We start from the raw sequence: 122,132 nt of genomic DNA, 5'->3' as shown, positions 1-122,132 counted from the left end.
ATAGTATAAATTTTACGAAATTGATTTTTGAAAAAGAGTTAACAGAGGTATTTCTATTTGTATCCATCTAATGGGTTAAGCCTTTTTCAACTGATGTTTATAGTTCGTTCTTGTGTTGTACTGTTAGACCACTGTCACAGGTTATGGGAGGGTTGGGATCCGACTAAATGTTTAACCCCGCCGAACTCTGTATGTATGTGCCTGTTCAAAGTCAGGAGCCTGTAATTCAGTAGTTGTCGTTTGTTGATGTGTTACATATCTGTTTTTCGTTCATATTTTTTACATGAATTTGGCCGTTAAATTTCTCGTTTCAATTGTCTTACAATTGTCATTTTTATATCTGACTATGCGGTCTGTGCTTTGTTTATTGTTGAAGGCCGTAAAGTGGCCTATTATTTTTAATTTATGGGTCATTAGGTGTCTTTTCGATAGTTCTTCATCTTCTTTTTGATATTAAACATTGTTAATCGTCGTCTTCGTCATTATCTTTTTTTTAATATATCTGTAAGTTGGCATTTCCGTTTATCCATCCGTTCGTTCAAAAAAACCAGCAAAATTATGAAAAATTATAAACATCTTTAATTGGCATGGAATGCTACGATAACAAACAATGGTTGCTCCTGAGATTATACTGTACAATATTCCTTTCAAAATAGGATTCTTTGAAACAGTAAACAGTAATATATCTTCTGTCATTTGACCCAGCTTCATATCTAGGTTACTGTATGACAAATTATTGTACAGAACATCAAACTTAATTCAAAATATTGCATAGATATTTTATGTCCTCAAATTTTAAATTATTGTTCTATCACATTTCTTTAAGCTTCTATATACAGAGAGTCGACGTTTCAATAAAACGATAATAAAAAAATACATTTACGTCACTACGATCCTCTAATTAATTGCATTGTTGTTCTTAAACTTAGGTTGCTTGCAAGATTTTGCTATAAAATCACTTTCTTCTTATGTGCGTAGCATTTTTAAATCCGAAATAAAAATCTTAAACTTGTCTGCTGTCATCGTTTTCATCATCACTAAACGAACTTCCGCTTCCGACATTTTCTTCATCTTCCTCGTCAGATTCATAAATAGTATCGGATGGTTCAATTATATGTATGGAAGGCACGTTAAACATTTTCGACTTACTATCTTCCTCATCAGAGTCTGACCCCATCTTGTCATGTGACAATATTATGTTTGGATCTCCATACGGAAGTGAAACCCGCGGATCGTTTAATCTCATACAATTTATTGATTTATCTAATGTCTTCTTTATGGACAATCCGAATTTCTTTGATCTTTTCTTTCTAGGAAAGGCTGCAATATATATTGTTTCATACATTAGATTTATACAACAAAAAAAGGAAAAATATAATTTGAAAACGAATATCATTTTGTTTACAAACTACTTTCATACCCCGACCCCCCCCCCCCTCCTTCCCTTTCGCCGAAACAAATAATACAAAAAATATGATTTTCAGAAAGCATAATTAGTAAAAACATGTTAACGTTAACTTATTGAGTTTTCATATTGGCTATAATACCACATCTTTGTACTATATATTGTTTACAAATATTCAAATGTAAGTATTACAATTTTTACACATATCATCCTCGGCCAAAGTATTTGGCAGATATATAGCTTACTTTCCCTTCACTTATCTTAACTGTAAACCAACTTATTTTTGCGAGCGATTAATTTTCGCGACTTTTGCGAGTAGAAAAATAAGGCGAATATAAATCGTCGCTTATATGTAAAACTTGTATCATTCCTTATTAAACTTCATCAAGTAAATCAGAAAATCGCGTTATGTGGTCAAGTTTTGATCAGACTGGACGAGTATTGTTCAGACCATTGTTCGAGTATGGTTCAGACTGGTCGAGTATTCTTCAGACCTGGTATCGAATATGGTTCAGACTGGAAACAAAATAGGTGAGAATCTGGTCCAGTACAGGTCGGGAGTGGGATAAGACTGTTTCAATTGAAACTTTTTTCCATAACGGAGATAAGGTCAAATCACACACCAGCACAGTGGAGTAAGGTTAAGTTTGTGGTCGAGTAATATCGAGTGAAATTACGACCTATTCAAACTGGTCGAGTAAAAATCAGTACTGTCGAGTACAGATATAGGCCATTTAAGACTTTTACTGGTTTGAAATGTAGATAAAATATGGGCAGAAGATAACAGAGGGACATTAAAACTCATAGAGCAAACGTAAGTTGACAACGCCATGGCTAAAACGGAACAAGAAAAACATACAAATAATAGCCGCGAAGTGGTATAGAAAGGGTTCAACGCGAAATAAAGTATCCGCAAAAATAAGATGGTTTATAGTATATCCTTCATATAAGTATAGCACAAAAAGTAGAGGCAACGTCAAATAGGATATTAATTGTAAGAAGTCGAACATATCCGTAGTCAGATGTGACACAGGACGAAAATGTAGGGTGCGCCAGAACAGGAGATCATATCCCTTAACTCTGAAATTCAGAGTTCTATGTTGACGATAAAACTCACGTATTTCGTTTATAGCTGTCGATAGTTTCCATGTTGGTATTCCTTCTTCTTCACACAACTTTTTTACTCTATTCAAAACGTCCTAAAATTGATAAAATTCATGATACATTGTATCGATAAAGATTGTTCAAATATTTAAATAGTACTGATATCAATAAAAACTGTAGGTTCGCGTCAGCGAAATAGTAACCAAATGGCATACGAACGCTAGAACATTCAGAACTCAATTAAACGCCTCCCACTAAACCAACTACAATGTACAACTAGCACAAACGTTAAAGCTTTATATTGCCCAATGACAAGACAATAGATGAAGAGATAATGTAAAGATCAATTGTCAACACCATGTTTAAAAAAAAACGACACAAAGAGAAACTCCATCCAAAACCGCTAAGGGTATGAATTACTATGGAATGTGAAACATCCTGCTCTTGCGTTGAATACAAACTTTCCGATAATTCGGTATGTTGCATACTAAAAAAAGAGGACGGGATTGTGGTTACATTAGTTATCAAAGGTACCAGGATTATAATTTAGTACGTCAGACGCGCGGTTCGTCTACATAAGACTCATCAGTGGCGCTCATATCAAAATAGTTATAAACCAAACAAATACAATGTTGAAGAGCATTGAGAATACAAAATGCCAAACAGTTGTGCCAAATACGGCTAAGGTAATCTATGCCTGGGATAAGAAAACCCTTATTTTTTCGAAAAATTCAATTGGAACTTATATGTCGTTATTTGTTAAGCAGTCCATAAACGTCAACCAACTCGTGAATAATTTCCGTAAAGAGCATTGGTGACCCAAATGTTTAATGGTTTCACTTAATACAGCTAAGGTAATCTGCAGTATTCCTTAGGTAGAAAATTCTTATGTTTTGAAAAAAAATCTAAGTTTCGTTGATTACTCATGTCAACAAAGCCAGTGCTAACTATAGGGCTGGTGATATGTTACTATATAGAAATGGAAACTTCACAATTTGGAAGCTGAAATCATCTCTTTTGTCGTTAAGTTTTGTTCTCAACCGACCCTCGCAATAAGTTCCTAGATGTTAGATAATGTATGACGTAAAATTAACTGTATCCTTTAATTGAAGTTCGAAGTGATAGTTTTAATAGGTCAACGAAATTTGAGTTATTTAGTGAGAGGACATCATCTTTCTTGACTAGCGAAATGTGAAGTAAAAGGGAAATACTACCTTTTTTCATTCTTACTAAGATGTTTCTGTATTGAGTCGGTCTCTTTTTTTTGCATTAATGTTAAGATATGCACGAAGGTTATATCCAGTCATTATAAAATAATCGTTACCTGACTATTTAATGTCTCAGATTCGAGGTGTTTACCCAAAATTATAAAAAAAAAATATATATTTATTATGGTTCATTTTACATGAAAACTTGTATGAGTTTTGTCATTTCTTTTTGTTAATTGGATTTTGACAAGAATTCCCTTGAGAGACGTTAGAAAAACTTATAACAAATGGTTACATATACATAAATTATTCTTATAAAGTAAGTATCGAACGTATAAAGTATTGTAATGTGCGATAGCACTTATTCAAAACTTTATTATCTCCTTTTTACCAACAAAAACAGTTTAGTGAATCTAATGCATTGTATGCATACGAGAATTTTAGATATGCAAGTTAAAAAAATGTTTTGTCGAAAATATGGAAGAGGAGCGAAAGATACCAGAGGGACTTTCAAACACATAGATTAAAAATAGACTGACAACGCCATGGCTACAAAACAAAAAAAGACAACCAGACAAACAATAGAACAAAACACACAACATAGAAAAATAAAGACTAAGCAACTGGAATCCTACTAAAACTAAGGTTATCTTATGTGCTTTGGAAGTGTTAGCAGATCCTGCTCTTCATATGTCAACCGTCGTGAAGTATCTTATCCGTATTTATTTATAACAACTTGTATACCTACACTATGATATTGATTTTGCTGCTGACTAAATTGTAGTCGTGATTCGGTGGATTTCTTTTGTGAGTATATAATTTTGAGTTGTAAATGAGCTTGATCTGTAACAGAAACAACCAAACCTGAAAATTAAGATGAAAGAATATCTTAAAGTTTTGATTTTTAAGTTTATTCATTCAGTCAATAACATGCATTATGTCCTTACTCTTAATAAATATTTTTCCGGAATTACCTTCATCAGCAACCCTAAAACCAAATACGTGTACATGTGAAGTTCAATGATTGTACATTTTTCATAAAGGTTATGTCAAGAAAAAAAAATACTCATACAAAATAGCTAGCCCAACCTTAACTAACAGTGTCAAATAATTGAGTTACATAAGTAAATCAATCTACCTTCTCTTTGGTACAACTCATTTTCGTTTTGGTGGAGTCATTTGATTATTAAAACAAAATGAAAAATTTATTGTATTTGAAAACAACGGCTTAGTTCTGGATTGACAACGAGTATTTCTATTAGCAAATTGAGAGTGTGCGTTAAACACCCATGCTTTTGACATTATGTTCACTTTACTTGTTGAAAACTGAATCATTCACAAATAAATACGACTCTGGAGGTGTGCCTATCTTGATGTGTGCTTAGATTTGCAGAAGTTATATAATACACATAATATATTTTTTAACATTATTTAGCAAAATAAATCGTGCATATTGCAGATTAACACAGCAAATAAACATGTATTAATAATTGACATTTCATTATTGAATTTCAGTGTGCAATAAATGCATATTAAACGGACATGAATTATTGACATTTAATCAGAACTGAAATATTCATAGTATTTAATTTTCCGGCATTTTTGTCTTATCCTGAGGCAAGAAAAGTCTATAATTCTTTATCCCATTTAAACCAATAGCTTTTGCTGTATCTCAGACGCATCTTAAAGCAACCAATCAGAATCGATATGTGATAAGTAGTTATTTCAAGATGGCTTGCATTTCGACTAAAACGTATAGCTCCGCACCGTGATGCGAAGCAAAAAATACATTTAAGTGCTGTTTTGCTAAGATTGAAAAAATATTTTTACAAAATATCATGCTTTCGGAATACTTGAACAAATTCCCACATTTTTTTTCTGTGATTCTTTTTTGTTCTATCATTGATCTGTGTTTTGTTGACATCTTTGCTCTGTAAATTAGATTAAACAAATCAAGCACTGGTGATTTTAAAGTAATTTTCGTTTTAATTAATTCTTCTTCTTGACATTTCTTGATATTAGAATTAGATTAAATTCCATTAACTTTTAATTCACAATTTACATTTAGAGAGATCTTATGGAATTCTCTGTACCATGTGACTTACTGTTGGCAACTCTTATTACTCTCCATGGTATAAGGAATGCTAGGATTTCTACTGCATCTTCTAGTGGATATTCCATCATACCTTTTATAAAAGCAAGATCTAGGACGAAGGATATAATCACTATTACACCATCAAACAGCTGAAATGAGATTTATTTTATAAATCATTACATTGCATGACCCATAATCATGGTTTATCAATCTTGATGATTTTGTCCGTTAGTTCATGACAATACTTAGAGCTGTTATAAATGATGTATATCTGTTATACATACAATGTTATTTTAAACGGTTAAGTATTCACAACACTATTAAGTGACTATATTACACATACTATAACAATTGTCATAACATGAAGGCAACACAATTTTACCATTGTTTAAATCTCATAAAAGATTAAAATGTTATAAATCAAAGAACCAAAAAGCTACAACCTGCAAAGAGCCAATGATGCTGACCTAACTAAACATGTAAATTGCAATTGTCTCTATTGATTAAAACATGGCTAAATGATCTATTTTTATGATAATTGTTTGTTGTTTATAGTTTTTAGAAAAGTCTTGCTTTTTTCATTTTTTTTTTAAGTTTTGCTTTATCTTTATAGGTTTTAATGTCATAGGCAAAATAAAAAAAAAATGTTTGATATAGAAAATTTCTATTATAGTTGTTGATAGCAGTCAAAAACACAAAACACTGTTAAAAGTAATATGGACAATAACTCCGTTCATATATCGTAAACTACTTACAAATGTAAACCTCAGATTCAAATTTGATTGACAATCCCTCATAATTTAGATCACAGGACTTTCAAATTGTTTTGCCATACGATTTTTTTAACTGGTTTTGGCTAAATGAAAAGATTATATACTCCCATGACCTACGCCAGAAAAACACTTTAAACTTTTTGAATGGATATTGCATCGTTTTCGTATATTCGTTAAATATATACACATACACTGAGTAACTTGTGTCACTAGTTTTGTTTCCAAATTTACAAAGTTTACCTGGAGTTTTTTCTTGAATATTTCTTTTCCATAACAAAATACTTTTAAAAGAGTCTGTAAAAATAAAGAAAAATAAATAAATTATTATTTTTTCACCAATAAAAACATTTAAAAATATCGACTGCAAGGAATTTTAGTTAGTATCAAATCAACTAAAGAGTTGTCATAAGTCGTGTTCATAGACTATATTGTTTGTAAAAGGACATGGGAGGGACATTGAACCTTTTTGCAAATATGAGCAGTAAGAAAATACATGCCAGAAGACTAGTAATCTTTCTTCTCATTCCAGCAATGACCTTATGTTTTCATGTATCATGTCTCTATTCCAATTCATTAAATACAGTAAATACATTCGTGCATAGAAACATATGTTTCATCCATATTTAATAAAAAGAAATATCAATGTTTGCTTACATTGCATATGTTGTACGTAACATAAAATACAATTAGTTGTGAAATATAAAAAAAAAATGCTCTTCTTCTATTATTTTTTGGTAGACTTTATACTAAGTAGCATTGAATATTTTTCGTCCATTGTTAATTCAATATTAATACTGTCATTTTGGTAATGATTCCATTTGGTTATTACAGATTTTAAATATTGATTGGTGATATCTTATTTCGCCAGTCGGTTTCCCGTTGCAATAAATAAGTTTTCGTTTACAGTTAATATTTATACATCAGTATACTACTTATTGAAACCAAAAAGGTTGATCCAAGAAATCAAGTCTGTCAAAATAGAAAAGACAAACATAATATTGTTATCATTTGTCTGTCACATTGCAGGCTTATATGAAATTGAGCTATCACAGAAAGTGTTTAATTGTATATCATGCTGATTTTGGACGTTTGCCCAACAAAAAACATTTGTAATCAAGGATTCTAATATCCACAATGAATGGTGATATTTTGTACTGAAGTGTTACAGTGGAATTTCGAAAGCAGAGTTTTTTTATAACTGAGAAAATTGCGTTTGAATAGGATTAGCAAAAATTAAAAAACAATATGCATTTTTTATTTTTTATTTTGTTATTTGTATGCCGCATTTCCTGATACTGCAATACTTTATCTCACATGTTTTACCGTTGTTAAGAAATAAAAAAAAAAAAAGGGACAAAGATACCAGAGGGACAGTCAAACTCATAAATCGAAAATAAACTGACAACGCCATGGCTAAAATGAAAAATGAACAATAGCACACATGACACAACATAGAAAAACTACAGAATGAGCAACACGAACCCCACCAAAAGCAGGGGTGATCTCATGTGCTTTGGAAGGGTAAGCAGATCTGCTCCACATATGGCATCCGTCGTGTTGCTTATGTGAAAACAAATCCGGTAATAGTCTAGTTCGGTATGTCACATTCATGAAAGGGAAGGGGATTGTAGTTACGACGTAAGGAACATATCCGATATCATTTGTGAAACGGTTATTTAATAATGTTCAAACAACTCGTGATGGCGTCCGTAAAATTTACGAAGGGATGATTTCAACTTCACCATTAGGAACTCTTGGTTTAATAGCGTCCTTGTGAGCAGCAACCCTCTATAAAAAAATCATGATAGGAAATGCAAGCACGGGATTATCGTGTCAATTGGGAGATATATACCCCGTGTGTATGTGCTGCTGGAATGTTGCTACTCAGAAATGGAAAGTTCACAATTGGAAAGATGAAATCATCTCTTTTATAGTAAAGTTTAGTTTTCAACCGACTCTCATTGTCAATTTCTAGATGTAAGTCAAGATATGAGGCCGACTTAACTGTATCTGTATAATCCTTAATCTCTGGTTCGATGGGATAGATGCGTGCAACATAATCACCAAATGTTGAATTATTTAGTGAAAGAACATCATTTATATAGCGGAAAGTAGAGTTGAAGGATATTGTTAAATGCTAACTAATAATATATTCACGCCAAAACAAAAATCCGAATACACAGAAAAAGGCATTTTGCATGTCAACAGATAGTTTCATACACATATTTCTTCGATCTTTAATGCATGGATTGAACGTATTAATGAACGCTGTTCATTGACAATCTTCCCAAAATATGCTGTACTTGTTAAGGACGTTATTGTTATCTCGTTTTCTTTCGGAGAACGAATAAGAAACTTTGAAAGTGAAAAACTTAGATTGGTCACTGCTTAAACCATTGAACTTGAAAAGTCCAACAATCAAAGACTACCAAACCCTACCCAAACCGATGCAAACTGCTTTGGATATGTTTGCCAGTCGTGCTCTATGGTGGCATCAGTCATAATGCTTATTGATCAAGTATATGATGAATATTTGAAAATTTGTGTAGAATACTTGAAGATCAGTACATTTTTAAATTCTACGTCTTGTTATTAACTGACTTGATTATATCTTATTATTAACTAGATGTTGTAGTGAATGGATGTGGATAAAAAGTAAATCATGTGCTATTATTTATGGTTTTGATTTTGATTTTGGAACGTAACTCCCTTATGCAAAGCTCTAATTCCTTGTTCGGCTTTGGTTATACCTTTTGTACCTTTTTGTATTGTAGCTCTTCATCTTTGTAATAAGCTTTTGATTTTCATATATGTTAGCCTCGATCATCACTGAAGAGATATTTATTGTCGAAATGCGCATCTGGTACAGAAATAGTGTACCGTTAGTGGTATTTCATTAAGTTACAGTAATTAAAAATTTTACGTTGCTGTGTTGGTTAGATAAAACTCTTCAGAGATACCAGGTTTATGATTTTTGATGCGGTTTTATATGTATTTGGGACAGGACTGCGTTATCTCAGAAACGGTTATTGTTGTTATGCTGCAAAATTCGCACATTGTAATAAGCTTACCATTAATACAAGGAATCCTAATATTGCTATACTAGCTTTGTGAAATGCATGCGCTATATCTTCTTCTACGGATGTTACTGTTGGATCCAAAAACGTTGGCATATCTTGATGTGTAAATTGTTGAAAATGGTCACTAGATAAGTTTGATAACGTCAGATTAAATTTAGTAGGATGTGAAATTGTATTTATGACTGTGTTGAAATATGCTGGTACATCCAATATATCTATTAATCCAAATATTGTAGAAAACTCGGTTCGTAAGATAAACATGAACTTTTTGATTAAAACTTTTGAGTCGTTTACCATATCTGAAATGAGAAATATGAAGTTATTAATATACAAAGTTAATTATAAGGATGAAGTATCCGAAATGCATACATTTTTATACATGAAATATTATTATAGTTTTTTTACATACTATTGCTTTGAAGTTATGAAATAATAACATCATACTGAATATAAGTCCAATTCATCATAGGAACAAAAGAAAATATATTAATTCTAAGTAATGTCTTTTGTCGTCTTATTCAAAGTGTCAATGTTAAAAGACTTGGCCATGATTAGGTCGTTACATCTTATTATTCACTTGCGTTTACAATTGTTATAATGATTTACAACATACGACAAAGCCCAACGTTTCTTATATCTAACTGTCATTTACAAGACTTGCAAATACCTATTGATGGTTTTTCTATAAAACGTCAAGAACTACTGTCGGACAAAACATTGTCTCTCTTCTTTGTCATACGTGATCCATCGTGTTCGGAAAGTTATCCGTCTTTACCGTTTATAAGAATTACTCTATACATACAGGCAACAGTAGTTTACCGGGTTCAAAGGTGATTAAACAATTGCCAGAAAACAAATCCAAATATCGCTAAAATAACAGCACTGCGTGACAGAAATACAGTAAAAACACAATAAGAAATAGTTCAGGAGAACTTAACAAAAAAAACTACCCCTATCACATTTTGGGCTTTTTCCACTAAAAATAAGACACGTATGCATCGAGATTGTTACATATAATATTGGTAATAACATAAGCAACACGACCGACGGGTGCCACATGCGGAACAGGATCTGCTTACCCTTCAGGAGCACCTGAGATCACCTTTAGTTTTTGGTGGGGTTCGTGTTGCTTATTCTTTAGTTTTTATGTTGTGTCATGTGTTTTATTGTTTGTCTGTTTGGCTTCTTTCATTTTTAGCCAGGCATTTTTAGTTTATTTTCGATTTATGAGTTTGACTGTCCCTCTGGTATCTTTCATTCCTCTTTTACATACCTTATACATTATGCAAAAAAAAAGCAACAACAAAGTGTTCAGTTTTCGTAATAGATATGTGATTATCTGTCCACAAATAACCATTGTAGCACCTGAACATATTAAGTCGTAGCATACAGAATATGATGAGTAGTCTAAGACACGTCATTGAAAGATAATCTTCCTAAAGAGGGTATAATCAATCACTTTGATTAAAGAAGGTCGGGATAATCATCAATCTTTAGACAACCATCCGTCCATATTTACCAATAATATATATTAATAAAGCAATTTAGCCAATTTTCCGTGATACGTTCGATAATTTGTTCTTCACATCGTGGTTACTGTGGTCAAGGTCTTGTAAATATAACGACCTTTCTCTGATTAGATACACGGAGAGAAAAAGAGATAAGAAATGAATCGGGTTTCATAGTGAAGTAGTACTATTCGTAAATGCCATGAAAAATTGCTTAAGTCATGATTTTGAATGGATCATTTATCTCTTTCGTGAAAACATAAACGCCAAGAAAATAGCTTTAGCCATATTCTTGTTATAGATGTTCTCTCAATATAACACTCTCCCACGATATACCCCCTCCATACAAAACGTCTGATACTTTCATATATAACAAATTAATCTTTACATAATTTCAACACTGTTCTGCAAATGTAATCATCTAATAGAAAAATCATGATATATTAGTATGATTCTTTTGCTGCGATGCAAAACATTTGTGAAATTATCAACATTTCAACTTATTTCATTAGCCTCCTGGTGATATTTAATAACTATAATTTCAAAACCATGAAATCTACCTTGATGCGAAATTATATTTTCGGAAAATTTTAATTTGATTACAATTGGGTACAAATGTCCCGTACTACTACTATATTCTCCCTCATGCAAAGCTCTGATTCCTTTCACGAATTTGGCTATACTTTTTGGACCTTTTGGATTATAGCTCTTCATCTTTTATATAAGCTTTGGATTTCAAATATTTTGGCCGCGAGCATCACTGAAGAGACATGCATTGTCGAAATGCGCATCTGGTGCAACAAACTTAGTACCGTTGATTTTATTACAGATTTGTTTTCCCTTCGCAAAGACTGTATGTATATTTGAAATGTAAGTGACCCACGTACATCATCCATGTACGTATAAAATACATTTAAGTAGTAACTCAATAGTTAAAGCAAAAATGTACACAGAAAAAAGAGTGGACGGCAACTGCCCTTAATTGTAACACTATCGAGTCAATATCCTAAAGTTAGAGAAAACTGATGCCTTTGGATATTGGAGACTCTACAGACGTAATAATTTCGAACAATTATTATCAATAAAATCAAAATGTATTTGATCATTCCTTTACTTTGATATTTACGACACTGTCAATACAGTATCAATAACATAAATGCATTAATTTGTAATCAAAGACAATACATAACCTTGCTTCTAATTGAATTTTGGTTTAAGTTACATCAGTAATGCTGCATTTTATTGACATGAAGAACATAACATTGCTGTTTTCTCCTAAAATCCTCGTAACCATCACGACATTGTCTAATATATGAGAAAAAAATTTCGATTTGTGATTTTAATCTTTATATGATACGATAAATACATGTATAATACATGACAGTTAATTTTTAAAATCTAATGGCAAGCCTTTCATAAATAAAACTATTCAGACTTTAAAGTTTGAAAATAAGTAGGAGTGTTATGATGCATGTTATTGTATGTTAAATTTTAAATGGTACGTTATGTGATACTTGCCTTTTATAAAGTGTATATCTAAAATTAGTTCACCAAGAACCAATCCACAATCGATGATGTTTAAAAGCACGATTAAAAACAGAACCTTTTTACTGTGTAGAAGTTTCTCACCAGACCTTCGTAAGCTGTAACAAAAAAAGCTTTTCTTTATTTCAAAATGATGCATATTATTTGTGTTGACTTCGTATTTTAGTGTCATTTTGTTTCCTTATTCGTTGATTGATTGATTATGGTGTTTCAGTAATTGCACATAATACCGGATTTGTGCTTATATGAGCGCCACGACGGGTGCCCCATGTTGAGCAGGATCTAATTATCATTCCGGATCACCTAAGATTACCCCAGTTTTTATTGGGGTTCGTGTAGCTCAGTCTTAAGTCATCTTTATTGTGTTTTGTGTTCTATTGTTTGTATGTATGTCGTTTTCTTTTTTAGCCATGGCGTTGTCAGTTTATTTTCGACTTTGAATTTGAATGGTTTCTTTCGCCTGTCTTCGTCTGTTTCATAGCGCACATATTTTTATTGTTGGATACTGGAGTGGGGCTCGGAGAAAACCAACTACGCTCGGCCGGAAAACTGGCAATCATTGTCAATTGAGATTATGCGTGTTTTGCTAATAAGGTATTGTACTATTTTTTCTTCTTCTTTTCGACTATTCATGTCTACACACAAATTCTAATTATGACCAACGTCACAACTTTTACATCTATGAACAGATTGCCCGAGATATATGCCAATAATATTCATCCAACATTTAGTTTATCATTTTGGTTATTATTGTTTTATTCAGTTGATGCTAAGATGTTTTATATACATAAAACTTTTTTTAAACTGAAGATAAAAGCGTGATACTGATGCATTAAAACACAACTTTTGTCTTGTATATTCGAAACAAAGTAGCTGAACTGTTATAGTATTTTTGTCATGTTCTTTGGTATAAGATATTCCTTTATTCCAGATTAAATATTTGATTCAATAAAGACCTGTTTAATCTATTATTCTATTTTAATGTGAAAGTGTTAAGTGTTTTTCCTCGTTTATTTCGTTATAGAATGAAAATTGATTATTTTAAACTAAATAATGAATGTCTTTTACAGTTTTTTAAAATAAAGTAAACATTTGTACCATTAAAATTTCATCACAGACATATATACATGTAAATGGAATATGCATAGTCATTTGAATATAATAGATAGTTCTATTAGTCTGCAACCTCAAAATAGGAAACAGCTATAACATTTATATAGAAGCAAAATCGAAATAGAACTGGACTAATTTAAAATGTTAGAAACATTTGTTTGGCTTCATTGATATTTGAAAGAAAACAAAAGGACATTTTTTAATCCATTTAGCTTAGCAAATAGAAAAAAAAACATTACATTAGAGTCCGTGTGTACTTGTGCAATCATTTCATACATGTATATCATGAGATATGCATCTTTACTAAGGAAAAGAGAGGCGAAAGATACCAGAGGAACAGTCAAACTCAAAAATCGAAAATAAACAGACAACGCCATGGCTAAAAATGAAAAAGACAAACGTCCTTAATATTTCGGTAGAAGATTTAAAGCATACAACAACAAAACTATGCGCGGAATTAATTTAAAACGGATACTTTCAATTTTATCTTTTTTGTAATTTCAAAGAGTATAAAAGGTAAAATAAAAAAATACTGAACTCTGAGGAAAATTCAAAACAGGAAAGTCACTAATCAAATGGCAAAATCAAAAGATAACACACATCAAATAAATAGATAACAACTGTCATATTCCTGACTCGGTACAGGCATTTTTCTTATAAAAATTGTGTTGTTTGAACTTAGAACCTAAGTGTTCTCGCTTGAATTGTATCTTATTTGTCATGTTAGGGCATTTTATATATATTGATGGTTATACGATATAGGGTTTTCTAATTGATGTACTGTTACCCTTCTCCTTATTCTTTTTAAAGAATTAAATTCAGTATATACGACGTATTAAAAAGTGAAATCACAAAATAATTAAATTCCAAGGATAATCTAAAAAGGAATGTCCCTAATCAAAAAACAAATTAAAAGCTCAAACACATAAAACAAATGGACTACAAGGCATACATATAACTAAACTTACAAGCCCAAACTTCACTGTCAAAATACAAAAAAATTATTTGGAATGATGCTTTTGCAAAGTCCGGGATTTGCTATGTGAAACCCCAAAAATCATTGGTTACAAGAATAATATAGAGGTTCCAATTACTAAAGATTGTGTGACATTTCATTGAAACTAAAGCAAGGACGGACAAAAGAAAGAACAGACGGACGGAAAACGGGCACAATGTACGTCGCTTCTGAAGGCATGGATATAAAAAAAATGAGTATAAAAGTAAATATGAATAAAGAAGTCCTGTAATATGACTAAATTTTCGATTCTATCCTGAATGTTATATCTTTGTTTTGAATAGCTATGTAACAACATTGTCATGTCATTTAAATATTGTGTCATCTTAGTAAATAATATATTCCAATGACCACCGTAAGAGTTACATTTATAACTATTTTGATCTGAGCGTCACTGATGAGTCTTATGTAGACGAAACGCGCGTCTGGCGAATTAATTTATAATTCTGGTACCTTTGATAACTATTTCATTATTTGATAGATTTAGTATGATAGTTTGTGATATTGATATATGATCTTACATGTCTCTAAGTTTTTCTGGTTCTTTTGATTCTCTAGCAAGTTCTTCCTCTAAGTTTTGCTCGATTCTTTCAATAGAAAAATCAGGTGTGGACATTCGTCTAGCGACATTTTCCACGGCCTATAAAAACAGAAATATCATGTACAGATTAGACTCTTCTAAGTATCAATATGAACAAGAATTCAGTGGGGTGTACATAGGCAAATCATACAATATAATGTCACCTTCTGGTAGATAAATTGGCTGATTTAACATTTATATTGGACAAAATTTCAATTATAAGGGAGGTTTGGTAAGTATTCAATTCTAATTGGTTGTTGGTTTGTTTGCTCGGTATAAATGCTATGTAATTTGGATTAGTTGTTTGTTGAAGCGGAAAACATGGAGATAATCTTAACAACCGATATTCGGCTATAAAAATTGCTATTGTCAGTTCAGATCGGATTCGAACACATCTCTAATGAGCGAAGTTCTCAACAACATATAGCCAAAATTCAAAATGGTATTCAAATTTCAGGTGTTACAGATGAAGTCGCTGTGCAAAACACTGATATTTTATAGCAATCTTAAAATGCCTCTTTCCAAAAGAGCAAATATTCCATAAAAATAATTTTATTTGTAACTTATTATCCTGATATTAATTCCAAATACTCGATCAATAGATTCATGCATTACAGAAAAAAAAACAAACGTATATCTTAATAAAAATTTAAAATATACTCACATGAAGCATATTTTCATAAAAATCATATTATCTCGAAAATGTTTGTCTGAATACAGACCAAACAATTATCGTCTATGTAAATGTATCGTAAGAAAAGTTAATTTTCACCACAAGTGAACAAGTATTTATTTTGTACAAGGAAAATTGTTAGTAATATATTTACTTCGGTATCTTTAACTAATTATATAATATGATAATAAAACAAACGTGATGAAAATCGTATCAGCAATATCAATTAATAATTTCAAATGTTTTATGCAAGTACAAAAGACAAAACACACTACAAATTCATAACATATCAATCAAGTACACCTTTTTGTTATATAAAATCATAATTTAGAAGACAAGTTACATTAAGAGGAATTTTTTTACCAGAAAGAGTTGAAATTGGGAGTAACGTTTACAAGCGTTCATCTTTTAAAGAAGATGGAATACAATTACGTAATATTCCACTTTCATTTGCTTGATTTATTTCTGGTATTAAATCAAGTCAGTTTTAAGTTTTCTCAAAAGAAGCTAAAAATCGAGTGCTATGATGTTTGAAAAATGTTTTGAAATTAAATACATTATTTTTCTCAGAAGAAAGAAAATTCAAATATCATAGTAGTTTTATGATATACTATTAAACAACATGAAATGTTATTCAGCGTAACCGGAAATGAATTTCTCAAACACTTAAATATCTCAAGTTTCAGCAAAAAGAAAACAAAACTTTAAATAAAGCTTAATACAAATTACAATGCAAATTGGCATTATCACAAAGATTTACATAAGAGTAATAGTGTTAACTTTAACTAAATGTATGCTACGTAATTGCTTTAAAAAAATTGAATACCTTGCTTCTGGTTCAAACGGACAAACGGACTACAAACAATTTCTTTCAATGAATGCCTAACAAGCTTGTTAATTGGCAAATAATAATTAGGAAGCAATTTTCACTCGGTATACTGTTGTCTAATTATCGATGTCAAGGTAAAGATATTGAAAACTTCAAAAAGTATATTTTAATGTGTTGTTTAAGGATGATTCACAAAGAATAATTTTTTTCTAAAACATTACTGGCACCTTGTTCATCATACGTCAATGAGTGATGATGAAGTACTATCTGATAATTACGCAGCTCTATGACAATTATGATTATTGCTTGTTTAATTAACAAAAGAATATTCAACAACAACAGGTGCTCGGAAAGAATATACCAACTGCACAATGAGTTAATAGGTTTAATGTTAATTATGATTCTCGGTATACATCGTATGTATTACTGAATGAAAAAGTTTCATAAGCTCATAATTTTAAGCAACTGATCGGTCCTAATTTAAACATTTGTTTTCTCTTGATTCTTATTTTTAAAGAGAAATATGACATAGAAAAAATAGCTTCAAACCGATGAATTGACAAACAAATAAAAAAAAAACAGTCAACGGTTTGTCTGAAAATCAGTATGATACGTATTGGTTCTACATGTACGCCTGCAACAACCTGATAATCTTCTAATTTTACAAATGATTAAAACGATATATAAGAAACATTTGAGATTTGTTTTACATGATTTGCAAACATAATTCATTGTGTGTAGTGTCATCAGACATAGTCTCTAGGCATTACGTCACAGTATCAAAATTAATCAACGGCAAACAAAAAATGACGTCATTATCAATTTTTACCTGAAGAAAGAGATAAAATGAACCACGTGATGTTTATCATTATCTATCATGTTAGAACCGTCTGTTAAATATCTATACTAAAATTATACTTACTTTAACGGCCCTGTAAGCCACTGACGGTCTCCTAGAGCCATGAGCACTATACATCCCTGCATGTAATCCATGTTCGTGTTGAAAAGGAAACGATTTCTTCCGAGTGTAATGTGTTGTTGACGACAGACTCTCTTTCTCCATTATCGTTTCCTGAATGAAATAAAAAGAAAATTTTATATTCGAGTTGCAAAACAAATATATAAGTCTAAAACTTTAAATTTCGATGCATGTTTAATCGTATTACGTACTGTTTTGATATGGAACAGTCTTTTAACCATATTGGTTGGAATTGACAAAATCGAAGCATACTTCATTGTTAACTGATCTCAACTATTAAACACAATAAAAACTTTTTTATATGCTGCATCCGGCGTCTTGCCGAGATAAAAAGTTTATGTTAGAGTCCAAAACAAAACAGATTTAAGAACGGAAATGATGTTTGTTTTCATGTTCTTATTATATAGTCCGTTCCCGTCATGTATGTTTTACAATGTTTGTATCAATTTGTAAGATGTAAATTTTGCTACTGACACTAAAAACATAACGTTGACAAATGTTACATACAAAACAATGTTTGGAGAACAAGTTGGATCAGTTAATAACTGTGAAAATACAAATAATAAGGAATTTTAACAAGATATTTCGCATGGCAATTACACGCCTTGAGGATATTACCCTAGTTGTGTATCAATTATACAATAATCATCTAATAGTAACTAGTAACTTGTTATAAATCAATCAATAAATAGTTATTTATTTTCTATTATACATTCACTACCGACAAAAAATTGTGCATGTGAATGAAATTATGCCATATATTCAGCACTATGAATTTCTTTATAATTTTAAAAACTTCAAACACAAACAAATGTACTTTGTATTTCATGAGAATTTTACAGTGGTATTTGCTTTGCAAATATTTGGAGTATAGCAAAGCATTAATTATAACTGTACATGAATGGCCTATACCCTATAGCTATAACGTCGAGACGGTTGACCTTTTATAATGCCAATGGTTGTAGCCTATGACATGCAGTTTTTAAAGTGCTACATTGACGTCATACTGCAATAGACAAAATTGTATTATCCGATCTCATGAATTATCGGAAATAATTATAACCATTCTAAAAAAAAGTGTCTAAACCCCACTGACAGATATGTACTTAATATCATAAAAATTTATTATGATTGAACTTTAATAAAATCACAAAGTGTTATATAGCTGATATAAAAAGAAGATGTGGTATGATTGCCAATGAGACAACTGTCCACAAGAGACATAACTGTTAAGTGTAAATAAAAAGAAAATTCATTATCCAACGTGTTAGTCTAAAAAAAATGGCTGACAATATCCTTTTTATTTCATATAAATTTGTATGCAAAAATTATGAAATTTTAGGCAACCGCTATGCTTGCTACCTTTAACACTGAAATAAAAAGTGACACCATTATGTTAAAATTTTACGCATGTGATTTCAAAACAGAGCAAAGCAGAACGTCAAAACTCTGAAATAACATCTTTATAACCAACAATACTTCAAAATCTTGGAATATAGACTTCGAGAAAAATGTTTTACTGTTAATTTTAAAAATTACACAATAAGTATAATAATACAGGTTAAAATCAAATATACTATTAACAAGCAAACATATAATTATAATATTTAATACATATATTTTTGAATACCATTATAATATTTTCATAAAATATGTACTTGTTAACTGAAAACTTTTGTATCAGAAACCCCATTTCTGACAAGAGTGTTCCAATGAAATGTTCATTTTAAACTCCTGTTTCTCTCATCCTCTAGTGAGACCAATGTTGAGATGGCTCCCTAGTGACTATAAGTGATAAATACGAAGTCAATTTCGACAAGCGTGTGATCTCTCACAAGATACCCAAAACTACAATGTAAAACAACGTCACGTTCTATACAGATCAGAGAACTTTTTCATCACATCAATGCGTCTATGTTAAAATTTAAGCACCAGAGATCGCTTCTAAGTTTGCTTAAGCAGTTGCTCTTTCTTTTGGGTTTTAGTGGTGTTTTTGTTTGTTTTTTGGTGACGTTCATGTTGCTTAGTCAATATTTTTCTATGTTGCGGTGTGTGTACTGTTGTTTCGTGAATTGTAATGTCTCTACGGTATGTTTTGCCTCTCTTTCTCATTTGACCTGTTGCATTCAATGAATATTTTTCTTTATTCTCGCACGTCGTTGCGGTCGACTATTGATGATAACAATACGCATATCACTATACCTCTCTTAACACCTCGCGATGTATTATAACCCAAATCAATGATGTTCATAGAAAATAGAACAATGTTGAGTTGCTTTTTTTCATAAATAAGTTACACCAGTGGTCACGAGGTCAACCGCGGGACATGCCGCCATTGAACAATTACTGTGACGCAATAACATAAGTAAAGTGACATAATACAAAATTTCAATCCTGGTATCTCTGATTAGTTTATATAGATGATGCATGAATTCAATTTAGTCTTATTGTGGCATATCAGAACGACTGCCTCTAAATTCAAAAGTGAGCCAGTACAAACTTAATATATGTACATCATCTAATACTTGTAAATACAGGCTTAATTGATCTTTCAAACTGGTTTATGAAATTGTAACAAGAATCAATTCGTTTCCATGTACCATAGTACCGTGTGTTATCCTACAACTACAATGTAGTTACAACAAAAAAGTCCCATTATTAAATATTATAATATTTTTTGTAATGAAATGTCAATAATATGGTTATGGATGGGTCTCCATTGTTTCTCTCACCAAACCGTTCTGTGCTAATGATGGAGATGTTTGGGATGAATGAAGTGAGCTGTTCATCAGTGTTGATTTCAAAAGGCTGAGTTTAAACTTCTCCATTTTCTAAAATATAATAGAAAAAAAGTTTTATTCATAACCGAATAAATAGAAATATTTTATCGTAAAAAATATACAATCAAACTGCAGCTAGTAGTTGAAGTAATAACATTAACGGTACCAATTTGTCTGCACCAGATGCACATTTCGACAATTCATGTCTCTTCAGTGATGCTCGCGGCCAAAATATTTGAAATCCAAAGCTTATATAAAAGATGAAGAGCTATAATTCAAAAGGTCCAAAAAGTACAGCCAAATCCGTGAAAGGAATAAGAGCTTTGCATGAGGGAGATACATTCCTTATCTGACTATTTATGAAATGATCATATCATTTTTTCGCGCAAATTTATCATGTATTTAGTTTTGATGTTATATTTGTTATTCTCATCGGATTTTGTCTAATGCTGCTGGTGGATATTTATTTCCCCGAGGGTATCACCAGCCCAGTAGTCAGAACTTTTTGTGCTGACATGAATTATCATTGATATGGTTATATTTATAAATTAACTGTTTACAAAATTCAGAATTTTTGAAATACTAAGGCTTTTCTACCTCAGGCATAGATTACCTTAGCTGGATTTGGCAAAACTTTTAGGAATTTTGGTCCTCAATGCTCTTCAACTTCGTACTTTATTTGGCCGTTGTAACTTTTTTGAATTCGAGCGTCACTGATGAGTCTTTTGTAGACGAAACGCGCGTCTGGTGTTTATACAAAATTTAGTCCTGGTATCTATGATGAGTTTATTTGACGAAACCTTTCTAACAAAATTCCATATGCTTATAATTTTTCAACTCATTTAAGGAATACATATACACGATATGCACTTTGTATTATGGGCAAATCTTTCAGATAAATAGAAGATTACTTTAAGAATATTTACCTTTTTTTCAATATTCTGTGACTGGAGAATGTGACTGTCGTCTAGTATTTCCAATATACACTTGAAACACACAGATCAAATAACGAGAACTCGAATAAACCGTGCTATTGTTTAGTTCTATGATAGTACGTCTGAACAACACAAAAAATGCAAAGAAATATAACATTTAGTGTGACAATCAAAATGATTATTAATTACAATGAAATCACACGCAAGTCTTCATTTATGTATATTTAAATATCTTATCTTATTTTTGCATTTTATTTGCATAAATGATTAGTTTTTAGTCTTGGGGGTGTTATTAAACCAAAATTGAGACAGTGATTTACTCGTGATATGAATTGAAGAATAAGTATATTATACGTAGTTGTAGTAGAAAAGCCATGCAAAGGAAACTTGAAAAACGTATATTTTAGTAATTAAAATACAATGTGCTTGTCTTTTGGTCATCTTCGTATTTTGCCTTGCCATTTTCAATTTAGACTTGATAGATTTTAATGTCACTTCGGTATCTTTATCTTCGGAATTTTATCCTGTGCGTTAGCGAGGAATAAAATTAACGAATATCACGGCCCAGGCCATGTGTAAATTTCCAACAATCTATGGTTTCCATGAATTATTTCGATTCTAATAAGACAAATAAGCTTCCGTCAAATCCAAAGTTGACATTTCGTAACTAAGGAGCCACCATGTTGACTTGCTGAAATTAGTAAATATGCAAATAACGCAATAGAATAGAAAATAAAACAAAACCTACCTCAAAAAATCAGTTTTAATACAATATCATACGAATTTGATGGTTCACGTAACAGAAAACTTTCAACTTTAGCGGTTTCATTTGTATGACGTCATGTTTTTTTTTTAAATGACTTAAATGCGTAAAAAAATAGACTTTCGTGGAATTTTATTTTATTTTTATTTTGTTGATTTCTCCGAGCTCTAGTGCATTACTTCTTTTTATTATGCATCCGAATAAGAATAACAGTTATTTTGTCTTTTTTTAATTGAACTTTTCAAATCAATAAAATCGGCAAAGGGTCTGCAAATAGGTTCCAATACATGTAGATTTCCGTGGGAAGTATATTGCAACAGCCATTATTATGTATATCTCTGAGTCTGCGCTAAGTATAGATATATCGAGAATTTTATCACAGTGTTGTTTACAAAGCGAAAGAAGCATGTCTTATTAGAATTATAATGTTATCCTGCTGAGGCATTTTTGACGCCAAATCATCAGCCTGAATTCTAATTTGTCTGTGGAAATTTCGTAGACATTTCTTGACAATTTCTAAATTTCTCAATGGAAATTCTCAATAGGGTTTCTAAATTGTTAGTCAAACTTAATTCTTGAAGGAATCTGAAGTTCAGTAGTTTTCGCTTGTTGGTGTGATTCACAAGTGTTTCTCGTTTTTTATATAGATTAGACCGTTGGTTTTCCTGTTTGAATGGACTTATAATAGTCATTTTAGGGTACTCTATAGCTTGCTGTTTGGTGTGAGCCAAGGCTCCGTGTTAAAGACAGTACTTTGATAATGATATACTTTAACCTATAATGATTTACTTTTCCAATTTGGGAATTGGATGGAGAGTTGCCTTATTGGCACTCACACCAAATCTTCATTGATCTATTAAATGGCAGAACTCCAAATGATAGCATTGATCTTGATATCCCTCATACGCTTTACAGCAATATGTCTCCCACGCACCATAAATGAAATGATTGTAAATAATTGTCATCATGTTATGACAGCAAAAGGCGTACTGATTAGAATTTGTAATTTTTGTTATTAAATAAATAAAAAAAATCTATATATATAATTATCTTTGTCTGGCTGCAACTCTTGTTTCAAGATGAACTTGAATGATATTTGCATTTCATTCAGAATGTCTATGTTATTAATTCTATAACAAGTCATTTGAAATGGAAAGCAACTTTATTAGAGGACGCGGTAATGAGTTTAAATTTTGAAGTTATTTCAGTAATATGATTTTAAAGATCTGATATATAATTAGGACCTACGATTTAGCACTGGAATATGAGGTTTGTAATTGAGATATAAAGGGTCGACAATAAAAAGATTTTTTTCCATATCATTCATCTTTTTCATATTTCTACTTCTCTTATCCTAAATGTTTCATATTTTTCAAGGATAATTGTTATTGAGAAATAGTTTACTTATTTAAAGATTTTGATACTTCATTATTAAATTATGTCCGAATTTTCTTGGTGAAAATTTGGTTGCAGATTTTAATTTAGATAATATTGATGCTGTCAGCAAGTCAAAATTTCATAAAGAGATCATGTACATGTATTTATAATGAAATCGAAATGAAGAAATTTTTTCGAGAGAGACATTGGTTTGGTTGGTTTTTTTATCTTTATTTTTCGTCACAAACTAATAGCTGTTTGTGTATTACTAGAAGTAGCATAATATGAACTTTTGAGTTGCTTAGCAAGATAGCAATTTATGAAATTGGACAAAAAGAGATGTTTGCCTTCGTGACATTTCTTCTGTGAAGTAATCATATATGCGGGTATAAAATATTTAATAAAATCTGGGTGTTTGGTAGAACTAGGAGTTGTGGTGCGTTAAAACTATCTGCAAGAATATTCGGTATCATATGCTTTAAAGATAAATTTCAACCTTAAAGAATAATAACACAAACAAAATCCAATTATTCCTTACTAAACCACCATACATGGCATAAAACGTTGTAAAAACTTCTGGCTTATAAAGTATTGAAAAATGCTTGGTTCTTAGAGAAGTGTTAGCTGGTTGATTTAGAAATGTTTAAAGCACGTACCAGGATTCATACAAGTAATTATAATTTATTTTATCTGAGTAACACAGAATAATAAACTACATGTGGAAAAACATGATACGCAGATGCAAGTTGTTACATTTGACATTTGTTTAATGCCCCACCTACGATAGCAGAGGGGCATTATGTTTTCTGGTCTCTGCGTCCGTTCGTTCGTTCGTCCGTCTGTCCCGCTTCAGTTTAAATTATTGGTCAAGGTAGTTTTTGATGAAGCTGAAGTCAAATCAACTTGAAACTTAGTACACATATTCCTTATAGTATGATCTTTCTGATAAAGCCAATTTCGACTTTTGACCCTAATTTCACTGTCAATTCAACATGGAAAATGATAGTGCGAGTGGGGCATCCGTGTACTTTGGACACATTCTTGAGATTTGACTTCCAAATTATTTCAAAGAATGTCTTTGTTGATTGACCGATTCCTATGAAATTCGTCAACTTTTTTATGTTAGATCAACTGTATATGAATGAATTATTGTTAACTTTCTAAACTATAATATTGTGTAACTTAATGAACAAAAACAAAATGTCATATTAAGAAAATTTGATGACAATTTTTCTCCTACTAGAATTGGTCGTCATTAATTTAGTGTATAAATTGAATATCTACTTAAACCTTTTATTGAATTATCACAAATGTACTCCTTTGGGAAAAATACATACCGTCATTCATTAAACTATCTTTGGAATATGCCATGAAATAACAGTAACATGGTTCGAAATCGGATTTTCTTTTATGTAACGACAGGCTCTAATGGAAATATCTTTTAAACATATTCGTTTAAAGAATGGAATTATTTCCATTAAATGTGGATACCGATCTTGTTTTTTACAAATATCGGGGTTATTGTACGCTTTAAAATTGACGTATACGGTTACCATAGTTCTTTTAATTTGCGTTTTAATCAAGAGGGCACCAATCCAGTGATGTACGCTTGATCTACGATTTATAGGAAACGTCAAATACTTAAGTAATTTGAACAGATATATGTATAGATAGGAATAAAACAGAATTAACTTAGAGTATAACGTGTATCTGTTTGCTTTTGTTTTGTTTTTGATTGTCCGGGACGGAATTCAAACCAGGATTACTATGCAACAACTGTAACATAGTCACATTTCTTCTCCCTAAAATCCAAATAGATATATATATATACACTATCATACATTTGCAATAGACTTTCATCATATGTGAACCAGCAGAATTCTCTGACCTTCAAAAAAGGGAAGAACCACTTAAAAGAGACAACAAAAACTACGAGTTAAGACAATCATAAATATCACCGTCAAAAGAAAAAAAGGGATGAGCATGCAGGCAATAGTTTACAATATACTAAAACGCTATACTGGTGTTACTTTGATAAAATCACGGACAAGACACATTCATTTTATTAATTTTTAAACATAAAAATTGATATTATAAAGTGTTGTATATCATTTTAAAGCTTTTAAACTCTTCTTTCAGATTATTGCAATTTTGTATATGTAACAGACCATTTTCATTAATTAAAACTCAATAAAACCTTTATTTTGCAATATGATTTCCTTGTCCCGCGTTACACTTTTAGTTTTGTGAAATTCTGAATACCGTAAAAAACATATAAATTTTATTACCAAACGATATAAAAGTTTGTCTAGAACAAGCAATTCATAATTGGGCGATGACGTAATGTCGATTTTTTTTCTCTCGAAAAGACGGAAATATAAAAAAAGGGATCAAAATGATACAAATTATGTGTCCCATGCACGAAAGGTTGCCGTAAATTTTGTTAAATTGTCCCAAAAAAGGGAATTCCAGAGCAATCCCCATGCATGTCGAAAGTAAATAATTATTATACTAGTATTTTGTACAAAGATCACACTTTCGCCTCATGCAATAATCAGGAATTTTTAAAATAGATTCTTATTATTCGAGTTGAATAGCAATGTCCGACATTTTGTCCCCTTCAAACCAAATTAAACGTAGGGTTACGTTTTCTGTTTTTTTTCATGATGTTTATTTAATACAGTGCCATTCGCTACATAAAAAAAATTATAATGGATAAAAGTACAAAAAATTATCTCTATTTTGATATTAAATTCCCATAAATTAAATCTAGTATACGAGATATCAGATAAAACTAAAATGTCCAATACAATATGTCCACACATACGATTTTGACGTTATTTAAGATAGATTCATGGTATACCGCCATCTTGGATTGTACAATCACAGTACAAAATCGGTCTAGTTATTTGCCTAAATCTGCAAATTTGGAGAAAGATATGCAATTCAATGATTAGGCTAATTTGTCTATTTAAAGAAAACTTGTTAATTAATCGTATTATACAAAATATTTTAACAAATATTATTTTTTTGGTTTTAAAATTATTTTTTTTTCAAATGAGCCATTTAAGGGGAGATAACTCTTTTAGTACAAAATTTATACTGGGCTATTAGGGAATTTTTGTATTTTTACTTGTAGCAAGAAATCAAGTTCGGTGACACCATGTGTTCTTTTTATTTTCTTAAAACATAGTATGAAACCTTTCTTCTCACAATTTAATTCAAAATTCTATCTCATAGAATTTTTTTTATGCACACTAATGTGTTTTTTCATGAACAAAGTAACCAAATTTTGGCAATTTTCAACGACTCATAGCTTGAAAAATAGCACGGTTACCCATACTTTTTATTATATTTTTGAAAAGAGCATAGTAAAATCTTTATTTTGGCAAAGTATAAAAAAATTCTGTCTCAAAAAATATATACTTGTGATCTTGTAAAATTAATGTTTTATGTTGAAGCTCTACCGATTCATAGAGAAGGGGTTGGGAGAGATTTTCTCGCGGAACTGAAGTGTTTTCCGGACTATAATATTCGGATCTGCCATAATACAAATTAATAGAAAAAAAAACCAGCAATAATAATTGTTCCCGCTAATTCCCTTGCATATATTTGTGCAGAACTGACATGCTAGATATGCCGTAGTCCTTTCTGGAGTGCAAAGATGAGTGCATTTGCAGTGCATAGTTTATCCATAAAAAAAGCAATCGATTGCCTTTATAATTAAAATGTATATAAAACAAATGGTTTCAATTCAAGTTATTTTTATTTTTAATTTGTTAATAAAACTAAAGCTCAACATCTTTTATCTAAGAAAAAACAATTGATCCTTTCTTAAGAAAAAAAATCAATCCTTTAAAATTTATTGTAAAATGCCATCTGAACAATATGCATTCCAACGTTTTTATTTTGGCTTACATCTTTGAGTGTGTAACGTTAGGTGACACCAGTATCGTGCGACGTTTCTTTACTTAAATTTTGTTTGAGCAACGCGATCTTCGTCACACATTGATGGTAAACTCGGCTGCGCGCATCGTTTACAATGTCTTTATATAAAGGTTCATTGTATATGATCGCAGAGATAATATATCGTCACAGTAAAAAGATCGAGTATACAAGAAATATACAATACAAAATGTCTTACCAAAAAATTATCAGGAAGATTCCTTTTTGTTAATTTACTGAGCTTTCAAATCCATAAACTTTTGAAAAATTTAATTCTGGTTTTCAGGAGATTCTATAGAATAATTTATGACATCCATTAATTCATCATCTTTTATTATTTAAGTTCAACTGTCGATTTATGTATTTGATAAATCATTTTGCATTATTTTATGATATACAAATACATTCCACGGAATTGTTTATCAATTCAAGTAAATAATTGATACGATATAACATAAAATGTGGGAGACATTTATTGAGTTAAATGCAATACATTTAGCGTAATAGAAACTTCAATTGACATGCTTTTAGTTTCATTCTCATTCAAGACATTAACAGACTGACCCTTATGACCTTCTTGTCATGTATAGCAATGTTATCGTCCAATATTGGAACATACATAGGCATTAGGAAATATATCAAGGAATTAGGTAATATAAAAACATCATAGAAGCTCAGTATCGAAATCTATTATCTACGGATGAACAGAACTATTGAATTATAAATTTTAACCTCTCTTGATTTATGGAAGTCAGATGATAAATAGCACAAACAACCTGAATTTAAGCATGCGACCTGTAACAATGAGCCTTTTCCACACTGTATATTAAAGGCAGATGTAAAACGCCTCAAATTGCAATATGTGAAACAATTTCTTTGAATGTTTGTTCATGTTTTATGTATATAAATAAACTTCGTCCAAGGTTTAACTAATAAATATCATAGAACAACGGTTACACCAACTGCTTAATGTTTATTTATGTTATCATTTATATAGTAAGTATAACGTCAAGTAGTGTGATAATTTTGATAATAATATGTTTTTTGGTAACAGTTTTATTTTTCATTTATTCCGTTGAATGGTTTCTCTTTTAACAAGAAGTCAATGCCTCCATTCTTGTTTAACAAGTCTTTAATCTTTTCACAGGTCATTATGATCTATAGCACTTGTAAATACAAAATACAAGGCCAAAATGCCAGTAAATACAATAATGGTGGTTTCGATTCATAAATCATTTAAGAAAGAATCACTATCTAAATTTCTAAAATACACAATAATTACAGTAACAGGCAGGGTTCAAGGAAAATCATTCTTATAAATTTGATGCATCTCACAAAATGCAATATGATGGTAGGCGGCTTTTAAACTTCCAGTGGCAAGTACTACATATGTTCTAGACAAAAAACAAACATTTTACAACCGATCACAATTGAGTGTGTATGTAAAAGTAATATGTATGGTTAGCTTGCTTTCTAGCTGAACCTGTGAAGGCATGGTTAGGTTAGATACACTACCCTCCTTTAAGAGTAGACTAATCGGACAGATAACCAATCTATCTGTTTGTCTGTAGGACTAGGCTACTTCGAAAAGAGGGTAGTTTATCTATAAATGACTTTACGGTTCAGGTAGCAAGCAATCTAACCATATCATGATTACCTTTACCTACACCCTTAATGCAATCGGCTGTAATGTGAAATAAATTTATGAATACTGCTTTGAGCTACACTGAATCAGATTTTAGTGTGCTACTTCACAAGACCATAGTCTGTAGGGTGCCATGTCACCCAACTCGGACAAATTTTTGTCTCCTATCCGATCAGTCTTTTGCCTTACTCCTAAGCAGAGAAGCAGCAAATACTTATTAGCTAATACTCATTTCTTAGTCTTTGCTTTGAACCGACTGGGAATTAAACCCATGACCTCCCGCATCGAGGTTAGCATGCTGCAGTGAAACTCCCGACACCATCGGGCGGTTTTTGCTAATTCCGAACATTATATATAAATCGGTAAGTGTAGTGCGTATGATTAGGCTTTTAAATGTCCTATTTATTTCAAATTAATGTAGCTTGTTTCTGTGATAATTGATTATCCAAACATTTTACATTTTTTTCCTCTTCAATAGAGTAAAATGGGTTAGGACATTTCTGTAATTGAATGATTAAAGGTGTACTATCGCTGTTGGAATACAAAAAAATGCAATGATTTACAGCGTATGTTAGAGAATATCATCGGTTATTTGCGTAATAAAAAATCTGAAATAAATTTACTCCGGTCCTACGCTTCACGGTTGCTAAATACTAGACTTTCATGTTAGTTGTCAAAATACCAACCGCATGTTCTTATATATAATGTCATTTTTATTATGAGCGTGAAAATACTGAGATGTTGTATATATGCCGGATAATTTGATCGTTTTTCTTTTGTTTGACGTGGCATATTGTCAGTTTTTCGACTTGTGAGCTTGAATATATCCATATCTTTCGCATCTCTTCTAATATGTTAAGTTTCTATGTATTGTTTTAAACATTATCGATACCCTTTATACGTTGGTAAGTATTATATTAACTTTGTTCTAATTATGCATTGTCTTAGTTTCATATAAATGAACAAATAAACCAACTACCTTTAAATACTGATACACGATGATCTTTTTCTGATTCTTAGCTTTGTTTTCTTATATTTGTACGGGATTCAATCTCTATCTGTTTGTTTCAATGTCGATTCCAAATGATAACTATTAATGTTTTCTCCAAAGAGTTTTATTAATATAATACACGCCAATTAACCATAATGACCCTTACTCTGAGGACCCTTATCTCTCTTCTATACTAAATATATAATTTATTTACGGCCAATATATAGCAGCCCTATGGGAAAACACTCGTTTCTGTCTGGTAATGTTTACATACTTTTAAATGCATGTACACATGTAAGAGTTGCACGCACTATGTCCAAATAATAAATCTAGTATTGATTTCGATTCAAAGAGAAAAGAAAAGAAGGGGAAGTGAACATTTTGGGATGATAATCGATATACAAGATATAATAATTCATGTGTACTGATGCAGTGGTGATCAAACTAAATCAAACATATGCACCAACTTGTGGTTCACATTTTTATGTTAAGTTAGGTTTTAGTCCTTTTATTCCATTTCATGCCTACTTTCAGGTTGTACAAATCGGTAGCATGAGATATTCAAGTCTTCAAGGTTGAACCAAACGATAATTTATAGGGCAAAATATAGTCTGACATTTCCACATGTTTTCAGTTTTATCTCAGTAAGGACACTGCGAAATTTAAGAATACAAAAACAACGCTTTATAACTGTCATGCATTAAAAGCGCTTTTCTTAATTTATCTTAATAAGTAGATATAGGAAGATGTGTTATGAGTTCCTATGAGACAACTCTCCATCCAAGTAACAATTTATAAAAGTAAACCATTATAGGTCAAGGTACAGTTTTCAACACAGAGCCTAGGCTCACACCGAACAGCAAGATATAAAGGGACCCAATAAGTACTAGTGTAAAACCATTCAAATGGGAAAACCAACGGTCTAAGCTATATTAAAGCGAGAAACGAGAAACAGTTATGAACCACATAAACAGATTCCTGACTTAGAACAGGTGTAAAAAAATTGCAGCGGGATTTATTATTTAACGTTTTATTGGTACCAAACCTTCTCCCTTTTCTGAAACAATAGTAAAAGGAAGGCTTAACTCAATCAAAAAACGTAGAAACACAAATTAGCACACAATGAACGAATAAATTGGGTATGTGATACAAAGCAAATACATAGTTAATGAACGTTTAAAGCTGGGTATTGAAAAAAAAGCCAAGAATGTATAGAACCGAAATTGTCGAAGAACTTAATATAATGACCAAAAAGTACCTTATATAATAGCCAAATTAATCTTAGTGAGGTTAACTTATAAATATTATATGGCAAACAATATGCTCATACAGTATTTGTTTTCTTTAGCTTTCAATTAGCTTGTAAAATACTGTATCATCTTCAAAGATGATTGATACTTGACAACATTGTATGCTTCATTCATATATAATGAAGATTAGGTTATTTAAACTCGTATCATGATAATTATGATTGACAGGCATGTACTAAATAGTGGTTCACATTTATTTCCACCAACTTACACTTTGCGGATGAAATGTAAGCATGTTTAAATCAAATTTACCATGTATTTTACAAATAATTATATCTGTACCCGACTATCAACTTTACTATCTGTATCAAGTTCTTTCGTTTATAATTCATGTATGTCTTTCATGTAATAAAGAATAATTATACATCGCAGTTTGAAAATTTCAGTCATGATTATCATATCGTTCAGGGTTTGCTTTTTGCATACATGTATTTCCTTTGTTCAAAAATTTGGATCATTTTATCAAAGTTTGTTGGCAGTTCTACGATTTTTCCACAGTGATTAAATAAGTTTGGACATTTAATACTAAGCATAATATGACCAATGGCATATTAAAATTACGACAAATGTCTTTGGTTGAGAAATAAAGTTAAATCATAGAATTTCATCAAAGATACAAGGCAAGCATATAACTGTGTACACCAGAAGCGCTAACGCTCCAAATAGAATCAAAAGCGGTTAAAAATCGTTACTTTTCAACATTTTCCCTTATTCACAGTTTCACAAGTCCATGGTTCTAACATTTTCCATATTACATGATAACGTTTTTCGTAACATGTGTATAAATCATCAATGAGAGGAGTTTCTAAAAACTGATAATTTCGATCGTGTTTTTTTTAAACAACAAAGATGTCCTTAAAAGATAATTTTAAATAATGTATCCTTTATCGTAACTATGAAAATTGTTTTTGACAAACGGTGTCTTTCACTGCAAAAAAAAAAAAAATACAAAACAAAGTTTACAATTTTCAATGTTCCTAGACTAACATGTTGATCGATACATTTTAAATCATGGATCAACTATTTAATATGTTACTTTTTTTCTTCGTGAGTTTCAACAACTTGTCGATTGTGACCCTGTATGTGAAAAAAATAAAATAGACATTGGCAGTACTTCAATTTCGACTTACCGCTCATGAATACGAATTGCATCGATTTTTTTTTTACTCATTTGCAAAATTCAGACACCTCTTTAGTTTAACATTATTTTACTCCATGTTTTTCAATTATATAGATCTTATATCAAATCTCGCTTGTTTGGATCCTGAAACTTGGTACATGTAAGCAATTAACAGTTATACAATTGAGCAAATATTTGATTAAGAATTTATATCTGTTGTATAAATGTTCAACCTGCCAACGGTGTCAGTTGTAAACGTTACACGATAAGGATAGCAAAATCAACATCCAAGGCAATTAAGAAATCAAATACACAGGGTTTTAAATATTACTCTGGACCTTACTGTAAACTGAATTTTAATCGAATTGTCTAACTTTTCTCTGCATGTATGTTGTTTTCTGATTTGTAAAGGTACAAGACAATTCAGTGTGTTTCAAAAGTATAAATAAACATACATGTATCTATTAAATACAATGTATGTCTATAGCGATTGGAGAGATAAACTTATAAACAGCAGCTAAACAGCCCTTAAAGGTAAATATTATTATATCATATATTATGATGCAATATGAGAAAAGCAAAATTAATGAACTAAGTACACTTCGAAGTGCCAATTTTGACACCCCCGTAAAAATAAAAATTACAAAAAACAACAAAGCAAAGCAAAGCAAATATTTTTGACGAGCCAGACTAACCTTTCTCTTATTTAATTTCTTTATGGTATCCTCAAACTTCAACAGGTTAAACTCAAACATGCTTGCAGATATTTTCACATTGCTTTCGCACATGACAGAGTAGCTTATTAATTTCGGAGTTAATCAATTAAAATTTACCAAATATAATGTAATTCACTTAAATGCATGTTGTATATTGAACAAAAATCAAAACACACGTATTCACATTGCCTTGCAAGCTCTTGAGTCCTTCAACTTTTAACTTTAATACAGTGCAGAAAGGTATATACAAATATATTAATTCTCATTCCAATTTATGTAAGCGATTTTGATTTCTTTATCAATTTGTTGTGAAGAAATTGAAAGTCTGCAAAATTATAAAATAATATGTCAAACTTGAGCAAATAAACAGACAGGCAGTCCACGTCATTTGACACGACAACACTTTTGTGAAGTTCTATTGAATTATGTTGCATTTCTTTAGCAATTAACGTCTCTGTTGACATTTTTATAGGATACTGATTGTTTCATGTTGATAATAGAGATTGACAAAAATTGACCGGGTCCGTAATTAACTTTTTTTTTAAACTCTTTGATTTTATTTTTTTGCGTTGCATAATAGCGTAATGAACTGTAAAGTCTTCATTATAAATATCGTGAAAATCAAACTTCAGCTGTTACTTACAAATTCACAATCGATCGAAAGACAATTTAAGGAAGGCAGGTTTTAATAACAAATGCATTTTTATACAAGATAACATACAATATGTTAACACAAACATTTTGTTTACTTTTAAAAAATAACAAAATATAAACTTATATCAGTTATTTGCAACAACTAATCAACTATGAAGAGTAGGTTTGGCTAAGCGTGAACACACCTTCTTTTATCTTTAAGGAGGCTCGCGGGTACAAAAATGTCTTCTATTAGTTCAACAGAAAAAAGGAAATTAACAAAAATGTATGCTTATTTCGGAGGCAGATTGTGAGCTTAAATGAACGGTGATCCCATTTTTTCATTTCATTTTTCTATTAAGTATAGGATAAAGTTCATTTATAGAAAAATATAGCGAAATCCTATATTAGAAAAAAAAAATGATTTATACCCGCGAGCCTCCTTAAGGGAGTTCGCTTTTCAGTTTCAAAGTAATTAACTTTTCAAAACACTAGTTTATATAGATAGGGGATTAATAAAGGAATCCAAAGAGCAATAAAAATATATAGGTCACGCTAAAGTTGTACTATGCTTGTTTTCGAGACAAAAGCCATTGAAATTTTGGCGGCAAAATATTCTCTCTTGACTTTTCATAGCTTTATCATTGACAAATTGAAGTTCTCATAAACTGTTAAAAAGTAATTAAAATTTTATAAGACTTTTACAGATGGCTTATCATTATACATGTAAACGATTTATAAAAAGAAAAATTGGGGTCACCGGGAATTTTTTTTAATGCATTCAAATGGATAAAACCAGAGGATTCCGAAAATCTGACAAAACATCTAAAACATGACAAGCCAGCTTCCTTAAGTCAGATAGCCCCTCAACAATGATACAAGTGTTTATGCATCTTTGGCTTTGATTTTCTCTTATTTGTTTTGAGCGTTCCAGTTAAAGGAAAACACAGAAAGTGATTTGAACGCACCACATTTATAAAGACGAGACTAGGTGTTATTTTCATTTTAAAAACAGTTAAATTCTGATTGCATATTTAATACATGTTAGAATAAATAGATTAGTTCCTTCAAAGTTGCGTAATAAGTTGACAATCTAAATAATGCCCTGACGTTCGTTTAGCTTTCAATACGATAAGTTGTTTCGTCTCTGTCGAATCAACGTCATTGTGAAAATAGCTGAAACGAATTAGTCACGTTTCCCCGTCATTTATATGTGAAGCCAACATGTTTCTTGTTGTTTAATAAAATTATATTGACAATGTGTAGTGAGATGGGTCAAAACTGATTATCACTGCAGTGAAAACAATTGCTGCACTTCAAAAGTCATGCAAATTTTTTCTGCGATTCCTTAGTGCACCCAAAATCTTGTCTGATATGATAATATGCAAGTCGTGTATGGTTTCTAATTTTATCTATCCCAGGTTCAAATTCAATGGAAACTTGAAAATGAGTTTAAGTATTTGAATTTTACATTAATGTAGTCAACATAAATGCATGTGCATTATAGCTACGATTAAGACAAAACATAAAAAACGTCATTTATTTTTGATTTCAGAGATTTATAATAGCTTTCTTTCTAGCTTTGTTGGAGATGGGTTGCGCATGAGCTAAGCATGTGTTTAGAAAGGTGTATAAACATAGGGAAGGCAATTACAGCAACACCTTTTTGTCCCTTTATAAGCTTTGAAAATAAAATTACATGTTTTTAGTCATTCAGTGCTTACATGTACCATTACAACTGAAGATAATTTTATGTATTATTGCAAATTGTAGAGGACATGGTATGATAAGGGGCGTTTTTTGTCCCCTACTTTTAATAAGCTTAAATTTCTATCAGTGATGACCTTGACAAAATACCGACTTTACTACATATTCCGGTAAAACCAAGGTCACCTAGCAACGGTGTTTTTTCTTTAATCACATATCATAATTATCACATATGCATTGCTTTACCTGTAAAAACTAGCACGTTTTTATTTGAGTAAATATTTAAAAAAAAAAATGACATAAATATTCCATTGCAACAATTTAAAGTGTTCAACATATTAACTACTTTTTAGTCGAGCAGCTGATATTTCACAACATCTAGGCCTACATTATACCATGTTGTACCGAACACATATTGTTGTGGTTATTATATTTATTCAAAAGTGGTTATTTGTAGTTTCTGAAGCTAAAGTTGTACTATGACTTTGGATCAAACTTCATATTGTTTGGCTTAGTTTTAAAACATGTAGTTCAAGATCTATATTGCGTCACAATAAATGTATTGTAACAAAGAAGTAAGAGGCATTTTCAAGCTATTTTGTAAAAAATGCATAAATTGTGGTAGAATTTACGTGTATTTTAACTCGCAAACATAATGTTAAAGTGGTTACTAGTATCCATTATAGATACTTGACCACAATGCTTTTCTACGTAGATAAAAAAAAAAAAAAAGACTCCCTATGGTTATTGCATTTTTCTCTCACAAATTCAAGACAAAACTTTCAAAAATTGCTACTTTCGTGAAATTCCTTGAAAAAGCAACACAAAGACACAAAAAAAACCATTTTGAAATCAGCATACGATCTTCTTTTTTAATATAACATTTATAAAGATAAAAGATAATATAATCCACACTTTCTGATATCTGATTACATATCCATATGAGTCGGAGTAAATGTAGTATATACAACAGTTGTACAGCAACCCAACTAAAAAAAAAATAGACGAAAATATTTTAAGTTTGAAATCGACATTTGATATTTGAAAAAAAATACAACTATATAAAATTCAAAGGACAGGTTCGATCTTTGATTTAACAAAAAAGTTAAAGTTCGAACTCGAAATTCAAACTAGACATGGAATTGGGTCTATTACTGTAACCTGGTGTCTAGACAGACTCCTAAACTTTTTTGAATGTTACTTATTTTGATTTTTTTGTCATACATGAAGACAAGAATAAATTATATATAGAATTGATTTCTTGACCACATGACGATATTTGTTCTCATAGTCATGAATTAGTCTTATAATTATAATTTTGTCTTAACAATAAGTTATAAAAATGTGTATCTTAAACACGCTTAGAATACACTTAGAATATTGTCTGTGTTTGAGATACCCAGTCGATAAGATAAAGAATCAAGATAGAGAACTACGGGAATGATAAGAATACCATTTAGCAACTGGCGTGTGCAAATTGGATATTAAGGGCTTCCAAATACCCACTCATCTGATCTAAGGTATTAAGATTATTTTTTTAAAATAGGCCCATGTAGATTTGCCTTTCATATGCAACATTTCTAGTATAAGATAACCACTTGAACAATTTGAGACGATGGAACACTAATTCATACGAGCCCTTATTTGAAATTATGAAAGATGTTCTTAAGTTCATATTACAGTCGTCAACCTATAGTTGTTAATTAATTAAATATATGCAGTAGACGAATATGCGGTCATAAAGGTGCTGACATGAATTTTTGATGTATCACTAAAGTGCTGTTAAACCCCCTGATGTCCCTATTTCTTGAATAAAATATGCAGAAGTATTCCAGCAAATTAAAGTAAATCGTCATTGCAAAACAAAGATCAAATATATGAAAACAAATAATTTGAAAGGAGACATTTGTTTGGATACAAAGGCGTCTACGCCAACAACAATAATAGAAGTAGAGTTTGATGACTTTGTAAAATGGTTTCGTTGACAAGATTGTTTTTAATATGAAATAAATATACAGTATACATATATTTAAAGTGAATACCCTGGTACATTGTACATAGCATAGCCATATTAAAATTGCCATACAACTATCATGATATAACACAATAAAAACTGAAATGTCATATTTTAGAGACTGGAAATAGTTAGAGTCAAACATTTGTAAAGAAATTGTGCCCCCTCTCCCCTGGTCTAATCTCACATAAACACAGACACAAAAGGATATAGTACAGCATATATAAGTCGTTCAATGTTAAACATAAAAACCATCTCCCCTTCCTCATGAGTAACAATAACTTATACCGTAATTTCTCAAGACATATTTTATTTCTTAACGTTATCATGCAATGACCAATTGGGAATTTATGAATACATACAGAGCATGTATTCCTACGTATAAACAATACAACATGTACAATTTACATGTAATTTGTTTGATTTATTTGCTATTTACATAATATTTGTAATTGTATAATAGCATATTAGTAAACAATTTTCTATTCACGAAGATATTGTGTCAATACTTAAAATTGATGGAACAAGTTCGATTTGCCCCGAGTCTCCAGATAATTAGTAAAAGTCTACATTCAATCACATAATTCTATGTATAACAGTAAAGGGTACTTACCGAATGTGTGTTTTTTTAAAGGATCCAATATAAATCAAAACTGTAGAAAGCTTAGTAAACCACGTAAACCATAAAACATGATATATTTTGAATCCATATTTAAATGTTTAAGTCCTCGTGTGTTCCCGCCCACAAAATCTAAATATCCTCTAAAATTTCATTTTAGTAAATAAAACACATTTTAATAAAGTTGTAAAACCTATTAAAGTTTCACTTCACAGGTAGGATGATGCTTGGGGTGTAACGAACACAAAAGTTGAAGTAGTATTTTTAACGAGGAGACCAGTTATCCGTCTATTACTCCTTCTCACCAAGCAGGTGCCTGATTAAGCATGGAATTTGCATTAGAATGCAAAAAGCATATAACCTGGTCACAGAAAACTTCTTGAGCGACTTGTAATGATTACATCACTCATTGGAACAAATTAAACTGATATAAACTTAAAAACTACTCGCCAATATTTACTATTTGTATTAGAAAATAAAATATTGAATACAGATTCATCAATATATTAACGTCTAGTTAACACCTGGCGCTACAGGCATGTCATTTTGTGTATTTAAAGCATGGATTAAAATCAATTTAGTAAATAATAATGATAACTGTTATCATATAACATCAGTCGTATATGATAATAGACAACTGATGTTTTATTGGTTTAGTAATCATAATAGATCGGTATATAGTTCAGAGTATGCAGAGATCGATATGCCATGCATGGGGTATGCTTTTGTTTACTTTAGATGAACACCCAGAGATTTATTCAGTTTACTATAAACAACGTTTAGCATATTTATAAAAAAAAACACGTCATTTTCAGGAACAAAAGTTATGTATTATATAATCTTTAATTAAAAGTAAAAAAAGTCGTCTTAACAAGTTGATATATAGGATATCATGAAAAGAACAAGTGAACGAACGAACGAACAAACAAAAATACCCATGATTAGGAGAGTTTGAGAGTTTTCAATTATTTTTTATCTTGTACATGTACGGTATAGTTATGCTAATGTTTCAATTTGTAACGATCACTTCATGCCATAGTTGCTTCAACTTAGTTACATGTACGTATGTAACTTTAAACATTTTAATTGAAAGATATAAGCTGTTGAATCTGCTTTTAGTAGGATTATTAACGGGAAAAAATGTTTATATGAATTAATGTATTTTAATTTATTACTTGCAGTTTATTTTGTTTGGTTGATTAATCGATTGTTTATTACATGTTTGGCTGATAAACATGCATCATGCATGTCAACCAGTGTAAAACATTAAATTGATTGATCTAAGATAAACTCCGAATATGCAACGAAAACGTCAATTGACATAGCAAAAAGGTCTTGAAGTATAGGTTATAGATATTTCATATCTTTTGGATAGTTTTGTGGTGTATCGTAAATTATACCATAGCTTTTGTTGAAACCCCCGGCAATAACCTCACGAGACGAAGTCGAGTGAGGTTGCCGAGGGGTTTCAACAAAAGCTATGGTATAATTTACGATACACCACAAAACTATCCAAAAGATATGAAATATCTGTTTTAACCTATCGCATATATTGCTGTTTAAAAATGTTTATTTCATATATGTTTGTTAGTTTACTTTAAAAAAAACTTTTATAAGAATCAGTCAAATTACCCTTTATGGACCTTACACATTAAGCTCCGCCTTCTTTCTGAAATAAGCCCGGGCTTCTTTAACAGCGGGAACATCAGTAAGACAAGATTTTTCGACATCGATGGATGCACATCTACATTGGTGACGGGTAACGTTACAGACAAAAGAAATTGGATGTTCTGCATATGGCTGCAAGAGATATTTAAAAAGTTTTCCGGAACCCCAGATTAAAAGTTGAACTGCAAAGGGTTAGTGTATTTTTTTATTTTATCAAAATGTTCAATGTTCGAAATGTTTAAATTTTTATTGTTAATTAATTTTATAATTCTCTGGAAATTTTAATCTCAAGAACCTTTTAGTGAGTTTGGATGAAAAATTCCACGTTTTAATTTGTACCAGAAGCCCAAGTCATGCATTAATTAACAAGGATTTCAAAATGTCCACGATTAAAATCGCATGTGATGTATATTCTAGATAATTTAAAAAAAATGTTCAGCCTCATTTAAAGAAACCTATGTTCAGCTTCATTTAAAGGAACCTATCTATTTTTAATTCTCAAACATAGTTGTTATTACTTAAGCAACCTCGTTAACAGTTTAGATTTACATCAAATCGGATGAGAATCCAGGATTTTTAAAGGGGGAGGGGTCTAGCAAGTCAACTTTATTTAAAAAAAAAAACAAGAATGTGTCCCCAGTACACGAATGCCCCACTCGCACTATCATTTTCAATGTTCAGTTGACCGTGAAATTGGGGTAAACCCTCTAATTTGGCAGTAAAATTAAAAAGATCATATCATAGGGAACATGTATACTAAGTTTGAAGTCGATTGGACTTCAACTTCATCAAAAACTACCTTAACCAAAAACTTTAACCTGAAGCGGGACAGACGTACGAACGAACGGACGGACGAACGGACGCACAGACCAGAAAACATAATGCCCCTCTACTATCGTAGGTGGGGCATAAAAAGGACTACGCATCAACCATACATGAAGCTCCTTGAAAAGGGCGTGCCTTCCACTCCCTTCTACCCAAAAAAAAATCTGCCTCGGCAATTTTAAAACCTTTTACGCAATATATTCATGTAGCTGTACAGTGGAGGCGATGGGACTACAATCTAAGTAGACATCTGAATCACCGAAAATCAACTTATATAAAAATGTATAATTTGATAATTAAATTTTAACACATTTGTACCTTTTTTTAAATTTGTTCTTGACAATTTTTTGTTTATTTAAAAATATAGGGACAACGGAGTTGGTGTACGTGGGTTCGATTCCCACCCTAGGCATTCATTTATATCGGCTGGTGCAAAGCGGGCAGTTTAGCTTAGTGGCCCCACATTGACTCTGTTGTTCATATGTCAATTAAAAAATTCAGGCGGCCTCGTTCAGGTCTTACCATCTTTGTTTTTCTTTTCGAAAATCATACACAACAAAACCATGGTATAATTGTGAAAATTATACCATAGATAGCTATGGTATAATTTTCGGTTATTGAGATTTATACTCTTGTTGCATTCCCATAGGTTACATTGTACAGCTATAGGTTAAATATTTGATACTGACGTTGTTTATCATCTAACGTGTTATGGTATTCTTTAATTTATCTTTATGAATTGTACTTTTACTGTTTAGTCTGTTTAGATGGCATCCATTTGACGTAACTCTGTACTTATACATCCCGTCATTGTATTATTGTTCTATGATAGTTTTTGTATTCTTGTCTTTCATTTTTTTCTAATACTTTGTCTATATGCCGTTTTGAGTTTCTTAGTTACATATAACGTGCCTCTGTACTTATAAATCACGTCATTGTGTTATTGTGCAATGGTAAATGTTTGTTCACATATTTGTTTGTTTTTATAGTGATTAAGATAATGACACAATGTTGACTGCTGTACCCCTATTTTTGACATTTTTACCTATTATGTCTATTTGTTTTGTTCACACATTGTTGTCAATGTAACGGGATTGTATGTGACTGTCATACAAGTGAGAGGTTTATCTAGCTATACAACCAGGTTTAATTCATCATTTTCTACATAAGAACATGTCTGTTCCAAGTCAGGAATATGACAATTGTTGTCCATTCGTTTGATGTGTTTGAGCTTTCGCTTTTGTCATTTGATTAGGGACTTTTTGTTTTGAATTTTCCTCGGAGTTGAGTATTTTTATGATTTTACTTTTTGCAACCGAGTCTCTAAAAGCCACAATAATATGACAAAAGTTAAGTCAAATTCGAAACCAATTTCCTACTAACCACTGAAAAGAAAAGACATTCGAAAAATCATTTCAAGGAATAAACACTATTTAAAACTAATTAAAAGCTAGTTTATCAACAAAATAACAAACCACAGATTTTATTCACACGGAAAAGTCACATTACCATGTTGCCATGGTTCTGAACCAAAAAACCCATTTTCTTCTGATTTCTTTCTGATTTGAAAGTTAATTTTCTGTGAAATACTGGATATGAATTAAAAGGAGATGTAGTGTATTTATTTCATTTGGAGGGAATGGGTTGTTTGAGAACTGAGAATTATTTTCCCATTCTTTTTAGATTGGTGAAACATGTATTGACATATTGTTTTTCACAACACAACAGTAAAATAGATAGACACCGTACTGTATTGATCTGCTATCATGTTTGGACTAAATAAACTATATATGCGAAAAGGTTCCGTACTGTTTAGATTGTAAAACATTATCACACACCCATCATCTATTAACTCCAGTTTGTTTTTTTCGTTTGTTTTGTTTTGTTTTGTTTGTTTAGGTTGGGTTTTTTTTAGTGGGGGGAAAGAGGCATTTAAATATTTCCTTGCTGTTTTTTGTGTTCTTTTATATTTGTCTGCCACTCAAATTATCCGTCCAATTTAGACAAACGTTGAAATAGTATAATGATATTGTTGTTTCATTGGAATCTTCTATCATATTTTCTACTTTAATACCCCCATAATACAACATTGATTGAGGGTTGCTTGCTCAAAGTCTAGTGGCAAATATTATATGCATATTCGAGATGAAAACAAATCAAATTTAATACCGTTCGTACATGTAGGTTATGCAAGGTAGGTAGAACGGCGGTAAAGTTAAAGCAGCTCAGTAGTAATCACTTCTATGTTGACATGATTTATCATTGATTTTTATACTAGGAGTAGATTACTTTGTTGTACTTGACAGAATCTTTGGGAATTTCGGGTCCTCAAAATGCTCTTCGTACTTTATTTGACCTTGCAAAAAAAAATGATTTAAGCGATACTGATGAGTCTTCTGTAGAGGAAATGCACGGCTTGCGTACACATTTTAAATCCTGGTATCTATCAAGGGTTTACTGCCACTGGAAAGTCACGAAGGCATGATGGAAAGACTGACTTAAGCCTTCACCAAGAGAGTTTTTTTAATTATGCAATTGCAAAATAAAGGTAACTATGATAAATTGATGCAGACATTTTGCATTGCAATATAATTCGTGTATACCTTTAGAGTTTTAATCAAAGCACTCATCCTACATAATGCATCAGACTTAACGACTCCATTCTGTGTATTTAAACATAAAAAAGAATGGACGCAGAGCAGACCCCATTCTTAAAACATAAGAAAAACAGGACGCAACTCCAGTAAGTGTTTAACTGTGAGGTGGCAGAGGTATACAAAGATTACCATATTTCCGTAACAGAGTCTATTAAACCGATAAATAGAAATTAAAACATTTTCAAACCATGTAAAACGTTTACTGTTATTATCCATATCATAATTAATAAGTTTGCTTAAGAAAAGAAGCTTTAAATTTTATAGTTTTATAAAGTGAAGGGAGTGTGCGTACCAATATTGACCGTTATAAGAGTGGAATGATATAGAGAAATAAGTTCTTCAAATTCACTGTTGATGAAATGTCACTTGGTAAATTTTCCTCCTAAGGTCAAAAAGTTTAGATTGAATTGATCCAAGTTAATAAGTCTAAAGGGGGATGGTTTCATTTTCATAAAGTCAGTAATGTGAGAAAATTGAAGATTACAAGATGTTTACGAGCTTGAACTTTACACTTCGATAGAAAAATACCATTGTCATTCGAGTTGAATTTTAGTTTATTTATGGAAAGTGCACACGTATATATCATGCGTCAAATGACCATATCTAATTTTGACAATATTTGACGATCAAAGGTTAGACATACATGTAAACTCACGCATCCCTGTTCTATACAAACACACAACAATACATACTCGAAATTGAAAAGTTGAAATCATCTTGACAATGACTTTAACTGCGCCTTTACCAGGTGGGGAATGTGAAAATTGTAAACAACTTTCTAATATCGATTAGATTATTTAGGGTTTTTTTCATTCTTTTTACTTATATTGTTTGGTGTGACATCAAGTTTAAAATAGTGAATTATTTACTGGTGCATTTCATTCAGATCAAATATTTGCCTCTATCAATAACCCAAGCCTTTCGAAATTAATGTAAAATTATTTTTAAGTCGCTTGATAATCCCACAAAATTGCAATTTCGACAATACATTAACCAATTACTTCACACAGCAATATGATATTGGAAGGTACTTTTACAACTCTTAAATGGAGGTACAATCAGACAATACAATTGGAAATTTAAGAACTCCTGAACTTAAGGTGCACCAACCGTCGTGCGATTCAAACGTCAAATTCAATGGCTAAATCACAAGATATTTTTATTCAAAACATGACAACGTCGGTAATGGTGTTAAATGAACGTTAGCATGCGAGGATTATGTATGAAAAGTAAACTGGGACACTGGGAAAATGTAGTGAAAAACAAATTTGTGATGAAAAATGGAATATTAAACTTTCGTGAATCACATGACCGTGCACATATAAGGCCTCAGAACACAATTATTCTTCCCCTTGAATTCAATGCATTTTTTTTTTTATTAATGTCAAGTTGAATTAAAAAATTTGCACCGCTGCAAACATGTGTTGAAATCAATTTATCTGCTTATAGACCAGTATTATTCTAATAAATGGACAATCCATCAGTGCTTTTTCTTTTGGGAGCCCTATTTGCATGCCATTGGTATGAATGAATGAGGAAGGCTAATTTCTGCCCTTCTTTCATTTTGACCAAATCACTACTTTCACTTTTAACAATATTTTTATCCACATGATTTACTTATCTCAATGTATATGCAACTGAAAGGACCACTTAAATAGTAAACATTTCAAAGATAACAGTTGACAGATTACTTATGAAGAAATAACCCATATAATAATTAGGAACAAAGGGAATTAATTGTGGTCTTAGGCCATAACATGCAACATGTGCAAGTTTTTGGAATAATTTTGATCGGTGAAACTCTTGACCAACAGCTTGAAATGCGAGACATTTAAAACGTTTGAGAGCATTAAGACTAAAAAGAGAAAAGAATTGAAATTTCAAATAATATTGGGTCGACGTTCTCTCAAAGAGAATGAGTTTTAGAATAATTCATTAAGAAAAGAGATCAGGTGCGCGCTGTCTTGATTAACTTCTCACAACCTTGGTCGTGACATATATTTTGCTTCGTCAATTACGATACTGTTATTTGAGCTATTTGTTAGCTATCAAACAAATTAAAAACCGGGAAAAAACACATTAGAAAAACGAGGAAATTTCTCAAGTTGCTAATAAAAATCTTAAATAAACGAAGAATAGACAAAATAAAATAAAAGATATTCGTTATAAGCATATGCACTATGTGTTTTTGCAATCAGGAAAACGTTGAAGGCTAAATTAATCATTTCCTAGTTGTAAAATACTCAAAAGAAATAATGAGACAACAAGCAAAAACATGAAAATGAAAAACAATTATGTTCGCAAGCAATGCAAATCAAAACGCAAAATACTAAGATACTATGTTTAGGACGTCTTAACATAAGATGTGTCTGAGATAGTTTCGAGACACAACTTAAGATTGTCCTAATTGGATCCTAAGTCCATCCTAAAATTGGTCTTATCTATGATTTAGGACGAATCTTGGGATACTTTCGAGAACACCACCCCTGGTGTTTTGTTAAAATGTTTGCAAGGCATTCATTTATGTAACAAGCATATTAATATGATGTGAAACATGTGTTAAGTTGTACTTTTGGTCAAATTATAAAGCTTAGAAGATAATATAACATATATAAATCAAAAGTTTCACTTATTTCAAATCTTCATTATAAGAAACATTATAAATAACCGTTAGTTATATATGCTGGTAAATTATACTAATGATGTCAACCTTGACGCGATATGAAGATATTTGTGGAAACTTTATATAATGTCATGATATTTTCTCTAACAAACTAGTTTGGTCATGCATGTAGTACTCAAGGGGATACTGTGGAGGATTATGTAATAATTTTGTTCAGCTTATTTCATTTTATAAACATTTACTTTCGAGGCATAAATTTCTGTTCCGATTGCCTCAAATAATAATAATGAATTTTAAAAGTTAATATTAAAAATATGGCTGCATTAATGTTTAATAATTTTATGTAAAACTCAAAAGAAATCTCGTTTTTTGTATGCAACACCTTACATTTTGTGGTAATTTATTCAACAAAACAACATAATTAAATGTTGAAATTAGGCAAATCATGTTTGAAAATGATCTGGACAGTTGTTTACCATCAAAGTTGGTAAATATTCACGGTTCAGCTACAGTGCATGTTTTAATCTGATATGTTTATTGTTGGTACTGACATAAAAATATGTAACCAGAAAAAAAAATCAACTTTCTATGGATTCTGGAACACACAGAAAGCAAATGCAAGAACTCTTTCAATCAAAGCGAAAGAAACAAGCCCGGTTGGTTTCTAAAAATAATTTTTATTAAAGAATAACACATTTACTGTTTTACAGAAAACATGAAAGGTTTCTGGAATGCATTTTCGGTAAGAAACGCCATTGAAAATCTTTTAATGAATCAAAAACAAAAAAGGCCTATACCGCAAACTTTACACGAAGGACGCATAACCTTACTTTTAGAGCATTCACACAATTCATTAACCAAATCCGGGTAGGAAGAGAGAAATACATTGAGGTTGATATGTGAAATAATGAAATGTATTTTAAATTTAAAACGACGTTAATATCTAATTTTATTTCTTTGATTAAGCGCATATGTAAGATTAGAGAAACCTTACCTTAAACAAAATACGATCTTTGGAATATAAAGCATGAACTTAAATCCATATTATGATATAAACTCTCTACACTAATATATCTCCATCAAAGGGTAGTTCCGTATTTCTCACTCAAGTCTGTTTACGTTAAGTATTGAACACCAGACAAATTACTCAAGATTTGGCAGATTAATCTGACAAAATTCAAAAGAGGAAAATGTCAAATGCTGGTAATTCATTTTAGGAATATCAATAGATATCTACAGGAAAAGAATAACCTCCTGTGAAATTAATAGAGGACTGTTTACCAGTATCTTGTAAAATTAAAATTAAATCAACATGGAATCAAGCAAATCATATACTATGACTTTCGTTTATTTAAGGGGATTGAATACAATAAAATGATACCGGATCATTCACTAAGTATAAAAGACTATTCATTTCTGTTTTTTTTAAAGAAACAAAATATAATATTTTCTGGATTGATTTACGATATCAAATCAATACATGTAATAAAAATAAAGATATATATTAAAGTAATTCATAAATGTTTATGATTTTTATTATAATGTAAAGGCGTACGGTAAAAAAAAAATGAGTATACAAACAACTAGGTTGATTATGTTTTTATTACAAGTTTTCAAGATTATTGGGTATAATTATATTAAAACAATTCAGACATCAACATTAATCAGCAGTAATTAGCGTTTTCTTTCAATTGACTGTGATCCTAACAAGTTTTTCATCTTGTGTAATAACAAATAGTTACATACACAACGGTACAAGCCGATCCCCAAGCTGATACATACAAACTTTGTTTTTCTTTTAAGTTCTTAAAATTTCTTAAATTGAGAAATGTTGTTTGATTTGCCGAATCCTATCTATAAAAGAGAAGACATGGAAGTAAGTAATTATTGAAATGACAGTCTAATAAATTCTTCAATAAAAAAAATATACGAAACTGTTATTAAATATTGTCATCTGCTGTAGCGATTCTTCTCTGTTATATGTACTCAACATTTCCTTTCTTGCAATAAAGAATAATGGATACTCATATAACTTGTGTTTTTTCTACACACAACTATTCAAAATACTGTCAAATTTATGAAAAATATATCGATATAGGAAGATGTGGTGTGATTGCAAATTCCATTTATACTGTGTCACAATTTCCTCCAAGATCAATATAGTTATTTCTTATTTTATTATGGGGCCGGATCGACTTGGGGCCGGATCGACGTGGGCCGGATCGACTTGGGCCGGATCGACTTTGGGCCGGATTGACTTGGGGCCGGATCGGTTTGGGGCCGGAACGACCGGATACCTCACCCAATATTTTCTGGATTGATTAACGATATCAAATCAATACATGTTCTATACTGCATGTATGAGTACCTACAAAACAAAATTGTATTCAAATAATAACATAGAACCACTGCTTGTTAGCGACCTGGTTTGTTAGCGACATTGTTTTTAAATGACCAGTCATCAGTTTCACAAAGAATCTAACGACCAAAGTTAATGGTTACTCAAGATTAAATCAACATTACGATCAACGTAAGTCGTAAGAATTTTAGTAAAACTGATCACAGGTCCCTTGATTTTTTTGTTACTTGATTTTTTTTTATCGCATACATGTATACGTATAGTGGTGGGTAATATGAGAAGGGAGATTGTCAGAATTCCAGAGTAAATCACATATATTCATCTTTACTAGCCAAGGGTTACGATCCACTTAATTCCCTCCGAGATGTCACAGGTCGTTGACTAGCGAAGATGCATATATTTGATAGTAACAGAAAAATCTTAACACGTACAAGTAGTCGCCAGTCCACGTTACTATCTACACAAATGAACGATTAATTCATAGATTGTCGCTTCAGTGGCAAATACATCGTCTATATTTAGGACGAGAAAAAAATTACCAATAAATTCAATAGGAAGTTTTTGTTATAGAGACCGTGTGTCGGACAAAATTATACTGCCACTTGGAAATGAGGACATACATGTATATTGATATGGACAGAAATTTAGCTTTGAAACAGGTTACCTACAACCCCCAAATCACAAAAAGTTGTTGGAATTGTTCTAAGTATGAGAGAAAGTGACACTCTCTCTACATGATGAAGTAGATTTAATGTCCCAGTTCTGACCGGACGTGGCTGCGTACTTGTAAATCCCGTACAACCAAACACACGCCCTTCTTGGGCAAGGGTTAGCTGGTCGGAAAAATCTGTTGTGATCATAATATTTCTATTCACCCTTAGGACTCGCAAGCGAGTAAATCATATCTCGAAACCCTTCGTAGTTTTGATTTGTACATGTACACATTTTACTAATGAATTGGGATGCATCAAATTTATAAAGTGTTCTTTTCATAGTTTTATTTGAAGATCAACGAGTACGTTTGTACAGGAAACTATTTAAGGTTTTAGCTGTCGATATAAGTGAGACATTTAGATCTTTATATCAAACAAAGACATTTTCACGCAACGGTATAACGAACAATTTCTTTGTTGTACGTAATACCACTGAGCAATGTCTATTGATATCTCATTAGTTTAAATATCACAAACGATACGGTTCAAATGTCAAATGGTAAAAAAAAGAACAAATCTTCATGATATCCTTAAAAATATCGGATATCAATGATAATCTATTTCTTAATATATAATCTATAACAATCGATGTGCCTGTATATGAATGGGATTATCGCAAACTTAAAACGAAATGTAGGCGTTAAGAAATGGTTGATATGACAACAAAAACTTTTCTGTAAAAAATTAAAACAACATTGGAGGCAAAAAAGTAGAAATACTTTTAGATGTTTCACTTGTTATACAGTTAAGCATTTGGAAAGTTGTTTCATTTGCAATCATACCAGATCTCCTTTTTATTTTATAGACTAAACTAGTTAGTGTTGTAACAAGGTGGCGCTGTTGAATTTGTAACATGTGATGTTACAAAAACAAAAATTTCATTGATGTAAAAAACGTCTATATTGTTTTTGTTTACTATATTTGATCAAAACAATGTGATAACTCTATGATAGATTCTCAAGTGAGCTAAAATGAGCAAAATAAAATATCATAAGATATACAAACATGTAAACGCTTTTAACAAAATTGTAAAGATATTATCTCGGTTATAGAAGATATAATTTGACAGGCCTTGTTATAACCATATTTAGTGTCAGTACAGTCTTGGATCAATTTATAGCAGACACAAAGCGGCACGAGATATAGCAGACGTAAAGCAGCACGAGACAGTTGTACTATTTCAGATCGAGGTAATAATGATTGGAATGTTCATCAGAACTACAATGATGGCATTATTATATTCCATTTAAATAATTATATATTGTTTCTGAATATGATATACTATATATATTTTTATAAATATGGAAGAAGAACTTATTTTTGTATGTATACATATAGCATCGACATTAATGCGATCACGCTTCAGACTCGTTGAATACTAGCATGGTAATTTGAATGCATATACTAAATTATACAGACTTTTTTCGAAGATGAATTAGTTTGGAAATGCATTATGGATATTGCCGACTGGCAAAATTGGACAAGTAACTTTTATTGGTGCGTTTGCAATGAGATTATCATTTCCCCATGCGTCACACTTTTATAGATAGATGTCAAACGAGAAAATGTCAAAGGATTAAATTGGAAGAAAATACCTGAAATATGTGCAAAAATTATGAAGCTTTTCATGCAAGTTTTCGACCGAAAAATAAGGAACTGGGCCCATAGATTTGGGGACATGAGGATTTTGGAAATGAATATCCTGGTCGAGTAAGAAGTAAAAACAGTAAGCTTGCCAAAATCAACGACAAAAATTAATATTCTGCAAGACAAAACTCTGCAATAAATATATTAACTCACGTCAGCATTAGATGTTACAAGAAAGTCCCCCTATCCGCCCTAAATAATCGTCCCCTAATTATAAAATCTCTAAACATGTAAAATATACAATAATAAACATTGAAATGAGGCATATCCAAGTAAATTCTCAGACAGATTAAGACACCCATTCATGTTTGTGTTTTGTAATCGATTACGACATCATGAACCTTTTGAAAACTCGTATATCAATAACAGTTGAGAAAACACTTCAGATCTTTTAAAAATCGAAATATAAATTGGAGCTGACTAGTTTACTATTCTTGAGAGGTTAAATAAGAGCTATGTCAACGTTTATATCACTAGAGTCCCACATATCCTGTAAAAACACAACCATATTAGGTTTTGACGAATGTAGTAGACATTTGTAAACGAGCGAAAAAAGTTTGTTATGAAGCTGCCTTGGTCAAATTGATAGATTAATTTATTATCTGATAGATTGACTAGAAATTTAATTTTAACGATTAATATTGTCGACTCTAGATGACCTTTGCTATTTATTATATTTCCTTTTTGGTAATATAAATAGCTTCTAACATTTCTATGTATAGGTTAAAGATATGGATGCAAATCCAATAAAGCGCTTCGAAGGCTTCACATTTATAACGACTAGTGGTAAAATCATATTAAAGGGGCATTTTGCTACGAGATATACAATTTAAAAGAAAAATTGTGCAATCATTACTGGAATTGAAATAGCGAAAGAATAATTAGCCTTTAGCAGCCTATTTGGTTCGATTTTTTCAAAATGAAAAAATAAATATTCGTCCCACACAAACTTTTCTTATACAGGTAACGACAATGATAATAATACTTTTTAACCTACAATATGAAATCAAACAGACCTAGAAAAATCTAATAGCGTGGTCGCTATCTGTTTATATTTATATTTATGTTTATATTTGGTTATATGACTGTCAGCAATCTTCGAAGGTCATCTCGATGGTTAATGATGACAAACATACAAACGCATTATTGATACATATATTAGAGCCCCCTGTTTTGTTAATTATTTGTATCAGACTTCTTTTAATTCGGATATACGTTTTAGAATGTTATAAATCAAATATGAACATTTGAGTCAAATCGGTGAACAAGAATTCGACAGCCAATTCCCTTTAAATTATTAGAATTGCTAACTTAAGAAAGTTTGATTCATAGCACCTCGACACATTTTGTATCTTTTGCTACATGCATTTATCATACCTCATACGATCTATGAATTATACATGTAGATGCATTATGCCTTTATGGGGTGTACGTTATACAATTTTCATTGCACGTAAAACAATCCAGGTGCTATAAATGCAATCTAAATTGCACGTCAAACAATCCAGGAGCTATAAATGCAATCTACATTGCACGTCAAACAATCCAGGAGCTACAAATGCAATCTACATTGCACGTCAAACAATCCAGGAGCTATAAATGCAATCTACATTGCACGTCAAACAATCCAGGAGCTATAAATGCAATCTACATTGCACATTAAACAATCCAGGAGCTATAAGTGCAATCTACATTGCACGTCAAACAATCCAGGAGCTATAAATGCAATCTACATTGCACGTCAAACAATCCAGGAGCTATAAATCAAATCTACATTGCGGGTCAAACAATCCAGGAGCTATAAATGCAATCTACATTGCACGCCAAACAATCCAGGAGCTATAAATCTAATCTACATTGCACATTAAACAATCCAGGAGCTATAAATGCAATCTACATTGCACGTCAAACAATCCAGGAGCTATAAATGCAATCTACATTGCACGTCAAACAATCCAGGAGCTATAAATGCAATCTACATTGCACGGCAAACAATCCAGGAGCTATAAATGCAATCTACATTGCACGTCAAACAATCCAGGAGCTATAAATGCAATCTACATTGCACGTCAAACAATCCAGAAGCTATGAATCAAATCTACATTGCACGCCAAACAATCCAGGAGCTATAAATGCAATCTGCATTGCACGTCAAACAATCCAGGTGCTATAAATGCAATCTATATTGCACGTCAAACAAACCAGGTGCTATAAATGCAATCTACATGCACGTCAAACAATCCAGGAGCTACAAATCCAATCTATATTGCACGTCAAACAATCCAGGAGCTATAAATGCAATCTACATTGCACGTCAAACAATCCAGGTGCTATAAATGCAATCTATATTGCACGTCAAACAATCCAGGAGTTATAAATGCAATCTACATTGCACGTCAAACAATCCAGGAGCTATAAATCAAATCTACATTGCACGCCAAACAATCCAGGAGTTATAAATGCAATCTGCATTGCACGTCAAACAATTCAGGTGCTATAAATGCAATCTATATTGCACGTCAAACAAACCAGGTGCTATAAATGCAATCTATATTGCACGTCAAACAATCCAGGAGCTACAAATCCAATCTACATTGCACGTCAAACAATCCAGGAGCTATAAATGCAATCTACATTGCACGGCAAACAATCCAGGAGCTATAAATGCAATCTACATTGCACGTCAAACAATCCAGGAGCTATAAATGCAATCTACATTGCACGTCAAACAATCCAGAAGCTATAAATCAAATCTACATTGCACGCCAAACAATCCAGGAGCTATAAATGCAATCTATATTGCACGTCAAACAAACCAGGTGCTATAAATGCAATCTATATTGCACGTCAAACAATCCAGGAGCTACAAATCCAATCTACATTGCACGTCAAACAATCCAGGAGCTATAAATGCAATCTACATTGCACGTCAAACAATCCAGGTGCTATAAATGCAATCTGTATTGCACGTCAAACAATCCAGGAGTTATAAATCAAATCTACATTGCATAACATACAACCAAGAAGTTATACATTCAATCTATATTGCACGTCCAACATTCGAGGAGCTATGGATGCTATCTACATTTCACGTCAAACAATATACAATCCAGGAGTTATACGTGCAATCTACATTGCCGGTCATACAATCCAGGAGCTATAAGTGCAATCTATACCAACCGCACATATAGCCACATACTCAATATAGATTAACCGACTAATCTCTCGGTTAGACGAGTGACGGCCGTGGTGTTTATACAAGAAATTATACTGCATTAGATATTTTTTCATAAATAGCACACAAGCACGAAGCACATTTTCATATATTTATAACTGACAATATTTAAGGCAGATATTTGATTTATAAAAAAAACAACATATGTTTTATCATTACAACGCCAATTTCAACTTTCTATTTATAAATGATTAAAATATAATGTGTTAATTCAAATTGTAATTTCTTGAAGTATGTCAAATGGTAATATGTATATTACTAACAAAATACAAACAGCTGTATAACTATTCTGTTTTACTAATGTGAACGAGGCCAATAAGGTACCGGTTCTTAATGGTTTCCAACTAACAAATGAACAAATTTCAATAGAATATGATAAATCAAAAACAATATTTTAATTGTACCATACTTAATCGTATATATATAAATATAATTAAAGTACTTACAATCTGTCATAATATATGTTTGTGCTTATCAATAAAACTAAACACTTCAATTATGTCATCGTCCAAAATTATTTTTCATGAGACAAAATTTTATGAAAACACAGAATTTGACTCTCGATAGCCTCCTTTTAACAAGACAAATTCTATTACAATCTATCAATCAAGTATTGTCCATACAAAGACAACATGTACATGGAAATTTTCCCTTCTGTGGACTTTTTTTCATAGACTGGCACAAAACATAATGACACATAATTATGAAATATTGTCTATGGGTATATTATATATTTTATATTACCACTTTTTATGGATTCAAACAGCACAAGATACGAGCTCATATATTAAATGTAAACAGTAACTGAATAAAAGAAGGTGTTGGTACGACATACATACATCGAAGAGAAAGCAACCCAAAACAACGGAATAACACAGGTGTCTATTTTTAAAATATGTCACGCTCTAAATTGTCCAGATTCTCATTTTATCGATTTTTTACAAAACAAAAATAATAAAAAATAATCTGATATCAACCTAAACTCCAAATAAGGAAAAAACCAAACAATGAGATGATTAAGATAACCTCTGACTAAATTTTGTCTTCTGAATACAAAAGAAAGTTGGAATTCTGTCCAGTGTTAGTTACATTGACAAAAAGAGGGACGTATCACAAATGTAAACTTTCACTTGTAATATTTTGACATGGGTTTGTGTATGTGGGGTGTGACTGGTGTTAATATCTTTCATTTGTACTGAATATTTGTGACAACCAACAACATCTAATAGAACAAATGCACAATATTTATTTGCAGGTTTTCCATATAGGAATAAGAAGATATGGTACTATGATTACAAATGAGACAACCACCAACCACAGTTCATATGAAGTTGATGTAAGCAACTATAATAAACTGTACGACCTTCAACCATGAGAAAACCTATAAAAAGCCACGATACAAAACATATTAAACGTATTTCAATTGAGAAAACAAACAGTCTACCTATTATAAAACAATTTACGAGAAACAACAATAACAGGCCTGCACCAACGACATTGACTGAACGTTCTAGGCGTACCATCTGTACTTACTCAAGACTTCCAATTACATTGGTCTTTCCATTTATGTTTATATAAAGGGAGGAAACTCACAAGACTTTTCCATCTAAGAAGTTTATAACTTTAAAACTATTTTGTAAAATAAAATTTTGTGTTAAATAACAACTTTACAAAACTCAGCAGTTGTTTCTCTTTTGTGTTGTGATTATTCAACACTATCATTGAAACAATTGTTATTTTTTTTAACTAAATAACACAATTATGCAGTGAAAAAAGAGTAAGATTTTATCGACTGAGACATCTATTAACATTTTTAAACTTTTAAATCATTTGGTAAAATAGATAACAACAGTGACCTTTTTCAATCCAAAAGTCATCTGTAAACAGTCGCTACTCCTTTTTTTCTGATTATTTAGCACTTTCATTACAACAATTGGTATTATTTGAATTAAATAACACACTTGTTAATGAAAATAAGGAGTACGTGTTAATCAGTTTTTCATATAAAAATATATCAGTGTTGTTATTCTTTAAACTTCAACAACAAAGAATTCTTGCACGATACCGGTATCTTTTTCATTCAAGATTCAATAAACATAGCATTGTTATTTTAAGGTGGTACCCAACACTTTCACTAAAATTAATTTGGCTCGTTTAATTTTCATAAAATTTTGTCAAAGTATTTACTTTAACCCTTTAACAAAAATAAAAAAATTCAAAAATTTTTATCCAACCGTTTTGTCAGAAAAATTACACTGGTTATGTAGCAGTTTGACAAACACCAATTTTGATCATTGAGAAGCCTAATATTCCCTTTACAACACAACGTAATTAAAACGTTAAGCTGACTTTACAGAGTTATCTCCCTGTAGTGTTAGGTACCACCTTAAGTCATTACAATTTATATTATAGGTTTCATAATTATTAATAAATAAATTTAATATTTAACACATTTTATTCTAAAATGGTTATATGTTCGTAAATATATTGTCAACCAAGTCTTGTGAGTATAGGCAGAACCCCGGACACCCCTTCCCCCCTGGATCCGCCTCTGAAAGTATATCTAATATTGATATCAATATAAGTGTCTCTTACCTTTTCAGGCACCAGTAGTTGAGGATGTGTACTAATAAACTCGATTAAAGTTTCCACAATTTTAACGACTGAAGTCGTGTCTAATTATAAGTTGAACTATCTTATCAGTTACCTTATCCTTGGTAAGAGGGGTTACATGTATTTAAGACTATGACATGTCCTTGATGAAGTATGGTAGATGGTATGGAAACATACTAGACGTCGGGCTACAGAGAAAATATGATGACCAAAAGATAAAAGGTCGAATAAAGGTCGTACGGACAAAATAAAAGTCACTGAGGGCTATTCAGAGCACTACAGATGTTTAGCCCAAACCTGCATATGGTAATATGTTTATAACTTGGCGATGAAAATATAAGAAATTGCTATGTAGCTATTTTATATCGGCAATGTAAAGTTTGATAACACTTTTAAAAACGAAAAATATTTACATAACATTATATTGATACAATACACATGTAAAATGATAATGTACCCTAAAAATAAAAATTAAATAAAGGAATTCACTAAAAGTAAGTTAATTTTATATTTGTTAAAATGCTAGTAATTTCGAGTACAAAAATTTCTCTCAGGGGTTGAAGTCATAAAACTTTGCTCAGTGCTCGGAGCACAAAAATCATGCTCGAAACACAAAATCCGGTATTTTGATTGGTTGATTCTTGAGTCTGAGTACAAAAAAAGTTTTATGATCTTCAGAGTGAGTTGACAAGAGGTCCTTAATTTCCACTGCCTCCCCTTGCTTCTAGCCGAAAAAAAAACATTTCCTCGAGCTTGTACCCTCTTCCACTGGTTACCGCACCCTGTTTCCGTTTTACAACTCCAAACAAAAATAATATAAACACACACCCCATTTCCCTCTGACTCCCGGTACCCGTCCCCTCATACCCATGTTCCTTTAGCAGTGCCAACCCCTCTCTTCACGTCGGTCGTATAAATCTTTGATGGTAATTGGTAGAACTAAATTTGATTGTTGCAGACACAAACATGTTTAAATTCAAATATTCAAATCTGTTAACGATGTGTACTGATTAACATGTACATGTATGACTGATAACTTTACATTGACTTCTTACTAGCTATATATATATATAGTATCAAACCTCATTACCATTTCTTATGGAGCTAACTGTATCTAATGAGGAATTCATAAATTTTGTGGGAAGGATATAAAATATACCGATAATTAAATTATTCTTACCTTAAAAGTCACTCTGTTCACAGATGCCATATCTAAGCTGATTTAACTTTTCAAAGTAGTTTAATAAGACCGTGATAAATCGTTGTAATTTTACACACTGAATTTAATCGTTACAAATTTCCATTGATTAAATACAATGAATTAAACGACTGTTGTCTTTTGTACTTCGTAACATTAAGCTAATTATTCGTTTAACATATGCACATGGTAAAGGAAAAAAGTTACAACCTGCAAAGACCTTTGATGCATCTTATTTACCTTTTGTTTTTATTGATGACAAAACCATCAGATATCCACGATTACTTTGCAACAGATTTCTTGTTTATCCAGTGTTTGAATATGAACTTTTATTATAAAGTAAGTGAAATGTACAAATGTGCAACCTTTTTAAACAATATAATATATGACAGTTCAGTGTTTGTTATCAATTCAAGAATCTTTCAACGCAATAATAACTGCATTACCGCAAGCTGTAATAGTCTTTTTTTGGCTATCTAAACTTTTCCCTCTATTGTACCACAGTCTCTAGGCTCTTCAATTTTACCATATGTATTGGAGCCAAGAAAAATAGATAAAAGAAATACTTCTGGTTTATAAGTTATTTTGTAAACGTGTTTTTAGGGGGTTTGACGTTTTATAAATGCATGCTTTTTTATTTGTATTCAAAATCGATCTAAAAGATTAATTTACTTAGTAAACAATCTTATTATTATATCTTTTATTTTGTATTTGGACATCATAGGCGATTCTAATATATTAGTATTTGTACATTCCATACCAGGCATGGAAATCATATAACTTTCTATTTTTTTTTTGTACTCATACTCCAAAATTAACCAATCAAAATGTCGGATTTTATGTTTCGAGCACTGAGCAAAGAAAGAAAACATCATGCTCACACACTGTCATATATAGTTCCTCGTCTGATGACAATATCGGACGAGGCCATGGGCCTATGTTCGGTTTTGTCATGAGGTGATGTTTCGTGGCCCGACTCGTTGCCTGTAATAACCGGGATTTCCAGAGTTTGTCCGTGGAGATGGTTACCGTTGTCCTTAGAGGCTATATGATCTCTGTCTTGGTGGGGTGTTGCTGGTCGATAGGCATTAAACTTGGATGCATTTCTATCTGGCGATCTACCGCAATTATATTGCTATGGGGATCTTCCACGTGTACATGTATATTGATCAGGTGATCTTCAATTGATCTGGTGATCTTCAAGCGATTATAATGATTATTTGAAAGCAAACATTAGCTAGTTTTGTGAAAATTTGAGTGAGGTTACCTCATTTTCCAAAGAACTGCTCATATACTCTTTATCGGTCGGTGATACTGCGCCATCAGCAAAGAAGACTTGTCGATGGGCATACTTGACACTTTTTGATCCATGTATCGCCATCTGGTTGGCTATTGAGGTTTTCAATTGTTTTAACGCCTTGTTGGTCGTTTCTGGGTCCTCTCTATTACAGAATATTTGTCTTCAAATCCAATGAGGAATGCTTCGGTTCCAATCTGGTACGATTGTCTTTCTTGCTGAAGCGCTGCTTCAATGTTTTTCTTAAGGGTTTTGAATCATCATCTGTGTTTACCTTACAAGCGTACTTCAAGACAACATCGGCCAGGCAATCTAGAAACCTACACACCTTTTTCCTCTTTTCCCCATTGTCGTCTGTCAGCAGTCCGTTCAAATTGGTAAATGAACACCTCCAAAGTCATGGATACTCTTTCATTGAATATTAATTTTGTATTTTGGGAGCCGTGGGCCTCGGCTCCGGTCCCTGGTACCAGAACTTTCTTGTCATCGGGTATATTCTCTCTCCATAGAGGAGTCTGAAGAAGAGCGGTTTCCTCTGCCCTTTCCTGAATCGGTCAGTGGAGTCAGCTTGCTGTTGTGGCAAGCCTGTTAGAGCCAAGAAGCGGACGAGGTTGTCATAATTGGAGTCATAAATATGGGAGGAGGAGGATTTGGCACTGAATCGACAGGGATGATACTGTTAGTAGGCACTGCAGTCAGCATTGGAGAAACTTGATAGTGCGGTCAATTTCAGCTGTTCTTTGAGCATTAGATTTCCTATCTGCTAAAAACTCTTGGTAGAATTGTTGAATAGTCATTTCTGAGTTGTCCTCTGTTGAAGTGTCTTCGATTGTTGATTTCTCCATATCCCCAAGTGATTCAGTTTCTGCAATATCAATGTTCTTGTCCTTGTTGTCCAATGTTCTTGTCCTTGTTGTATAATGTTCTTGTCCTTGTTGTCCATATCACTGATATGTGTTTATACAATTTTCACAGTATACTATCTGAACTTGCAAAATATTGCAACCCAAGAAATAAGATAGGCACTAAATAATATCTTAGGGCAGATAAATCTCAAATCACAGCTTGTATGTGTGACCTAAGAGAAAAAATATTGCAGCTTTTAATGAAAGCTACTACTGCAGGATTTTCCTTTCTTAAATATTGTAAACTGTAAATACTTTCAATCCAAAATATTAAGTGACTTTAATTCTATTATCTAATTTCAAAACTTTGTAATTGTACTAAATTTGCATATGCATTTTGTCAATATCCTATAGGAGCAAATAAGGTATGATGGTGGTGATGATGAAAGCTACTGCTCTGTATATGAAATAACAAGCCAGGCAAAATCAAAAGGGCAGAACTGGTACAGAGACTAAATGACACTATATTTTATTCAAATGCTTAAATTCAGGTTAATTAAGAGATAACTGTATTGTATTTGAACGCGTCGCCAGGTAAACTTAATTTGCGACAGTAAAACTATCGATGGACGTCCGCAAAGCTTCAAATACAATACAGTTATCTCTATTCTAATGCAAAACAAGTTCATTATTATATGTCAATCCTTATTTCAGTGTAAAATCTTCATTAAAATAAATCCGTGAAAAGATGTTATCTTCTTCTGTTCCCTACATGTCCCTTCTTTGGTCCCTAATAGGTGACGTCATAGGTATGCTTCCGGTGTCAAACATAAACACCGGGCGTTTTCTTGCTTCTGTGCCGCTTCAGAATGTAATAATAAAAAAGAAGATTTTAGGTGCAACATGTGAGTTTTTTGGCTTATTATTGTAGAAATTACATGTCAATACATTCAGCAATTCAAAATGTCGGCTTCCTTAGTTACAGACAAGGAGATAGAGAATTATACGCTAACTGTCATCCAGTCAGAAACATTGATACAAAATAATTGCAAAGATGAATATTTGCTTATTTTTCAAGGCGGTAATTTTGAAAAAGTAGCCGCCATATTAAATTTTAAAGATAGATCAAAACAAAATCCTGCCAAGTACACCAATTCATTTAAATGTGTGGAAGTTTGTGCTTCCATCATCAAATCCCTTGTGGTTTGTGCAATACTGGAAAATTATTTAGAACGTATGGTGGCCATCTGGAAATAAGCCGTCATATTAAATTTTGAAGGTGGGTCCATAGCTAATATTGCTAAGTACACAAAAATGTACCATCATGCAAAATTTGGTGCTCTCTCATTATTTGAGCAATTTTTTTCACCGATCAGCCGGATTATAAGGTTTTGCAAGCCTGTCAATAAAAAGTTATTTTCGTTTCAATGTATTTCAAACTCACCGCAAGGATCTTGGTATCATTGTTTAATTTTTCAATTTTTTTTAATTTTTTTTAACAGTAAAACTATTTTCACTCTGAATTAAAAAATGTTGTTCTTCTTTTTCGGTAAAAATAAATTACCAATTGAAAATTATTGCACCGGCTTGTTTCATTTTTGCGCATTAACATAAAGTACAGAATTTGTATTTATTTTTTCACTAAAAACAACCATGTGTGCTTGCATCTATTTAAGATTTTAATCATTAATTAAACACATCAACACTTCATAAACAACATTATAATGAATAAGAATAAGATTATCAATCACTAATATGTTACATTACTGGTTATATACATCAACTATGACAAATATAAACTATAATTTAAATAAAAAACGAATAAACTATACATGTACTTACTTGTTTAAAGAAAACTTTTGAGTATTGATTGCTACATCAGGGAAGATAATATTTTACTAGAGTTTAACTTTTACAGCCTAGAATCCTAATCTTAGAATTGTGAATTATTTATTGGTTGTCATTGGCTTTGAACTAGCTGTCAGTAAACTCGAGTACTCGCATTTCTGTACTTAGTGTTTTCTGTTCTGTTTTAAAGAAGAAAGGATGGATATATAGGGTCACTTCCTGTCTGTGATTTTGTTTGATGTCGTTCTTTGCATCGTTTTGATGAGTTAAGCCTATTTCAACTGGTTTTTATAGTTTCTTCTTATGACTGTCCCAGAATAAGGGAGGGTTCAACACCGCCACACTCTGAAGATGTATGTATCTGTCTCAATGTCTGTATTTCAGTGGTTGTCGTTTAATGCTGAATATACTATTTCTGTTTCGTATTTTGATTATATTATAAACCAGACCGCTTGTTACAAAATGTAACTCGTTTGGAATAGTCTACATTTGGCAGTTCGGAACCTGTTATAGCTTGTTATGGCGTTCATTATCACTGGACTAGTATATATTTGTTTAGGGGCCAGCTGAAGGACGCCTCCGGGTGCGGAAGTTTCTCGCTACATTGAAGACCTGTTGGTGACCCTCTGCTGTTGTTTTTTATTTGGTCGGGTTGTTGTCTCTTTGACACATTCCCCATTTCCATTCTCAATTTTATGTTATGCGGTTTGATGCTTATCATTACATAGAAGGCCGTACGGTGACCTATAGTTTTTAAACGTTATTTGATCTCTGAAGGAGAGTTGTCTAAATGAAATCTAAATATATCTCCTTTTTTCTAAATTTTGACCTACAGTGTTAGTTTAAAACTGGAAGCTAGAGATCAATCTCTTCATCGGAAGTCATCTTTATCTATCCGTCTTTTTCTGTTGTATATAAAAAAATATGGTATGCGTGCCAATAAGACAACTCTCCATCCAAGTCACACTTTATAAAGGTAAACCATTATAGGTCAAGATGCGGTTTCAAAACAGAGACTTGGCTCACACCGAATAGCAAGCTATACAGAGCCCTAAAAATATATTAAAATGTAAAACCATACAAACCGGAAAACCAACGGTCTAGCTAATCTACATAAAAAAACGGGGAACGAGAAACACTTATGAACCACATCAACAAACGACAACTACTGAACATATAGACCATTTTTAAAAGACCACCCCTTTACATGTTATATTTTCTTACGCATTAAAATGTTGACATAGCGTAAGCAGTTGAACACATGTATGTACACAACATTTAACTCAATATGCCCATGTTATAATTTCTTGAGATTGCTCTTGAAGGGACAGGTCTTCTTTTTAAAGAGTGCAACCCCTTTCCATAGCTAAGTACACAGTTCTTATTGCCCTTTGGTTAATTCAAATTCATTAAAGCATTGTATATTACAATCTTAATCTTTTACATGTGCAATTCCTCAAGCCATCTATTGTCAGTCACAAAATGAAGGCAATGCACTGTCACCTCAGGAGCTATAGGTGTATTTCATAAATATTTGTTAAACTTTTTCAAATACCCCTGTCTCTCAAACTGTCATCTTCTCATTGTCTTTAGTAATATATAAACACAGACCACCATGATTTTTTAAGTGTCAACAACCTAGTTATTGCTAATTAATATTAAAATCATAAAGCAATGCATTAAAATTAGTAAATAATGAATGAGAAATGAGATATGATTACAAAAATGTTATATTTCATGTTTGATGTGACACTCGTTTCAGTGATATATCAACAATGATAAAAGAAAGCTTTAATTTGAATAACAAACACTTAAATCAAGCACGTAAACATTGGAAAGAATTGAAAAAAGGTAAAGTAGATACAAAAAAAGGCTGCCCTAAAACAGAAGCAATGTTCCGACGTGAAATGGACAACTAGACATTGCATTGTGTGAAAACTGCAAGGAATGCAGTGATAAAATATAAACTTCAACAATATTCATATACAAAACGAGGTCATTCCGTTGCTTGATTATTAGTTTCATTGTATGTAAATTAAATGAAATCTGTAAATAATAAACCATTGCAAAAATGTTTCAGCTGACGAAGGATGGATGATAGTGTCTTTATGAGGGATTGAAACGAACGTACATTTGAAATTCCTACGGTACGGAGAGGTATAAAAAAAGTGACCTTAACAGTATGGCAAGTAATTATAATGCATTCGATGAATTGCGGAAGAGAAAACTGTCCCATAAAAGTAAACAGACACAAAAATGAACACTTACGGAACTAACTGTGCCCCTCTTGCTGACCTGTACATTTGTTAATATGAGGCTGACTTCATACACGAACTTCTTACGAAGGAAGAAAAGAAGTAAATAGTAAAGCAGTAATCTTTAACTTCACATTCCACTATAAAGATGATGATCTCTCACGAAATAATTAAAAGTTTGGCGACTTTGTTGATCGCATCTATCCAATCTAACTTGTGATAAAGGATAAAACATACAAATATACCTTATATCTTTTCTTACATCTAAAAATTGACAATGCATATCGGTTACAAACAAAACTTACGTCAAACGACATGATTCGGCTTCCTAGTTGTGAACTTTCTATTTCGACATAGCAACATTCCACCAGTGACTGCATACGGAATATACATCCCCTAAGTGATACCATATTCCAGGGCTTGTATGTCTGATCATGATTTCCTTGATAGAGGGTTACAGTACTGCTCATAAGGAAGCTATTAAACATGGTTCTAAATGGTGAGGTTGAAATCATCCTTTCGTATATTTTACTAGTTGGTTGACCGTTATGGAATATCTGTTTCATAGATGATAACGGATATGTTTATAATGTAGTAACTTCAATCCCGTCTACTTTTCCTGAGTTTTACCTACCGAAAAAAGTTATTACCGGGTTTGTACTAACAGGAGAATCACGACGGGTACCACATGTGGAGTAGAATCTTCGCTTACCCTTCCGGGGCACTTTATACCACACTCCAAATATTTGGTGGTATTCATGTTTCTCAGTCTTTAGTTTAATATATTGTGTTTACAGATTTATTATTTGTCTGTTGGTCTTTTTTTTAGCCATGGCGATGTCAGTTTATTTCCAATTCATAAGTTTGAATGTCCCTCTGGTATCTTTCGCCTCTCTTCTCTGAATTACATATGAGTATTTAATTACCAGCTATAAACAATTGCATTACACTTCCGATACAAATATAATGAATTTTCAAAACATCATTTCTATGTTTCAAACGCAAAACCAGTCCTGCGAGTCAACATTTTGATTTTATGCAACCCAAACCCCGGTGTAATGTCATATCCCATACAAATAGTATAACAGGACTTTTCTTGTCTACATACATTTTTACATTTTGTATGTTAAGACTAGAAACCAATTATAATATTATGTAAATTAAAAAACAAAATTTCAAAGGCTTTTAATTTTGTAATATTACAAACAAGAACTAAACTATTATGTTCTTTGAGTTCCTAAACAGATCAACTGGTTACGTGATTATTAATAGTAAAAGTGCTACAGAATTGGTTAAAAATATTAAGTGTCACTATTTTATTGTTTAGTGAATTTAATTCTGTACCATAAACTTGCACATTGTTATTCAAGGAGGGATAACTCCAATCACTACTACGTATGTAAGACCATTTATTCTAACGTAGTTAAATAGCAGCATAAGATTAGCCACGCTAATGTCATTTACGTTCCCGTTTGATCATGCTTCTAACGTTTTTCCGTATTTTTTCATCCCTCAAGTTTAAATCTTTAGGTTTAAGCATTCATGGTGAAGGTAGATCTAGATGTAAAAAATAATAAAGCTTTATTTTGATTATTACTGCTGAGCTAGTCCTACAGAATGTCACTAGCCCAGTTGTCAGTGCTTTGGTTATGACAGGATTCATAACACATTTTTCACAGAGAAAAAAATCCTGTTGATAAATAAATTGGTCATTAAGAAACTAAGATTTCAATTATCTCAAGCTTTGTAAACAACGTTTGCTATAAAACAGGCCGGGTTTGCCCTTATTTATTTATTACTGGATACACAGGCACATCTTTGATGGCACTGATGAACGTGTTACACAAGTTTCAAATTTAAATGTTGTTTATATTATACTATTTTTAGTAACTATATCTTTTAAATAAAAACAAATTATATGTACTGCAATATTATTGTATTTTTTTGAATAACTGGTTGATTCCTTTTAGTGGGATGTACTACATAATTGTTATTGCGGCCCATTTGAATAACTGGTTGATTCCTTTTAGTGGGATGTACTACATAATTGTTATTGCGGCCCATTTGTGGTCAAAAGTAGAACGAATAGGATGCGGTTGCTGTCAATGCATTCACTTGTTTATTTAAGTAACCCAGTGACTGGCATAAATCATAACTTAACATAAATCTTTGTAAACACTCGTCATAAGACTTCTGTATATTGTCCAATTTACAAGGTAGAATATAAAACTTTTCTGACGGATTATGCGGTTAATACTACAAGTATAACATACATTTTACATGTCAACTATTTTAACTTGTGTAAAAATTGTAAACCACCATAAATGAACGTTTTAAATGTACTCGGCTGTTCAAACATTTGGCCACAAGCTAACCTGTTTAAGTTTGTTTTTCAAAACAATTTGCTATCGTCATATTTATTTTGTGTACCATTACTTGCTTTGTCCGTAATGGGAATGCACTGTGTGTGTCTGAAGTTTCTTTGATAATAGACATTATGTTTATTGTATGAACATACAATTTCTCCAGTTTTAACATTTGAATTGCGAAATCAACACGCTGTAAAGATGAGATATGATAACAGCTCTTTCTGCATTATTTTCATTTCTCTTTTATTATTTGGAAAATTGTAAACAACTTTGTTTTAATATTAAGATAAAATGGATAGAACAGTTGTGTTGTGATCAGAGTTTATGGATCACCCCGAGAATGAGGATCGCTTTTGTTTCTTTCGTTGATCTGTTATACGTATAGTAAAAGAAATACTGACAATGTTCTTTTATTGAAAATTAGTTGTCGGACTGCTAAATTCACTCCTTAATCCGAATTGCAACAACAATCAACAAAATTGTAAGTTTGCCTTAATTGTTGTGGTTAAACCCTTGAAATGATTCGTTCAGAAATACCCCCGTAAAACTCCTTTTAAGAAGTTGATTACACTAGAATGCATTTTTTATAATAGAAAAAATAGGTTTTGTGTTATCCATCTATAAAACAAAATCAGTAATTGCATTGCAAAAAGCAAAACAACACCGCTTTTGATGCTCTTCATATCTTAAACTCACAGCGAGGCTTTGAACATTGAGCAAACAAAAACCTCTCGTCTTAATAAAAGTTTAATACGGCCTTTGGCACCGGTTTGAACAGAATTCTTATAGACCGTCACTTTTGACTACGTGTTTTACCCATTCCTGACACATTGGCACTATAAGAGCGAATAGTTACGTCTACAGGACTGTCAATTTATTTTTAAAGTAATCAAGATTATAACACAATGTTGACTGCTGTACCCTCTTTTTGACATGTTTGCCTATTATGTCTGTTTGAAATGTTCACACATCGTTGCAATAAAATGGATATTATGCAACTTTCATATAAGTTAGAGGTTAAGCTAGCTATAAATACAGGTTTAATCAATACATAAGAAAATACCCGTATTAAGTCAGGGATATGACAGTTGTTATCCATTCATTCGCTGTGTTTCGGCATTTCATTTTGCTATTTGATTACGGACTTTCGGTTTTGAGTTTTCCTCGTTCGGTATTTTTGTTATTTTACTTTTGCAATATACGAAATCTCCGTATAGAATTGAGAAAATAATACCAAGACGTTACACCCAGTGTTGACCTTCATTAATTGGTTTAGTTTCAACGTGACCTCTATATCACACCTTTGTGAATGTTTTAATTACAGATACAAAAGATTTTGATTATTGTGTACTTAATTAGTATATATAGGAAATGGGCTATTCAATATGGTGTATGCATACCAAAACAAATCTTTTTATATCAACTTCGATTTTAAAATATATATATATATGGCGTTGATGTATTGCATGCAATGTGTGCATTCATTTTCGAACTAGTCCTTTCTAAATCACGTCCATCTATATCAACCCTTCCCACAATTCGTACCTCGTATTATTTATTTTAAATGCATATTATTTATATTTTTTTTATTGTAAAGGAAGTTCAAAACCTCCATCTGAAAACATAAATATTTCCATAAACATAATAATTTCTAAAATATGCGTTATACATAAGAATGATTTGGATTTACAACGATCTAACTACGATAACTGCTTTTTCTACCGAAAGCAGCAATGGAATTGCATAATGAGTATTATAACTATTAACTAAAGAATGCTGGATGAAACAAGCTTTGTAGAAATGATTTGCCTTTGGCTCTAATCTGCCATATTGCCCCATCTTTTCTGGTTAAAGACGATTGTTTTTGTTCCACACCAATATTGCCTTCTTTATTGGTTTTAGAAGTTTTTTTATTTTGTAAAGTTGTTTGCACTTTTGTAAATGAATTTGGATTCCAATTCCTGCCGGAGTTATGTCTTGAATTGATATGTGCATTCGTTTGTACACCATTCTTGTTTTTGTGATTCCACTGTGAATCAATATTTCTAATGTTATTTTCAATTCTGTTGAAATTTGGATTTCTTGACCATTCTAATTGTTCTTTACTCTTTTGAACACCTATCTCCACCACAATAGGCTGGGGGTTTCTTGATCTCCAAACACCAGAGAAAAGTCTACCTCTAGCCTCCTGGTGTTTGTCGGGGAAAATGGTTTCAGGATTTATTTTTCTATTTATATTCTGGATGTGTATTACATGCAATGGAGGTTGAGAGGGTCCTGGTCTCCAATTACCATATATTCTGTCTGTAAATTCTTGATGAGATTCTTGAGTTATTTGTTCATTACTGCTATGTTTGTGATTCTCTAGCAATGGAAGCTGAGAATGTCCTGGTTTCCATTCTCCAGCTATCACTCTGTTTCCGATTCCCTGATCTCTTAGAGGTAGTTTTTCTGGACTTGGTGCATATTTACTATCATTTTTGCCTATTAAGAAATCGACCACAGTATGAGAACCAAGACATATATCCTCTATACATCCGTTACACTTTCTTCCATGGTAAATAAAGTACGAATGAACCATGCAGTGAGCTTTAGGCTGGTGATGATTATGGCATTCTATTTCTGGACATTTAATATGTAACTTTGGTTTTAAGGTGTTTATACCTGCAATTTAATTAAAAACTGAATTAAAAGTACATTCAAAAACATTCATTTCAAAACAAACAAAATATCGATCTTTTTTTTTCTGTTAAGCTTACATGTATATGGTATACTTTTAAAGTTAAACAATGCAAACAATTTAATAGGAAAGGGGTTTCAATTAAAAATACAGGTATGCTCTTTTCTATTTTTATAACTATAGACGTATTTGTATTTTAAAACATACCTTTTGCATAAACAGGCACTATTCCGTATCCTTGCATTCGTTGGTTACGTCTCGTCCTTGAATATCCTGATTTAAACGCTTTTCTCAGATTGTTTCCAAACAAAGTCCATAATTTATTGATATAATTGACTACACGCAATGTCTGTTTTTGGTTTGGAGTGACTTCATTTGAATTGTCTGTTTTTTGGAGGTTTTGCACTTGAGAAGTATTCCCAATTAGGGAAGCAGGCACCACTTGTGAACCATGACAAATGTCCTCTACACAACTCTGGCACGATGCACCATGGTACATAAAGAATGTCTGGACTTTGCAGTGTTCTTGTGGAAAATGATGAAGTTCGCAAGATATTTCTGGGCATGTAATCTGTAACGAACCTGTTATCTTTTCATTGCTGATGAATTGATGACCTGAAATATATTTGCTTTATATAATCTTGTACACATGAACACATTCCAAAATGATATGTGACAAAGTGTAAGTATTTTCGGCGGCTCTCATCACAAGTTAGGTGATCACTGACCTAGATTTTATGTTAAAAGCAAGCAATGTTCTTGACAATACTTATCATATTTAAATGCAATGACTGTCTATAAAATGTTTCGACACTGAAAAGAATATTCTGAAATCCATGATATAACCCGAAGACTTTGTAAGGACAATCCGTTGATAGTATACTATAAAGACTAATCAGAAAATTATGTAATAATAAAATTGAGAATGGAAATGGGGAATCTGTCAAAGAGACAACAACCCGACCAAATAAAAAACAACAGCAGAGGGTCACTTACAGGTCATCAGATATTACCAGACATTTCCAGATATCACACTTTCCCATATTGTAATCAAAATCTAATTACTGGGTGTTTCAAGTAATACATTAAAAGTCATTCAAGACCTATTACAATATTCAAACATGTGTATTTATAGAAAAGAAGATGTGGTATGATTGCCAATGAGACAACTCGTCACAACAAACCAAATGACACAGAAATAAACAACTATATGTAACTGTACGGCCTTCATCAATGAGCAAAGCCCATACTGCATAGTAACGAAATAAAAACTAAAAAAGAAACTTAACGGCTTGATTAATGTATGCTTTAAATTGACATTAATTAGTCAGTTTCTTCCTACACCTTACATTTAGGTCACTTGTTGTAAATTGCCTCTAAATATTACGTGAAATATTTTTGTTTTTCAAGACAAAACGTGAACTTAAAATCAATGTTATCAAATTCTAGTACCGTTTGCATCGTAATCCTTCAAAAATATGTAGATAGAAAGATAGTAACATCGCATTTCATCCAGTTGCACTATGTATCGTTCATGTCATTATTAGCAAAATATAATGAGTTTCAAAAAGCACAGCATAATGCATTGTACAGCTCGTGCATATTTTGTTTCTAACTTTCGAATATATAGCGGAAGGATATACGACTTTGTGTAAAAGTATGAAGTATTTTTGATGTAAGTCAAAAAACAAATTAAGAACAATGAAATATTGGGGGTAGGTTCTTAGCTCATGGCGACTTTATAATAGTTTGAATTCAGTGTTTAATTGAATTTTTTGCTACATGTTTCTCAGTTGACGAAATGTGTCTGAAAAAGAGATGTCAGAGTAAAAACAATAAACAACAACACAACAATGAAAAGTTTCAAAAATGGAGTACGTTGCTCTATAAACACGTGTCTATATATACTATTCATAATTTTACTTTGAAATATCCGAAATTTTATTTACGACTTTGTTGATCGTAGAATATGATTGCTAAAGTCATAGTTTAGCTTTTAATCTAGAATTCATTTATAAGACATACAACAATTTATATGATTGCACTGTTCTACGCAAACTAAAGTTTTAATTTTACCGTTGATAAAGCATGAATAGAAGAATTTAAGATTGTTTTCTTTTTAATGGACATGTTCCCAGTTTGATGGAACTATTTTTCATCGATACTGCATTTCTCAATTTCTAAGATATCATCCCTTTTTAGTGGGATGTTCTTCATCATAATTTTATGATTACTTCTAAGAAGTTGGAGTTATACTGTTTCGTTCATGTCTGTCTATCAAAATGTGTGTCCGTTCGTATGTCATTTCGTCCCATTGAAATCTTCGTTGCACTTTTTTTCATGAGCTACTGGTCAGCGATTCATGAAAATTGTTTTCAAGCTTCATTCGAACATGATAATGCTAAACTGTGAAGTGCGGTTCAAGTCTTATCTATTTTCAGCTTTCTGTTAAAAAAATATTTTCTCAAACATAATTGCCGTGTATAGAATGTCTGCCCTGGTCAATTTTTCCCAGGAACTACAGATCAGACCTGTCCGATATTTTTTCGTCAGGCTTCAAGTGAACAAGCTTTACATTGTTAAGTGGTTTCAGATCATCGATCCTCAACTTCTTTTCTATTCTGGCACATAATGACCATGCATGACAGCGACTTCGGGTTTCTCTCAGAAATTGTAAATCAGAAATTTCTAATATTTGGAATCCAGCTTCATACATGCAAGTGCACATACGTAGTGATTCGTTTTCAGATATATCAATCCCTAACCTCCTGTTTACTAAATACTTATCTATACTAACACAATCTGGTACTGTATGATATTTTTGGAGCATTTTCATGGCTTCCAGAAATTTGTAATCAGGTTTGTTGTGAACATGCTTTACATCATTATCGCCAGAAAAATTATATAGGCAGATATTCAAGACACATCCGATCAAGTTGCAATATCATATCCTTCACGCCATTGATTGCAAACCAGGATTAGTATTTAAATACATATCAAAATGCATTGTACTGCTAGTGTCAATTATTATTCTTAATTCGTACTAATTTATTGTACCTGAAAACCCCGATTTTCTGTAACTTTAAGATTAAGGAATGTACCTCTCTCTCGTGCCAAGGTCGTCTTATTTGGCCTGTTTTGGCTACACATTTGTTTTCCATTTTGGGTTATTTCTCTTCTCCCTTTTAATAAGCTTTGGATTTTTAAATATTTTAGCACCGATCATCTTTGAAGGGACATTGATTGTCGAAATGCGTATCTGGTGCAGAAAAACTGGTACAGTTTTTGTTATTGTTGAATGACCGTTGAAGTGTGAAGATTCGAAAATTAAGAAGGATTTGCTTCAAGCTCTCAGTTCATGGTGATAAATGTTAAAGCGAATTCATAATTCAGAATCAATTTTACATTTTTACAATCTTTGTTAAAAGGATAAAAGGGTGTTTTTGATAAGCAGTGAGACATTACAACAATAATAGTTGAGGCAAAAATATAGACAACAATTCATTCATTTCTTGCTCAAATGCACACATGTGTCAATGTATGCCAACATATATATGTATGCATCAATACGTTCAGATGAAAAATGTGCGTGTAAACAGAAATGTATATGAATGCAAGTGAACAATGATCGTTAATTTACCGAATTTCTTCAAAAGTATATTTGCTTATATACACATTTTCTGTGTTTATATTTTATTCAAATCAACGTTAACATGTATATAATGCAACGCCCTGCCTTTCGGTCAATTCTAGAATTTCGGTCAGCTCTTAACTAAATCGTATCGCAAATTTGTTCATATAATACCGGAATTAAATTGGCAGTATGTTCTGGAATCAATTCTCAGCTGAACATGAATAACATATTTTCTGATATATCATTTCACAATTTAGCAACACTGGTTGGTTCTTTTTTGGTTAAATGATAAATTCCTTTGTTGTTGAATGTACTATATCTTTCTTAGTAAGAGAGATAGTAAGTACCGCAGCTGAATTTTGGTTTATATAAAGACAACAGTAACAGTGTTCACAAGTTATAAATCGATTAAGAGAAAACAAAACCACCATTCAAATATGATGTGGTTGGAGTCAAGACCTGAAGAATATATATTTAAAGATGTTCGCTACTTTTTTTTTTAGTTTAGTTTTAGTTATCCATGAAGTGGCATTAAAATTTGGCCGGCTAACCCCTTTCTTTTCTCTGTACAATTTTATTTTGTTCACCCGATTTTTTTTCAAATCTTATAAAAATCCTAGTTATTTTTCCATAGTTTTTGGAAGATAATAAATGTACCAGTGTTGAATGAATGAAAAATCCCGGGTGAATCATTTACCGCCAAATTTTCAATTAATCATACCTCAAATACGAGGACACAGACCTTTCATTTTTTATTTTAGTTTCCGTTATTTTGATATTATCAATTAACAATTAACAATAATCTTTTAAAAAAGCTTCTTTTTCAAACAGGAGCGAACATCCTTAAGTAAAAAATGTATGGTATGAATCACATGTCTTAACATATGTCTTGTATCAACTCCTCATTAGATTGCTGTACAATTTGTTTGTTTTTTGCAATTTTCCAAGTATAATATTAAGTATGTGAAAAGAATTATGCGGTTAATATTTTTCTTAAAACATGTTGTACATGTCAGCTGTTATAGCAAGTGTTACTACCATGCACCAGCATTTACGTACGTTTGAGGCGTTCTTGGTTTTTCTAACGTTCTGAGTTATCCGGCATACCTGCTTTTATGGTAACATGGATAAAAAAAAATGCCTTTTTGGCTCGAGTTTCGACCTCATTTTGTCTGTTTCGTTGATGTTTTAGTGTAGTAATAAGAATACTGATAGTTTCTATTATTATAACAAATAGATGTTTGCATAAGATTTGTTGTTTGACTGCTCTATTCACTCCTAAGTCCGAATTTTAACAGCGGACAGTCTTTATCAAAATACATTAAATTTACATCTTAACAAGAGTACTCAAGAAATGTCTCACACAAACATGAAAGTGTGCCGCATAATGACAGCAATGCAAGTCACAAAAAAGTATACTTAACTTGCTTTTGATTGTTACTGCAATACTCAGACATCACTTAAAACGAACCTTCATTTTGGTAGTGCTCGCAAAAATACAACAAATAATAAGTTCTAATATATAGTAGGCATAGACTTCAGCTATTGCTTATAAATAATCTGAATGAACTCTTTTTGTGTAACCTTATTAAGTTACCCTCACTCTAATCTCTCAAAATGAAAAAAAAGACAGGATTCATCTCTAGTCAATGACCAAAAAAGATATCAAAATTGCGAGTAAATGGGAAGCAAGAAGCAAGAAGCAAACTGTTAAATGCCAGCAAGAATGTCTAATATTTAAAACATAAATATTACACTGTTCTGAAAAATTAAGCCTGTTATGTTCCTATAATGTAAGTGCTACAGACATGTGTTTAAAAATTGGAAGACACATTAAACAAATATGAAAATATAATATCACCAACAATGTAACTTAAACCGAACGACATTGACTTGAACATCTAGGTTAAACAAACAAAAAAAGGTTACCTGAAACCAAATCTTAAGGGAGACGGATTTATATAAGTTTTTCTTGTTTCCGAATCCCTGTATTTATATTGTATAATTATATTTCGTGCACTTTTTGAAAATAAAATATTGTTTAAACTAAATCTAAATGAATAATATCCATATAAAAGACAAGGTTTGTTTTGATATTGATAGCATTCAACTCGTTAATAAGCTTTGTAAAGAGTTTATAATATAGTTGGCATGAATAATTATGGCTTGGATATATTACATCCAATAATATTTATACATTCGGGCCTCCTATTGCAACCAATTAAATATATATGGTATATTTCGATTCAATTTACAAAATTTAATGGTTAATAATTTTTTTAAGTAGTCGAATAAAAAATGACCCCAATTTTTGACATATACATCATAAATAATAAAATCTGTGTAATACATGAGAACGAATTGGATTTTCAGCGATCTAAATATAATAGTTACACTTCTACGCAAAGTAGAAATACAACTACATAATGAGCATTATAAATATTAACCAGTAAATGCCGGGTGAAACAAGCTTTGTAGATATGATCTCCCCTTGCCTCTAAATCTCCCTATCCCCCGATCCTTTCTGGTGAAGGTAGATTGATTTTGGTCTACAACAACTATGCTTTCTTCCTTATTTTTTGTATTTTGTCCGTTTGGTAAACTTGCTGGAATATTTACAGATGAATTAGGATTCGAGTTTTTACCAAATCCTTGTCTTGAATTGACAGGTTCATTTGTTTGTACACCAAGGAGTTTATTTCTAAAGTTAGTATGTGCTCCTCCGCTGAAAAATGGATTTCCAGGCAAATCTAATTGTCCATTACTGTTTTGGACAGTTCTCTCTGTCACAAGAGGCTGAGGGTTTCGTGATCTCCAATCACTGGACAATATTCTGCCTCTAGTTCCTTGGTTGGAGATCAAATGTTCCTGATTTATTTGTCCGTTTCGATTTTGAATATGTCTCTCAGACACTAGAGGCTGGGAGTGTCCTGATCTCCAATTTCCAGATATTCTGTCTTCTTGATGATGGTTAGTATGATGTGGTTCTTGGTGTGTTTGTCCATTACTGCCATGCCTGTGTCTTTCTATCAATGAAGGCTGTGAGTTTCCTGATTTCCAATTTCCAGATGTCATTCTGTTTCCAACTCCTTGATTCGTAAGATGTAGTGTTTCAGGTTTTGATAAATTTTGACTTTTATTTTTACCTATCAAGTTCTCATCCACAATATGTGAACCGAGGCAAATATCCTCGATACATCCTTTACACTTTTCATCATGGTATATAAAGTACGAATCAACCATGCAGTGAGCTTTGGGCTGATGGTGATGATGACATTCTATTTCCGGACATTTAATGTGTGGCTTTGGTTGTAACGTGTCCATACCTGGAAGTAAAGAGAAACGAATAAAAAAATTATTCAAAGAGATTATAATAACATCAAAACCGACAATAGATGAGGCCCCTCATGGGGGGTCCTAGTAATCACATAATCACCATTTTTTTGCCAATATAATCACATAATCATTAAATATTTGCTTATCTTTAGTAATCAAATAATCATAAACTAAAAATACAGTCCTAGGTAATCAAATAATCATGAAATATTTGGCTTAATAATCAAATAATCATTAAAAAAACGGCCAAGTAATCACATAATGAAAAACCCCATGAGGGCCCTCATAGATCAATGTAACGTATCTGTTCAGCCTAATATTTAACATATACCTTATATTTATTTTTACCAATGAGAATATTTCTGTTGCATTTATGGTTCGATAATTTACAAAACAAAATTTTTTAAATTGAAATGCACGTAGGTTTTATCTTTTTTACAAAACATATACCTTTTGAATTCACAGGCACTAAGCTTTGCCCTTGCATTTGCTGATTATTTCTTGTTCTTTCATTTCCTGGCTCCAAAGAATGTCTCAGACTTTCAACACTAGGATTCTTTCCAAATATAGAACCTAATCTATTGATATAACTGGGTTTATTCCATTTCTTTTGAAGTTTTCCTGTGTTAGCATTCGTGTTGTCTACTGTGTTGATGTTTACTTGAGTGACATCTCCAATCAGTGAATCAGCCACCACTTGTGAACCATGACAAATATCCTCTACACAACTCGGACACTTAACACCATGGTACATAATGAATGTCTGAACTTTGCAGTGTTCCTGTGGAAAGTGATGAAGTTCACAAGATATTTTTGGGCATGTAATCTGTAACGAACCTGTTATCTTACCATCTTTAATGTTTTCTTGACCTGAAATATAAATTTTATAATTTTCATATAAAATATCCACCTATCACCATAATAGAATATGACTTTCTTGAAACTTACTTCGAAAAGCTATAGTCTGATTCTTAATTACAAATGGGCTGCTATCAGGTGTACTGGTATAAATCCTGATGCGCTGCAGTGCAGAACAATGTTGAGAGATAGTTACTAGTATATAGCTATGTGTAACATTAATAAACAAAGATTTCCAGCTGTATAAATAGAATTTGGTGATTTAAGACAAAAGGCTATCAATAATTTTTTCATTAACACAAACCAAATAGAATCTTTAAATCAAAAGGGATTAAAATCCGCCTAGCGTTGACTCTGTATTAAACTTCATTGCCGAGAAGCAGGTTAACTGCTCGAAAAGGGAAATACACTGCTAGAAATTATAGTTCTAGAGTAAAAATCCACGATTCCAGAATGAACCTTTTGATCTATTAAAATTATAATACCATGCAGCTCAAATCCAATATCATAAGCATCATAATTTTCACCAAATATATACAATTAATGTCATTCTCTAATTTAAAAAAAAACTTAATATTAAACGAAAATGATATTCAAGGAATCAAAATTTTATGATGATAGTTAAATTTCAAGGTTGGTGTGCTACTATTGACAATCATTCAGTAGGTCCGAGACCACCATTGTCGTCCCTTGATTTTCGTTGTATATATATAGTCCCTAGTGTTGACAGTGGGTTACTTGCCATTAATTTTTATACCCCTTCCAAATTTATTTCTCCATGTTTTATGCCTCAAATTGCAAGTAGGGGGGATGAAATTACACTGTAAAAAAGTTTGGGTCCAGAATTTTAAAGGAAAGTAGTAATTTGGTCCAAGTAAAAAAGGTTGAAAAATAGCACTTCGGAAGCTGTCAAAAGATTTCAAGACGCCCTAAAGATAAAATTGTCCATATTTTGAGTTTGAGGCGATGACGTTTTCTATAATTTTGATATAATTTGTCCCAAAAGTAGTACAACACACTGTAAAAGTTTCTTTGAGAAAGCGCAGGTGGGATTTTTTTTATTTTCATTTATGTTCTAAAAGAAATGCACTACGAAATAATTGTGGTCTCGGACCAGTAGTCCGCAGTTCATTTTGGTCTATCAATTACATGTAAAAAAAAGTCTTTACAATTTGAACATACGAGAGAATAAATGACGTTTCTACTTTTACAAAACATGTTTTGCATCTTTAAGATAAATACAATTTTCTTTAAATGGGTTAAAGTACATTGAAAGTTCAAACATGCCCTAGAAATACAGTACGTCGAGTAGCATTGATTTAGTAATTTATAATTTATTTAAAACAATGAACAATGTTAACATCAGCAGTCATGTGTTAAATTATAATATTAGTGAATCTAAATATAATTTATTGCATATATAATACAATAACTGTCTATAAGTAAGTCATATAACAAAACAAGATGATAAATATAGATGTTAGGATTTGTATACTAAAACTATTGTTTGAATGTCACTGTGTGGCGTCCCACAAGCCTCGTATGTTCTCACATACCTTTTTAAAATGAATTGTTATACTAGTATGACGCTTTGTTATCCTATCCCATTTCATTTTGTCAAGTTTAAAATGATATAATCTACAATTTTTTCGCAAGTTTGTGTTCCAATATTATACACTTTCAAAACGTCTTGGAATCTTTATACTTTCATTTGTATACTTTGAAGTTATATCTATAGAGTAAATATGTCCTAAACCCAAAGAACTGGTAAAAGGTGACTAAAATCTATAATTTCAATAAATATTGTGAAATTCTAGGTAAACAAAAATTACATCAACTATTCTGTCGAAGTGAAGTTTGGTTTTGTTTTTCAGTTACAAATTTACAAATTTTATTTGCAGGGGTTGTTCGAACATGACAAAAAACATTAAATTAAACAGCAACGTTCCGTGCATTTAGAACCAAGACCATTCCTTTGAATATATTGTCTAAACAATTTATTTTATTTTATGAATACAAAATGTAACAGTTTAATTTTTTATAACGCTTTTGGGACTTTTATCACCTTTCCAATATTGACTATACAAGTGAAACGTATAAAGAAGTACCTACAACCGCGACAATGAATAGGTTTTTTTTCTTCTTGAACAATTTAAGCATTTACTGCAAACTAAATTTAATTGGAAAATTTAACGTAAAAAGAGAAGTGAGCCTTCTTAATCGATAAACCTAGCTGTATGAGAAGCTTTATGTCGCAAGTGAATCAATGTTTATTTCAAGGGGTGGGGGATTACTGCACACATACATTAACATTGTAGTTGAATAAGTAAAATTAATAAAATCAGCGAGATAATTTTTATTTTCAATTTAATAAGTTACTTCACGTAGAGTTGTTCAAAATTTACTGTCTTGCAAGCACCTGGAAAGGCGGCATGTCGCTTTAAATTTTACGCAGCTTAATTACATCTTAAAAAGCGAAATTTTCTTCTGGTTTAATTATAATGAAATCAAGCAATGTTTAGAGTTTTGGTCTTGTCGGCTGACTTTTTTGAAACATTAACTTTAACTTTTACTTTAACAGAAAGGTTGTAAATACATACATATATATAACAGCGTATTTCATTTTGAATAAGACAAATAGTTTCTATTTTCAGCTCTATCACAATGGTGTATTGTTCACCTTACCTTTTAGTATGTGAGGTACTATCAAAAGGATGGTACAAAATAAATTCAGCATTTTGATGTAAGCTTGCCGTTGGTCCCAGGAATGTGAAGCCCAGTTTGTGTATCTCGTAGATTATTTATTTATGTACGGTTTCCGTGTTATAACCTATAAGATCACTTTCAATCATTGCACAAAAACATTATTTTTACGTCATATACATCAAGTAGTAAAGGTAATTTTTGCCCGAGGTTAATTAAGTTTCACTATGAATGACATGCGTAAAATGTATTGATCATTCTATGGAAGTAAAAGGTTCGGTAGGGAGTCAATTTACTAAATCCTGTGGATGTGCTGCAGCTGAGCCAGCACAAAATACGACTGTGACGGTTAACTGTGCGGGTTTCTTTTTTCGTTTAAAATTTTTAATTTAATAGAGATATCTTATGTCAGTTTTTCTAGAAAACCTTTACCGTTCCTTGTACACATGCTTTTAGTAACACATAAAACTTTGACCTTTCCCTAAAAAAAACTTACATTTTAATACATTTTGAATTTAGTGGTTTCAAGATGAAATGGACTTTTTCAGTATTTTCCAACACGTATCACATACATCTTTAATGTGTGCCACAAACCTTTGTTCAATGGAGACAGATTAGCAATAAAAAAATACAGATGAAATCACGTTTAATGTGTTTTAATAGTAAATTTATATATAAATGCATGTGTACATTTATTTTATTGCCGTCTATTGATCATCGGTTAATTCCCTTACATTTTTCTTGAAATTAGTGTTGATAAGTCTTACAAATATATCATTTTTTACGGGAAAATTTCCAGAAACTGCATTCAAAACCTCGAGTCACGATTTAATGTATGCAAGTACGTAATTGTAAATTAAAATAGAAGTATATATGACTCAGGGATTCAGATCAAATTATTTTATAGGCATAATGGGTGATTAAAAGGAAGGAATCAACATAATCTTCTTTGATCTAAAAAAAAAAAAAAAATATCCCAGAATAAAAAGAGCGATCGACTTCATAAATGAGAAAACGTGTATCTTACAATTAATGTACCCCTGATAGAACCAAACAGGGATCGATTTGTATATACTAGTAGTGGTTTGATGCCGAATACTACGACATTGTCTTAAGAGTGCAAACAAAAACCTTGCCCAACTGCTTATGGTCGTATTGATATTTTTGTCAAAATCCAAAACAATCGATTTGCGTAATGATTTTCATTGAAAATCCCAACCAAATACCTACCCCCGGATCCCAACCCAATACCTACCCCCGGATCCCTACCAAATACCTACGGTACCCCCGGATCCCAACCAAATACCTCTTCCCAGATCCCAACCAATTACCTACACCCGGATCCCAACCAAATACATACCCCCGGATCCCAACCAAATACCTACCCCTCGGATCCCTACAATTGAGCCTTGGATTGAAGTTTTAACACATAAATTGTTTTACAAAGAGGTTGAGGGTTTAGTGTTGGACGTAATACTGAATTATTAATGCGATCAAGTCGGGAATAATTTTCGACATTGAAATGAACAATGAACGAAAAGGGTGCTTGAAATGTTGTGACATTAAAAATTGTTAAAAAAAACACCACATAAATAACAAAATAGATACTTCAGGCATTCACCGCAATAAGGATTAAATTGGATTTTTTGGTCGCCACAACTTTTGGAGACCGGAACCATCTAGAGGATGCGATGACATGCTTAAATACGGTTATTTATTCTTTTAAATCCTTGGGTCTTTGCTTTTAAATATTAAGCTGTCAACCGTTCCTGATAGGATAAATGCAGAAATATGCTTCGGACACATGATTTTTTTTTTTCATTTTTAAGCAGGTTCCGTGCGGGTATACTCAAATTGCACCTGGACAGTTTTTCCGCCTTTTTTTATCATCCACACAAAAGTGTTTGTTTTGTATATGTTTCAAGATTTACTATATAGTTCCACCAATTTGGAATTCATCCTAATGATTGAACCATAGAATGTGTTTGACCCTACCTCCAAATGATCCATGATTGTGTAATGAGAAATACCCATATTACATCCATTCTTAAATTCATATTTCTAATAATCAAATTACTAATGTTTTGTTTTGTTTCTCCACATATTTATAACAATATAACAATAGGCAATGGTTACTATTCATCATGTCTGTAACATACCATAATTGCTTTTTTTCTAAAGTTGACTTTTTGTGGAAAAATTTATATACAATAAATGATATCCAAGAATAAATAGGTTTATGGTCGATTTGGTCTAACTTAAACTACAATGTGTTAATCGCAATTGTAATTGTAGATATATGCTTTAAGGCTCTTTGATGGAGATCAAAACAAGACTTTTTACGATATTTCAAATTGAATAATTATTTTTGATGGAAACAATGCGAATAACAAAACATCACGATTGCACTGCTGACAAGCACTGTGCAAGATCAGAATAAGTGCACACCCTCTAAAAGTAGAGACAGCTAGATATGCTAAAACCTATATAGATAAATCACAAAGATTATGTAAAAAATGCACCTTAGATAAAGTTGAAGACGAAGATCATTTTTTATGTCAGTGTCCCCTTTATAACTTTTTAAGAAAAGAATTTTATGATAATATTTTAATAGGTTGTAAAAAATTTGATAGCACAAGTCAGTGCCAAATTTAATTGGCTTTTTATTCAAGAAAACCTAGAGGTATTAAAAATATTGCAATTTATATTAATAAATGTTTGGAGCTGAGAAAACTATCAATATAGTATAGATATTGTTTTATTTAAGACGTTGAGAATATTTGCCTGTTAATAATAGATGTTGGTATGCCTTTTTTATGTGCATCGGGCTCAGATCTGGCTGTGGTTTAACATCTAAGAATTGAAATAGTTAAATTTTTATTTATGATTTATGTCAACATTATTGTAACAATTATAAAAATCATTGTAATATATTACTTTACTCTTCATGGGCCCTTTAATTGGAATTAAGTTTTATATGAGGTCTCAGTATGAGGTAAACTATTTTGGAGACTGGATCATTTTCTACACAATTTGGGAAATGCCTGTGCCAAGTCATTTAAAATATGACAGTTGTTTTCCATTCGTTTGAAGTGTTTGATTTTTTGATTTTTCAATTTGATAAGTCCTTTTTCGTTTTGAATTTTCCTTTGGGTTCGGCATTTTGTTAATATACCTTTTGTGAGGGCCTCTTTTGTGTGAATGTTTTTTTTCCGGATTTTCACACTGATACTTTTCCTGACCGATTTTGATATTTTTATAATTTAGAGTTATCTACCTTGTTGCAGAATGTCAACAAAATGAAAAACCGGCAACATTTTTAACTTTGATGTTTTCTTGCAGGAAAAGAACATGACAACGAATTGCATATACATTTTCACAATTCTCTTTTACATATCTTCAGCTCTAAAACTATTTCAGCCAAGAGAAATAATTCATTTATTAGAAAATTCGTGCTTACTGGCAGTTCTTGTTGAGAGTGATGACGTGTTCCTCCCGGGGGACACAGGACAATTATTGAGGTCGTTGTCTGAAGTTTCTTTTCAATCAGAACCATTTGTTCAATTTGGGTACATCAATTTGAAATCCTTTAGGTGGCAAAATAATCAAACGCTTCAGACAATAAAACGAGAACATCCTTCAGTGAATGATATAGTTTTATTTCCAAAATCAAAGGTAGATAGAACATGTTTACTTCCAGCAAAACCTTTGATGCCGAAGGTGAATGTGTACAAAGGTTCAAAGTCAATCAATTTATTAGTAGATTTCATCAATAACTATTGTGGTACGTACCGAACAGTAAAAGGTAGTGTATCTTATGAAGGTCTTCATCGAGAAGAAATTCTGAAGAATTTGTTTTCGGTATCAAGCATTTCATACGTTACATCGAATTATGTGTTTCAAGAGCAAGTTGTTGATGAATCATGTGACAAAAATACAAATAAGAAAGAAAATATAATCTGCGATGATAAACATGATCATCAAAAATCATTTCAGAAGACTATCAACCAAAAACAACATGAGATTCCAAAATGTGATCGAATAAAAGTCCCGTCAAAAGATGATTTTTTTCATGACTACCTCAAATTATCAAGACCAGTTATTATTGAAGGAGCTATGGAATCATGGCCTGCTATGACTAAATGGTCAAATAAATTCTTGCGTGAAGAATATGGAGATAACAAAGCTCACATTAAACTAACACCAAGAGGAGAATTTGAAGGAGTTGAATCCTCAGAGCTGTGGGACAACTATAAAACATTTAGAATTCCAGAAGCTGTACAAAAACAACTTGAGTTTTCTGACTTGGTTGTTGTCCGTCCAGCCACTCTTAGTATGAAATTTTCTGAACTGGTTGATCTAATAGAAAAAGTTTCTGATGGAGTAGTAAATAATGTCTCTGCTTATTTAGAGTATTCATCAATACCTAACCATTTACCAGAGTTAGAAGATGATATAAGGGAGATGCCTTTCATTATTGATGTTTTAAACAGACAACATTTAAACATTTGGTTTAGTGATGGGAACACACTAGGAAAACTACATTTTGATCCATTTGATAATTTTTTATGCCAGGTAAAGAGTTATTTAGAAATTGAATACAAAGCTTTTATATGAAAAGATTTTTTTTATTTAGTAAAATACATTAAACAATGTTACAGGTTTACTAACTGACAAGCAACACTTTTTTTTTTTACTGATGACGAATTCTAATAAAAAGACAAAATGTGCATGTACATATACATAAAGTACTTTGACCATTATGTTGACATGCTTGATGAATTTGGTTTAAAACTAGATGTGTCAATGCGACACTAATCATGCTAATGGCCTAGTCTGAAAAATTTGAAAAATCTGCAATTTCAATAACACATGTGGACACAAACATGATGGTAGTCTCACATATCAAAAATCAGCTAAAAATGTGGAGGTGCATATAGAAAAAAGGTCTGTATTAAAAATGTGATTTTTAACAATTTTGGCAAAAATTAACAAAGCGGAACAAAACTTAAACTTGATCTGTAACTCATCATGAGTAACTCACTTACCAAAAATCAGCCCAATATCTGAAAGCATTTAGATAAAAAGTCTGTTTAACACTGATTTTCAACAATTTATCAGAGGCCAAAGCCCGTAATTTCGGCAAAAATTAGCCGAGCGGAACAAAACTTAAACTTGATCTGTAACTCATCTTGGTTATCTCAGATGCCAAAAATCATCCCAATATCTGAAGGCGTTTAGAAAAAAACTCTGTATAATGGTTTGTTGCGGAATGACGGAATTACAGAATTTCAGAATTACCAACAAGGATAAAACTATATGGCACCGACAACTTTGTTTCAGGGCCATAAAAAAAGTTTTATGCCCCATATACATTCATACATTGTTGTCATAGGGACACTACATGTATGTTTTCTTTCTGGTCTCTGCACCATCCATTTGTCTGTCCTCTATCTTTCCATCCAGTATTAGTATTAAGATTTGATTTAACATGTTTAAGATAAATGTTCAATGTAGTTTACCATGAAGTTGGTAATGCCTTATGTACAAAATGTAAATGAAACTTAATGCACTAGTTCATTAAGCAGTACATTTTTATAGAATACAATGCATGTACATGTATATGTCAAATAAAGGTTGAAACTGATTAATTGGCAGGTACATGTACTTGATCTGGTAAAAAGTTTAGGTTTATGGTTTTTGATTTGACAATTCACTGAACATGAGAATGTAATAGTGAGGCATACTGTCTTATGGACACATGTTCTTCAAAATGTGGCCTGATTTACAAAACATGTATCGGTCAACAGTTTTTTAAAATGTATACATTTATATATATATATAGTAAAGTGCATATCTCTCATTAAAGGAATGAAATAATCTTGGAAAATATAATTGTGTAAAGAAAATTTAAAGTCAATGTGTTGATCAGATATTGTCTTGGTTTTGTCTTATTTGCATTATTTTTGGTATTTAATAAGGGTCTAATTTTTTGTACAGTGTATTGTTAAAATAAAAATTAAATAAAGTTGTTCCTGGATCTATAAACTAACTAATTATATAATTAGTTGAAAAGCTTAACTTGAATTGTCCTCTGCCATCACATGCATTATAACTTAAATTATTTTTTTAAATGGTTTCAAGATACCAAACTTATTATCTGTTTCTTTATTTTTAGATAAGTGGACAAAAACAAGTTCTATTATTTGAACCACATGACAATACAAGACTATATGAAAGTCACATTCCAGAGGCCATGTTAGCCTACAACCATTCCACTAAACAGTTTACCAGGAACCAGTTGGCACAGAGTACATCCATGGTTATGTCCCCTGTTGACATAAAGAAGGTTGATTTCAAAGTAGGTTTCTGTGACGTCTAAAAGCTTATCTTTTAAGTATTTTTTAAAATTTTTATTACATGCATAATTAGTAGATTAGAAGTGTTAAGTTTTATAACTGAATCAATTTACATTTTGATAATAAAGAAATTGTAGTAACTTTAAAAGCTCTATACATTTGCTTTTAAAGGTCAATGCAATCTGTATCTTTCTTTTAACAAGTCTTAGCTATAATAGGTTAAATATACTAGGTAAGCTAACCTGATCAAATTATTAGATGTTTTTCTAATACTCACTAATTTGTCATGGCTTATTACTTAAAAACTTGGGACAAGAAAAAGGAAATTATATTATATATATATAAACATAAGAAATTTTTATTCATTGGATTATATTATATAATCCACACAATATTTTCTATTACTTCTCATCTTCAGTACTGTATTATTATTTTCATCACTTCTATAGGTCTCTATCTGTTTCAGTTCTTATACATCCTTTGCTTTCCAATAATCAGCTATGAGTATTCCAGATGGAGGTAAATTCAGAAAAGTGCTTCAGACACATGGAATTAATAACACATTGTTTTAATTTTATGTGACTGACTATCATAGTTTTAAATATTTGGTTCTTGCTAATAGATTTCTTAAATAAATTTCAAAAATCTTTTTCCCAACAATGTCCGTTTAAAAAGAAATCCTTTTGGAATGTGTCTATATCTGATTGCAGGTCTGGCATTCCTATTCTTTAAATACTCATAATATCACTCTTAAATATATCTGATTTCTTGTCACAATGAATGTTTTTCAAAATGCAGGAAGACTTGATACAAAATCATTCACAACCATGACTCAAGCCCAAAGTTATTTATCATGTTTATCTCCCCTTAACCTTCATATGGAAAAATAAGTTGTAGCCAATAAAAATCTTATTATCTTTAAAAAAAAATATAATCTTTTAAATTCAGTTTGTAATCGTTGGAATGTCCTTTTTTTTAATGTATAATGATCGCAAACAAACTATTACCCTGTAAGAGTTGCTGGTCAAAAACCATTGAACTCCAAAAGGAGACAAAGTTGTTTAATCCCAGACCAAATGTATCCAGGTTTCAATATTCTTCCTTTATGTACTTTGTAAATCCAGACACAACAGAATATCAGTAATGGTGAGCATATAGAGAATGGTGGAAGAATTTATATTTTAGCCCATGTTAACCCTATTTGTCAAAGGTTTGACAGAAATAGTTGTGTCCTTGCATGTATAATATTGCTAAATTATAATTTTTTTGATACAAGTTTTTATAAGAATATTATTATAATAGATAGTTCATAGCAAGTCACTATGAATTACAGTTTCTGAATATCTCTTTCTATTTATTATGGTTTGTTGAAAAAAGGAGCAACTATAATTGCTTCATTAAGGCTTTAAATGTCTATTAATGCTTATATTAACACTGTCCCTATAGTTGTTTAAGCCTGGCAATATTTAAGCTTTTTCATGAGAAATTAAAGGGCAATTTTAAGACCTATGCATTCATTTTGTATTACTTTCAATATTGTCAGTCAAATTAATAATCTTTAAGATATCACGGACTATGTTGCTGGTTATATTTGAAGTGACTTTCAGAGCATGGCTATTTAGAAATTCCATATATTAACACTAGTTATCCTTGGTTTATAGTGACAAATTATTATTGACAAATGCATGTAGTTCTATATAATGGTTAGAGTTGTATGATATTGAAGATTTCCATTGTTCAGATTACTTGAAAAAAGTATATGTAGGGTTAACATATCAATGAGACAATAACCTAACATCTGAACTACACAATGCAATGAATGAAATGAAACAGGTTGTTGGGATTTAAAGTAATGCAACAACAACCCAACAACACAAAAAATCACTGAAAACATCTAGAGGTCAACTTACCCGAGGGTATCACCAGCCCAGTAGCCAGTACTCCGGTACTGGCATGAAAATACGGATTTTTTGTGTTATTAAATTTGCTGTTACAAAATGTTAAAAAATATTATAAATTAAGGAATGTATCTCCCTCATGCAAAGCTCTGATTCCTTTCAAGGTTTTGGCTATACTTTTTTTGGAACTTTTGGATTATAGCTCTACATATTTTATATAAGCTTTGAATTTTACTTATTTTGGCCACAACATCACTGAAGAGACATTATTTGTCGAAATGCGCATCTGGTGCAGAAAAATTGGTACCGTTAATGTTATTACAATCCTTAATGATAGTCAGGCATGTATATTAAATGTAAAGCTCTCAGTCTAGAACATTTATTGATAGCTTTCACCCTTAAACAAAAACTACCAGGCGCATCAATTCGGCATGCAAAAAAAAAATTGCAAAATAAAAATTTATAAATTAAAATTTTTAAGGATACACATACGAGTATTCAAATGATGTAATGTCATTAAATAGCGGCATTTGGTTTCAAAATTACAGTTTTATTGCAGATGACAAAAACGAACTTGAATCTATTACAAGATTATAATTTGTTATACTCTTGTAGTTTCGGAGAACATTTTACAGAGTACGGTTTATCTGTTTGGAATGCGAGGTACTAATCGGCCATTTAAGATTTAAATCAGAACCCTTCGATATCGTATGATATGCCGATGCGAAGTGACTACCAAAGCCAATCACCCTGCAAACACGCAAAAACAGTCTTGGAAAGTCTCATTATATTTTGCGTCCATAGACCACATGATAATTTACGAATAATATCTTTAATTAATATTCTTTAATATTGTTAAAAGTAATAACAATATAAAACGTAGCATAACACCATAAAAAGTCTTTTTTCTCGTGATATATCAGTTTGTTTTGGGGATATAATGTTTTTCTTGTATTTCTCGTGAAATCGTGGTAACGGAAAATGGTTTGTTTTTCGGGTTTTGGCTATAGGACGGTTAATTGAGAAGCTGCATGTACATAAGTACATGATAATTTAAGGAACTGGAGTCGCGTCTGATATCAGTCAGAAAAATCACTGCTTTGCGGTCTCACTAATTAGCGACAACAAGCGTCAACAAGCGACAAGAAGCGACAACAAGAATTATTTTAGCGACAACTAGCGACAAGAATCTATTTAGCGACAAGAAAACATTTTTTTTAATTAAAATTAATTATTGCAATAAATATTAAAAGAATATGCAAAAGAAAATAATTTTAGCGACAAGAAAGTTAAAATTGATAGAAAAAAATGAAACATTATTTACATAATATTTTATCATCTATTATGAATAACAGCCAGTATTACGTTTAATTATTGTATTATGAGATTACTTTTCCTTGTGTTTTAGAACATATTATTTATCTTATAATTTGTTTTTTAAAACTCTTTTCGTGTAATATATATTAAGCTCGCAAAATGAATTATTTGTGCATCATTGTCCCGGCTGAAAATATTGACACAAATTGTGAAATACAAAGAACTGAAATCAAACAGGAGGAAAAGAAAATTGAAATGTGAATGTTTTCCTCTTTTTATTTGTTTATTGCCTCATTAAACGATATAATTTATCATGTTTATGCATATTGATTGAAGATGAAAGGAAATTAATGACAATCTTGAGTTTTCAACAGGTGTTCACTATTTACAATGATTGTATATTCTGGCGCGTGTAATTGTATCTGACGCGTGTACAAAGTTGAAGGTGTTAATTGGATGTTATTGTAGCAATAACACAGGGGACACGCGACTCGTTAATCTCATGTGATGTTCCACATTGTGTGTACTGTTATTACCTTAGGGTGAAATAATGTTGTTCCTATCAAGAACAATGAATTATACTGTTAGAAAGGAAATAATATCTGCTTCCTCGTGTTGTAAGAAATACAACAAACGAACAAATCGCAGCATTGTTTGAGACATACGAAACTGACTTGTCATGTAATTTTGACAAATTCAATCGAGAGGTCGCTCGATGGCGAACACGCTGGATTACATATCGCGGGTGCTACCGCAGAGAGATCGTCACAATGAACTACATGTACGTCTGTTGAAAACATATGTACGATTAACAACGAACAACGACGGTTTAGCATCTCTAGCATTGCTGCATATTCATCGAGATTCTTGTGTGAATATTGACAAAGTAATAAAGAAGTTCGTTTCTGCTAAGACCCGAAGGGCAGATTTTTGACAATTTTTAGTAAATTCCATAACACAAAAATGTGTTGTTTATGTATTCAATCAGTAACCATGCTTTATTCTATTTAGATGTTCTATTCAGAAGATTTTTTAATACTTTTGCATTCATGAAATTATGTATAAGTCCTAAGTACATGTAGCTTCTCAATTAACCGTCCTATGACCAAAACCCGAAAAACAAACCATTTTCTGCATAAAAGGGTCCCAAAATTTTTCAGTAGTTGTATTTGTTGGAAAATTGTCTCCAATATGAAACAACTGCTCGTAAGGTCCTGACTTGGTTCTTAACAAAGGCTTATTTATATACATGATATCCAATTTTAGATCAACATCAGAATATTGGTTTTTTTTTCCAATATTCCAAGTACTGCATATTGTTAAGATTTCAAATCTTTCTGGGTTGGTTATCTTTTTTTTTAAATGTTTTCACTCTACAACTTTATAATATTGTGACATGTTTGATTTGATATTTTTTAGCTCACCTGACCTGAAAGGTAAAGTGAGCTTTTCTCATCACTTGGCTTCCGTCGTCCGTCCGTCATCCGTAAACTTTTACAAAAATGTTCTCCTCTGAAACTACTTGGTCAAATTTAACCAAACTTGGCCACAATCATCATTGTGGTATCTAGTTTAAAAAAATGTGTCCGGTAATCCGGCCAACTAACCAAGGGGTTAAATGTAGATTTTGACTTATATCTCTGAAACCAAAGCATTTAGAGCAAATCTGGGTAAAATTGTTAATCAGGTCAAGATATATCTACCCTGAAATTTTCAGATTAATCAGACAACCCGTTATTGGGTTGCTGCCCCAGAATTGGTCATTTTAAGGAAATTTGCCGTTTTTGGTTATTAGCTTGAATATAATTATTATAGATAGAGATAAGCTGTAAACAGCAATACTGTTCAGCAAAGTAAGATCTACAAATAAGTCAACATGACCAAAATTGTCAGTTGACCCTTTAAGGAGTTATTGCCCTTTATAGTCAATTTTTATACGGCCGTCAAAATGTTGACGGGACGTATTATGGTATACAAATGTCCGGTGTCCGTCTGTCTGTCCGTCCGTCCGTCCGTCTGTCCGGCGTAAACATGTCGTACCGTAACTTGAGAACAACTTATCTAAATTTCATGAAACTTAAAATAGTTGTTTTTTATGATGGTCAAATGATCTGTATACTTTTTGGTGAAAATAAGATTTAAAGTTTTTGAGTTACGGCACTTTGTAACTAAAACAGGGGTGTGTTTTTTTTCACATGTCGCACTGTATCTCAAAAACGATTCTTGATTATTGCTTAAAACTTTACACACTTCTTAGTTATATTAATCTTAATATCTGTATACTTTTTGGTGATGATTCAAAGTTTTATTTTTGAGTTATTGAGTATTTTGTAAAAAAGGGGGAGGGTTTTTTACATGTCGCACCGTATCTCAAAAACGATTTATGATTATTGCTTAAAACTGTACACACTTCTTTGTTATATTAATCTAAAGGTCTGTACACTTTTTGGTTTGATTCAAAATTTTATTTTAGTGATATTTGTAAAAAAAAAAACAGGGTGGGGGGGGGGGGGGTTTCACATGTCCCGCTGTGTCTCAAAAGCAATAAATGGTAATTTCTTCAAACTTTCTCAGAAACTATTTATGATTATTGCATAAAACTTCCACACAAGACGTCGGGCGTATTATGTGCTCATGGCGTAGCTGTTTATTAACAATTTTTATACAATTTTGTAATCTTTTACAAAAGTCTTCTCTGAAACTACTGGACTAAATTTAACTTATCTTGGCCACAATCATCACTAGGGTATGTAGTTTAAAAAATGTGTTTGATGACCGAGCCTGTCAACCAAGATGGCTGACATGGCTAAAAATAGAACATAGGGTAAAATGTAGTTTTTGGCTCATATCTCTGAAACTAAAGCATTTAGAGCAAATATGGCAGCTAATTATATTGTTAATCAGATTAAGATCTATCTGCCCACAAATTTTCAGACAAATCCAACAACCTTTGTTGGGTTGCTGCCCCTAAATTGGTAATTTTAAAGAAATCATCATTAGGGTATCTAGTTTTAAAAATGTGTCCGGTGACCTGGCCAACCAAGCAAGATGGCCACCATGGCTAAATTGAACATAGTGATAAAATGTAGATTTTGGTGTGTATCTCTGAAACCAAAGCATTTAGAGCAAATCTGACAAAGGGGGGGGGGGGGGGGTTGATGTTCATCAGATTAAAATCTATCTGCCCACAAATTTTCAGATAAATTCGACAACCTGTTGTTGGGTTTCTGTCCCTGAATTGGTTATTTTAAGGAAATTTTTGGTTATTATCTTAGATATCATTATAGTATCTGATAATATCTAATATCTAATACTAATAAGCTTCATTTCACATGATTTACAAAGCATTGGTAAATACAGGTGAACAACACAGGCTCTTGAGAGCCTCTAGTTTATCGTAAATCCACGGAACTGATATATTTCATAAGGACTGAGGATTTTACATGCCTTCATCATGTTTTATATTATTACAGAGGTTTCCAAAGTTTGCTGGCACTTATCCACTGAACTGTACATTAAATGAAGGGGATGTCCTTTTTATGCCCTCATTCTGGTGGCATGAAGTACAATCTGTTCCAAACAGGAAAGAAAAACGAAACCTAGCAGTAAATTATTGGTAAGAATATAATATTTCATTTTGTGTTTGCTCACCTTTTTGTTTGGTTAAGCAAAGAATGTGACCGTTAACCTCCTTTTTTAAGGTTTTAGCAAAGAAAGTGATCATTAACCTCCTTTTTTTAAAGGATTCATCATGTTTTAACATACGTTTTGTGTGTAAAACTGAAACATCCAATTTAATTCAAACATACAATGATTGATATATTTTCAAAAAAACTGTATTAGGTGAATTAATATTTTCATAAATTAAATGAGTCCTTAATTTACTAATGAACCTTTTGTTTTAATTTGTATGTTTTGTGCATATATTTTTTTATGGTCTGAGAAATACTGTTATATTAATTTTTCTTGCAGGTATGAACCATTTCTGACCAAGGAATTCCCATGTCCCACATGTAAACTGGATGTTAACCCAAAGTATAGACACTTACTATAATAATTAGTAGATTCTTTTACATGTTTTATATTATGATAAAATGCCTCTACAAGGTAACCTGTTTTCGTCTTTGCTGCAATTTTTTTTTTAAAGATAGACATAAATATTGCTTTTCTACAGCAATATTAATATTTAGTTCAAATATGTGAATGAAAAAAAAGTTGCATGGCTGTGAAGAAAATATCAACCCAAACAACACAATAACAAGGGATGTAGAGGTCAACATATAGTGATGTTCAAAAATAGACTGTGATTGATTGATAGTGGTGTGTTTAATGTCCAGTGGCAAGTATTTAGGATGAGACATACAATAGGTAGGGTCTGCAAATAAACTCATCATAGTTGCCAGGATTTAAAAATATTGTACGCTAGACACACTTTTTCGTCTTCAAACAAATGGAAGTTTTTAACGACCTTGACTGGCTATACAGCCCTTGCACTTCGTCTTCAAAAGACTTGTTAGTAGTGGTTGAAAAAAAACAGGGCAAAAAGGCAAAAGATATTACAAAGTTAAAGAGCATTGAGGACCCAGATTCATCAATTTTTTGCCCTTTAGGTGTGTACAAATAGGGAGATGTGGCCAATGATGCATGTATATATCCATCAGAGTGTAAATGGTGAAGATATGTTGGTTGTTGATCAATAGAAAGTTTGCCCCAACTGTAGATGACATCCAAAATGCATATATTTTATTTTATATAAAATGCACAATACTGTGCACAAAAATGTTGTTTTTTTTTATTTTCAGTTTTGACTACTTAAGGGGGCTCCCTGGTATAAATCTTTTTTTTTTTTTAATATAGGATTTTGCTATATTTTTTCTATAAATGAACTTATCATATACTTAAAAAAAAATTTAGATAAAAATTTTTAAGCTCACAATCTGCCTTCGAAAGAAGCATACATTTTTGTGAAGGTACTTTTTTTCTGTTGAACTAATAGGAGAAATATCGAAATAAAAAAAGAACTAAATTACAGAAATCGCTCAAATTTTACAATGGTTTAGATTAAGTAAAGCTTATTTGAAAAAAAAATAATAAAAAATATAGGTCACCGATAAGTTAAAAAAAGATATCTCAATTTAAATGCAAAAAAATGAATTGATTTTTTTGGGATGATTTTTGTACCATATGATACACAGGTGCTTGAGGACAGGATCCTGTATGAGCCCCATATAGTCCCTCCCCCCCTTTTTTTTTTAATCATAAATCTCAGATTTTTCTATATATATCCCTTATTTGTACTTATTTGTACCATATATACTAATATACCATATTTATACTCTTAATATGCATGTTTACTATCAACGTGAATCTCGACTATATATATCTTATCGAAATAATAATAATCACGTTGTTTACTATCAACGTGAATCTGACTATATATAGTCGAGATTCACGTTGATAGTAAACATGCATATTTAGAGTATAACTATGGTATATTAGTATATATATGGTACAAATAAGTACAAATAAGGGATATATATAGAAAAATCTGAGATTTATGATTAAAAAAAAAATATAAAAAAAAGGGGGAGGGACTATTTGGGGCTCATACAGGATCCTGTCCTCAAGCACCTGTGATATGATAAAGTAACAAGTAAATAAAAGTTGTAAATAAAATTTGTAATGAGTAAAAAAAAAAATCAATTTTTTTCTGAAATATTTGTACTCTCGAGCATCCTTAAAAAAAGAAAACGTTTTCACCCCAAAATGTAAAAGTTTACATTTTTTTTATGAAATTGAAGAAACTTCAGGTGTATCCATCTTTTCAATGGGAAATATTAGTATAACTGACTTTAGTGTTTAAATTTTAATCAATTATTTTTTGCTAATGACCAATTTTAAAGAAACTAATTTCAGACTTGATTTTTTTTATGTTTTTCGGTCTGTGCGACAGTTGAGTGACTGTACGCCCGTTCGCTCGTCCTTCTGTCCCGCTTCGTGTCAAAGTTTTTCTTCTTGACATTCTTCTTGTCTTGACCGTACTTCCAACGCAGGTTGAGGCGGTATAACTATTATAATACACTGAGACTACTATAACACAGTAATACACTAGACCAAATAAAACATATTATGCTTGACGTGTGACATGTCTTCATAGACTTCACAATTTAGATATTGGAAATGAATTAGTTGACTCTACATTGGATGATTGTTTGTTTGTAATTGCAGTAGTAATTATTATAACTGGCTTGTTGATTAACTTGATGAAATGTACAAACGTTCAAAATCATTGTGGAATTTCGGTAAATAAAAAAGACAGGGCGGACAATAAAAAACCGTCGGTGAAAATAGAAACAAAACCATCACAAAAAGATATATAATCAATTCAGTATTTTATTTACGTCTCACCTTGTGTATAAAATTACACAATACATTTATAAAAGATACATTTTGCAAACATAAGCCAATCTGTACAGATTTATAAGAGACGATAATCAACTAAAACTATATGTATATGTACATAATAAATAATAAACCTGAATGGTCAAATTATACAACAAAAGTATTCAATTATTATTGACAATATAAAACTTATCGGCGTCTTTTAAGAATAAAATTACAGGTTTTGGCACATAGTATTATACTATCTTGATTCGAAAATAAAAATACCATTTTCTGACAATCTGTAAAATTATTAAAATGTTCATCAATTTCAATTTTAAGAGACTCAGTAAAAAAAACTTGTCTAAGATCATTATAAACAGGATAATGTAAAAATAACATGATATTCATCTTAAACAGTATTAAAACATTTAAAACAACATCTCTCTTCCAGCGGCAAATTGTCATACCTCCCAGTTTCCAGTCTATAATATACGAGTAATGAGGAACACACAAACAAAATTCTACAAAATACTACTTAGAAAATAAAGAATTAAACAACGCGAACCCTACCAAAGCCTGAAGTGAACACATTGGATAATAGATAAGAAGATGTGGTATTAGTGCCAATGATACAACTCTCAATCAAAGTCACAATTTGAAAAGTAAACCATAATAGGTCAAAGTACGGCTTTCAACTTGGAGCCTTGGCTCACACCGAACAGCAAACTATAAAGGGCACCAAAAGAACTAGGTATAGCACTCAAACAGGAAAATTAACAGTCTAATCTATATAAAAACGCTGAACATCAGATAAACGTTTAGCGGTTCCTGCAATATTAGCGACACCCGTCGTGACACTGCCGGAGTCCAGTTGAAATCTTACAAAAATAATGATATTAAAGCATACTTGCAAAGTTTTTTTAAAATCTTATCGAAATAATAATACTAATCAATATGTTTGTAATTTAAATCATCACTGTTCTTGTTTTAACCTTGTTTGTCAAAAAGAGACGAAAGATACCAAACTTAACGTTAACTTTGAATTCGTATTCGCAAAAGTGTTTTTCTAATGCTAATTAGATAATTCGAATTAGCCGATTCGAATCAATTCGAATTAAAACAGAAATGTGTGTGAACGCGATTAGCAAATTCGATTCTCATTCGATTCGAATTCAATTCGAATTAAATGTCCGTGTGAACGAGGCATCAAACTCATTTTTCGATAAAAAAAAATGTCAATGCAATGGCAAAAGAACGACAAACGACCACACACACAGACAACAGTATAAAAAAGTAAACAGGACTGAGCAACACCGGGAAGAGTATACAGATCCTGCTCCACATGTGTCAAAATATAGTGCTGAGTAAGGGCATGTTTATAAAAGTTTGTACGAATGTTGCCATTTCACCATTACCTCAAACATACGAAACAATGCCATCATGTCATCGAACGAAACATAATAAACTTATAACCTTAGTAAGGGTTAGTTAATTTATTCAAAGGCATGATATCTTTACATACTTTTTTGTTCGTATAAGTAACATGTTGGTTGGCATTGTGTCTTAAGTCAAACCTATAAACGTTCAAAACAATACATGAATGATTATTAAGCAGAACAAATATGAGGTACATTAAGGAAGTTTGATTTTTGAATGTTTAAAATATGCTATATAACATTCCATTATTTGAAATGTTAACTAAACAAACGCTTATTAGAATACATAGAGGCACAATGTTTAAAGAAATTGGTGTAAAAACAGGAATTATTTGTCTTACATAACGAAGTACTGATTCGTCCCCAAACAATACCTGAATTTGTATTTACTTACATACTTACCAAACATATCTATTTACCCTTTTTTTTCTCCGTGTGAAGATTGTTCGACGTTCACAGCCAAGTCTTTAAGCATGAACTTACTATACATTATCTTAGTTGTTCTACCGTTTTATATTTGTTCTGAAGATCATGATATCCGTAAACGTAGTAGATTGAGTGAGATATTCTTTTCAAAGGACTGGCGAACGTTGTATGATTATTTCAAAGATAGATGTTCCACTGATACTCCAAGTCAGGTTTTGAAGTGGACTGAAGAATGTATTTTAGTATGTGATGAAGATGGAACTCCACTTTTCCTTGATAGAAGAGGGAACCCTTACGACCTTGGACTCGGGACATTCAATCTTGAATTTGGTCCAGGACATACAAGATCGCCACTTGATACAAATTTATACCTCGGTGATTCTTGTCCGGACGGTTTTGCTGCTGAATCTATTATATCATTTAACCACACCAATTACCGTCACGATCCGTTTGTTATTGTCTGCAATGAAACGCACAAGGTATTTACAGGGTTTCAATTATGTCATATATTGCTGTTTTATGTGTGGCATAATTTGCATTTTTCTTTCCTTAGATTTTTAAATATGTAAATTTAAGAGAATGTTTGAAAGAGTGCATAAATTCGATTCATTTTATTTTACATTTTGTCGTTTTTCTTAAAAGATTTTAAGTGTGTAAGCAAAAGCAATGCAAGATTCGAATAAGAAATGTTGAGCTAACCTTTTATCGTATATATAATAAGACATTATTAAGGTTCAATATTCTGAGCTTGCAGTATCTTTGGTCACCATTTGCAGTTAACGTTGATGTGACAATATTGGTTATTGTTGAAATGAAGTTTTTGTTGTTCATTTCTCCGGGATAATATACATGTAGTCATATTTTATGCAGCTTACTGTTCCGTTCATTAAAAAGTCATTTGCACTGAGGGGAGTGGACACAACGCCTGCATAAATATTACTGTTTTATCATTTATATATGATTTTTAATATGTTCATTTTTCCATTGTGTATATTGTATTGTATTGTTTGTATATGCCTTCAACCCCCAGGGGTATAAATGTGCATTTCATGAATAAATAAACATATTAAATATGTTAGGTACTTTTTGATTTTGAACTGACAAATTTAAGGAGAGAGTTAAGGGTCCAACAAACACGTAATTTAACCCTATCCATTGATTGGATCGCCAGTGAAGGTGATGCACGGCTGAAAACACATTTTATATTCATAACTATTTTTAATGTCAGCACAACAATGTTATACTTGCAAATTTGCGGAAGCAAATGGTTGTTCTTCCCTCGCCGAGATTCGGCTATTGGCATATCGAGACAACACCACCTGCACTGTGTCAATCGATCTAGACTGCTCGGCCACCTAGACTGAACTTTAAATTCAGCCTTTTGTTAAATTTCCTCGTCAGTAGAATCTAGAGTTGTAACACACATCATATGATAATTGTATTAGATATGAAGATTGAATTCATGGCAGATTAGCTAAATATCTGTCGTAAAGGATCGTATATAGCTTGATTTTATAAACTTAAATATCGACCTCTGAATATAGACTATCAGAATGATCATAGTTTAGAAATACCAAATACAGTTTGAATTTAAATAAAGAGCTGATACATATTAACTGTTTTTCTCTGTATATGTACTTTTGAGTGTATAAATACTACTTCTCTAATTTGCAGGCAGAATTTTTGTCGTTAAGATTCAGTCGATGCCCAAGTGGTGTGGATTTCGAACCAGTTACGGAAGCCCCAACTTTTGAAGTTCCGGGAGCTGATTGCATGAAGAGGATTGATAATACAACTGTTATTGACCTCGCGCACAATACCTTTACTAGTTACACGTTAGCTGGTACCCGATACGAGCTATGTGGGTATAGATATTGCTGCCATGGTGTGTTACGCATTTTATCAGGCAGCTGTGATATGGCGGATTTTTGCGATGTAAGTGTTTCAGCGTGACATATAAAAAAGAAGATGTGGTATGATTGCCAATGAGACAACTGTCCTCAAGAGACCAAAATGACACAGACATTAACAACTATAGGTCACCGTACGACCTTCAACATGCATGCATTCCTTCCTTTTTTTTTTGGTAGATTGAAGATAAAACTAGATCAAGGATTTTAATACCATTGTAATTGCATCATTTGCGGGTGTACCATGTTTAACAAAAACCATTACCGACATGCTTTTAGGGTTATTGCATCTAAAAAAATAAAAAATATATAAACGCGTCTTCCATCGTATCATAAATAGTTTGAGAATAGAACAAAATGTGTCATACATATACAAAATGTACATAAAAAAAACCCACTTTTTATGTTTTCTGGTCTGCGTCCGTTCGTCTGTCCAACTTCAGGTTAAAGTTTTGGGTCGAGGTAGTTTTTGATAAAGTTGAAGTCTAATCAACTTGAAACTTAGTACACATGTTCCTTATGTTATGTGGATCGTTCTAATTTTAATGCCATATTAGAGATTTTCTCCCATTTTCACGGTACATTGAACATAGAAAATGATAGTGCGAATAGGGCATCCGTGTACTAGGGACACATTCTTATTTTTAGCTCACCTGGCCCGAAGGGCCAAGTGAGCTTTTCTCATCACTTGGCGTCCGGCGTCCGGCGTCCGTCGTCCGTCGTCGTCCGTCGTCCGTCGTCCGTCGTCGTCGTCCGTCGTCGTTAACTTTTACAAAAATCTTCTCCTCTGAAACTACTGGGCCAAATCAAACCAAACTTGGCCACAATCATCATTGGGGTATCTAGTTAAAAAAATGTGTGGCGTGACCCGGTCAACCAACCAAGATGGCCGCCACGGCTAAAAATAGAACATAGGGGTAAAATGCAGTTTTTGGCTTATAACTCAAAAACCAAAGCATTTAGAGCAAATCTGACATGGGGTAAAAATGTTTATCAGGTCAAGATCTATCTGCCCTGAAATTTTCAGATGAATCGGTCAATCGGTTGTTGGGTTGCTGCCCCTGAATTGGTAATTTTGAGGAAATTTTGCTGTTTTTGGTTATTATCTTGAATATTATTATAGATAGAGATAAACTGTAAACAGCAATAATGTTCAGCAAAGTAAGATCTACAAATAAGTCAACATGACCAAAACAGTCAGTTGACCCGTTTAGGAGTTATTGCCCTTTATAGTCAATTTTTAACCATTTTTCGTTAATTAAAGTAATCTTTTACAAAAATCTTCTCCTCTGAAACTACTGGGCCAAATTAATCCAAACTTGGCCACAATCATCTTTGGGGTATCTAGTTTAAAAAATGTGTGGCGTGACCTGGTCAACCAACCAAGATGGCCGCCACGGCTAAAAATAGAACAAAGGGGTAAAATGCAGTTTTTGGCTTATAACTCAAAAACCAAAGCATTTTGAGGAAATCTGACGGGATAAAAATCTTTATCAGGTCAAGATCTATCTGCCCTGAAATTTTCAGATGAATCAGTCAATCGGTTGTTGGGTTGCTGCCCCTGAATTGGTAATTTTGAGGAAATTTTGCTGTTTTTGGTTATTATCTTGAATATTATTATAGATAGAGATAAACTGTAAACAGCAACAATGTTCAGCAAAGTAAGATCTACAAATAAGTCAACATGACCAAAATGGTCAGTTGACCCGTTTAGGAGTTATTGCCCTTTATAGTCAATTTTAACCATTTTTCATAAATTAAATTAATCTTTTACAAAAATCTTCTCCTCTGAAACTACTGGGCCAAATTAATCCAAACTTGGCCACAATCATCTTTGGGGTATCTAGTTTAAAAAATGTGTGGCGTGACCTGGTCAACCAACCAAGATGGCCGCCACCGCTAAAAATAGAACATAGGGGTAAAATGCAGTTTTTGGCTTATAACTCAAAAACCAAAGCATTTTGAGGAAATCTGACATGGGGATAAAAATGTTTATCAGGTCAAGATCTATCTGCCCTGAAATTTTCAGATGAATCGGTCAATCGGTTGTTGGGTTGCTGCCCCTGAATTGGTAATTTTGAGGAAATTTTGCTGTTTTTAGTTATTATCTTGAATATTATTATAGATAGAGATAAATTGTAAACAGCAATAATGTTCAGCAAAGTAAGATCTACAAATAAGTCAACATGACCAAAATGGTCAGTTGACCCCTTTAGGAGTTATTGCCCTTTATAGTCAATCTTTAACCATTTTTCATAAATCAAAGTAATCTTTTACAAAATCTCCACTGAAACTACTAGGCCACAATCATCTTTGGGGTATCTAGTTTGAAAAATGTGTCCGATGACCTGGCCATTCAACCAAGATGGCCGCCACGGCTGAAAATAGAACATAGGGGTAAAATGCAGTTTTTGGCTTATAACTATGAATTCAAAGCATCTAGAGCAAATCTGACAAGAAGTTAAATTGTTAATCAAGTCAATATCTATCTGCCCTGAATTTTTCAGATGAATTGGACAACTGGTTGTTGGGTTGCTGCCCTCCAATTGGTAATTTTTATAGAAATTTTGCCGTTTTTGGTTATCTTGAATACTATTATAGATAGCGATAAACTGTAAACAGCAATAATGTTCAGCAAAGTAAGATCTACAAATAAGTCAACATGACCTAAATGGTCAATTGACCCCTTAAGGAGTTATTGCCCTTTATAGTCAATTTTTAACAATTTTCATTGATTTGGTAAATATATGTAAATTTTTACCAAATATAGTTCTCTGTTACTAATGGGCAAAGTTCATTATAGATATAATTGTAAGAAGCAAAATCGTTCAGTAAAGTAAGAACTTCAAACACATCACCATCACCAAAATACAATTTTGTCATGAATCCATTTGTGTCCTTTGTTTAATATGCACATAGACCAAGGTGAGCGACACAGGCTCTTTAGAGCCTCTAGTTTACAGATTCCATTCTTGATTCTAGAAATTTTATAAGATTGGTTGCTTAATATGAATTATTAATGTAAAGTAGTGTATCTTCAGTAAGGATAGGATCAAAGTACAGATAATTGTTGATCTGTTTATATAGTTATGTAACACATTGAATTGATGCATAATCAATTTCTCTTTTTAGCGTTTACATCGATGAAACAAAAAAAAGAAGAGATAACAGTCGGACAATGGAGATGTATTATCCATGAGTGTAAACATCTTTGAATTAAATACAATTTTATCTCAAGCAGACAGTTTATTCATACTACCCTGCTATACAAATCATATACCGGATGCCCAAAACGAAACATGTTTATGAATTTAAGTATAACTTAAAGCGGCATTAACTACGAATTTTACCAGTCACTTTGATCACTACAAACTAAAAGTTAGTTTTTCTTTGAAAAATGTCAGGTTTTCTCTGACGGTTTATTACGTCTTTACACTAAATGATTCTAAATCCACGAGAGATTGGATGTGTACCAATTGATATTTTAGTCGTTATTTTAGATTCATAATTTTTTTACATGAGTTATTATAGGCTTTGAACTAGCTGTTAGTAACTGCAAGCACCCTCATATCTGTGTACCTGTAGGTAGTGTCTTTCCGTTGTGTGGATGTGTACCCGTCCACGTCAACTCTGGTGTTTTTGTTAGATGTAGTTCTATTTGTATCTATCTGATGAGTTCAGCCTTTTTCAGTTGAACTTCATATTTTGTTCTTATGTTGTACGGTTACACCACTTTCCAAGGTAAGGGGAAGTTTTGCGCCTTCAAACGAGTTTAACCCCGCTACATTTTGTATGTGCTGTCCCAAGTCAGGAGCCTGTAATTCAGTAGTTGTCGTTTACTGCTGTGTAAAATATTTGTTTTTTCGGTCATTATATTGGGACATAAACTAGGTCGTTAATTTTCTAGTTGAATTGTTTATTTTGTCATTTTGAGGCCTTTTATAGCTGACTACGCGGAATGGACTTTGCTAAAGGTTGAAGGTCATATGCATTGACCTATAGTTGTTAATGTCACTGTCGTTTGGTCTCTTGTGAAGAGTTGTCGCTATGGAAATCATACCACATCTTCTTTTGTATACTATAAGAAACACATGAATAACCTCCATGATATTCTCGGTATTGTCATTATATATACATGAACTTGCAAAGCCGCTAGGATATATTACACTGCATGATATGGCCTTAACTAATGTATTGGCATTCGCAAAACTCCAATAACCCTATATAATATTCAGACACCTATAATACCAAAAGGAATAATTATACAGAACTAGGTTTTCAAAGAATTGTAACATATGTCATGAGTAACCATATATATAAATGCAACATGTGTAAAAAACAAAAAACAAAAATTTGAAATTAAATCGAATTCGCAGTGAGATGAACAGAAATTTTACAATTTTAAGAGTGGCAAGTAATGCCTGGTAATATATCCTTGTGGGAATACTCAGGAGCAGCAGTCCAAGTCTGAAAAGCGAGTCATGAATGACCATCCATCCAATCAAATTTGTTTTTTACTAAAATCGATGATAGTGATATTTCTCAAATACAAAGGCTTTCAGACTGCAATACTTCAAACAAAAGTTAGAATGCTCTCTAATGGAATGTCCGATTAATTGTACAGGATGTATATATATATACGTAAGTTTGATGTGTACAGTTTAACAAGCACATGTTTGGCAAATACAAAGCCCTGAGCACGTAAATCTTCTGAATTTAGTTGATGACATTTTCCTGTAGTATTGAAATTATTTTCCTTATATGATTAAAATCTGTGGGAATAAAAATAAGAATGGAAATGGGGAATGTATCAAAGAGAAAACAACCCGAACAAAGAGCAGAACAACAGCCGAAGGCCACCATTGAGTCTTCAACAGTGGCGGATCTAGAAATTTTCATAAGTGGGGGCCCACTGACTGCCTAAGAGGGGGCCCACTTTAGTCACGCTTCAGTGATTCCCTATATAAGCAACCAATTTTTTTCCAAAAAAAGGGGAGCCCGGGCCCCCTTCCCCCCCCTAAATCCGCCTCTGTTCCAAACAGCGAGAGCGAGAGAGAGAAACCGCATCCAAAAGGCGTGTTTCTTACTTCAATATGATAGCTTCCTTTTGATACAAAATACCAAATATACGGCATGCCAACAAATCACAACAACATTAAAAACAAATAACGTTACCATAAGAAAAAAACAAGAATCGTACAATTTGTATTTACACAAGAACTTCTCTGTGTTTTTTTACATATGCTAAAAGAATTATAGAGATGTGAACTATAAAAGCCTTCCGTTACTGTGAGACCTCTAATATCGATACTGTGAATTGTTTATGTTAGGTTTTTGTCGAGCCTGCAACTTTTGTTGCAGAAAGCTCGACATGGGGATAATGATCCGGCGGTGGCTACGGCGGTGGAGTCAGCTAACTTCTTAAAAGGTTTATATTCTAGAAGGCGAAAGACCTTGATGCTTCATACTTTGTATATAGATGCCTCATATTACGAAGTTTCCGTCAGTCACATGTTCAATGTCCTTGACCTCATTTTCATGGTTCAGTGACCACTTGAAAAAAAAGTTCAGAATTTTTGTAATGTTGAATTCTCTCCTATTATAAGTAATAGGATAACTATATTTGGTATGTGCGTACCTTGCAAGGTCCTCATGCCCGTCAGACAGTTTTCACTTGACCTTGACCTCATTTCATGGATCAGTGAACAAGGTTAAGTTTTGGTGGTCAAGTCCATATCTCAGATACTATAAGCAATAGGGCTAGTATATTTGGTGTATGGAAGGACTGGAAGGTGTACATGTCCAACTGGCAGGTGTTATCTGACCTTGACCTCATTTTCATGGTTCAGTGGTTATAGTTAAGTTTTTGTGTTTTTGGTCTGTTTTTCTCATACTTTATGCAATAGGTCTACTATATTTGTTGTATGGAATGATTGTAAGGTGTACATGTCTAGCGGGCAGATGTCATGTGACCTTGACCTCATTTTCATGGTTCAGTGGTCAAAGTTAAGTTTTTAAGTTTTGGTCTTTTTATCTAATATTATATGCCAAAGGTCAGCTATATTTGGTGTATGGAAATATATTATGATCTATATGTCAGTCCCGCAGTTTTATTTGACCATGACCTCAATTGCACGGTTCATTGCACAGTGTTAAGTTTTTGTGTTTTGGTCTATTTTTCTTAAACTATAAGTAATAGGTCAACTATATTTGTTGTATGGAAGCTTTGTTAGCTGTACATGTCTGCCTGGTATGGTTCATCTGACCTTGACCTCATTTTCATGGTTCATTGGTCTTTGTTTAGCTATCTTGGTTAATGTTAAGTTTATGTGACAGTTGTAATAAAGCTTTATACTTAGGACTATCAACATAATATCAATGATTAGTAAAGAAGGCGAGACATTTCAGTGTGTGCACTCTTGTTTAGCTGTTCTTCTGCTTATTTATAGTATATGATCTGAAAAGTCCATGCAGCCCTTACCAACAAAAAAACATTTTTTTCCTATTTTGTAACTTGTATAAGAATTTTATCTTATGTACATGCTGTTACATCAGGCACTGAGTCTGTTCCAGATAATTTAGCTATCACAAATGTTTAACACCACGACAGTAGTAACATAGCCAGGGTTAAAATTATAATTCAGTGGTTGACGTTGGTTGCTGTTCGTAATATTAGTTTATCGTTTTTTGGTTTGCCATTTAAACCAGGCTGTGGATTTTTTTCGTTTGAATTGTTTCACGATTTGTCATATCGGGGTATTTTATAGCTGACTATACCGTTTTGCTCAATGTCAAAGGTCGTACAGAGACATATATTTGCTTACATCCAGGTGTGTTTTCGTTACAATTTTGAATATAATCGTCGAAACAATATGCTGAAAATAATCAAAACCAAATATACCAGCGCTAATATCAACGTATGCAAAGCTAATTTTACACGTCTGAGGGAATACATGTACATGCACATGTTTTAATAAAAGAGGAAAGACATATGTACCACAAGCTTATTTCCCAACGGGAATATATTAAAAAAACTTCTTCAACTTTTTCATAATTTACAATATCCTTGTAAATTTGCATGTGTATACATGTTCGTTTAACGATTTTAACAACATTATGTCTTGTTACTGAAATATGTTTTAACCAGCAGAAATATATGGCTTTGAAACGGCATTATTTAAAGAAAAAAATGTGTGCAAATTTCGAATATTGCTCACCCCCGTTAAAAGAAAGAAAAATGAACAAGTACATTATAACCCAAATTTATATATAAAAAAAAAAGACACGTGAGTAAAACAACCTCAGTAGAATTCGCCATGTACCCCTCTGCGTAGTACATACATGTATATGGTCCGAGACCACAGTTATTTCGTTGTGCATTTCTTTTAGACAATTAAAATCCCACCTGCGCTTTCTCAATAACATTTTTTCAGTGTGTTGTACTACTTTTGGGACAAATTATATAAAAAGTACAGAAAACTTCATCAGCTCTAACTTAAAATATGGATAATTTTATGTTAAGGGGGTTTTGAAATCTTTTGACAGATTCATAAAATTTAATGCTTATTTTTACCTTTTCAGCTGGACCAAATCACTACTTGACTTTCAAAGTTATGACCCAATTTTTTTACAGTGTAACTTGCTATTTGAGGCATAAAACATGAAGAAATAAATTTGGAAAGGGTATAAAAAAATTGGCATGAAACGAACTGTCCACACTAGGGACTATATTCGTACAAGTGAAAGTATCGATTTCAATGATAATCTACCTGCATTGTACAGCCATGTCAGTGGGGAAAGCAAAACACACAATACGTTAAACGAAAAAGTAATCCACTAAAACTGTCGAACGAGATTTACTTAAAATACATGGTTGTGTTGTGTTGATAGGTTTTGCTTATAAAGTTAATTTCTAGATAAACATTCCTAAGTTATGTTAAGGTAAATCAAATTCTAAACTTTTGTCAACGAGTTAAGTTGATGTCTAAATTAATGTAACAGAAACACGGTCGTTTTGTTCTGAATTTTTTCATCAAATTCATATTCCCTCTGTACAATATTACAGTACACAACTATTGTGTTTTGTATGTATGATCGAACTTACAATAATTGTTTAACATATAAAAATCCTTATAAATTAAAAAAAAAACCACACACACCAATGGAATATCACAGTCTGTAGTATCGTTAAAAAAAGACCTATAAGGAACTATTGCTATTGTACTAGTTAATTTAAAATCGGTATTATACTATACGGTGCCTCGCGTTTTTCTCATAGAGATAAAGAGTTGTGTTTTAAAGTCAAGCGCGTACCATTTAAAAAAAACCAACACAACTGCGTATCTGAATGAGAGCAACAGGGCTTCGTGGTATACAATGCAATAATAATAGCCGTGAATGAATTTAAATATATGTGTTATAGAATTTGAGAATAAATTAAATATTGTGGGATGAGCATTTAAGCATCAATATAACAATTACAATGATCTTTATGATGTATTCGATATCTTATGTCAGTTAAAACTGTGTCCAATCCTATTTGTTTGTTTGAGAAAATAAAACAGATAATAACTAAATCATTCATATAACATAACAACTGATGAGCACAAGGCAACATACCGTCTTTATCAATAATCAAGCATCAAAACCATATGTCAATACCTCGATACTTGACAAATTGTTCGTGACTTCAACAATGAACGTTACATCTCTGACGATAATTTGAAGTTTTTAACGGGTTACAAATGTGTATTTATTTTACAAAAAGAAGTCTGAAATCTTATTGCGCTTTTTTCCCTTGTATACTCAAAGGTTACTTCAAATACTCAGTGATGGATTTAAAATGTTACAGTGTTATTTGTTCATCAAAATTTTAAAAGTATAATTATGAACTATATAATAATTCTCATTTTGATTACCATTTATAATATAATGTACAACTATGATAAAAATAATATTCACATCATCATGGTTTGAATAAATTAAAAATGAATTGAACATTCCTGTCATTAGATGTACATGTATTTGACATTAAGGATGCCAGTTGGCAATGGCGTTATTTGGGTCAGGTTTATTCTGTAACGTATGTGTTCTCGTACAGTCTCGTTTCATCATGTTCTGCTTTACACACATCATTATGCAACCAGAACTTATTTTCAAAAACTGTCCAATTGAAAACATTTTTCCAAAGAAATAACATCCTCCGGAAGTGTCGTTCTTATTTTCTCCAGTACTGATCCCAGTTGTGTCACCCGCGTACCTTGAATCATGTATTGTCTTATCATTGGTGCTATTATTTGTTTTTTTAACAGTATCGGGGTCTTCCCTGAAATCACCTTTATCGATTGGGCCACTATTGAAGTTCATTCTCTGTTGTGTAGCAACAGTTTTGTCAGTTTTGTATCTCGTATCGATACCCGACATAGATCGACCATTATTGTCATTGTGAATTGTTATCTCCGGCCTCTTAGTATCCTGATTCACATCTGTTCTATGAGTCTGTTTAGTATCATGCATTTCTGTTCCTTCTTGTGTTTTCTGTTGAGTTACAGGTTTAACTGTCATAATACGTCCATTCTTATAAATTGTAGGTTTCACTGTTGCAGTTTTGTCATTTTTGTGCACTGTGGTTTTCCTTTTAACATTCTGTTTCGATACGGTTTGTTCTTCCAAAGTTTTCGAACTTTGTAGCAATGTAGACTTAATTGGCACGGTGGTATAGATGGGTATGACTGGTATTTCCTTTTTGGAAATAAATGACGTGGAAGTCTCTTGTGTTTGCTCATAAGTCGGTCTCTCCCCGTTAACATTATTCTCGGAATTAGGTTCTGGTACCTCTTGGTCAATATTTTCTTCTTTTTCCAGTGACGTATCTTCCGTTTTAGAATCAGCACCGACTGAAATGTCCTGCTCGTCATTGTCAGTGTTTGTATCATTCATCTCACTAGAGTCAGTCGGGTAACCGGACAATACTTCATGTAGGTTTTCATCAAGTTTTTCTTGCGAAATCATACCATCTGTAGTAGTAGTAGTAATAGTGGCCGAAGGATTTCTTTGAAATAGATCTGTCGTTGTTGAATGCGGATTCTTATTTTTCTTTAGATTATTTCTATTTTGAAATGATTCATCATTACCAAACTTTTCATTGTGTTTTTGAATGTATCCATTTTCTTCGTCATTACTTTGAAATTGCTCATCTTCAGTATTTATATATCGATCATTTACGTCGGGGTACCGTTGAGATTGACGATTATGATGTTCCATATTGTTGTAACCAGGCCTGGGTCTATCGTAGTCTTCTTTATTTCCATGGGGATTTTGTTTAAAGTGCGTGTTCGGGTCAACTTCATTCCAATCACTCCCCGTCTGATAACCTTTTGGGTCTTTGCGTGGATCATATCCTTCCCTTTGAAAAGATGATGACCGATGATACTCATGATCACTCCAGATGTTCTTGGTTGGTCTCTCGTGTTGAACCATCCTATCATAGTCTGAGGCTAGTTCTTGCTGATTTGCCTGATAATGAGGTGTTTTTGACAGAAGTGAGAGCTTGAAATCTAATCCACATACAAGATAGGCGTCGTCCGAATTTTTCAATGTCATGATGACGTTTCTCTGAGGACATAAACATTCCCATGTGAAATCATTATACTCTCTGCACTGTATAGAGAACTCGGTGAATCTTTTTGGTCGAGAACGCGGTTTCGACAAAAATCCACTTATTTGTAAATTAGCTATAAACAAAATCCACAAAAATTTATCCATTGTTTATTTAATTATTTCATGTCATAATGTTTGTTACTGTTTGTTTTTCGAAAATATCAGGTAGATCGGTGCACTTTTTTTTTCACAATATAACTAGAATCAACGGCCAAACTGTAACATACATTTTGTATTTCAACGACTGGCTATTAGAAGTTGAGGACACTTTTTCAAACACATCCACTTATGAAATAGTATTTAGAATCCGGTCAATTATCGTGTACGACCATTTTTCATTTTATTTTATTTTTGCTAGATGTCAAAGGATAGATATGGAAAAAAAAATGTTGATTGACAAAATATCATCTGATATTCGATTTTCGTTAAGGATGGTATGCCATAAACATACAACACCCAGATGTTACCATTCATTAATCGAATCCAATTTTATCTTATTGTTACTGCATGAGGAGACAACATACATGAACTATTGTATATTTATTCACTTTGTCAACAAAAACATCTTAATCGCAAAATGTATATATCACGAAGGAGAAAATCACTACAGTTGCTTTCTACCTGTATGGTATATGTACTTACTTTCAGATAAAAGGAATAGTTGTGTGATCTTCGTCAATGACAAAGCACTTCAACGATTTTTAGATAAAAAAAACGGAGAAAATATCTACAGTTGTGGTCTATATTTGTATGGTTTATATGTACTTAATTCTAAATTAAACGAAGAGTTCGGTTATAATACTAGTACGTCAATGTCAAAGACCCACTACGACACAAAAAAGAAAAAAAAAAGATATTTACCATTCCAGTACATTATGCATTTAGATTGCGACTCATTTATACAGCTAGATGAATCATTTTCCATATAAAAGGTTGAATATCTGAGGCAGCCATATAGCTATGGAATGTGTAACAACAAAGAGTCAATGAACGGTTTATTAATAATACATTTTGAGGGTTGTTTATACAACAGAAAGAGGACATTGACCAAAGAAACATGAGAACATACTCAAGGGGTAATCAGAGAAATTGGAAAGGGGTATGAATGCAATAGCAATTGCAGATGAATGAAAGAAAAACATCCAATAGTCACATTTTAACATTTTATTTACAAAAAAACTGAATATTCATTTGGACAAAGAAACCAATGAAATTCAGGGATAACTCAGTTTAAAATATAAAAATAAGAAGATGTTGTACATAGTATGATTGACAATGAGAAAATTCTCGATAAGCATTTATTCTATTTTCCGTTTATTGAAGCCAATGTATTTTTCTGGATTTTTTTTTAGAATTTAAAAAAAAATTCTGTTGTTTACGGGATAAACAAACACATACGAGATGGTACGATTCAATGGAAGCCTTGTCAATTCTGCGTATTCCCCTTTTAGTTTTATAAAATAGATAAAACGTGTGATTCCTTTATAGTAAATCATTATATATAACAGAAGATTTTTAGATGTCACTCGTGAAACCTGACTTTATCTTATATGTACAATACATTGATTTAGCTAAAATGTATTTTCCAGAGTGAGACATGAACAATGTCATTTTATTTGATGTAAATGTAATGTTCATAAACATAAAAATCGCTCCGAAACTTTGAATATTTTCTTCCACCAAGCCAAAAAAAAATGTTCATAAACATAAAAATCGCTCCGAAACTTTGAATATTTTCTTCCACCAAGCCAAAAAAAAAGTTTGACCTTAACTATACACGAAATATTTTTTTGAAACAAGAGCATTGTAATAAATGTTTTGGGATCATTGTATATTAGAAACATTGTTAGTTGATTTATTATATACAACAAACGAACATTTGAAATTACGAGAACAGATATTGTTCTAATGATTTCGTTGATAATAACTTATACTCAGAATTTCTATAGCATTGAATGTGAAAATGTTTTTTTCACACAAGTATAATTTATATAGTCACCTTCATTTTTTAAACTATGTATGCAAACTAAATTATTTTTAATTGTTTTTCCCTAAGTACAACATGTACAATACACGTTTATCATAAAAATCTCTGTGTAGTATTTCCCCATAATCAGTTTACGCGCAGTTGGCAGAAAATTAATCCCATCGTTTAATCCGCTTTCATCAATCTTTGAAGATTAAGTATCCTCAGCCTTCCGCACAGACTCCATTATTAAGTTACAATTTAGATATAGATCTACCGCAATTGATAAAAGAAAGTGGTTCCGATTATAAATTGTATTACGTTGAATTACAAATGTTTGTGTTATATCATTCACTCTTTGTCGCTGATGACGAGATAGGCAAATATGCAGGAACCATTTATGTCGAAATTGTTTACCATTTGAAGCATAATATGGGTTCTGATGGGTTCTGTGAGAAGAAAAAAATATTAAAAAAATGATTTTTATTTGATTTTGTGTACTTAACGACTTCCTCCTTATATTTTAACTTCCTTAAATCTATAATTAAGGAAATAATCATAGCTTGAATAGTTTCCTGGTGTTGTGCATAACTCGTTGTGAGATTTTTTCAAACCCCCCTATTACTAACCTCTTATTAGTGAAGTGTGCAAAATTGTAATAAAACTGAAAATAAAGATGTTGGGGTGGAAGTTCATAAAGATTGTCCCGTGTGCAAAGAATTCCAAATTCCCAGCCTTCTTTCGCTGCTGACGATACCGTACACTGAGGTGAGTAGATGGTATAATTTATATTAATTAAGGGTTTTGAAAAGTTAAAAAAACAATCTCACAAAATCTATTATATCTTACTGTTTTAGGAAAGATTAATATACAATAACCCTTTAAAAATAAAATAACAACATATTGTTATGAATTTAATCATTTCTCTTTGAATCGTTAAAAAAAACTTTATATATATGAAAGCATGAAAGCGCTGGTGACATTATTTCAACAAACTTTAAATATTTGAAGTGAAAAATACTTTCAGTCCTTAGTTTAAGTAAGATATTTATTTGATAAAAGATAACAAGAAAAACGTATCTGGATTCTGAATTATTTGATGGTTAGAGTCTATGGTCATTGAATCATTTGATTGAAGGCCACAACCTAATGAATTTTCTAAGTGTAATACATGTATATAATTTCCAGGATTTCGAAAATGGGTCCTTTAACTAGGCAAAGTTTGTGATGGAACATATACAGTATATTTATTAACCATAAATGTAGCTCCACAAGGTGAGGGAGACCCAACTGTCCCCCCTTTTTTCCCTAAACCCGACTAAGATTGATCTCAACTTAAAGAAACATTCTGTCTATTTTTAGATTTAAAAAAACAATCCGTTATCTTAAAAAACAAAATTTAAAAAAATAATTTATTTAATACTAATATGACAATAGTCGTACAAGTGTCCATTGTGATTTAGGAGATTTTCAATTGCTTTTGTTCATTATAGTTAGAAAACAATGACGTATTTTCACATTTGTTTATGTAAAATTTGGAATGTATATACACAGATCGTGATAAATTATGTGAGTCACCTATGTGAAGTAAGTTATTTACATGAAGCTGCCAAATTTACTTCGCTACGACTGCAAGATTAATTAACACGAACATCAACTTCTGCTGAAATATAAGCTCGTACAAACTAAATTTACAAAAAAATCAAGTAGATTAAAATTGACACTATATTTATTGATAGCTATTAATCTTATTAGTTTTAAGTAAACTGTATATATACATTTCATTGTACTTTATAAGTATATACTTTTCAGTGGCGGATGCAGGAATTTTCGAAAGGGGGGGTGCTAGCCCAGGACAAAGGGGGGGTGCAGGGGGGGGGTGCAAACATATGTCCCGATTCAAATGCATTGATCGGCCAAAATAAAGGGGGGGTGCGGACCCCCGGAACCCCCCCTCTGGATCCGCCACTGCTTTTGATTTTTACGATTTGATAACGTATCATCATCGAAGTATAGGTATTACTAACAGAAGGAACCAGTCAATGATAGGATTATATCATGGTAGATTAAAAACATAAGATTGTGTATGGGTTGAAATCAGTATTGTTGAGATCTGACAGCCAAAATCATAAAATTAAAACAGATGGGCATCGCATATAAATTACTCCTATTAAAAAGATTATATTTTAGAGATAGATCTCACCGATTTACTGAAAGGTTACTGAAGTAATATACACATTATCACCAGAAGTATTGATTCTAAGAGTAGTTTCGAAGCAATAATTTTATGGAGTTGATCAACTCAGAAAATGTTCTCGTTTTTAAGGCAATTATTTATTTTGCAGTAAACAATGCCTTTCAAACCACCAGAGAGGTCGATCTGTCCAGCTTGTGGAAGCGCTGTGTATGCAGCTGAAGAAAAGTTAGGAGCTGGTAAAAAATGGCACAAAATGTGCTTTAAATGTGGTAAGTGATTAAAAAATGAGATCATAGAAGAACAAACTTTTATGGCTCAATTATCGTGAATTTGATAAAAACCAAATTCCAGATTACATGCTATAAAAAAAAAACGTATTGTAGATTTGAACAAATGAATAAAAAACTAAGAGGGGGGGGGGGGGTCAACTAACACTATATCAATAGAAAAAAGTGTTATACATTGATTATACCTCTTTATATCTGTTGAACATGAACGATTTAAAGCTGTATATTCCCATACATAAATTGACTCGTTTGTTTGTGCAGTCGTATGTCTCTAATCCCTTTCCAATTTGAAGGGGAAACACGGAAATAAGATGCTCGACACATTTTCTATAAATTCAGAAATGTTTTATTGATTTATTCTCGCATGTGATGGAGATTTATGTATCAGATAAATAAAACTGTAAACGAACAACACAATACAATCAAAACATTATAGTTATGCCCCACCTACGATAGTAGAGGGGGCATTATGTTTTCTGGTCTGTGTGTCCTTCCGTCTGTACGTTCGTCCGTCTGTACGTTCGTCAGTCTGTCTGTCCGTTCGTCTGTCCTTCCGTTCGTCCAACTTCAGGTTAAAGTTTTTGGTCAAGGTAATTTTTGATGAAGCTGAAGTCCAATCAACTTGAAAAGTACACATGTATCTTATGATATGATCTTTCTTATTTTAAAACAAAATTAGACTTTTGACCCCATTTTCATGGTCCACTGAACATAGAAATTAAAAGTGTGAGTTTCAGGTTAAAGTTTTTGGTCAAGGTAGTTTTTGATGAAGTTAAAGTCCAATCTACTTGAAACTTAGTACACATGTTCCCTATTGGCTGATCTTTTTACTTTTAAGGCCAAATTAGATTTTTTACCCAATTTCACGGTCCATTGAACACGGAAAATGATAATGCGAGTGGGGCATCCGTGTACTTTGGAAACATTCTTGTTTCATATGCGGTATAGGTTGTACTCGTTGTTTAAAAAAAGTCGTACTATGACATTCTGGCTTCAGGTGTTAAATTCTTTGCTATTTTTGGTCTCGGGTGGAAATTTTCTCATTGGCAGTCATACCACATTTCCTTATTGTAATTCTTAAAGGACACAATATGGTATTCTAAGACAAGTGTCATTGGCAGTCATACCACATCTCTTTATTGTAATTCTTAAAGGACACAATGTGGTCTTCTAAGACAAGTGTATAAACAATATTATAGGCCAATCTCATAAAATTGCTCTGAGACTAAACGCATTGAGAATAAATTTCGCAGACTAGCAAATATCTAAACATCTACTCAAAAATACTTAACGAAAAACTGATTAATAGAATGATATTTGATATAAACACACAACCACAGGCGAGATTCTATATTTTGAGCAAATACGTTATCATTTGGTCGGTTAAGCTCAACCCATTTCTAATTTTAAAAACTAATTAATTAAAAAAAAAATCAAAACTAAACGGAATTTGGGAAAACAGCACTTCGCTTGTTTGAGATATCTATTGTTTTTAAAAGTGTCTTTTCACCATGGAATGATTAATGAAACATTCTGACCCGATCCATTTCCATCATATTTATTTTCAATAAAAATTTGGTCAATCGCGTTGTCTTATTTTTGATATTCAAATACGGCGATTAGTTATACTATAATTATTACTGATTTTGCTCTGGTATAAATTTAGGTTATAATAGCTGTATTGTTCCCGAAACCGTTTAGTTCTCACCTAAACTGCAATTAAAAAATGTAGCTTTAATATTTTCCCAATTGAGAACGGAAATGGGGAATGTGTCAAAGAGACAACAACCCGACCATAGAGCAGACGTATATATAACAAAATTCAAACAATGTAATCTGTTATTGTAACAAATAAATAAAACTAAATAATCTTTTTTCCAAGAGGATAGTCCCAATAGTAAATGCAGTTAGCTGCTCTAATAAATGAGATAAAACAATTAATGATAAACATGCATGTAAGAAAAATGAAATTAATAATTTACTAATTAAAAGTGCAAGTTCAATTACTGTACGTGTATGCTGTAGTCGTGTAAATGGACATCCAACACGACACTAGAAAATAAAATGTGTGCACTCAATCATAATAATACATTTATTCATGTATGTTGTTCTTATTCTAGGTTTGTGCAATAAATTGTTAGAGAGTACAACTGTAGCTGAGCATGAAGGTCGTGTGTATTGTAAAGGATGTCACGGAAAGAAATTCGGTCCGAAGGGCTACGGATTTGGTCAAGGAGCCGGTGCACTCAGTATGGAAACCGGATCACAGTTTGGAAACAAAGATAGTGAGATGAGGTAAGATTATCATCGATTGGGATTCCAGTTTACCACACGGTCGGTGAAAAATCGCGGTGCTGTTAATATTAAAATAGATAGATGGATATCCATTTTACCACACGATCGGTGAAAAATCGTGGGGCTGTTTAAAAATGTTGAAGTAGATGGAGAGTTAACATTGGATGGATTGAACGGTAATTGATAATTTTACTCACCTCTTCTTCAAACTCACACAACGTAAAGCCTTATGTACAATGGTTTATGTTATATATGTTACGTGGTAACACAATTTATTATCAAACTATGATTATTATAAAACAGTGGAATAGGACCAAAAACAAGGTTTTTGAAATCTTTCAATTGTAAAAATTATATTTTATTTATTTATAGCAATCGTCCAAGGGAGCAGCATGTTGGACCTTCAAACTCTGGACCCGGTCCTCATTGTCCTAGATGTGGCAAAACTGTGTATGAAGCTGAACGAGCTATAGGACTAACAGATGTAAGTTATAAGATCGCTTGTTTGAGATATCTATTGTTTTTAAAAGTGTCTTTTCACCATGGAATGATTAATGAAACATTCTGACCCGATCCATTTCCATCATATTTATTTTCGTTCTCTAGTTTGCCTAAAAAAAGGTTATGAAACTTCTACGCAATGCTTATTGAATTTAGGTGGTGTCACTTTTACTTTTCTATAGTTATGCCCCTTTACAAATTTAAAATAGTAGAGTATGACGACCACAGTCAGTCATTGACCTGTGTAGATCATGAACATTCTTCTTTTGTTTGTTTTAGGCTTGGCATAAAGGTTGCAGTAAATGTAAGGAGTGTAACAAGGCTGTAGATTCTACAACACTATGCAGACACGAGATAGAAATATACTGCAAAGGTAAATATAAAAAAAAGAAGATGTGGTAGGATTGCCAATGTGACAATTTGAACTCTCCACAAGAGACTCTCCACATAAAGTCATTCACAGAATATGTTTATTCAATTTGTTCGATGTACTTATTATACGACCGCAAAAATTGAAAATTTTTCGGTCGTATATTGGTATCACGTTGGCGTCGTCGTCGTCGTCGTCGGCGTCGTCGTCGTCCGAATACTTTTAGTTTTCGCACCCTAACATTAGTAAAATTGAAAAGAAATCTATGAAATTTTAACACAAGGTTTATGACCACAAAAGGAAGGTTGGGATTGATTTTGGGAGTTTTGGTCCCAACATTTTAGGAATTAGTGGCCAAAAAGGGCCCAAATAAGCATTTTCTTGGTTTTCGCACTATAACTTTAGTTTAAGAAAATAGAAATCTATGAAATTTTGACACAAGGTTTATGACCACAAAAGAAAGGTTGGGATTGATTTTGGGAGTTTTGGTTCCAACAGTTTAGGAATTAGGGACCAAAAAAGGGCCCAAATAAGCATTATTCTTGGTTTTCGCACAATAACTTTACTATAATTAAATAGAAATCAATGAAATTTAAACACAAGGTTTATGACCACAAAAGGAAGGTTGGGATTGATTTTGGGAGTTGAGGTCCCAACAGTTTAGGAATAAGGGGGCAAAAAGGGGCAAAATTAGCATTATTCTTGGTTTTCGCACCATAACTTTAGTGTAAGTAAATAGAAATCTATGAAATTTAAATACAAGGTTTATGACCATAAAAGGAAGGTTGGGTTTAATTTTGGGAGTTTTGGTCCCAATAGTTTAGGAATAAGTGGCCCAAAGGGTCCAAAATTGAACTTTTGTTTGATTTCATCAAAAATTGAATAATTTGGGTTCTTTGATATGCCGAATCTAACTGTGTATGTAGATTCTTAATTTTTGGTCCTATTTCCACATGGTTTACATTAAGGTCCAAAGGGTCCAAAATTAAACTTAGTTTGATTTTAACAAAAAAATGAATCCTTGGGGTTCTTTGATATGCTGAATCTAAAAATGTACTTAGATTATTTTATTATTGGCCCAGTTTTCAAGTTGGTCCAAATCGGGGTCCAAAATTAAACTTTGTTTGGTTTCATCAAAAATTGAATAATTGGGGTTCTTTGATATGCCAAAAATAACTGTGTATGTAGATTCTTAATTTTTGGTCCCGTTTTCAAATTGGTTTACATTAAAGTCCAAAGGGTCCAAAATTAAACTTAGTTTGATTTTAACAAAAATTGAATTCTTGGGCTTTTTTTGATATGCTGAATCTAAACATGTACTTAGATTTTTGATTATGGGCCCAGTTTTCAAGTTGGTTCAAATCAGGATCCAAAATTATTATATTAAGTATTGTGCAATAGCAAGAAATTTTCAATTGCACAGTATTCAGCAATAGCAAGAAATCTTCAACTGCACAGTATTGTGCAATAGCAAGAAATTTTCAATTGCACAGTATTGCGCAATAGCAAGAAATCTTCAATTGCACAGTATTGTGCAATAGCAAATATTTTCAATTGCACAGTATTGTGCAATAGCAAGAAATATCTAATTGCACAATATTGTGCAATAGCAAGAAATTTTCAATTGGAGTTATCTTTCTTTGTCCAGAATAGTAGTTGAATCAACTTAAATCATTGTTTTATACAATATACAATGTATATTCACTTTTACTACCAACTGATAAATTAAAACAATCTTTACCATTCAGTGATAACAAGCACTTTATTTTACATTTTAATATTTTATGATGTATTTAAATGAGTAGTTATTGTTGCAAACTCCATTAGAAATTTGAATTGAGATCAGTTTTGGAAAAAGGGAAAGGGGGATGTGAAAAAAAATGGGGGGGGGGGGGGTTAAATTTTTTTCATTTCAGATTTCATAAATAAAAAGAAAATTTCTTCAAACATTTTTTTGAGAGGATTAATATTCAACAGCATAGTGAATTGCTCAAAAATTAAAAAAAATATTTTAAGTTCATTAGACCACATTCATTCTGTGTCAGAAACCTATGCTGTGTCAACTTTTTAATCACAATCCAAATTTAGAGCTGAATCCAGCTTGAATGTTGTGTCCATACTTGCCCCAACCGTTCAGGGTTCAACCTCTGCGGTCGTATAAAGATGCGCCCTGCGGAGCATCTGGTTAAGTTATGTAATAAGGTTTGACTATGGGAAATAAAGGCTAATAATTTTTACGCAACATATATAAATTATGATATTATTCTTTTGTAAAGGGACATTTTTTTTTTAAAGATTAGGACTGTTTCACTTTTATACAACAATCAATGCAAGTATCATAGATTCGTATTATGTTGAATTAATAAATGTATGCATCTTCACTCATGAAGTGTTAACTGAAAGTTTTTATTTTTTTACAGGATGTTATGCAAAGAACTTTGGACCTCATGGATTTGGTGTTGGATCATTGGCTAAATAACTGCGAATGAAACTGCCTACGTCATTCTACGTAGAAACAGTACCTGCCGAACTCCTTGTCGTCACGTGACAAAAACACAAACGATCGATCAACAGCACACTGGCTAGCCGTGCATGCTCTTAGTTTGACCCTATTTCATGTAGAACATACAATATGCAAACCACACTCTTAATTTATTCAAACTACTATTGTTTTTAATCTTGGTTATATTTTTTTATATTAATTAAACTTTTTAGTTATCTCCTAGTTTTCGTTGTTTCTTCACGTTCTCGAGAATACAATTTATATAAAAGTATAGTAAGAATAAGTACTAACATGTGCGCTCGTGAACGTTTTCTCATTCCGTAACAATGGCGATGTCGCGTAGCAATTCTACGTACCACTGTTTAGAAGTTTGAAACTTTTTATGTCAAAGACTTTCAAAACCTTTGGTCTCAAGTGTACCTGATAGGGGTTCCTCCAGAAAAAAAACCTGATGCACTGAGATCGATATCATTCATTGTTGTTATAAAAAAGGAGATGTGGTATAATTGCCAATGAGATCTTTCCACGTTCTAATGAAGGGGATTTAAGCAATTTTCGGCAACCGTACGGCCTTCAACAATGGGGGAAACCCATACAGTACAATAAAGGCCCCAACATGACAAATATGGAAAAATTCACTGAAGAATTGAGAAAACAAACGGCATGATTTATAACAAAATCATGTACAAAAAACACGAACGACATACATGAACCAATGACACCAATGTACCACAGGTTCCCGAAATGGAATAGGCACATACAACATGTGGCGGGGTTAAAAATGTTTGAGAACCTAACCTATGCTTGATTGACAATAAACGTACTCTACTAAACGAATGAACTTTACCAGGGTTAATTATAAATGAAATGAACAGATCACAAAACTGAATGAACCGTTCACTTTTATTTTGCATATATATTAATAACATGTGCTGGGTAATAAATTTCTTCTGTGTGTTTAGAAAAGTCAAAATATATAGATATAGATATATATATATATATTTCTACAGAATTTAAAAAAGAGTTTGTTTAACAAAACCGTGTACTAATGGACATTTAATTCTACGGCAAGCTAATATAGTTAAATTTTATACTGTGATAGTAGTACGATTCAAAATATTAAAACAAAGGAACAAAATACTAAAACAAAGAAAGTGACAAAGGAACAAAATACTAAAACAAAGGAAGTGACAAAGGAACAAAATACTAAAACAAAGGAACAAAGGCGACGAGCAGGCAATCGTACCACATCTCATTGTTAAAGGAAACCAAATACTCTGTAAAAAATATAATCGTATAAACTATCTATCAATTCATCTGATTACATATTCGCAGCAGGTACATATCGCCAAGAACAACTTGAAGCATTCACGCAGTATCATAATTTATATTGTATTAGCAACAACAACAAAAATGCGTGTTTTACGATACTTCTGATTAATTTTGTAAAACCAAAACTACATAAATATAAACCGAAGAAACACACACTTACATGTAAAAAAAATATCATTTTAACAATCTAACCTAGAAATTTGTCCCGTGTTCCGTGTAATAACAATACCCTTTTTCCGTAACAGTCCCGTTTCTTAAATACGCCATTGTCACAAATATAAGTACAGCCTAGCCTCTTCATGGTTTCTCCAGGTTTTAGGTTTCGATGAAATACCGGACAAGTCTTGGACTGTTGAATAACCTTTTGAGCATTATATCCATTTACCTTTTGACCATCATAGTCATTTAAAATTCTTGAAAATAGGTTTTCTAGTATTCCTGTTGTAGATTCCGTTACTTCTGTTAAA

General features: G+C 32.0%; 6 protein-coding genes across 9 annotated transcripts; 3 read left to right on the top strand and 3 right to left on the bottom strand.

Moving 5' to 3' along the window:
* Positions 1–556: 556 nt before the first annotated feature.
* On the bottom strand, positions 557–58,048 carry LOC139481412 (uncharacterized). Of its 4 annotated transcripts, XM_071264732.1 has the most exons (11): positions 21,614–21,744; positions 20,640–20,738; positions 17,851–18,000; positions 15,368–15,486; positions 12,692–12,816; positions 9,657–9,964; positions 6,826–6,879; positions 5,823–5,961; positions 4,466–4,581; positions 2,523–2,604; positions 557–1,320 (listed from the first exon to the last, which is right to left on the bottom strand). In XM_071264732.1, exons 2-11 carry the CDS (start codon positions 20,733–20,735, stop codon positions 1,004–1,006), a joined length of 1,506 nt encoding a protein of 501 aa, XP_071120833.1. In that variant the 5' UTR covers positions 20,736–20,738; positions 21,614–21,744; the 3' UTR covers positions 557–1,003. The 4 variants fall into 4 exon arrangements, with proteins under 4 accessions (XP_071120833.1, XP_071120834.1, XP_071120836.1 ...); XM_071264733.1 differs by lacking the exons at positions 20,640–20,738; positions 21,614–21,744 and adding an exon at positions 57,983–58,048; XM_071264735.1 differs by lacking the exons at positions 20,640–20,738; positions 21,614–21,744 and adding an exon at positions 47,230–47,375.
* A 10,181-nt stretch (positions 58,049–68,229) lies between these two features.
* Positions 68,230–70,314, bottom strand: LOC139483114 (uncharacterized). The gene is made up of 3 exons (XM_071267146.1): positions 70,308–70,314; positions 69,502–69,909; positions 68,230–69,278 (listed from the first exon to the last, which is right to left on the bottom strand). The coding sequence occupies exons 1-3, from the start codon at positions 70,312–70,314 to the stop codon at positions 68,377–68,379; spliced, it is 1,317 nt and encodes a 438-aa protein (XP_071123247.1). The 3' UTR covers positions 68,230–68,376.
* A 4,329-nt stretch (positions 70,315–74,643) lies between these two features.
* Positions 74,644–80,071, bottom strand: LOC139481411 (uncharacterized). Its single transcript, XM_071264731.1, has 3 exons — positions 79,808–80,071; positions 76,715–77,134; positions 74,644–76,254 (listed from the first exon to the last, which is right to left on the bottom strand). The coding sequence occupies exons 1-3, from the start codon at positions 79,857–79,859 to the stop codon at positions 75,371–75,373; spliced, it is 1,356 nt and encodes a 451-aa protein (XP_071120832.1). The 5' UTR covers positions 79,860–80,071; the 3' UTR covers positions 74,644–75,370.
* Positions 80,072–83,082: 3,011 nt separating this feature from the next.
* Positions 83,083–93,510, top strand: LOC139481410 (jmjC domain-containing protein E-like). The gene is made up of 4 exons (XM_071264730.1): positions 83,083–84,400; positions 86,004–86,186; positions 92,873–93,015; positions 93,372–93,510. The coding sequence occupies exons 1-4, from the start codon at positions 83,177–83,179 to the stop codon at positions 93,451–93,453; spliced, it is 1,632 nt and encodes a 543-aa protein (XP_071120831.1). The 5' UTR covers positions 83,083–83,176; the 3' UTR covers positions 93,454–93,510.
* A 3,486-nt stretch (positions 93,511–96,996) lies between these two features.
* Positions 96,997–102,792, top strand: LOC139481409 (uncharacterized). The gene is made up of 3 exons (XM_071264728.1): positions 96,997–98,124; positions 99,320–99,580; positions 102,688–102,792. The coding sequence occupies exons 1-3, from the start codon at positions 97,693–97,695 to the stop codon at positions 102,700–102,702; spliced, it is 708 nt and encodes a 235-aa protein (XP_071120829.1). The 5' UTR covers positions 96,997–97,692; the 3' UTR covers positions 102,703–102,792.
* A 9,957-nt stretch (positions 102,793–112,749) lies between these two features.
* Positions 112,750–120,548, top strand: LOC139482667 (muscle LIM protein 1-like). The gene is made up of 6 exons (XM_071266677.1): positions 112,750–112,948; positions 114,526–114,646; positions 116,785–116,959; positions 117,332–117,443; positions 117,740–117,833; positions 120,251–120,548. Exons 2-6 carry the CDS (start codon positions 114,532–114,534, stop codon positions 120,307–120,309), a joined length of 555 nt encoding a protein of 184 aa, XP_071122778.1. The 5' UTR covers positions 112,750–112,948; positions 114,526–114,531; the 3' UTR covers positions 120,310–120,548.
* Positions 120,549–122,132: the final 1,584 nt, after the last annotated feature.

The sequence above is a fragment of the Mytilus edulis genome, chromosome 7 (assembly GCF_963676685.1).
Source record: "Mytilus edulis chromosome 7, xbMytEdul2.2, whole genome shotgun sequence".
Lineage (NCBI taxonomy): Eukaryota > Metazoa > Mollusca > Bivalvia > Mytilida > Mytilidae > Mytilus > Mytilus edulis.
Note: the sequence above shows the minus strand (reverse complement) of the source record. Positions and strands in the feature narration are given on the sequence as shown.

Excerpts from the sequence above, each read along its gene's own strand:
- LOC139482667 (XM_071266677.1), top strand. The coding sequence starts at position 114,532 with ATGCCTTTCAAACCACCAGAGAGGTCGATCTGTCCAGCTTGTGGAAGC. Across the intron at positions 114,647-116,784 it reads CAAAATGTGCTTTAAATGTG|GTTTGTGCAATAAATTGTTA; the intron begins GTAAGTGATTAA and ends TTCTTATTCTAG. Across the intron at positions 116,960-117,331 it reads AACAAAGATAGTGAGATGAG|CAATCGTCCAAGGGAGCAGC; the intron begins GTAAGATTATCA and ends ATTTATTTATAG.
- LOC139483114 (XM_071267146.1), bottom strand. Across the intron at positions 69,279-69,501 it reads AGTGCCTGTTTATGCAAAAG|GTATAAACACCTTAAAACCA; the intron begins GTATGTTTTAAA and ends ATTAAATTGCAG.
- LOC139481412 (XM_071264732.1), bottom strand. The coding sequence starts at position 20,735 with ATGGAGAAGTTTAAACTCAGCCTTTTGAAATCAACACTGATGAACAGC. Across the intron at positions 18,001-20,639 it reads CATTAGCACAGAACGGTTTG|GAAACGATAATGGAGAAAGA; the intron begins GTGAGAGAAACA and ends TATTTCATTCAG. Across the intron at positions 1,321-2,522 it reads GACAGCTATAAACGAAATAC|CCTTTCCTAGAAAGAAAAGA; the intron begins GTGAGTTTTATC and ends TATATATTGCAG.
- LOC139481410 (XM_071264730.1), top strand. The coding sequence starts at position 83,177 with ATGACAACGAATTGCATATACATTTTCACAATTCTCTTTTACATATCT. Across the intron at positions 84,401-86,003 it reads TTGATAATTTTTTATGCCAG|ATAAGTGGACAAAAACAAGT; the intron begins GTAAAGAGTTAT and ends CTTTATTTTTAG. Across the intron at positions 86,187-92,872 it reads TAAAGAAGGTTGATTTCAAA|AGGTTTCCAAAGTTTGCTGG; the intron begins GTAGGTTTCTGT and ends ATATTATTACAG.
- LOC139481409 (XM_071264728.1), top strand. The coding sequence starts at position 97,693 with ATGAACTTACTATACATTATCTTAGTTGTTCTACCGTTTTATATTTGT. Across the intron at positions 98,125-99,319 it reads TCTGCAATGAAACGCACAAG|GCAGAATTTTTGTCGTTAAG; the intron begins GTATTTACAGGG and ends TCTAATTTGCAG.
- LOC139481411 (XM_071264731.1), bottom strand. The coding sequence starts at position 79,859 with ATGCTGAATTTATTTTGTACCATCCTTTTGATAGTACCTCACATACTA. Across the intron at positions 77,135-79,807 it reads AGTACCTCACATACTAAAAG|GTCAAGAAAACATTAAAGAT; the intron begins GTAAGGTGAACA and ends TTTATATTTCAG. Across the intron at positions 76,255-76,714 it reads AGTGCCTGTGAATTCAAAAG|GTATGGACACGTTACAACCA; the intron begins GTATATGTTTTG and ends CTTTACTTCCAG.